The following is a 144,179-nucleotide window of genomic DNA, read 5'->3' as shown; positions in this document are numbered from 1 at the left end:
AGCTGGATTTCACATACAGTGCCCAGAGAAAGGACACTGAATTTTTACTTCTATTTGGAACAATTCATTCTTTATAAATAATCCTTTCTGTTCAGCAATTACCTGAAATTGCTAGCCACATTTAATATTTTTGCAGCTGACAGCCAGCCATAGACAAAAAGGAAACAAATGCTTCTTCTTTGCATCATCGTTGTATAGGAACATTGCTTAGTCTGTGTTCCCACTGAGTAACAAAACTACCCGCGTAAAAGCCCCTTTGAGATAGAGTGGATTTGAAGATGGAAAAAAATATATCCAGTACTTTTCCCTTATAAAACCATAATTTTGCCATTCTGAGATGCCAGGAAAATGGCTCATGAAATCAGAAAGTTTTAAAAAGGGTACTAAGGACTTGAATAACTCCAGTATGTTTGGTATACTGGCAGCAAAATGTCTTTTCCACCAGAATTTCTGCCACAGATCACCATGCTTCTTAAGAAATACAGAGTACTTGAAGCCACATGAAAACAGGTTTGAATTCCAGTGCAGAACTTTAAGCAGCAGAGAACAAAAAGCAACAATAAATTCTTGTTATCTTATGTCAAAGTGTAGGTAGTAGTAGGTCAAGAGCACTGTTCTTCTTTGCTGTAATGACCACAAATCAATGTCCTGTCCCTACTCAATGAAAAATTTTAATTCCACTCTTCAAAAACACTTGTCCTGGTCAACAACAAATTACCTCACTCACCCCAAATGAGATTTATACTCTTTATCCATAACTCTTTCCATATATCATAATATTCAGTCAAGAAGTCCTGAAGGTTCTACAGTATTTCATATCCTCTCCTGCAACAGATCCATATTTTCCTTTGGTTGACACAAAGTTACCTGGAAAATATGGATAGTGTTAAATTACAAAAATATGTACTAAAGGCAGGCATCCTCACACCTTCAGGAATCTATTAAATGAATCAGTCTAAATTTCACTTGTGAAGCAGTGAACTTCACCAAATCTTTCTGTCTGTGTCTCGTTTCCACCACATCTATTAGTAGGGAAATTAAGGTTTCATTTTAATGTCATTTAGGCTACATTAGTGTTCTTGATCTGATATCGATACAAAGTTTATGCAAAAGCAATAGCTATTGGAACACTGGAGTTACGTCTTACATTTATACAACTCTACAAAAGAATATTTGGTTTCAACTTCAGAAAAATATCTGCCTAATTGAGAATGACATTTCCATACACTAGCTAAAATGGGTTTTAATGGCTGTAATTAGTATTTTCCTAAGAGATTGCGTTAATCCATGTAGGCAGAGTGGACAAATTAATCCCATCTACAATTTCTGTAGTATCAGTGCCATGGGAATAAAAAGAGGTACAGCAAAAGAGGACAAACAGCTTTAAGTTTTACCACCTCGTGCAGTCTAGGAAAAGAGGTGGTGACATCATGGAGGGGAAGAAAAGGATGAAGAGGAGTAGATGAATAGAGATTAATGTTACCTCCCCCTTTTTTGGGATAATTTGTCCAATCATCTTGAACTTGGTGTAGAGACTCTGCAAGAAATATATATACAATATGAAAGTAAAATGCAATTTTTAATTGATTATTGCACATAAAATATCTCTAGGATTAAATGAGTAGTTAGATCAAGTATCCATGTGCTTACCTGTCCAATACAGCACCCAAAAAGTCTTTGCTGGCCAGGCAGGAGGGGAAGGTTGGCCCTTGCAGTTTCAGGAGACAAGCCCTTACACCTGTTGAGTTGTTATTGATCCATTAACACTGGTAACTCTGACAACTCAACCCAAACCTTTCTAACCAACCTTAAGGAGACTCCCTCATTTTTTTCCATGAATATTATATACATTTCCAAGTTGATGTTTCCCCTCTTAAAATGTTTAACTAACAATTCAATTCCAACAACCACACCTACACCTTTTCAACAGACTCTCTCACAGCTCTTTCATGACTAAGCAATTTATTCAGAAGTCTGAGACCAGGTGGCCACGATCCTGGGTTCATGGGAACATGGACTGATGGTGAAGGGGGGAGATTATTGCAGGGATTATGGAGAAAGATGTACTAAGAAGAGATAAAAGTGCAAAAGCAGAGGGTATACTGAGCCTCTAATTTTTTGTTCCAAGTTTGCGAACTGATCTCAGAGTTTAGAAGCATTATGCTCAAAAGTAAATCCACTAAGGGGTCCACATTAAGTGCTTCATCCTACACTGAAACAGATTAGGTAGGTTGCAACCAAGCTGTACACAATGGGATTGAAGTGAAATATTTAGAGATCTACACTAAATAATTGTTTATATTTAAAGTTTTCATTATTTTATCTTCATGACTAAAGAAATAAATGAAGAGTTTTTTTAGAGTGATGTCAAGACATACACTGTAAATATAACATGTTTTTTAAAATTATGATGTATAGGGCAAAAACTAACAGCAATTACTTAATTAATTCATAAAGTTCTGAGTTCCCTAATTGTGATGTTGCTTGACCAAAAAAAAAAAAAAAAAAAAGTGAGTCTGTCAAATAGCTTGATTATTTTGTCTCTTTTCTTAAGCTCAAATAAATGCATTTTTCTTTTGAAAGTGGTATGAAGTGGTATGCTCTCTCTTTTTCTTTTTTTTAATTTTCAAAAGTATTGGAGAAAAAAACCTTGAACATATTTCAACTCATCTATTATATTCAGGAGTATATATATATATACATATAAAATATTTCCTTTGCAGAAACGTGCAAAGGTTAAATACCTTTAAATTACTTCCATTTTGGTATACTGATATGGTCACTGGCTTCTATCTTTCTCTACCATCTCATTTACCTAAGTACAGATAATATCAATTTCCACCCATTCCCTCCTTGATAACATTTTGAAAAAAGAAAAGTGTAAGTACCTCATAAGCAAATTGTTTTAATTGCTGTAGAAGTGTACGTATGCTGCCTGAAAATGTCGTGATCATTGCAATCACTTTAATTAAAGAAAGATGCTCTCTGGAAATACCTATGAACACTACTTCATTCTTTATTTGCTAAACAAAACAAAATTGTTTCTGAGTTCCAGACCAAAAGAATTAAGCTAATATTATTTCTGTTTATAAATCATTAGTCAGAATGATTCTCAGCCAGTAAACCTCCTGATGTCAAGAGGCAGAAATATGTACACATTAGCCGCTTCTAGCTACTACTGCTGTCAATTGGCTTAACACCCGCTGATGACTGAATAGTCAACTTTAATGCAAAATTTAAAGTGCTTTATACTGAAAAACTTACAAAAGGTCACATTTCTGTAATTTTTCTATGTTGAAATTCATTGTCAGAATTAACATCACTTTTTCTCCTTCAGAGTTTTCTAACTTATCTTTTTTCCCACTCTCCCATACATTCCACAATAAAACATTACTTCTTAACATTTTTTGGCTAATATTGATTTCTGCAATCATGGTTATAAAAAATAAATAAATAAATAAATTATCTTATTCTACAGCCAAATCCAAGATTTTTTGATCAGTGGCAATTCAGTTGCAACAGGAAATTCTAATTGCATTGGGAACATTTCCAGAGAGTATTTAATCTCATTTTAATTTCTAGACAGTTTTTAGCTCAACACGACACGGTAGTTTGTTTTACTTCTTTTAGTCCTTGCTTTCAAACTTGCTTGTTCTGAATTTTATTACTCTCTTCAGGGTAGTACGAAGAAAGGTTTGGTCCTGGTCAGTTAAATTAGTTGTTAAAATCACAGCCAATTCCCAAATCACCTGTTAAAATTTCACTTTCAATCTGCTTTGCTTCCTGCTACTGATGTTTCCTCTAGGCCATGCCAGGCATTTTCATCATAGAAGGTAATGTTGCCTTCCCTGGCCTACTCAGGTTGAGAAGTTCACAGCTTTGAGGCACAAGAAGAGGAGATTCATCTCTGCCAGCTGCTTACCACAGCTTTTAGCACTCCCTTTTTTCATACCATATTCGCTGCTCACCTTCAGAAATAGCCGTTGCCAAGATGGTGTGGTGTTTCTGACATTCTTCACAGGGAAACAAACATGTTTTGGGAGATGTTATTCCACCCTACAAAAGAAAATAATATATTTTTAAAAGTTTACTTGCAACACTTTCTATTCCTGATTTGCATAATAAATATAAGTATACATATAACTTCTGGGTAACTTTTCTGACTGTGAGCTATTGGCATTGCTGTGATCATTCCATATGGTACAACACAAACAGTACTGATAATATTTCATTCTAGAAATCTGGAAAACCCTACTGAATCTCAGTTAAGGAGCACTGGAAGCAGACAAATGTTTTTACATTCATAAAGCTAGATAACACATGGTTCCTACTGACATGCTGTGTATAACACAGGGAAGAGTCTGGGAGTTTTAATACCTGCATTCAAATTCCTGCGGTAAAGACACTTCCAGGTGTTAGTTTTTAAGGTAAGCATAATATTACTAATCTCTCTTGCCTCCACAAATTGCAGTCCTTACATAATCAATATTTATGAAGGTGCTTTAAATTACTCAAATAAAATTCACTGTGTTCTTTTATATTTGGTTAGTACTTGAGTCGGATTTTATTGCTACAAGCATTTTTTTTCATCTCTTATTCCAAGTATGGTAACTGAAAATGGCATATTTCTCCTCTAAGTCACTGCTGTCACTCATGAGTTCTCTTGGATCTGTATATCTGAATAGTTCAAATAGGGAAAAACGGTAATGTTTTGACATTTTGTTTTTTTGAATGTGCTTTGGTATTAACTAGTAGCAGAAAGCTTCCTGTGTTAGGCAATAAAGCAAAGCATTTTTTTCCATAAGTGGAATGTCATGTATTATCAAACTGAGTTCTCCCTGTTTCTAATAGTTTTCCCATGTGTTTATTTAAAGGGTCTTACTGAATCACAGCTTGAATATTTTGATCCTAATTTATTTTGAGCCTTTTATTAGATTTGGGTGAGCTGTAAACTCGAATCATTGTTATTATTTATTAGTATGCTGCTCCAGTGCTATGTATGGGGAACAGAATATTAAATATTTAAATTGTTTAGATGACAGTTACCAGAATAAACACCAAAATTTAGTTACAAGAGAAGCTAGCTTTTGATATTTTGCTTATTAAAACACCAAATAAATACTTCAGGAGAAAAAGTCTGACATTTATTATCATTCTACTGTTATTTTACTATCATTTTACTGTTATTAAACATTTGCATATTTTCTCCATAGATATATGGAATATTGTGTTAAGATCACAGAATCACAGAATGTTAAGGATTGGAAGGGACCTTGAAAGACCATCTAGTTCAGTCTCCCTGCTGGGGCAGAACACCTAGATCAGGACAGCATCATAGAATGTTAGGGATTAAAATGCAACCTATGTTGCATCTCAAGACATTTAAACACTATACACTTTAAGGAAGGTTTTGTTGCTCACCATGTAAACAGAGTACATAAACACAGTGTACTCAGGATTTATGCCACAGTCTCTGTTTAATAGTGCTGATTTTTTTTTTTTTCAAACTGTTATTGGCTCTGGGTGTTTTCCAGCAAATCTTTAGAAATACCCAACTCAAAACAGGAAAGTTTAGTTTAATTTAATTTAATTTAATTTTTTTTTTTATACAGTTAAAAAGTCACTATGTAATAAAGTTTCTAATCTCATTTATCTCTTGCTGACCAGTACAGTACTGCCCCAATTCCAGAACACATTTTGATGGGTTATCTCCTAGTTTGGAAACAGTGTGCACACATGTAGGAGCCTGCTCCCTCAACTGTTTATATTTACATTTTGCACATGGTTTTATTACAGCTTGGTGAAAAAAGGGAGAAAAACTTCAAAAAAGACATAACATTTGCACATGTGTAGCACAACTTGTTGGAATCCTTTCAAGACTACTATGTCTTTTACTAAAGTTAAATTGGAAATGAGAGAAATTAAGAAAACAAATGTGACTTTTATTATCAAGGAACAATACAGATAACCGCTTTAATTCTATGCCCTATTTAAACGAATAATATGTCTCAGCTGTATTCCAGTCTGAGTGTTATTGTCAAAGGTCACCTCCTTTTTTTTTCCTGGTAGTTGAAGGGTGATTTTTATTTATTTATTTATTTATTAATAAGGTCCTATTTGCCTTTGTTTAAGATACAAGTAGTCAATTTTTCAGGAAAAACGTGACTTAGTACTAAAGGAAGCATTCATGGGGGCTAATCTCTTCCCCAGACTCTTTAGGGAAAAAAGAAAGAGGGAGAGAGAAGGAAAGAGACAGAGACAGTCTTCTTTGGAGAATGACTCAGGAGAGAAGCTTAATTTAGACTGGTCTCTGTGTTTAAAATTAGTGATTGTGAATAAGCCTTGTTTATCCACCCCACTAGTTCTGAGATTATAACATTGATAAAAAATACCCCCCCCCCAAAAAAAAAAAAAAAAAAAAAAAGGAACTAAATATGTTAGTGTGTTACTATGTGTCATAGCTTGTTTCTTATAGAGTAAAGCTAATTTAGCCTGTAGGTTTAGAAAGCAATTGAATTTCCACATTAGCACAAAAAATTTAGGAAGAATTTTCCTGTGGATTTTAAAAATAAGCCTGCAAAAGAGAAAGAACTCTTCACTGGATTATTGAACTAATTGTTGTTCGGTAATCACAGAGACCATTTATTCTAGTATCTTTAGCTAGATAAAAGGATATATTTTTTCATTTGCCTTTCTTTTAATTTCCTATGTAGGTAATATGCTGTTTATTTGTCAACTAACAATCATAATAGATATATTGTAAAATACTAATTGGGGATTGCAGAATAAATAAGAAATGTTTCAGCCACTTTCCTTTATTTCTTAAAGTCTTTCTCTCACTTTTTTAGACAGCTATGCAACTCAAGCTTATGGATCTACTTTATGAAGTTGCTTCTGCATTCCAACAATTTAGTTAAGAGAAGCACAACTGCACAGGTCATGTTCATAGATGCTAAAGTTGAATGTCATCCATTCCTTTCCTTTATTTTGATTTTTAGACAGTAAAAATTGGGTCTTCTCCAATGTTTTTAGGATGTTCACTGTTTCAGTCTTGATCAGCAACTGGGCTGTCAAAACCTGTCTGAACATTTCAACAGCCTGGCTATATTGCAGAACATGTACAGTGCAATGATGGCTCTCACCCAACACCTAATCTGAATATCGCCAATCATTTTCTAAGCCAAAACACAAAGGGTGGCATCAGACTCATCATGAGACTGTCCACTAGCAAACCTAGTAAACGGGGCTTCTTGGTTTTGAGTCCAAAGGAAGTAAAAGACCCACTCTGCCATCTTCAGCTATTTACTGTGCAGACTCTCATGTAACTCCTATGCTCAGCACAGGACATTGACTGAACTGGGAGGGAATGTAAAAGCCCAAGAGCAGAACATCTTTTAAGAATAACGGATTGATTGGGACACTCTTTTGTCAAATATGAGCAATGTGTAGACAAGAGAAAAGTTGGGCTATCAGTTCATATTCCTGAGAAGGACTTGACTGGGACCACTGCAGCTGTGTAAGGGGTGAAGGGGATCAGTTTTACTACCTATGGGTCACTACAGCTAATTAAAATGATACATTGTTTTCTTTGGCTTTCTGTCTCTTCATGATAAACTCCTGTTGGCTTAAATTCAGGTGTTTAACCTGTTGCCTGTGAATAAGGAAGATGCGCTCCTTTTTAATCATCAGGATAATGCAATTCGGTCATTCAGAGGGCTGTGTGATGACTTAAGCTACAGATTTTGTGTTTTATGTCTACAATCTGAAAATGCAGTCCCTGAGGAGTTTCTGTACTGTCATAGCTCAGAAGTCTGATGTGCTGAGGTGAGGTTATACCATTACTAAATTGATTATCACAAAGAGGTGTTTCACAAGAGATGTTAGTTTGAAAGAGGTCTTTGTTTTGCTGGAAGACATGGCAGGCAATGATCAGGTGGCAGAAAGGAACATAAAAATGCATGTTGGGTCAGTCTTGCAACAGGATAGTGCTGTCACAGTCCGTAGGGTTTAATGGAGTAGTTGCAGCACATAGCAGGGAAAAAGGGCATGGCCAGGAATAGATAACAAGAAATAAGCTTTAAAAGATAAAGAAATAAAAGGAAATCGATAAGAAATCATTTGGCCAAACCCAACATAGACAGATGTATACCCAAGGAAGAAAATATTAAAAATAGATACGTTTTCCTTTTTTAAGGAAGAATCATAAAACATAAAAAATATCCATTTTACATAATGTTTCAAGTCAGGTCAGCCCTTTTTGTCTTGCATGCAGTTGTTTGATAATCATCTGCTACAAATATTTCACAGCACATGGCATTCCCAAAAATGATGTTTCAGATCCAATAAAGAAAGCCACTTGCTGTTCTTGAAATGTCATTCCAAACAAAGTAACCCCAATTCAGTAGTTCACAAGGCATCAAAAGCTGCTTATTTGCAAACAATAACTAGGAGTTGGTATTTCAATGCTTACAATCCTTACGTAAGTTGGATTGATATTATCCCAGTTTGTAAAAAGACTACAGTATGGTGATCATCTTGAGAGCAATGTAACTTTCCTTACCAGGAATATTGGTGGATCCCTGACCATGTGTGGGGGAAAGTATTTTTAACATTGTTGATTCAGACAGCTCTGGAATTCACAAGGAACCCATTTTATCTGTTTATTTATTTTGAACATAGAGACGGTAGATGACCATTCTAATTTTGCATTGATTGTGAGATGTCTATCTTTTTCAGCATGTACAGGAGATTTCACATATCCCTCAGATTTTTCACTGTGTTTAGAGAAATTTTATTTCACTGTATTTAGAGAAAGGACTATAACACCTGTTTCTACTGTGAATTCTGGTGACAACTGAATGCTGAACTATTTTTTACACTGTCTGTAAGGCGTTCCTTTCCTCATCTTCTCTTACATATTTTTGCTGGAAAGGATATCTTCCCACTTGCTTTCTTCAGAAATTTAGGTTTTGACAACTGTTTTAAAGCTTGAACAGTTTGTTCCATGTTAATCTTGTGTTAAGTAACCTTGTTTTCAAAACCACAACCCATCACAACACAATCCTCCAGTGATTTGTATTCTCTTTGAAGCAGCTATTTATAGATGAAATGACTACTGAGTCAGAAATACAAACTTGTGCTCTGCATAATATATGTGATTTTTCAAACAATGTTTCATATTAGAAAATTCCATATATTCCACAAACATAGGGAATGGGATGTGTGGGATTTTCAGAAGCTACATAGAATTAGTTTCCACTAATGTTAAGGAAATTTGGCACCCCAATATCTCAGGCACCTTTGAAAACTTTCTTTTCACCACACAAACAGAAGACAACTTGCATGTGTTTTGCGCTAGCACTTTTAAAAGTTATTTTTCATAAATAATTATTTCATTATTTCTAACTTTAATGATGCCACTTAAAAAACAAAAAAAGAAAAAAAAAAGAAAAAAAAATGGTTTTTTTAGATTGCAAAGATAAAATCACACAAAGAAACATATTTATTAGGGATTATACATTTGTAAGACTTCGAAAAATATGGATGCTTTCTTTTTAATAACTAAAATGAATCCTTAGTCTTGCTTGTATTTGAAGGCAGCTGCTCTGTTTTTGCTCTGTTTTAGCTAGTGGCATGTCATGTATGTCAGATCTTGTAAAAGGCTTCAGTAAAAATAGGAAAGCAGCCAATAAAACTAAGCGAAATTTATAGCCTTTCCCAAAGTGATACTTCTGGCCTGACCTATAGAACTCACAACTCTCCTTCACTTCTCAGGCTGATTTCAATATTGTACCTGAGCAAATTTTGTGTTTCCTGACACTGCATTCATAGACACCTGATGGAGATGAACTGCTGAATCTCTGTTTTTCATACCATAAATGGATCTTGGTTCATTAGCTCAGACAACATGATGTTCTGCTGAGTCAGTGTACTCAGGGGGACATTATAACATATTTTTCAAGCTGATACATGATGGGAGTATTTTCCCTCTGTAGATTTGAGAGGAAAAGATATAATCTGCCAGAGCCCCACGGCTGTTCAATGACATTTTAATAAAACCATTGCACTGCTGGCTACCTGGCTATCAATACGCATTCAGTTACAATTCTTGTCCTCACCTTTGACCTTAGAATTGAAGCTATATGTATTATTTTGATTTGGTGAACGTTTATATCAAATATTCAATTACACTACAGGGTGTTCTTTCTTGCTACTTCATACTTGCATACACAATCAACCTAAGACACACATGCTCTGGACATAAAAAAACTATTTTTTTTAACCTCTTTTGCCATTTGTCATGGGCAGTCATGTTAAGTCTCTGCTTTCCATCAGCTTCTACACCTCCCAACAAATGCCTTTAAGAAGAGGCTGAAATGGGTAAGAAGTCTAGTTTGGCAGACCAGTAACGGAATTAAGTTGTCTATGCAGTATTACTGATTTGCTTCTGGCTATGACTGCAGCTAAAGTCTGAAGGAGGTTGAGTTGGACCTGTATTCCAGTTAAGTGAATGGAAAAATTCCTTTTGGCTTCATTAAACATTTGACCAAGCCTGTTAAGCATAAAATTAAATATTCTTTTTACACAGACACAGCAAAGTGTAGCTTGCTTGGATGGTATGTTTCTTATGCCTCATATCTCTTATGTTCAGTTTTAACAAGGTTTTGTAATATTGCAGATATGCAAACATTGCTCCAAAATCTCTCTACTATTTGTAAATCCATATTTCTACAGCAATGTTACATGACACGGGATCATGTTGCTTGTTTCAAAGAGATACATAGGTTGCATCGCCTAAGATTAATGAGTAACTGCAAATGGCACCACTATGCAGACAAGAGGTACCTGAGATCTTTCACTCACTGTCCTCCTTTATTCACAATATATTTGGCTCCAACTATAAAAGCCAGAAGTTTTGGCTATTCTTAGCAACCTTATAGACAACAAGAACTAATTGTAAAAAAATGTATATATAAAAAGAAAACTTGTTTTACTGCAGGTCAGGGTTCACTCCTTTCACCTGTAGTGCAGAAATGAAATAGTGTGCTAATTTCTTCAGTGTTTTCTCCTTTGCACTTGCTCAGACCGTGCACTCCCTCCACTGGCATTAAAACTATTTAAATCCTTCAATTTGCCTTCTAACTCTTTCTGCCCACCAGCTTTGTGCCAAAATAAATGCAGTGTTATCCACTAAGTGTAGCTAATGAGCACTTCAGAAAGAATTCAATGACTGCAGAAAATAATAATAATAATAATAATAAAACCCTTTCCCTTCATTCAGTTTTTCCTTGGGAAGGCTTTCATTCCACTTCATTAATTTTCATGCTAGCTGAATGAGTCCATGCTTCTGGGTACTGTTGGGTTCACGTGGCATCCATTACATTAAAGACATTGTATATAATGTCTGTTTGCCAGCAGACTTATGAGGATAGCATAAGCAGTAGAAGCCACGGTACATTATATAGTAAAATCAAAAGAGTAAGTAAAAATTAATTTCTGATAAGCTAATACTGTAACAGGATGAAATACATGGGTTAACAGACTTGTGGAGATAGAAATAAACTGTGATGTGAAAATATAATCTCCATAATCAAAATGACAGAAATCTTGCCTTCAACATGACCTTTCTCTCCTCTCTCCATATCAGAAGAGCATTGTTTTTATTCTCTCCAGAGTGTAATTATCCCAGGGAAGTCTGAACTCTTCAAATGAGAATGCTGTCTGCCTGCCAGGAGTGGGTGGCCATTTAAGAGTGTCGTGGTTCCATGTGAGGATGTGGTGTGGGCATCTAGCATCCACCCCATACATGCCAGTTTCTCCTAGAAAGAAATATAAGTGCATAGCAAGAGGGACAAAATGTACCTTTTTTTCCTTTTTTTTTCCTTCCTTCCTTCCTTCCTTCCTTCCTTCCTTCCTTCCTTCCTTCCTTCCTTCCTTCCTTCCTTCCTAAGAAGTAGTATAAGCAGACTGAAAATTCGGTTGATATATTCTGAACACATCAGAAGTACAGAAGACAGCTGCAAATATCTACACAGAAGTTAGAAATGTGCAGAAGACAAGATGGACAGCTCTGACTCATATGTACTTTAATTTTGACTTGTTCCCTATCCTATGTGAACACACACAGAAAAATAAAATACAGTTAAGTAAAGGAAAGTATCTGAGGAAACCCATTAAGCACCTCAGTCCAACAAATTGTGTTTTTACTTACTTTTACAACTGTCCCAAATACTGTTCCTCAGCCTGTTTTCAATCAGATTTAAGACAGTTTCAATTGGAAGTGAAATTTAATGAGACATAGAAATGTTACTACAAATAATATTTAACCTCAGACTCAGGCAAATATTGAGTTTATTCTCCTAATTCTGAAATTCTGTTTTTAAAATATAAAGTACAATCAGCTGTGTCTCTTCTTCATAATTGTATCCTGCTTATTGCTTGTGGTTTTGGCTTTCTGAAATTTAAAAACAGGTGGTACTCTTGACTATTCTATGTTCCTTGTTCGATACATTTCTGAGAAGACGTTTCTCTTCAGTGTAATCTCTGGCTTGCAGTCTATCCTCCATCTCTAAAACAGCAGTCCCAAGGCTCCTTCTGCTTCAGGCCAGACACAGTGGCCAGTAACCAACAAGAAAAGCAGTTTCTCTGAAACTAATGTCTTCTTGATTTCTCCAAAGGACTTCTATAATGAGAGAAGCCTGTTAAAGTAAGGCATACTGTGCAAGTCAACGTGACCTAAACCTTTTACTCTCTTGCAAATTAAGACAGATTCTATTCAACAAATCTGTCCTTCACCAGACAGCTGTGTTCTTGGAGTCTCACTGCAGTCTCTGCCTCTAACAGGATCTCCCTCTCAAAGGCATTGCTTGCATCAGCTAATATCTGATTGCTCTATAGTTTTATCTTTACTTTTTGGATTGTATCAAAAAGAAGAATAATTTGAACTGTCACTTGGAAACTGCCCTGTTCAGGTTATAGCTCCTTAACTATTTGTTGGTCTATGCCTTATGTAGATAGTATATTACTTTCCTGTTTCTTTGTCTAGAGCCTGTTATTAAAAAGGATGTGAATATTCTCACTTTTCTGGAAATTAAAATAAGTAGGCATAATATGGCATGTCTGTCTTTATAAGGCACATATTTATTAAAATATATATATATATAAAATAAAAATAAAAAGAAAAAAGTTACCATTTAATGCTTTAGTTTCCTCATTTTCACTTCTACACGCCTCGGCTTTGTAAAGGTTTAAACATGTATTTAACATTAGCAATTCGAAGCCATCAGCTACATTTACTACACTTACTGTCATGCACTTACTAGCAACTCTGTAAATCAAAACAATAAATAAATAAATGAATAAATAAATAAATAAATAAATAAATAAAGCTTTTTTCCTAGTTTTTTTGCTATATGCTACGTGGATTTATAAATACTCAACTTCTATTGATGCTGGGGGAGCTACAGGATAGTGTCTTAAGACTCTATTGCATAATGTCTTTGCATGTAATTACTTTTTTTAATACTTGTGTTAATTTTTAGTGTTGAAAACAGTGATTAGCATGACATCTAAGGGGACCTGAAGAATCTTTTTCACCAAGCACATTTGAAAAAGAAGCTCTTGACCAAATATATACCATGGCTGACAAAAGCTCTTCTGCACAGTCTACACAACATTGATCTAATAATCACAAATTCCATCTGATGAGCTATGCTCAATTAACCATTAGAAATTTAAAAAGTTGGATGTAGTCTATGAAAAAAATGGATCATCTTTCCAAATAAGTTTCCCATATCCACCAGTGGCTCGAATCCATTGAAAATCTTTCCAAAAGCCAAATGGTTGACATCACTCCTCTGCCGAAAACTAACAAAGAATTTTTGGCTTCATAATGAGTCACATATACTAAGGAAAACTTTGACCTAGAAAAGTGATTTCAGTGCAGTGAACTAAAAATAAAAAGCTTTTTCAAACTCTCCTCATCTTGCTGCAGCCTTAATTGATAACCTGTGCAAAGACCTTCAATAAGGGGAAAGAAAAAAAAAAGAATCTTGAAATATGATACTAGATTCTTCAGTAAAAAATATGTATTGTTTTGGAACCTCAACCTAAAATCCAATTTTCTATACATATATAACATTCAGTGATAGATTAAACATGTATGGACTAAGGATTAATATGCACTCTTAGTAGCATTTTTATTACTCTTATTATTAAGGAAAAGAGATACTGACATATATTCCAGGAATATTTTATAAAAGTCTGTGAAAATGTGCTGTAAAATAAATAAATGAACGAGTAAATAAATAAATCCTTAAATATATGCTTATTTTTAAGTTATTTTTTAATATATGCTTATTTTACAGTTTGATGTAGCACTATTGGAAGGAATGAATAACAGTGATTTAAAATTTCTCCAGTCACATTTAGAGTTTCTCATACACTTAGTCAGCAGGAAAGAGTCAAAGGGTGCTTGACAAGACAATGAATCCAAGTCTAAGCTGTCAAAGCATTGTAAGCAAAAAGGATGGTTAGGGCAAATTTTAGTTAGATTAGCACAGACTATTTCCAAATTTACAAAATCCCCTAATTTAATTCAGGGCTTCATGGCCATGTCAAAATTTTCCTTGCTTCATGACAATAGGAACATTTAAGAGAATAACCTCTGATTTTTATTTATATGTATATATACACAATCATATAACTGAACACATGTAAAAATTTATTAATTACTTATTGTGATGAATTTCATGATAAGGGTGTATTTGCTGGCTAAGCCATTACATTCAGTGTTGTTTGTGAAGGTTATAATGTATTTTTATCATTTTTTTTTCCTTTTTGTGTTTTATGTATTGCTAAAATTGGAAGCTGTCATTAAAGAGAAAAAAATGTAAGATTCCTTGAAAGAGCCAGAAGAAGGTAGCAATATCATTTTAAAAACAGTAAAACATCTACTGCTTTCAGTAAATCCAGCATTAGATATCTAGTGATCAATAACTTGTATCCTAATAAACCCATTAAGATTTTTTTTATCAGTCTAAAATTCTTATTGTCGGATTTTTATCCTGAATTTAGTATACATTCATTCCTAATCCAACACATGTTAGAGCAATATACAAACATCGTCTTTGCAATTGAGGGTACTTTTTCATGTTATTCTTCTTTGTTGGTGGTGGTATTGTCATCATATAGAGAGATCTGATAGTGTCTAAAATTGTAACGTGAAGAAAAATCATCAAAAAGTCTATGCCATCTGTCGATTACTTATTATTTAGTTAACCAAAATCATCAAAAAGACTATGACATCTGTCAGTTAGTTATTATTTAGTTGCCATCATAAAATAACATGTTAATTTTTCTATATTTTCTTTCTCTATTGGTTAAATGGGAGACATTAAAATTGAACTAGTGCAATAGATACCGCATCTTTTTGATACAGGGAAAAAAAGCATTCAGTCAAATGTAGCACGAACATAAGAATAGAAACAGAAAGCTAGTTATTGCATAGTCATGATGCTAGCAAAAGTGTCTTCTGTAGATGAAGAATCAATTTTCCAGCCAAAAACATTTCGGCACCAATTTACCTAATGTTCTAGTGAGTAGATTCAAGAGGCATACTTCACACTCTTGGAATTCATCTTTCTGGCAGTTTCCTTCTTCACTGTTCAGTCTTATTGCTCTGTCCATTTTTAGAGGAATGAACTGTTTTCTGGAAGGAGAAGATTTCTGTTAATTAATGTCTATAGAAAATAGAAGCAACCTTCCTGTACTAGACTCATATATTTACAGGCATCTGTGAATTCTTAGGATCTTTTTGAAGCATAATATACACTGATGTTAATGAATGCAACTGGCATAATATTATTGACTCAATATTTCTCCCTCAGCTGTACACAAGAATTCTCCTGCATTAATCAGAATAGTCCTTTAACCTAGAAAGAATCTCTTGGCATGGGACTGTTTCCTCATGCCTGGATTGCCCAGCAGATGTGGTGAGTTGACCACACTTTTCCACTTCCTTGGAAAACAAGACATTTGTGATGAATATCTGTAAAAATAAGGTAACCTCCCAATACTTGTGCTTTTATTTAGTTAGATTAAGTTGAATACAAGAATGACAAGTGATTTGATGAGTTTCTGATCACCCCAGGGACTGTGGTGAATTTGCAGAAGTCTCAGAGAATATTCTGGGAACTGTCATTTATCAGCAACCCCATTTGTTCCAGAGGGGCAAATGAATGAGGAAACTCCGTGATGTAATTCTGTAAGGACTTCCTTTCTCTTGGCCATGTCTGTACTTTCTCCCCAGGGAATGGTGTTGATCATGCTCTTGATTTAGGGCATAAGGATTTGTATCTCCAGCAAGTGACTGAATATAACCCACTGTCTTGGAGATGGTATGGAATTGTTAAGTTTCCAAGTAGTCAGAACTGCACTTCCGAAATAGTCAACTTTGTCATTTCTTTTTCTCCCCTAGAGTTTGCTTTGTAATGTGTTTGTCTGTCTTAGACTTAGAAAAAGTCTTAGTCTTAGACTTTCAAAACAACATATTGCTATGCCATGTTTTAGGAAGGTGTCTTGTTAAGGGACAATTATTAACACCAATCAATTTTTTAAATATCTGATTCCAAAGCACTAGTAATAACTACACTTTATGTCTGTGCATCGGTAGGAATTCATATGTGAAGTAATAACTACAACATCAGAGATACAACTTTGCTGAGAATGTGGATAGATGCTGGCCCCACTGAAGACTCCTTGAAGTCAGCAGTATTTTTAGATATCATTTGATTACAAATATGTTTAAGCATAATTTAAAGAAAATCTTTTTAAACTCCACACTTAATATTTCACCTAAGTAGTACTGTGCTGAGTACACGTTTTAAGGGTCCTGAAAATTCCTCAGGCAATTAATTGCTGCCTGCCTTCTCAGAAAATGATATTTTAAATCATTTGTAGAGCTTCTGTTGCATTCTGATATAACGCAATTTCAATAGTTTCAAACTAAAATTTTCAATCCAACACAAAAAAAAAAAAAAAAGAAAAATTGTTGTGCAAAATATTCTTGAAAAAAAAAAATCCCTTTCAAAACAAACAAGATTTTTAATAAAATTTGCAAATTTGCATGAATAATGAATCAAATAATTTTAAGAAAACAACCTTTCTGTCACACAGAACAGATTTCCCAGACATACCTACATACTTTTTTTTTTCTGTAAATAAACATATTTTTGGTTAATCTTTATAAAAGGAACTTGTTCCTTCAAAGAGGAAAAATATTTTTTTCTTCATACTGATCAGCCTACCCCATTTGAGAAGTTTTCCTCATTGGAAAATTCTTCTAATCTTGTCCAAGGTCAAAAAGCAATTGCTATTTGATGGGTGCTTGGTAGGCTGCGTGAAAGGAATCTGCAATCTCAGTTTTGTTCCCAGTCAACAAATGTCCAACACAGCTGTCATTAATTGGCATTCTTGTTGGCAGCCTCTGCGGAGAGGCCAAAGGCTAATGTACGTGGAAGCTGACCTATTTTCTGACTTTATTAGTAGTTCTATAGAACAGGCTCTCAGTGTGAGGAGGTGAACACTGGTTCTTGCTGCAGTTGCTGAGGCTGTAGGCTTTCTTTGGATAAATAAACTTGGTTTCCAGAGCTCCCAGTCTGGCACCATTCATACATGCTAAAACCCAGTCAAACAGAAATATTCATACAAATAGTAACTCGATGATACACTGTTTGAAACAAAGTGTGTTAGTACTCTCACTGAGAAGGCTATAGCTGTTAAGTTTCTTTCCAGAAAGCTGTTTGTTAATAGTGTTCCTGTTTCTTTTGCCAATAATCTTTTCAAGCAGATAATGGATATATGTTGCCAAATACTAATTCTGTTATTCAGATGTCCATAATTTCTAACACTGAACCATGCTGATTTTCCAAGCAATGTTTGTTGAGCTTGATAAGCACAAGAAAATATCTTTGTAGGCTAATACATAATGAAAGTACCTCTTCCTATCTAAGATATGCAATACACCCATCTATTTTCTATATGTACTTTCCTATAAGAAAAAAAGTTTTCAGCACTGTCACTGAGCCTGTTTACAGAAAAGTAACCTATATTCCCTTCTGTTCCTACATCTAACAATTTCTTAACTATGCCCCAATGAACAGTAAAAAAGATTTATCACATGAGGATGAAAGAGAGAGAAAATATGCTAGATTTTGGGATTGTAAGTACAGTTTGCAGGCATAGTATTACAGAATATTCACCCTCTAGCTTACAAACTGATTTAGCTTAATATGGAAAGAAGTTGAATATGGAAACCGAGAGAAGTTGATTTCAAAACACAGTGATGTCATTTCTTCCATGCTTATTTGTAGTTTAAATTGCAACACTATTGTTTTGCTTATAACAAAAATCTTAAACTGAATACAAAACACTATTCTTTCACGGAGCAGATGTTGATATCACAGTCTAGAAATAAAAATTTACTGAATGCAAAGGATTGTATATATTTACTATTTTTCTGTCTGATGAACATAGAAGACACACTCATTGATCAAGAAATGTTATGCATCAGTACAAACAAGTGACGGATGTTGTACAAAAGAATGTGTCGGTTTCCTTTCCAATGCAGTCTTCTCACTTTAAAGGTGCCTGTTGAACTTAAAATAACTTGTTTCTATTTCCTTTTACAAAAGGTTTATTTCCAGCTTTGCAAGTTTAATTTTATAAGAAAGTTTTTGGCTGAAATCAGCTCCTGAATTGGACATATTCTTTTCACTCACCAAGCAGACAAGTACGAAACTCTCCAAGTTTTTATTAGAAGCATTTTTTTTTTCTGTTTATAACACAATTGTAAGGCTTTTACCATCCATGTATGCTTTGAGCCATCAAGACTGTTCTTTGCTCTAAATGTGCTTGTTTATTTACCCTTACAATGGTTTGACATTTGATGAATTGTATTTTCTCCATGGAAAAACTTTAAAGGGAAATTACTCACAGTGCATTGCTCTTGAATATTATTTCTTCACGAAACAGATTTTTGTATGCAGCAGACCTCTTGATAAGGTGAAGTCCATTAAATGTAGCATATAGTTTGATATTTTTAACCACTGGCAAATCCTATGGCATAATTCAAAGACAGGGTACCTGATCACTAGTCACCCATTCCATTCTCTCATAAGTTTGTCCTTCAAGATCATTCTAAGTGCCACATATGCAAGTTTCCAACTTAAAATGAGTCACAAATCAGGACAAAATATCAAGTCAGCTGAAATAAGCTTGATAACCTCTTTCAGCTGGAATGTATGAATGAAATACATGTGCTTTTTCCTCTTTGGTAAGTATGAACTAAGCTTTATCTAAACATGAAACCACTCAAATTATAAGAAATTACATGTCACCAATTGTATGTTTTGTCATCTTTCCTGTAATGCACCTGTTAAGAAAGGTTTATAAAATATCATTCAGAGAAACTCAGCATTTATACACATGCCCCCATTTTTCTATCTTTCTGTCTCTCTTTTACCTTCAAAGCGGAGAGGTTACGCAGTACTCCATGACATTATCTAAACAGCAAGGAGCCATAAATATAGACTCATGTCACAGTGAGACAGGAAAAGGAATGACATGAACTTTTTCAAAAAGCAAATTCCATGCACCCTATCTAGGTCTGTCATTTCCTTCTCATACTTTTAACTACTTGAGTTTTTTTTTTCTCAGGGTTTTCTCAAGCTTTCCAGTTGCTTTACTTTCAATGATCATCGAATGGTCATTGCTTCAACAGCAAGTTTTCACCACATCCACACCTCTGCTCCAAATTTTCCTCCTTGTTTTCAAGAAGTAAAGCAGCCTCTTCTCAAAATTTTTCAGGGATGTTCAAACATAAAATGCTTTTGTAGATGTGCAGCTTGAGATGTTTCTATTGCTGAAGTCCTCTACGTAGACGTTTTCTTCCTACTGCTTTCATTTGCCCATCATTACTTTTGATGACTGAAGTTGTCCATTATTTTAGATACATAATCACTAACATCTCCTTGTCATTTTAACTTGTATTGGAAACTACCATGCCTTGAGTCTCACTGCTTAACCAATAGCATAATTTAAAATAATTTAATTTTGTCCACGCACTTTGACTGGGACTCAGATTCCTCCTGCTTATCTTTACAGTTCTTGTGTGTGCCGAATCATTCTCTGGTGATGCTGATTTCTCCTTGTTGGCTGTAGAAGGCAATGAGATATTATTGTGGATTTACCTGGAAAGGTTTTGGTAGCAGGGTACTGCAGAGGTTCTTCTGTGAGAATAATCCAGAAGCTGCCCCATGTTAGATAAGGGCCATTTTCAAATGGCTCCAAAGAGATCCGCTGCTGCCTAGAGCTGAGCCAATAAGCCATGTTGCTCTGTAAGAGCAGATTTAAGAAGGGGAAAAAAACCTGCTGCACAACAGCAACTGGGAGTGAGGAGTGACAAACAGCCCTGCAGACACACAGGTCAGTGCAGAAGGAGGGCAGGAGGTGCTCCAGGCACGAAGCAGAAGTTCCCCTACATCCTGTAGAGAGGCCCCTGTTGGAGCAAGCTGTCCCCCTGCAGCCCATGGGTCCCACATGGAGGAGATCTCCATGCTGCAGCCTGTAGAGGAGCCCCCGGGGGAGCAGGTGGATGTGGCCTGGAGGAGGCTGCGGCCCATGGAGAGCCCCCACAGGAGCAGGCCCTGGGCTGGAGCTGCAGCCCATGGAGAGGAGCCCACGCAGGAGCAGGTCTGGGGGGAGCTGCCACCTGTGGGGGACCTGTGCTGGAGCAGTTTGCTCCTGACTGATGGACCCCGTGGTACAGAGCCATGTGGGAGCAGTTCTTGAAGAGCTGCTGCCTGTGGGCAGCCCCTGCAGGCTCAGTTCGGGAAGGATGGCATCCGTGGGGAGGGACCCCGTATTGGGGCAGGACAGAGAGTGACTGTGAAGGAGTGGTGGAGAAAAGGTGCAATAGACCGATTGCAATCCCCATTCCCTGTTCTCCTGTGTCACTCAGGGGGAGGAGATGAAAGAGGGTGGGTGGGGGGTAGGTGGTTTTGTTTTCTTTCCTTTGTTTTTCACTTCTTTATCTTGTCAGTAATAAGCAATACATTTTACTAATCTCTCTATGCTGAGTCTGTTTTGCCCATGACAATAATTGGTGAGTGATCTCCCTGTCCTTTTCATTATATTTTGTCCCCTTTCCCTTTGAGAAGGGGAAATGAGAGAGTAGTTGTGGTGGAGCTTGGCTGCCCACCTGAGTAAAACCACCATAGATGTTTATCCAGCCCTGGCAAAATTAAGACAGGATACATTCAAACATTTGATTAGTTTAAGACTCATTTATTTCCACTGAATTTACATAGGCTTCTAAAACTAATTCTGGCCTCCTTATACACAGATTTGTATCGGATCTGTGAAAATATTTAAACAAAATAATGCACAATACTGTAGCTTTACTGACCAACAAGGCCAACGTAAAATATTTTTTTGCACATTTTAGAGAAGCAAAAACTAGGGAACAAGGAAAATAATATTTCTGTGATTCTGTTGCAATATACTTACTACATTCTAACACTTAGTGATTTCAATATTGCCATAACAACAACAACCAAAATTCCTGTTTCTAAGGTGTTGAAATACATTCTTCAATGTTGAAAGTGCAATATAAGATTTTACAAAATAGAGATTTACCCATTTTCAACACTGTTTTTCTTATTTCAAGGTAAAGCTACTCCAGTCACTTAAAGCCTTTGTCTTTTAGGCAAACTCTTCTGTTGCAGTATTGAAAACATTCAGGTTATAGAGGAAGGCTTCTTAGTCTCAGCTTGGTATTAGTAGAGTTGATGAGAAAACAGATAATAAGGCTATAATAACTTAAAATATAGACATGCTGCACCAGTAATGGAGTTATTGTACCCACATGGCTCAGTAGAGTAGCTTAGATAACCTAAATTTTATGAAGTGAAAACCACAAGATTCTTCAACTCCTTTAGAATTCAAACAGCAATTCAATAGCTTGTTACAAATGAACAGAGCTATTTAGCATCATAGCATACAAGACAGATGATGATCCAGCCCATTCAAAATACCAGTCCATCCACTAGTAGCAGTCAGAATACTGCATCACAAACTGAAAGCACTTTAGCGATTATTAATAAGGTGGTATTTATTTCAGGTTTAGGAACAAGTCATACTACAGAAACACCTATATGCTTACTGGAAAATGTATGAAATAAGTATTAGAGTGAAATGAAGGAGTTGCCCACACTATTGGCAACTAGATACATGTATTTTCTGCAGTTTATATTAATAACTTGCAGATATGCCACTCAAACTGTGTTTCTGTCAGATCTCATAAATTCAGCAGGACTGGGTCTGGTTAGGAATGGGATCAGAAATCTCAAAGGAATATCATGCATACAACAGGAAGCAACACTGACAATTCAGAAAGCAACTCTTTTCCCTTTGAATCTGTAATTGCATAAGGTCTCTTAGTGTGTGTGTAATGTGCCCTCATGCTGAGTTGGTAACATCTGAAGGAGTAGGATTTTAATTCATATAAGTAAATTCTGTTCCTCTGGCTCAGTTTCAAAAGGATACAATTTTTTCTGCAGATTCTGCTCTATGAAGAATTTCTGTCAAGTATTGAAATGCACTGTGAAGTGGTTGCGTTTGCCCAGGAGGTTCCCTGAACATCTGCAGGAACTTTTCTGCATTTGGTAAATGACCTATACTTTTACTAAAATGGAGTAAATGATGAGGTAAAACTGATATCATTTAATAGGTACAATACAATTTTAAACCAAATCTGGATATGAACCTTTGCCATAAAATTAGTGACCTACCATAACATTGTTTTAGGTACTTAAATCTCATTGCTTTGTTCAGCTTTTTCTTTTTTTTTTTTTTTTTTTTTTTTTTCTCCACTGCTGCCTTAGCAAAAGCTACCAATATCCAATAAGTTACCAGTACTACCAATACTGCACTGTCATCTGCATTTGATCCCCAATTCCTTCAAAAATATGGCTATTCCATGAACCAGAGATCCTATTTTCTGAAGATCTGAAGATGAATGTAAATCACTAGGGTTTTAGGTTGAAGGCCGTAACTCAAACATGAAATCATGTTTCACATCTCCTTATCCACAAATGTTAATTATATCCTATGGAACCAAAACGAGAGTTATTTTCTAAAAAAGACCTTTTTGCTTCATTGAGACAAAGCAGGTATACACTGGAAAGGAAATAGTACACAAAGAGCCACAACTCATGTATCAGTTCAACTTCACAGAATTGTTACTTTCATGCTAGGACTGAAATCAACAGTCACTAACAGTCAGCAATTAGAATGAGGAGATGTGTTTGTCTATGTGTATGTGTGTCCATGTACATGTATGTGCTCTCATATACACATGCAGAATATATAAGTGGCTAACTATAAATCTGTGTTTTTAAAAGGAATATGGCAAAAAGAAAATGTGCATGCACCAGACAGGTTTATTATATGAGCAGTGAGACCAGAGCAATGAAGGATCTTCAGCTTATTGTCAGTGCTAGGAACAAAAGATGGCAAGATTAGTTAAGCGCTGAAGATCAACATAGTTGTATTGGGTTGGTGTAACAGGATTTGTTGGACTGCAGGTAAACAGGCGCAGGAAAACACTGAAAAACAGTCACAAGTCAAAGTTGGAGACCATGATTATAGAATAATAGATTCTACCTAGAGATGCAAATGATGACTTAGAGAAATTCTGATGATGTGTCATTAAGAATTAACATGATTCTTGCCTTTATAAACAGGGAATATTTACAGTGTTCCATCTCTCAACAGAGTGCTAGCAGAGAGGCTATTTTACATAAGCATCTGTCATAGGTATGAGTTAAAATAGAATATTACAGACAATTGTATGTCCACATTTGAAGAAAGATGTTGATACCTCATATAACACAGAGAAAAGACAGAACAGTGACTGGAGGATTGGAAACAATGTTTTACAATGAAAAATTTGAAGACAAGACATTAATACCCTTCATTTAAAAGAAAATTAGTGTCACTTCCATAGAAACATTTATATGAAACAACATTTCTCAGTAGAAGAATCAATTTCAGAGAAACCTGCAGCATCACAACAGTCCCTGTTCAGTAAATTTACATAAATTTATCTTATGAAAATGTTGGAGGTTTGTTTGAGAGGCATTTTATCTTTGAAGATAATTTACCAGAGTAGTGCTTTACTAAAAATTATGAGTCCTTGTGAACAAGATAAGGCATATTAATGACAGTTATGCTGTAGTTAAAAGTAGAGAAGTCTTATGGCTTAGGTGATACAGGACATCAAAGTAAATCATTAGGTTGTCCCTTCTGGCATTCTGGGAATGGCATCTTAAATTCAGTCTTTCTACAACTGAAGTTTCCACAGTATCTAATATCAACATTAAAGAAGAAAATATAAACATGTAAGCTTTTTGTGCTTTTAACATTGCAATCATAACTTTCACAATAATTCATGTTTGTGAATTTCCTGTGCTTTGTTCATGAACCAAAAGCAACACGCACACCTGCACAGCCCATATTTTTAGGGGTGTTTTTGGTGTTGTTGCTTTTTTTGTGTTTGTTTTTTTTTTTATTATTTGTTAAGGAAAAAAAAAAGAAAGAGAGAGAAAGAGAGAGAGAAAGAAGGGAAGGAAGGAAGGAAGGAAGGAAGGAAGGAAGGAAGGAAGGAAGGAAGGAAGGAAGGAAGGAAGGAAGGAAGGAAGGAAGGAAGGAAGGAAGGAAGGAAGGAAGGAAGGAAGGAAGGAAGGAAGGAAGGAAGGAAGGAAGGAAGGAAGGAAGGAAGGAAGGAAGGAAGGAAGGAAGGAAGGAAAAAGACCTTACCAGCTTTGCCTATCAGGAGTTAAACAGTGTTCTTTGCTTTTTTTATAGGAGGAATTAAAAATAATGACTACAACCTACAGTGCAAAATTAGAACAGGGGAAAAAAAAAAAAAAAAGATCAAAAAAGATCATAGATCATAGTGTAAAATCAAGGAGTATCTGAATGAAACAGTACTGACAGTAGAAAGAACTGCATAATCAAATAATACTTGAAGTGCCTTAATTTTTAAAGCAAAATATTCTATGTTCTAGCCCCCAAATTAAATAAATTTGCCTCTGAATCAAAGAATACTCAGTGTCAGTTTCTTATTTTTTATTTCGCTGTTAAGACATACAGTGAAACTCAGCTCTGGATGTTCTACATATAGATAACTATATGGGAATTAGTGATGTTCCAGGGCTCTGAAAATCCCCAAGATATTGAGGCTATTGACTGGCTTCTGGCTGTTCCTCCTCTGCTACAAGAGATAAGGATCTCTCATAGATCTCACATCTGAAGTCCAACATGGATGCATGAGACATTTTTCACATAGCATCTGAAATAACTCTAGGAGCCTAGGTGAGAATAACTGAAAGAACAAGTTTATGTTATGGTTTCTGGAGACCAAGCATACTATTCAGCCACCTAAACTTAGACAGGTAGTACTACATGATGCTCCATAAAGATGCCTTAATCATCTGTACAGTGCAGGAAGTTATGATATCAGGGATACCTGGAATATCTGAAATGGCACTGGGTGTCACAATTTGACTGAACCGAATGTCAGATCAGTACACTAAAGGTAGCTGAGAGAAAAATTCAGTTGATGAACTACTAGAAACAGAATTTGATTCTGTATCAACATACTTAAAATTGTAAGCATTTACCTGTGGCTATCTACAGGCAATGCCAATGTCAGAATTCCTGTTATTGTCACTGGAAACTAGTCAAGGCACTTAGGAAGAAATTCACCTTATCCTAAGGTAGGCACCTTGTGGCTGGTCGGCTAAAAGCTCTCTAGGTTCCATTATAGTTTCATCTATGTCATTATCTATCACTGATCTTCATTTTCTTTAATGGGAACTTAGGCAATTATGATGTCAGTGGAATATTTATATGTAGATTCTTAGATTAAGGTGTCTTATTATTGAACTGAATCTTGATCCAGGATCTCAAATCAGTAGCTTTCATAAAATCATAGAATCTTAATGATTGGAAAAGACCTCCAAGGTCATCTGGTCCTGGAATAGTAAAGACAGATGTAAAGAAGGCATTAAGAACCTCAGCCTTTTTGTTATCCTTGGTAGTCATGTTCTCCTGCATCCAGTAAAGGGTGGAGATTCTCCTTGGCCCTCCTCTTGCCATTAATATATTTGTAAAAACTTTTTTTGTTGTCTTTTACCATAGTGGCCAATTTGAGCTTGTGCAGGGCTTTAGCCTTCCAGATTTTTTCTCTGCATATGCTGGCAACTTCCTTGCACTCTCCCTAAGTTACCTGTCCCTTCTTCCACTAGACATGAACTCTCTTTTTCTCCTGGACACTCAGCAAAAGTTCCCCGTTCAGCCACATCAGTCTTCTTCCCCACCAGCTCAACTTATGGCACAAGGGGACAGCCTGCTCCTGCTCCTTTAAGACTTCCTTCTCGATTTGCATCCAGCCTTCCTGGACCCCTCTGCCCTTCAGGACTGATTTCCAAGGGACCTTCCCTACCAGCATCTTGAACAGCTCAAAGTCTGTCCTCTGGAAGTGCAAGGCAGCAGTTTTGCTGACCCCCCTCCTGACTTCACCAAAAATAGAGATCTCTACCATTTTGTGGTCACTCTGCCCAAGACAGCTCCTGACCACCACATCTCCCACCAGTCCTTCTCTGTTCATGAACAGCAGATCTAGCAGGACACCTCCTTGTTAGGCTCACTAACCAGCTAAGTCAGAAAGCTGTCTTCCACACTTCAGGAACTTTCTAAAGCTTTAATACAGGTTTTTTGCAATGCCCCATCATGTCTCATGGGTTAAAGTAACCAGACTAGATGGGCCCAGTTATGCCATAAGTCCTGTGTTATATATCACTACATCAGATGGACAACTTAAACAACTATATTTCCGTCTTTAGGTAGATGAACCAGACCTAGATAACCTTGGAGGGTGACCTGAATCAGCAATCCTAGTGAGTGTGAAATCTGTATCTTCTTAGAAGTGCCTGAACCTCAATAGGGTGAAAGAAATTCCAGAATGATATGTTTCCTGCAGAATTTACAAGTTCATCATGAACACAATGTTCTACAACATTTATTTGATTTCAGTGAATTTCTGACTGAAACTAAATCAAATTCAGATAAAATTTCTCTCATTTTTCTTCCAGCAAGCTCCACTTACAGGTTCTATCACACAGTCCCACAGAATACAACAAGGAGCCTTCCGTTTTCACTGAGCGTGTTCATATATACATTCATAAATAAATAAATAACCAAGCTGTTACCTAGCTTCAAAATACAGTAACACTTCAGGAAACATTATTAACTTTGTCCGCACAGTTCTGCTCAGCACCTTGTAGGAATGTGACCCAATAACAGACAGAGTGTGTTTCAGTTCTGCTATTTCCTGTCCATCTTTGGTTACAGTCATAAAAGAAATGAATAATAGACAAATCTGTCTGCAAAAATAGGCTGGAAATAGGCATTCTCAAAGGATTTCTAACATCTTTGGCTTTTCTTCAGGCTGGAAATACCACAAAAGCAACCTTCCGGTAGTGTTTGTATTTCAGCACATCTGTTTTTATGGCCCACTGGAACCAGGAAGTTTAGCTCACATAAAAATGAAAAATCACCTAAAGAAAATTAACCAAAGCATCAGAGGTCCAGTTCAAGTTTTAAGAAAGATTCAATTGCACTGTTATTTTAGCCTATGTGCTCACTAACTTCTAACTATTGGGACGGTTACTTGAAGCCTCTGTTAAATGAATACATAATGGTATAGTAAAGAAGTGAGGACCTCAAAATAATTTTCAAATGGTATTTTTTGCTAATATTAGGAAGGTCACCACTGCCTTCTCTTTATGGCAGAAGTAAATCACAAAGACTGAATGTCACTCTCAAATCAGTGACAGGATCTGTAAAAATGAGAGTATTAAGACTCAGAAGTTTCACTTATATTGCCTGCCTTATTCTTACTTATGTTATTTCTGCTATCAGCTATTATTCAGCTTCTTTCCTGTCATACTCTCTTTTGCCTTCCTTTTCTATTCATACTTTCCAGTAGAAAAATACTGAAAATTACAATGTAAACAAAACTGTGGAAAGGAACAAAAATCCTTTGAGCTAATCTATATTCTCATAAGATGGCTGGGGTGAGAAGGTAATTAATTTACAAAGAGCTCCAAATATTTAATAGAGCTTTCCACTGGTACAGAGACACATAAAACATAACCATCCATATTGGTCTTTACTGTGTTCTAATTAAGATAATAGTTTGGAAAATTCTGTCTATCCAGATTTTCAATTGCTTGTAGGAATCAGTACACAATAGAAAGTATCGTAATTTGTAGTAACAGACATAACAAAGGTCTTCAAAGTAGAAAACCTAAGAGGAACCAGGTTTCTCAAGTAAATTTTCAGGATTTTTTAATGGCAGCGGTCTTTTCTCATTGAACAATAGTTGATATTTTTTTACAGGTCTATTGTAATGAATTCCTAATGCATGATCATCAACTTTTAGACATTACAGTGTCTAAATCAGTTCTCCTCCCACAGCCAAGAAGCTGAAAGCTATACACTAGGCCAACTCTCCTTCTGTTTTCTCTTGGTTAAAATAGAACCCACAAATATGTTCAAACTTTCTTTAAAATAATAAGAAAAAAATCTAAAATACTAGCTCTGGTTTCTGTCCAGTTTGTTCCAGCTATTCCAGAAGCAGCAAGAAAAGTTTTTCTTCCCTGTGATGACTAAATTTTCCCATTTTGAATACCAGTGTCATCTGCTGTCTGGTAGATGTGTTTATGCCTAATCAGAAAATAATCTAACTGGGTACAGATAAAAAAGTAATTTTCTCAGTGGAGGGATCTTTAACTATAAAATTCTGTTAGCTTTATGGATATTTTTACTACTTATTTTCAGAATATCTTACAATATCACTGGCAGATAATAAGGCAGAGATACAGGTATGCCTACAAGGAAATGCATTCAAGCTCCCAAGGTGGTATTTTGCCTATACATCACACAAAATAAGCCTGACTGGCACCCAGACACCCATCTCAGTCAGGCAAGAACATTCACCCATGCTACTATTTTGATGCAGGAAATTTTTTAGGGCCAGGACAAACTATACCTCCTTGGCATGCACAACAACAGTATCTCATGCTAACTTGGAGTGACACAGATTTTCCAGGACTTTAAAATATCAACTTGATGTGTATGAATCAATGCATGATGCCTTTCACTGCCCTGTCAGTCCATAAGATTGGAGCTGTACGTTTACAAGAAGACTCTAACCTATTTCAGGTATTTCAAACACTGTAACCAAGGAGATGTGGCATAGAGCATCCAATGTGAAGTAACTTTGGCTAATGTTTTTACTAAATTTTGAGGTTAGTGGAAACTGAAAGATGCCCAGGGAATAACTGGTAGAGGGAGGGGCCTGTGCTATAGTGGAGGTGGGGTTATTCTCCATGCCCTTCTACTGGAACTCAGTGACAAACCACTCCTCATTTTAAGGCAGCTGGTAGAAGCATGTGTGGAGTGACAATTCAGGAAGCAGCTCATAAATGTTGGCCAAGGGATAACATTGTCAAACTGTTTAAGTATCTGAGACATCAAAGCCTCCTAAATATTCCTTGTCAGGAGGAGATTTTTTTATTTTTATTTTTGGCATTGTTTCGAAAAATGGTAGATTTTCTCTTAATAAACTCTATAAAACACATATGCTTAAATTCTGTTCAGCACAAAATGCCTAAGTATTTACTGGTATCTTGCCCTCTTCCTCCAGCTTCTTCTCCTCCCTGCTCTTCTTTCCTTATTCTTTCTCATAATTAGAAAGATAGATGGAAAAAAAGTAGAGCAACAATGTTCATGAAATGATTCATTTTCTATTGAAAACACAAGGGAATCATAAGCATGCATTCCCAACTACCACGGGTTGAGAAAATGTTTGAAGAGATTAACGTGGATGATCACTCAAGGTTGTGTTCTTAAAGAAATATTCTGAAGAAAATAAATAAAAAAAATATTTACATAGATGTCTTCCTAAACTGTATCTCTTTTTCCTGTTAAAAGTCTACAAAAGTGTGAATGTAATGTAATGTGCTAAGATAATATTGGGGTTCTTCACCGGAGCTGGCCATTTTCTGTTGTAGATATAGGTTTGGTGCCACAATTACCTTATTTATAACAGTCACTGGTTTCCTGTTGATTAACAGTACTATTTTACCTTTCATATTTTTAGAAACATCACTTTAGAAATAAACACACAGATGCTAGAAAAGGCTAAAAAATACTTTTGAAGTAACTCCCATCTTTTCTTTCAGGTATTTCAGAGGTCAATACTCTGAAATCAATGCAGATAAAGCTATACCTATCAACAACCCTATATAGGCTGTAGTTAGGGGAAGGGAGTGTTAGGGCTGCTTTCTTCCGGTAATCTGATACAGAGTTCATGCCTGAACTTTAGAAAACAAAATAAGAGTTTGATAGATTTAATGGAGGTGCATGAGCTAAGAGACCTTCCATTTAAATGGCAGAATTGCTAGGTGGATGTTTTTTTTCTTATAAGATATGCTGAGTTTTGTTATTTATTTCTCAAACACTTTCAGATCCACTGATTTTCCAGGCATGTTACAACTTATTTGTGTTTTCCCAGAATTGTCTGAAAGAAATAAAACAGAGGATATAAGAATCAGTTCTGGTGTGTTTTGATGCAGTGGGAAGGAAAATTGTATCATAGTCCCCACCTCTGACTCTCCCTTCCTTGGAAAGATGCAGAGCAGGCCTCAGGGAGCAAAAAATCTGTTGCATTTGAATAGATGCTACTGAACTGGCATAAGAAAGTCTTGCAATTTGCATGTTGTTACAAGTCAGGTAGCAAAGTGAGTCTGCTTTTTAGTTTCTTCTCAAAGCAAAGAAAGAGCCCAAAAGCAACTTCACTCTCATGCACAGTATTTCTGTGTAAATTTGCAACTCTACAAGTTCTGCACACCGGTTACAAAGCCTCTTCATTCAGCTTCATCCACTGCTTGGGATGCAGTGTCCTAGTTTGCTTTCTTTTCATATTTTTATGCTTATACTACTCTTCCTCTGAAGCTAATTACAATTATACTTCATCTTAAAAAGCTAAAAAGAAGCTTTAAGCTGTTTTTCTAATGTTAGCTGCAGCTTTTTATTTCAAACAGTTGCTTCCCTGTGTTTACCCTAAAATTGGAAGGATTAGCTGAAAAGAAACTTGTAAATAACAAAATGTTAAGGAAAATAAATTGTATTTTTGAGAGGCTTACTCTATCATGGCCTGAAGAACAATACTCAAAGTGAAGGTAGATGTAACTGAATTAAAACAAAAGAGTTATAACTTCCCCATGCACATAAAGGCAAATAAAAACAAAAATAAAAATAAAATAAAAATAGCATCTAGGTTAAAGAAAAAAAAAAAAAGTACCTTTTCTTTTTAGTTTGCCCATAACCTAAATGACATTGCTTCAAGCTCTGTCAGAAAAACATGAAATTCATGTAAGACTTATATAATTGTGTTACATGCTTCTTGAGGGGCAAAGCATAAAGTCTATCCCAAATCTTGAAGTAATGAGATAGAATGCTCTCCCACACTTTCTTATTTTTCCATCTACAGGTTAGAGTAATGGATGTGACACAGGCAAACAGCTAACAATTAATATATGGGTATAACTGCAGCTTTGCAATATCCTTAGCTCACCTTGTCATAGTATTCAGTGCCAATTTCATATAGGCAAAATACTTCTGTAGAACTTGGAATGAATCTCTGCTCAGTGACATTCATCTTTTATATCAGCAGTGGAAAGTATACCTTTGTGTAATGAAATACAGGTAATCATACACCAGATTTCTGGACAAAACTTTATCATTATACTAGATAAATTTGGCACAGAAGTCTCTGCTTTACTGTTATTCCAGCAATCTGAGCCTGGTTTGGTACATCAGGTTTTAACAAGTGTTTTTGACCCTCCTGGATTATCCATGAATCACAGTTTAGATTTAAGCTAAATGCCTCTGTCCCTAGACCTTGATATTCCTGAGTTTATGGGGACCTGGGCTGAAAAGCAGAGACTGATTAATGGGTTGATTCGCTGCCATATTTCACAAATTTCTGGCAGGACTTCAGTAGAGGTCACTGAGTTAGATTTTAAGAAACAGAAGGATGAAATACGTTTAGACCAGAGCGTAAGTGCAATTGTCTGAACATGTCCCTGAAGGGCTTTAGGTATCTAAGCCCATTAACAAAAATTATTTGAACACCATAAAACAGATGTGGTCAGGACTTGTTCATCAAAAAGTATAATGCACAAAAAACATAAGGTTTCAGAGAATTTTGAAGTAAACCTTGAGGTAAGGAAATTTCCTAGCTCCAGGACAAAATTTCTGGCCAAATCCAGAGAGATGCATGATCATGATAACCATACTGTTTATGTCTGTTGGGTGGATCAGAAAATGCAAAGAGTTTATCAAACACGTATGCGACCCATAAATCTTAAAAATAATTAAAAAATATACAGATTAGGAGAAGCATATGACATTGTAGACAGTATATGCTTTCTTAGATCCTAAAGCCACTTAAGGTTGGCTTCAAAGGGAGTTTAGAAGGATGTAGACTAAAGACTCACCATTTTTTATTTCAGAGTAGGTGAAGTGAACATAACTAACTGTCTTACTTTGATAGCAACTACAAATATATATGTATTTATAAAGATATAAATGGCACTAAATTCTCCCCTGGATAGTATAGTATTTCTTAAGGTATTAATTAGCTTATCTGGGATGGCATGCTAAGGAATTATGTTACTACACAAACTTTGATCTCCCATAGGAATGTATCACATGATGTTTGTATCTCTTGCAACCTGGTTATCAGTGACACCATCCTTCTTTTAATGAGTCCCTCTAACAGTCTGTGCCAGCTGGAGATGTCAGGCTAAATGTCAATAGAATTAAATATTTAGTCTGCTGGTTAATTTTCTCAGTAGAAGGTCCACTGCACTGCAATATATTTCCCTTGAGTTGACAACGCAAACCCATTTATTTGCTCAAGGTGATTAGATGGGGTAATGAAACTTTGAGATATATAACTCAACTTTGTGAAAAACAGATTAAAAGTGAAAGTGCATATATTTGATGATTAAGAAATCTAGCCTGAAATATTAATCCTAGGAATCTTTTATGTGACATTGTGGTATGATATTTTCATGTCAAGAATAAAAGATGCCTATTTGTTATAGAATGTTGTTACTATTCATATATTTTGCATAAGAGATATAGAATTTAACTGGCCAACCTTAGTAAAATAGACTACCAATTGTCACATTAAAAGTAATTCCATTCTTTACTGCTCATGGTGTGAATATGTCATGTTTATATATGTTACCTTGCTGTATAATCATTTTGTCAAATTTTTAAGTGTATCCTCATGTTTTGAGTGTACTGGACTTGTATGGTCTGCATTTCTAGGCACTCTAAATTTGCAGATTTATAAACAAAGATATTAAAAGGAGAAGGGGACATGCCTTGTTTTTCCTGTTTTGAGAGGAAAGTTTTGAAAGTCCACAGATAATGTCATAGCTTGTGACTAATATTAGACAGAGCTGCCTATATGTTACTGCAAATTCATTACATCTTCAAGGCCTGAGAAACAAAGGGAGAATTTTAGATGCTTCAGATTTGTGAGGTAATCATTAATTTTTTGGTATTTATGTGACAAGTTGAACTCCAAATAACATCAATAACAAGCAACTGTCGAAATGTTGTGAAATGCGACTCATTTTTCATGCATAAAATGCTTAAACGTGTTAAATATTAAAATATATACTAATAAATATGAAAAAGACACTCTTCCTTGCAATAAGTGCTTTTTAGGCAATTCTCCCATCCTGTTACATTACCTGTCACTTTTGGAAAATGCTGGGTTTGTAGAAATGGAAATAAGCACATAGGTTGTATGTATATTTCTATTCTTAGCATAAATGCGATGATCTCTGCCAATATTATATCTCTTCAAAAGAATTTTTCTGAGATTATGAGAATATTTGGTAACATTTTATGAAATGAAATTTGACACCCACTTCGCTGTTTTCTGCTTCCACTGCAGCCCTTTCAGATTCTACTCACCATCTGCAAGAAAAACCAAAACACTAAGACTTAATGTGACTGTCATCAATAGGAACTTGCCCAGTTGACGTCTTTCCTGTCTGATAAAAATAAATAAATAAACAAATAAATAAAAATGTAAAATAAAAATAAAATAATAAAATAAAATATTAAATTAAAAGACTTTGCATAATGCAGATATTCAAATTAACTGAATCTGTGGGTTTAGTCACAATAAATGAACTATCAGCTCACAAGAATTTTAGCTTGACTTTTTTCGCAGGTTTAAACACTTCCATCATTTGGCATGTGTATTGCACATCATGCCCAGTGAAACCACAGCAGGGCCACATTCAGCTCCACATAACCCTGCCCAGCCCAGCCACTGGCACCTTCATGCTGAACCCATCTACAGGCCCACATCCAAGTCCTGCCTCAGCCAGCCCTAGCCCCAGGGAGGTGCCTGGTGCCAGGGCTGTTGACAAGCAGTTAGTATTGACTATATCTCCTGAGCTCATGCTTATGCTCACAGAATATTAGTTGCATTCATGATCTGATGTAAAGCAGCTGCCTATCACCCCAACTTCAATGCAATGGCTTAAACTGAGGGGAAAGAGAAAGTGCCTGAGAGGGCTCAGGGGATGTGGGAAAAATATGGTCATGTTTGAAATAAATTCACAGTTATCTGAGCTCCAGCCCTGATTTATATTTTCATTTTAAGTGTCCTTGAATGGACAGAAAGTAACTGTAGCAGGTACCAGTAGAGTAATGGTAAGAAACATGTATGAAGGTACATTACAGATATTCAGTGAAAGAACAAGCATGTAATTTGCTCCTTTTAATTTGTCTTGATAATGTAAGCAATGCAATCATTTTGATCTACTGAAAACCCATCAAATTACAAATCATAATTGTACTTTTCTCTTTTACATAGCCATATCTTTATCTATGGAATTTCTTCCTGCTTGCAATCTCTGTAGCTGGGATCTTAATGTGAATCAATAAGCATGAGATTTTGATAAATATAATAAAAGCAAAGATGTTTATAATTCCTACATTAAAATTATTAAGGGTGTAAACTCTCTTTCTCAGATCTATTAAGCAACCTTTAACTATCAGGAAGTAAGAGATTTTTTTTATTTTTTTGAAATCTGTCACTCTGAGCTGTTAGGTAGTTGCATATAGAACACTATGGCAGTTCCTTTCTGGGGGAACCTATTAAGGAAACAGTGCAGCCAAGCACTCCTTTTTAGACATTGGCTATAAAAGTAATAGCACATTGATCTGAACTGCCTATGTAGTGGCAAGGTCTGGCAAACTCCTGAAAACCTGCCTCTGAGCAAATTCACATACCAGAACCAATGAGACTGAAATGAGTCCCAGTAAAACTATCCTGTAAAATGTTAGAATATAATAAGGGAAGATTGTAAAATATGCAATATCATCTGTTAAGCTGAGATTAGTTTCTGGCCAAATATATTAAGATATACAGCTCTTTCTAGAGGAAAATGTTAGTGTGTGGTTGTGCTATATTAAACCCTTTGAGTAATGTTTCTAAGAAAGTAATATATTTAGGAAAAGTAACGTGCTTTAAAGCATATAGGACAGGCAAGTTTTCAAACTCATTGGTTTGGAGACACTTATCATCATCTTCTGAAAACTAAATTATATTTTGCTTACATACCCCAAATACCAGAGATATGACATAAGGGGAAAAGTAGATCCAAGATTTAAGGTAGAGTGAGTTCTCAAATTCTTAGCTTCCCAAGTCTGCATCTGTTTCTGCCTCTGAAGTGACTGAAGGAGGTGTTAAATTTTCCCAGATCCAAGGTCTGGTCTGCAGTAACCTCAACGAATAGACATAATGCCCAGACAAGCAGCACCCTGTATGCTGGAGCAGGGGTTTCTACCCCAGTAAGCCAAGACATGTTCAGCGGTGTAAAAATGAATATGGGAGGTAGGATCCAGGTATCATTCCTCTTTTCATATTTGTTCTACCCCATCAACAGCAAGGCATATATCATCTTCTGTATGGATATTAAATTAGTTTCTTTTAAATGGTTTAAAATGCAAAAAATATTTTTGCCTTTGTTATGACACAAAGTCAATTTTCAGGCATAAAGTGTTTCTTTTGGCTAATGGAAGTGATTGTTATAGTGAATAGGGTGTTGGTCAAACAAACCCACTACGTGGTATCATTTTATTGAGTGCTGAAATTCTTAGTGAACATACAAACAATCCAAGGAGCTTGTGGCATATGGTTGTGCAATTAGGCAGGAATACTAGGAGGGCAAAGCTTTCTCACAATGGCCTTTAATAAGGGGAGCTGAGACCCAAATGTAAATCGCCCTAGGAGAACAAGATGGAACTGAGTGGGTGTGATGGGAACACAATTTTGTTCTAAATTTTAAAGACTTTGAAAATAAGAATACAGATTCAAGAAAATGAGTGTCACAGCTGAAAACAAAAACAGACAAACAAACAAACAAACAAAAACTACAGTTACAAGTAACATCTTGGATAAATCATTTAAAATAAGAATTTCCTAAAAGCTAAAGTGCAATGTAGAAAATATATTATATTATATTATATTTTCGTTTGGAAGATGCAAAAATGAGTCCAATGCATTTTCCAGTCTTTTATGTCTGTTTGTGCATGTGTATTTAGATTTACAGTTATCTTCAATACATCATTTCTTCATCTTCATAATAACCCAGATTTTCAACCTTTGTTTCAAGACATATTTTTAATTTTCAAATGGAACACACAGGATTTGCATTAATCTAACAGGATGGGCCAAAAATGATTCCTCAGATAGCAAAACATGAGGCATTTGGAAAAGTTTTGTTTGTTTGTTTCTTTGTTTGTTTTGTGTTATGATATTTTGCTTTACTCTGTACATGGACTTTGGCAGATAACTTCCTATTTGATATTATATTTTAATCTGTCCAGCTGAAAATTTTGCCTGTTTTCCCATCAATAAAGTAAAGCTGCTATAAGAAGAAAAGCAGTGTAAAATGGGTTTTGACTACTACATCTACATACTAGCTACACCTTAAAATTAACAGTGACTTTCAGAGTTGGAAATGTGAGGATGCATTATGAGGAAGTGCCCAAGAAGCAGCAGTGGTAATTTGAGGATGAGAAAACAGGAACTGAGACAATGGTGGTGAGGAAAAAATGCTGACTGTATCTCATAAGTCTTGTGAAACCTTGGCCTAACATACGTAATACTTTTGCCAGAGACAGTTTAAGTGAGGAGAGCACCATGGGGAATCTTCACTGTTGCTACTTGTATCTCTCTGCGTTACCATGTAATACCAATGTTCATTTCCTATAGTGCATGGGAAGGTAATCCAAGTGCTCTTCCAACTTTTCATTTGGCCTACCCACTCAGCACTTCCTTGATGAAAATGCTTGCTTTATTAATTTCTCTGCACTGGAGCTGCAGAGCACTTGATTTTTTTTTAATTACCTAGGTAGACAGTCTAGGAAGATTTGTTGCAGTCAGGTTTAGATATTTGCAGTTTTAAACAGCTATCAATGACTACATTCAAACTAGTTTTATAGACTCTCATTCTAGATAATGGAGAAAAATAGGTACATTCAGTAAGTTATTCATCTGACTCTAATATAAACTTCTAAAAAAGGTTAAATGAACTATGATATATAATTGCCTATTTTGCTTTTAGTTATAACAACCTTCAAATCTAGACATTGAACTGAATGATCTCTGCAATAAGATTGTTCCTATTCTCAGTATCTCAAAAGACATCAAATGTGGATTTATATGCTTTCCTTTACTGTGACTTGCAATTTTATTTATGCTACTAGAGATTTTCACCAAGATGAGTGATTTCAAGGATTATTTTTTTTTTTTTTTTTTTGTATACTGCTAGTATGCTTATTTCTGTGGATTCTGTGCAATAGAAAATGTACTTTGATTTGCTACTGTATTTTTGCAGTGTGTGAAAGATATTCCATCCATGGTCTGGACAATGTGTCAATGACAAGAGTACTGCTAAAGTTATGTTATGGACAACTTGCTTTCTCTGTTTTGTTTCAAACTCTTTTATCTTAGTGTCAGTTCTGAAATTTATTAACATTCGTAAATTTATTTTAAAAAATTAGGCCATGATTCTTTCCATTTTCTTATTCTATATTACAGTTAGAAAGAATATCACCAAACTGCTCTCTCAGCAAGCACTTCTCAATTGCATTGTACTTTTCTGCTCTGCACTTATTCTACCTTCTTTCAGGCATATTTTTCTAATAGTTACTAATCTAATGTTCCTGAGCTTTTGTTACTTGTCTCCCTTTTAAGTCTATGTATAGCTCCTCTTTTGTTGTTGCATCCAACCTCACAATGTACATCAGCCTAATTTCTATCTCACCTCTTCAGTTTTGTTTCATGACTAGTGCAACTTCCATCTGCTGTTCAGTTGTCACTTATGGCCTAGCTAATAGCTTTCACAAGGTCAAATTACCTGTATTTGGTCATTTTTCTTTTATCTATTTTGATCCTAATCATATGAAGAACCATTCCCTCAGCTTGCCAATGAATGCTGTGTTCTCTTATGAACGTTATAAAGGATACTTATTCCTCAGATTTTTCATCTAAGAGTATCTTTCTATGGAGTTATTTTTTTCACATTCTGACATCAGTAGTTTGAAGTAAATTGTTTAGAATTTGTTTTCTATGGGCCTCCTCAAATATGTCTTTGTGGGTTCTTCACTTTGCATCTGCATTGCAAGGAGGATCTCAGTTAGCTTTATTCACCAGTCTCATTACCTGTAGCGTTTCCAGTAATTAAGTTTGTAGGTTGGTTGCATCAGGTGTCAGTCTGAATACAAAACATGCCACCTTTGCTTGTCTTGTACTAGACAGATTGCAGAGTTGTCCCACAGGGGAAAAAGTAAACAGGGTTTGATTAAGACTCTTTTAAAGCTTGTGCTAATCTCAGAAGTTCAGCTAAGGAAGAAACTATTTTAGATTTACCTCTCTGTTTTAATAAAGCCCTAGATCATTACTTACCTCACCGTTCATAACATTATGCAAATAGTATGTAGCTGGCAGCTTGGACACATTTATCAGATAATTGTAATCAAAATATTTATTCTTATGTCTTACTCATTTTCAAGTCATGAAAATTTTATTTCTTTACAGCTTTTTATGTGATGCAAAGGAAGGATATATTTTTTAATGTATTTTTTATAATGAATATAATAATATTTAATTACTAAAAATCTATGAAGAACATTACTAACCACCTATTTTAAGATTCTTAACTTTCTAGTATTTTATTTTCAAGTTCTTCATTCTAACTATGACTCTTGTGTAGACTGGTGATTCTGAAGGATTAATTAGATCCACCAATTTCAGCTATTCCCTGTCAACATATACATTTTATGCATATTATTTAATTTAGGGAAGATGTAAAGCTACAAAAAATGTACCAGCTTTTGGTTACCAGGAAGACTTTTGGGAAATGCAAGCATTCTATGGTTAGATGTTTTGTGTGATTAACAGATCATAAGTGTCAGATTTTCATTAACCTTCAAGAATTTTCTATGGAAAATATGAAATTAAATTATCTGTACATTACAACAGACTAACAGAAAAAACCTTTGTTGCTTTTGGATTTCTTGAATGGCTCTTTGCAGATAAAAAAATCAATAACTGAAGAAAAAATAATTTTACATTTATTTAACAAGACTGTAACTCAGAAAATAATACTGCCGAGTAATTGATATATTGATTATATATAAATATTTCTGGCTGATCATTTCTTACTATTTTAGCATCTTGTTATCACCTTTCAGAGTTCTCTTTAACACTTTTGTATATACTTCAAGAAGACTCCACCATCTGAACCCAATTTTGTACCAGGAGCTTGGGTGAGCTGGTAAAAACTACAGATTAGGTATCTTTCTCTCCAGGCATAATATAAATCTCTCTATTTTGAACCTTTGTCTTTTTGAATTGCTAAAATTGCATATTTACACTTGCCAAAACTTTGCTGGGAGAAGGAGCTTGACATTTCTGCAGATCGTAACAAACACAAAGCTGTCATTTACAGACTAAGAAGGAGGGATGTACTCTTTTGCTAGTTTAGATAACTGCAAGATCTGCACTGGGAAAGTACACAGGGAATTCTAGATCTGAGAAGTCATGAGCAGTATGAGAAGTCATTGGCAGTATTACATATCACACTGGCAAATTCTTTTGAGTGCATATTCTCATTAAAGAGACTGCAGACCATCATTTGGCCCTTGTCAAGCAATCTCCATTGTTCCAGTCTTTAGTTTCCATCTGACAAGTTCTTTCTCATAAATTATTATTCCTTTTAGGATTATATGACTTAGTGCTAAATTCAGTCTCCCCTTTATTTTACCGTTCTATCAGTGTCTCCACATGCTCTCTCTCATTACTGTCCTCCACACTCACCTTTCTATAATTGATCTTTTGCTCCTGATCTGATTTCACCCTCCTGTTGTGGACATGTGGACATCATGAAGATATTATCTTCAAGGTACACAAATGGGGTGATTTATCTTCCCATAGTCTGCTAGAATATCCCCTGTCATTTGGCCATGGAGTTCAGGTGGTAAAATGTACACAAGTGAGATCTAGGGAAAATATACAAACAAAAAACTGTCCGAGGTCTTCTGTCCAAGACCTGTGATCCGTCTTCTGTTAATTAGTATCTGTGTGTTCTGGTGTTGCTTAAGCAACTGTGACTCCAATTATAAATTGAATTGCAATCAACACTCATATTCATTAAAGGTATCAATTTACCACAAGGATAATATCAAGTCCTGAGCAGGAAGGCCTGCAAGCAATGCTGATATAAAGAACACTACAGAATTTTGAAACTTGGTTGTTTTAAATTCAGTGATAACATGGTTCAGAGAAGGAACACAAGCTGCCATTAGATTTTCCCTTATGAACGTTTGCAAATTGATTCTTAGTATTTGGGACTTGAAATCAGTAAAACCTAGGAAGTTACCAGGTATTTCCAGATTTTTATTTTTTTTTCTTCAGTTAGGTCAAGCAAAATTGTCTTGAAACTAAAAAATGAATTATACTCTTTCATAGTAACACCGTCTTTTTAAAGTTTCAAGAGTTTGTGTTAGATTTGCCCTCAAGGAAAACTCAAGTACCTTTTGTTTTTACTCAGTTTTTCCATCCATTCTTTTAAGAGTAGTTTAGGTTACAAACCAAACAAGCTTTGTGGTCTGATTAATTCATGTTTACTTTTGATCAGTCTAAAAACCCACCATGCTATTCAGAAGATTTAGCCAGTGAAAACCACTTGCCAAAAATAAATGTATGTATGTTGTTTGTCAAGTCACATTGACAAATTAACCTGTACTTACCTTATCTACTTATTGGTGTCAGGGGCTCACATTCACATCTATTAACACAAATTAAAACCATAATTTACAAGTTATTTGTCAAAACAGTTGTGTGTGTTTGTGTTAATTGACTGTGTTTGTCTTCCTAGCTTAAATATAGACATAAATCATAGATTCTTTACCCTCTTAAAGGAAAACTGTACATGACAATGCAAACAGAATACTGTTAGTGATAGAGAAGAAATCATCTGCACTACTGAACAAGAGCCAGCAGCTTATAGGGTACATGGAATTTCAAGAGAGAATTAATAACTGCTCCTATTTATGCACTAGTGTTGCCAGTTTCCCACACAGGCCATCCTAAAACAAACACACAGCTTCTTCCAGATGTCTCCTTTGTACACACAGCCCTGTCGAAGCACGTGTGAAAAGTGACACTTTGAATCTCATTCACAAAACCCTGTACACTTGTACTGGAACACCTCACTGAACATTGCTTTTCATTTTTACTGCTTATTCTGCTCTCCAGGGAATGTTACTGTTATATTTCAGGCCTGGTTTATATCACTATAGTCATAATCAAAATTATTACTTCAGTCTGAAAGTTTAAAGCATTTGTTAAACCTAGCTAATGGTACATAACTGCATGAAGGCTGGATTCTTCATATCAAATTTCAAGTGCAGAATCTGAAGATCTATTTTAGTAACAGTACTGAGGCCAACATACACAACACAAAATCTTCATGCTTACAGCTAACAGCAGTATAGATCCTTTCTCCAAACAAAATCAGCAATAAAAGTATTTTTGGCTTTAGTGATCCAGGTTCCTAAATACCAAATGTACCAAAGGTACTTCTTCTTGGGGCCTAATAGAAGGCAGAGAAAAACAGAAAGACTGAGAGAGAGATTACCTGCCTTTTTTTTTTTTTTTTTTTTTTTTATCATTTCTATAAAGAGCACAGCATGAAAATTAAGAGCAGAGCATTTAGTTCCTGACTCATCCTGATCATGTTTAAACTTTGGGAAACTTTGAGTTTCAAGTTATTTTTTGAATTCCCCTTTCCAAAGTGCAGTGCTGGGAGGATAAACTGAAGTGATATTCAAGTGCATGCCCTGGACAGAACATTAGGTGCAAAGCACAATGTGATTTGAAGCTTAAAGACAAAATAACAATAGGTAATATGATTTCTTCTGTTTCATTCTCATGTAACACACATAAAGACTGTATGACAGAAAAGTCTGATCAGGTAAACACTTCTAGGCAGATAATAATTTCACAGCCTGTGAAATACTGGGAAACTGTCCATTGATCTAACATGTTTCTTGGGTTTATATGTGTTCATAAAATGAGTTATAGATTCTCTTGGCCAATTCCTTTTTCCTAAACATTGTGTGCTGCTTAGAGAACCAAGAACATTTTAAAATGAAAAGTGCCAATAACTTCTCAGGACAATTGCTTAAGGCACAGACCATGCTTTTTCAGAAAATGATCTTTGCCATGTCCATAGTAATACAGAGGTATCATTCCACTATTTCTATATGATTTTTTAACAGCAGTCAACTGATAATTGCTGTTGAGTGAAAATGGTATTCATAACATGTGACAAGCTGTATTTTTGCTCTCTCCATATAAAAGGTTTGTATTACTTCACTCTTCCAAATTGATTTTGTTTGTATAAAAATAATATGCTTTGTTGCTTGTATGTACAAAAACAATTTATCAAGACCTGACAAAGTAAATCTATGTGTAGCTGAGAAGTGTTCAATGATTCCAAATTAAAATCCTGGCTCCAAATGCTGGGCAGTTTGACAAAATGTCGGCAGATGTACATTTCTCATGTGTTTTATGAATGCTTCTCCATCTGGACCTTTACTATAATTACTAGCTCTCGCAGATCCCCAAACTAGCCATGACACAAACATTTGATGTTGTCTTTAGAGATAAACTCATAAATGCCCTACATTACCACCTAATTAATCTTATTTTGTTTATATAAATGCTACAAAGAAGTGCTCTTTCTCTTGACAAAATCTCAAGGATGATTCATATTTTCTTCCTATCCATGCAGCTATATTTATTAATGTTGAAATAACAGCTATAAAGTGAGGGAAAACATAAAGGTAAGCTTTTCTTATATCTGTGAAAAGAATAGTGAACATTGGAAAACAATTACTATAATTAGAACACAAACGAGACAATAAGTAAAAGAAAAAATGTGTTGTTTTTCCTTTTTTCCCCTTTTTATTGACACAGTCAGTAGCAAGTGTGTCATCTGGAACATTATTTTTGTTTTGTAAAGCCATTCATTTGGTCTCTGAGGAAAAAGAAGATCAGCTAACCGTTCCATATTTGGATGAAACTTTCATGATAACCTAGTTAGTCATGGGAGTTTTCTAGCATTTTTTCAGTGAGTCTAAAAACTGTATCTAATCCAGATTTCTAACCAAAGGAATAGGAGAATGATTCAGTGTTTTACCATAGTTCTAAGGTGCAGACTGAATTGTGGAATTGAGTCAACATCACATACAGGATGCACGGAATGAACATTATTGGAGTACTGTAAGTGCTACACAGATAACTAAAATTTGACCTCATTCTAGCCTACTTCATCATCACTCATTCAATGGTAAACAGTGGGTCAGATTTTTTTTTTAAATAGATTTAGTTGCTGAAATCATAAAACACAGTGGTGAAGAGACAGTGATGAAGTGACTGTCATTAAATCACTTCCTATGTTACTGCAGATAATTGGATCACCTAATCCCTTTCAGAGACTGATGAAGTTGCAGGATAAGGCCTCTTCTACCTGTGCTTCCTCAGTCCTCAGTCCTACTGCAGCAGGAACAGAAATACAGTTAATATATGGCAAGAAGAATGAGATAAACTTTACTTATTTCAGTTGGACTTAAAACAAGAGCCTAGTTTTGCTGTTCCTGAGGTTTTGGTGATGCCTTCTCTTCTATAAAATACAGCTCATGCACATTTTTAAATTAAACCATTACTTTGCTCTTGGTTTTTGCTCTGTAAAATGGCATTTTTAGCATCATCATGACTAGATCCCAGTGTCTTCCAGTACAACCACACTTGCTTTGCAAGTACAAATATTTTTTCCAGTTGTTAGGACTGCAAACACAATGTAGAAACTGAAAACTAAGGCACTTGCAAATGAACTGTGGCTAGGGCGATGATAAGATTTGCTTTATTTCCTTTTTCCAAGGCTTCTTACCTTTTGCCCAGGAGTCCCCTTGTGGCCATTGTACACCAGATCTTACGGTCCTGAAAACGTTGTGGAGATAAAACCTGAATCAACATTTCCATTAATGAAGAACCTACAATAAGATGAAATATCACTACAAAATAAATGGCCATATAAAGAATAGGATGTGTTGCCTCTGACAAAAATCCATTCTGCCCTTTTCAGACATTCAGCTGCCACTCTTTCATCTTTCTTGAATTAGGAAGACCACACGTAATCCTTCAGGAATGCAGGAGACTCTCTTCCTTAGATTTTTTTTTCAACAGAGAGAGAATCTCATGGAAATACTGGTGACTCTTACATTTGGAATTTTGTTTTTCATTAAAGATAGCATATCTTAAAGATCCACCTGTTGATATAACAAGATAAAGTCCTGCTAAGATGTAATTCCTTGACTTTTATGATCAGAATGCTTTTGAAATTTTCTGGTTCAAATGTCACTTGATGTCTTTGGTATCACATGGATGGGATCATATGACCCCTCTGGGATCTCCTGTCTTCAGGACAGTGGTGGTTTAGCTCTGTAATTTCAACCAAAATCTAAATTCTGAACTTCCTAATTCATGAGACCTGGACAGCTAGAATTAAAAGGTCCTGGATAAGAAGGAATTGAGGCTTGAGGTAACAGACTTCATCTGATTTATAGCCAATTGCTTGGGGAAATTGACCCTAGTTGTTGATGAATTCAGCAATATACCAATAAATAATGACAAGACTCTAAGCATTCAGGAGAGAAAAAAATCAATTTATCATCTTTGTCACACATGCCACTTTATGACTCTTTTTGCTTGTCTAAGCAAAATAATGTGTCCTCAAAATTAATTAGACTTTTGACATGATGTATCTATGTAGTTCTTTTTTAACTCTACAGAAGTGATTAATTGAAAAAGATGTTGAAGTGGAGATAATGTTGTCTTCACAGGATCTGTTGTATAAATTTTGATGTTATTGTTTTACCACTACATAGCTCTAAACAGGAATCTGTTTGAACCAAAAAAAAAAAAAAAAAAAAAAAAGATGAAAACCAGATTCTTCTTCTACATGGTTAGATATAGTTATTTTTAATATTTTGTCTCTCATGTTTCCCATACTCTTATCCACACGAGACTTTTTGTCTTTGTGTCAAATATGGCCCTTCAGGTAAACTGAAGTGTGGATGCTGCTGTGGACATAGATTGAGTTTCTTTATGAGTTTCTTTATATCTATCTTACTCAAATACCCACAAACCTACTGTGCTCCTGAATTTCCACAGTGCTGCTCTGTGGCTTGTATGCAAGGGTTATTTTATTTTACCATCTTTTTATTCAAAACATATTTTGGATGCCTGAGGTTACAGACTTACAAAGAGACAAAGCCTAACATTAAATATCTAAAAACCATTAAAAAAGAGATGGATAAGTATAGCAAGGCTCAAAGGAATATTATTTTACTACGCCTTATATTATTTTACTATTGCCTTCTTATTACTTATCCTATCACAGTCACATAAAATACTGTTTATGAACAGTCACACCTAATAACTCCAAAACAAAATTTGTCTGATTTGTGCATCACTGAATGAGAAAATTCCAGCAGAACACATTGTGTCGCCAGCATCAGGTACCAGCCTTGTATTCAGTTCTTTTTGTCACTATTTGAGGACACTCAGTTCTAAATACCTCCACAAATGCATTCAAAAAGAATGTGGCCCTATAGAGCTTAGTGGGGTGATTGATTGTTGTTTGTTCATTTTTTTTTTTTTGTCTTTTGTGTCTAAAAACAGAGGTACTAATAAAAGGATATATTGTTATATACTTTCTTATACTATTAGTTTTTGGATAAAGTACAATTTCTGTGAAAGTCTTTCCCTTTCCTAATGCATTATTGCGTTTTAAATGTTTATTTCATTTTGTGTGATATTTTTGTGATTCATAATGTAAATATTTCTTTTTCATATTAACAATATCAGGGTGAAGCATACTGAAAAAAAATCATTTTACAAGATTTTAATCTCAGCAACATTTATAAGCAAAGCCATCATCTTTTTTCTTATATATACAATATCAGTAACTACTCCTACATTAAAATAAATAAATAAATAAAAGCATAATCTTCAACAGAATAATGTTTCACTTAAAGGATAAGTTTCACTTAAAGTTTTTACCTTCAAAATTACATAAACAATACACATACCTAATCTTTTTTAGAGGCTGGCAAAAAGTTGGAAATTCCTTCACCCCATTTCTTTCTGCCCCTTTTCCTTCAGGTATGCTGTTACTCAGTACTCTTTAGCATAACATGAGATATATAATATTTGTTGAAAGAGTAACATACTGAAATGTATAGGAAGAACAACAAAACAGCAAATGTTCTTTGCCCTCTGGGAAGTCTTTCTAGATTCATAAAATTTCAGTTGGAAAAACACAATGACAGAAACATTTGCAAGTCACCCTTATGGGAAATATTTCTAGCTCCCAAATTATAAAATAAAAAGAAAGCTTTTTCAATATTGGATTCAGTATCACAAAAGGAAAGATATACTCCCAAACAATGATCACTCTTAATTGTATCTTTAAAAAAAATTCAGAACTCCTATGGAATTCAAAACTCTTTCATGAAAACTGTCATGTCAGAAGAACAGAATAATTGTGGAGACAGAATACCCAGAGTAGACAGTGAAACACCACAATACTTTCAACTACACTTTTCAGGAAGACCTATAGACCGATGGGATAATCGGTCAGCTTCCTAAAATATCTGTTTTCTGAATGAGTCTATCCTGTTGGCCTTTATTAAGATTAAGAAGGCGATATGGCTTCCACAATCAGCAAAAATACAGTGAAAAGCGGTCTTGTTTTGTTTTGTTTTTTTCAGATGTGGCCAGTACCATCACAAAGTTGTCCCAGAGACAGCTAGATATCTGTACACAAATAGAGAACTACATCTTCCATAAAACCCCAGTCAACATTGAAGGCACTCCTCAGTGGAAAAAGGTACAATATTCAAGATGGTTACTGAGACACCTCTCATTCCATCTTGAAGCAACAATATGTCATTGCTAATGCAAGGAATGGGTCTGCAATGAATAGGAAAGCATAAAAAGTTCACAGATCTGTCATGCTACATAATTTCACTTGAAGAGCAGTTCCCTTGTGTTCAGGCAGAATACAAAATCAAGCTACAAATTTCAGTAGCACTGACCATGAAATATGGTGTATTTCGTAAGTACCTTCTGAGGGAACTTCAAGATTTATTTAGTCTATCAGAATACTGGATGTATAAATTCATATATCTGTTCATTTTATCCTTATTGTGAAAATGAAGTCAAAAGTAATTAATTTTACTGAAATGACACACATTAATTTCAAACAATAGAAAAAAAATATAATAGGAATGACCAGAAATAGTTAAATGGCAATGTGAAATATTTGCTTAACCTCCTTTGAGTATGTTACCTCTTAATCTTACCAGCACTGTGCATAGAATTTCCATCTGAAAACTAACATATGTTCTTTAAGAGTTCAAAGAATGTACAACAAATATGCAAATAACAGAAGTCAAAACTATATGTCTTAGTACAGTGTTTTAATAATAAGGAATCATGATAATGATAACAAGCAAGAAACCATTACTAGTCTCTACTATTGTTTTCATTTGCAGTGCTCTGCAAAGGAGTTGACACAGTCAGGAAGCACTCACTAGTCAAAGCACAGAAGCAAGCAAAAATTTCACCAAATAAATGGGTAAGCTGTGGAATTTGGACCCTAGAAGCCAGGCTTATGCACTTGCAATGTTCTTTGACTTTACTACTGATCTAGCAACTATAAAATTTCTTGTGCATTATTTAGACACCTTTTTTTTTTTTTCTGATTTAGCTTCTTAGGTTATGGAAGACACTACTACTGGGCAAAACAGAATATTCAAAATAAATATAACCCAAAGAAGATCAATGACAAACTTAGAAAAAGTAATATGGTCTGTAGGTCTGTAGAAAGAGATTAAGGTTGTGTGCAAGAGACTTCTAATCTTCAATAACATTTAAGATATTAAAAAAAACCCTGACAGCTCTTTTTAATAAATAGAAGTCAAAGCCAGTCAATCTGTGATTTACGCACTAAATGTTTATCCATGCCCTACAAAACAACCCTGATATTTACTTTAGATCACTTCTTGTCTCTCAGAGGTGCTAAATACATGATATACCCTTTTTCAACGGTGTCTGAAGATTGCCTCCCTGGTTAAATTCATTGTTTGACTCTTGCTCAGGAGAGCTTTATTTTATGGAATAAATGGTCAGGGTATCTCTGCAGTCCAAGTCTTCCTATCTGTCAACTAGATGTTTAAGTAGGCTGAAAAATTAGTTCTGATCATGACTTTGTCATCTGCCATTGTGGTTATGGCAGCACTTACTTTCTGTTCAATTTATTTTTATTTTATTTATTTATTTTAAATCAATAAAGCATTTAAGAGATATTAGCTTCTTCTCAACCTAAGGAACTTCAATAATGGTCCACTTTGTATAACAGAAACAGTTCTATCCACTTGTATTAAAGCAGGACAACTCTTCAGTCATCTATGCAAGTTACTGGTGGTGGGTCACAGGGATCCTTAGTTTACCTTAGTTTACCGTATCCTTAGTTATTAATGTACTGGGCAATTGTTTGTCTAACTCTAAATGATGTTTAGGCTGGTGAAAACCTAGCATTCTGTGATGGCCTGATTTGAAAAGCCAATGCACTCAAGGAAACTGAAAGAAGTTTGAGGAAGTTCTCTCTTGCATATTTTACTTATGCCATCTTCTCACTGACCTATTTTCCTGATACTCCAAATGCTACAGGGGACACTCTCTCCCCTCACAGTGTAAAAAATGATGAGTTGTGTTCCTCCTGTAATACCTCAAATAATAAAAGTGATGTAGCCCTTTACATGGCATGCTGCACATTCACTGGAGGCTCATTCAATGTTGCACAACTTGGTGTTCCCAGTATCTAAAGGGGATGAAATCATTTGTCGTGGTTTAACCCGGCCGGCAGCTAAACACCACGCAGCCGTTCGCTCACCCTCCCCCCTCCCTCTCTGGGACGGGGGAGAGAAATGGAGAGTGAAGCCCGTGAGTTGAGATAAAGACAGTTTAATAAGACAGGAAAATAATAATAACAAAATAATAATAACAATAATAATAATAATGATACAATGGTGATAATACGAAAGTAATAGTATGTACAAACAAGTGATGCACAATGCAATTGCTCACCACTCGCTGACCGATGCCCAGCCTAACCCCGAGCAGTCCGGCCCCCTCCCCCCAGCTAGCCACCCCTATATATTGTTTAGCATGACGTCAGATGGTATGGAATACCCCTTTGGCTAGTTTGGGTCACCTGTCCTGGGTCTGTCCCCTCCCAGCTCTTACTGCACCCCCAGCCTGCCCGTTGGCAGGACAGAGCAAAAGGCTGAGATGTCCTTGGCTTAGTATAAGCACTGCTCTGCAACAATTAAAGCATCGGGGTGTTATCAGCACTCTTCTCATCCTAAGCCAAAACACAGCATTCCACCAGCTACTAGGAAGAAAATTAATTCTGTGCTAACTGAAACCAGGACATCTATCCACCCCTTATTCCATACCATTTATGTCATGCTCAGGTTACACTCTTTTCCATACATTCTAATTAGTCACCTATAGTAATCATGGTAGTGATAACATACAGTATAATATACTATTTAACATGGTACAATTCAGTTCATGGGCTATTCTCACCCAGTATTAAATCTCCTTGAGGTACACACCGGACCTCTCCGTTCTTTTGCATCACCCACCAAGTGTATCCAGGTCCCTGAGCGAAAACAATTCCACGAATAGGTTTGCCTTTTCCTGAGGCAGGAGTAGCCCAGACTGTTTTACCCAGCATATTTTTTACATGCACTACAGGAACTTTATCCCCATCTACAGTACGTAACAGGTTTGATTGGGCAGGTCCAGCTCGGTTGGTAGATCCCCTAGTATTGACTAACCAGGTGGCCTTTGCCAAATGCGTATCCCAGTTTTTGAACGTCCCAGCGCCCATTGCTTTCAAGGTAGTCTTTAACAGGCCATTGTATCGTTCAACTTTCCCGGAGGCTGGTGCATGATAGGGGATGTGATACACCCATTCAATACCATGTTCTTTGGCCCAAGTGTCTATAAGGTTGTTTCGGAAGTGAGTCCCATTGTCTGATTCTATTCTTTCTGGGGTGCCATGTCGCCATAGGACTTGCTTTTCAAGGCCCAGGATGGTGTTCCGGGCGGTGGCATGAGGCACAGGATATGTTTCCAGCCATCCGGTGGTTGCTTCCACCATTGTAAGTACGTGGCGCTTGCCATTGCGAGTTTGAGGGAGTGTGATGTAATCAATCTGCCAGGCCTCTCCATATTTATATTTCAGCCACCGTCCTCCATACCAAAGAGGCTTTGACCGTTTGGCTTGCTTGATTGCAGCACATGTTTCACAGTCATGAATAACCTGTGCTATAGCGTCCATGGTCAAGTCCACCCCTCGATCACGAGCCCATCTGTATGTTGCGTCTCTACCTTGATGGCCTGAGGTGTCATGGGCCCATCGGGCTATAAATAATTCACCTTTATGCTGCCAATCCAAGTCCACCTGAGCTACTTCAATCTTAGCAGCCTGATCCACCTGCTGGTTGTTTTGATGCTCTTCAGTAGCCCGATTCTTGGGCACATGAGCATCTACGTGGCGTACTTTCACAGCCAGGTTCTCTACCCGAGCAGCAATATCTTGCCACAATGCAGCAGCCCAGATGGGTTTGCCCCTACGCTGCCAGTTGTTTTGCTTCCATTGCTGTAACCATCCCCACAGGGCATTTGCTACCATCCATGAATCGGTGTAGAGATAGAGAACTGGCCATTTTTCTCGTTCAGCAATGTCTAAAGCCAGCTGAATGGCTTTCACTTCTGCAAACTGACTCGATTCACCTTCTCCCTCAGCAGCTTCTGCAACTCGTCGCGTAGGACTCCAGACAGCAGCCTTCCATCTCCGATGCTTCCCCACAATACGACAGGACCCATCAGTGAACAGGGCATATTTCTTTTCATTCTCTGGCAACTGGTTGTACAGTGGGGCTTCTTCAGCACGACCCACCTCCTCCTCTGATGATATCCCAAAGTATTTGCCTTCTGGCCAGTCCATGATCACTTCCAATATTCCTGGGCGACTGGGGTTTCCTATTCGAGCCCGCTGAGTAATCAGTGCAACCCACTTGCTCCATGTAGCATCAGTTGCATGATGCGTAGAGGGGACCCTTCCCTTGAACATCCAGCCTAGTACCGGCAATCGGGGTGCTAGGAGGAGCTGCGCTTCAGTACCGACCACCTCCGAAGCAGATCGAACTCCTTCATATGCTGCCAATATCTCCTTTTCAGTTGGAGTATAGCGGGCCTCAGATCCTCTGTATCCCCGACTCCAAAACCCCAGGGGCCGACCTCGAGTTTCCCCAGGTTCTTTCTGCCAGAGGCTCCAGGTGGGGCCGTTCTCCCCGGCTGCAGTGTAGAGCACATTCTTTACATCTGGTCCTGTTCGAACTGGCCCAAGGGCTACTGCATGGACTATTTCCTGCTTGATTTGTTCAAAGGCTTGTCGTTGTTCAGGGCCCCATTCAAACTCATTCTTCTTACGGGTTACTTGGTAGAGCGGGTTTACAATCAGACTGTAATTTGGGATGTGCATTCTCCAAAACCCCACAACACCTAGGAAAGTCTGTGTTTCTTTTTTGTTAGTTGGTGGAGACATAGCTGTTATTTTGTTGATCACATCCATTGGGATTTGACGACGTCCATCTTGCCATTTTATTCCTAAAAACTGGATCTCTCGTGCAGGTCCTTTGACTTTATTCTGTTTTATGGCAAAACCGGCTTTCAGAAGGATTTGGACTATTTTCTTCCCTTTTTCGAAAACTTCCTCTGCTGTGTCACCCCACACAATAATGTCATCGATGTACTGCAGGTGTTCAGGAGCTTCCCCCTGCTCTAGCGCAGACTGGATCAGCCCATGGCAAATGGTAGGGCTGTGTTTCCACCCCTGGGGCAGCCTATTCCAAGTATATTGGACTCCCCTCCAAGTGAAGGCAAATTGTGGCCTGCACTCTGCTGCTAGAGGGATGGAGAAAAATGCATTAGCGATATCAATTGTGGCGTACCACTTGGCTGCCCTCGATTCAAGTTCATACTGAAGTTCCAGCATGTCCGGCACTGCAGCACTCAGTGGTGGCGTGACTTCGTTCAGGCCACGATAGTCCACTGTTAGTCTCCACTCGCCATTAGACTTTCGCACTGGCCATATGGGGCTATTGAAAGGTGAATGGGTCTTGCTGATCACTCCTTGGCTCTCCAATTGACGAATTAGCTTATGGATGGGAATCAGGGAGTCTCGGTTAGTGCGATATTGCCGCCGGTGCACAGTTGTGGTAGCGATTGGCACTTGCTGTTCTTCGACCCTCAGCAACCCCACAACAGAGGGGTCCTCTGAGAGACCAGGCAAGGTAGATAATTGTTTAATGCCCTCTGTCTCTAAGGCAACTATACCAAAAGCCCACCGGAACCCTTTTGGGTCCTTGCAATATCCTCTTCTAAGATAGTCTATGCCAAGGATACATGGAGCATCCGGGCCAGTCACAATACGGTGCTTTTCCCACTCATTCCCAGTCAGACTCACTTCAGCCTCCAATACAGTCAACTGCTGAGATCCTCCTGTCACTCCACAAATATAGATGGGCTCTGGTCCTTTATAGCTCGATGGCATTATAGTACATTGTGCACCGGTGTCTACTAAAGCCTTATACTTCTGTGCGCGTGATGTGCCAGGCCATCGAATCCACACAGTCCAATAAACTCGATTGTCCCTTTCCTCCCCCTGGCTGGAGGCAGGGCCCCCCTAATCCTGGTCAGAATCTTCTTCGTTTCTGTGTTTGAAGGATTGTCTGCTGGAAGTTGGAGCAGCAAACTTTTCGGAGAATCCTTTTTTCCTGATTGTTTTCTTTTGCAACTCACGTACCCGTGCCTCTAGGGTCGCGGTAGATTTTCCATCCCATTTTCTCATGTCCTCTCCATGGTCTCGTAAGTAAAACCACAGGGTGGCACGGGGTGAGTACCCACCATATCGTCTTCCTTGTGTGGGTGAACGCCTACCCCTGACAGCTGAGACACTGCTTTGTACAGGTGCGGAGGAGAATAATCTCTCTTCAAGTTGGTGAACCTTTTCAGAAAGTTTCTCCCAAGTGTTCTCTTTTGGTCGGTGGGCACTGGTTGGTTCAGGTGGGGAGGACAATAGATTCTCTTCAAGTTGGTGAACCTTTTCAGAAAGTTTCTCCACAGCTGAGACGCAGGCCTGTAAGGAAGAGGAGAGACTTTCTTCGTACTGCCGGAGTTGTTTAGCCGCTTCATCCACTGTGGGTTCCTCATCCTCTTTCCAGGCCATTATTGCCAATGAACTGGCATATGATGATGGTGCACTCCGTACAAACTTCCGCCACATGGGTCGTGTACACTTGACTTCATCTGGATCTTTGGATGTTTGTCTCTGGTCTGGATCCTCATAAATCACTTCCCGTACGGCTAATTCCCTCAGGTACTGGATTCCCTTCTCCATAGTGGTCCACTTGCCTGGTAGACATAAAATATCTTCCTTGAAGGGATACCTTTCCCTCACAGCTGAGAGGAGACGCCTCCAGAGGCTGGTGGATTGTGCTCCATCTGCAATTGCTTTGTCAATGCCGGCGTCTCGAGCAAGGGATCCCAACCGTCTGGCTTCCCTGCCGTCTAATTCCACACAATTGGCTCCAGAGTCCCAGCACCGGAGCAGCCAGGTGACAAGCTGCTCACCTATACAGCGACCAAAATCTTTTCGCACATCTCGTAGCTCGCGCTCGTTTAGGCTTCGGGTAGTTACTGTTGCTTTTTCGGCATCCTCATCTTCCTCCTCCTGAATCCTTGATGGCCCAGCGTCGTCGTCATCTTCGTCATCTCTATACTTAGTTTTGGCAGAAGCTTTACCTGGATTGGCAGAAGACTCTCTGCGTTCTAAACGACTTGAATTTCTATACCATATTTTCACCTTCTCTACAGGGGCAGCTTGCACTGCTACTGCTCGTTTCTCTGACTTTGTTACAGGGTCTGGCACAGGGGTTGGAATGCCCTCTGCAGGGTCAACTTGCACTGCTACAGCTCGTTTCTCTGACCCCGTTACAGGGATTGAAATACCCTCTGCAGGATCAACTTGCACTGCTACAGCTCGTTTCTCTGACCCCGTTACAGGGATTGGAATACCCTCTGCAGGGTCAACCTGCACTGCTACAGCTCGTTTCCCTGACCCCGTTACAGGGGTTGGAATACCCTCTGCGGGGTCAACTTGCACTGCTACAGCTCGTTTCTCTGACCCCATTACAGGGATTGGAATACCCTCTGCAGGGTCAACCTGCACTGCTACAGCTCGTTTCCCTGACACGGCCACAGGAGCTGGAGCAGTTGCAGGAACCGGAGCTGTAGCGGCTACAGGAGCTGGAGCTGGAGCAGCTTCAGGAGCTGGAGCTGGAGCAGCTTCAGGAGCTGGGACTGGAGCAGTTGCAGGAACTGGGACTGGAGTAGCGGCAGGAGCTGGAGCTGGAGCGGTTGCAGGAGCTGGAGCTGGAGCGGCTGCAGGAGCTGGGATTGGAGTAGCGGCAGGAGCTGGAGCTGGAGCGGCTTCAGGAGCTGTAATTGGGGCGGCTGCAGGAACTGGAGCTGGAGTGACTGCAGGAGCTGGAACTGGAGTGGCTGCAGGAACCGGAGCTGGAGCGGCTGCAGGAACCGGAGCTGGAGCGGCTGCAGGAACCGGATCTGGAGTGGCTGCAGGAGCTGGGACTAGAGCGGCTGCAGGAACCGGATCTGGAGCGGCTGCCGAGTCCACCGTAGGGGTCACAGTGGCCGTTGGATCTGTCACAGGGCTTGGAGTGGCCGCAGGGTCTGTCACTAAGTTGATAGCAGTATCAATGGCAGCTCGATAGGCATGAGCCAGGCCCCAGCACGTTACAATGATTTGTGTTACTTTGGAACTGCCAGCATCATGACACCTTTTTTTCAAGCATTCTGCCAGTTTTTGAGGATTTTGCCATTGCTCAGGGGTGAATTTCCAACACACTGGGGGTGCCAACTGCTCTAGATGCCTGCCCATATCCACCCATACTCCCTGCCACCCACAACTATCCTGCCTCCGGGCAGATCTCCAGATGAGCTCCCCAAGTAGTTGTTTAACTTTAAGCAGAATCTGAAGTGCATTCATGAGGCAGAACAACAAGACTATGGTATTCCGAGTATCCCAATAATATTCAATATCTTGGAGAGCTATTTTGACAAGCTCAGGGGATAAGAGGGTGGTGAAGGAGGAAGGCAGATATTTTGAGGGAGAAGGCAGAGTGATCCAGGAGGATACAGGGGTGGTGAAGGAGAAAGGGAGAGTAATCAAGTAAGAAAAATTATCTTCCCCTTTTCCCTCCACAGACTGACTCTCTAATGGAGAAAAACAATAGGTATAATTGCTAATAGTTCCCAAGATACTGTTTCCAAAGTACAGAGTCCACGATGTTACTGAGTATGAATACCAAGTTAGAGTCATGACCAGATATCTTATCGTCTCATAAGCCATTGCTATAATACTCAGTACCATAATGATCTGAAACCAGGGCCCAGAGAGGATAAACAACACTACAGAGAGAAAATACGGAAAATAATGTACTATAATACTCAATTTGGAAAACAGGCGCAGCAGAGTTGAGATTAAAGCAATCAGCATCATGACAAGTGACTATTAAGCAGGTCTAATCCTTACACCAATTTTAGTTTAACACACTCTGATCAGATCTGCCGTTATCTCAACCTTTCGGGCCCCACGTTGGGCGCCAAAAAGGCTGTCGTGGTTTAACCCGGCCGGCAGCTAAACACCACGCAGCCGTTCGCTCACCCTCCCCCCTCCCTCTCTGGGACGGGGGAGAGAAATGGAGAGTGAAGCCCGTGAGTTGAGATAAAGACAGTTTAATAAGACAGGAAAATAATAATAACAAAATAATAATAACAATAATAATAATAATGATACAATGGTGATAATACGAAAGTAATAGTATGTACAAACAAGTGATGCACAATGCAATTGCTCACCACTCGCTGACCGATGCCCAGCCTAACCCCGAGCAGTCCGGCCCCCTCCCCCCAGCTAGCCACCCCTATATATTGTTTAGCATGACGTCAGATGGTATGGAATACCCCTTTGGCTAGTTTGGGTCACCTGTCCTGGGTCTGTCCCCTCCCAGCTCTTACTGCACCCCCAGCCTGCCCGTTGGCAGGACAGAGCAAAAGGCTGAGATGTCCTTGGCTTAGTATAAGCACTGCTCTGCAACAATTAAAGCATCGGGGTGTTATCAGCACTCTTCTCATCCTAAGCCAAAACACAGCATTCCACCAGCTACTAGGAAGAAAATTAATTCTGTGCTAACTGAAACCAGGACATCATTTTATTATTGTCTTTCTTCATTATGCTAGCTCTAACAAACAACAGTTTAAATGATACTTTGCAGAATCTGAATGTCTTTCTTACTGAGATCATAACAGATCAGTACCTCATGCTATGAAACAACACAGAATAGTGGTGCAATGGAGCTTCAGATAAGGGAGAAGGGTCTGGCTGAGATGAAGTTAAGTTTTCCAACAGCAGCCCATATAGTGCTATGCTTTGCATTTGTATCTAGAATAGTGTTGATATTGCACCAATGTTTTGACTGTTGGTGAGGAGTGCTGTCACAACATCAAGACTAGCTGTCCAACTCCCAGGAGACTGGGGATGGGAAAAAGGTGGAGAGAGGGCATCACCAGGACATCTCTCTTAAATCAACCGAAGGGATATTCCATAACATTTAACTTCACACTCATCAATAAAATCTGAGGGGAAGAAGAAGGGAGCACTCTTTTTATGATTCTTTTTATGAAAGCATTTGTCTTCCCAAACAACCACTACATGCATGAGGCTCTGCTTCCCAAGAAGTGGCTGAACATCTCTTGATGATGGGAGCTAGAGAACTTTTTTTTCTCCTTCTGCCTTTTTTTTCTCCTTTCTTCCATTCAGCCTTTGATTATTTTTTTATTTTAATTGCATTACACTGCCTCTATCTCGAACCCACTAATATTTTTTTTTCTTCCTTCTCATTTTATCTCCTCCCCTCCTCATCCTGCTGAGGAGGGAAAGTGAAAGAGTGGCTGTGTCATACTTAGCTGCCTATCAATGTTAAACCACAGCAGAAAGGAATGGTGAAGAGAGATGAAGTAGCTATGAAAGGGAAGAAAATCATCAGTGAGATGGGAAGAGCATTGGTCAAAAAGACAACACCTGTGCTATAGCAACTGTAGAAGTGAAGTAACTTTTACACAAGCTAGCATCAAACTAATTGGATTACATTCCACTTATGGTCCAACCAGTAATAGTGAGCATGCTGTGAGTTAGTTTGTCATTTTCGTATGCAGGTTTAACTGACTTATTTTAAGCATGGTGTTACTGTATCTAGCCTCCAGTATTTATCTCAGCTTTGTCAGTGCAAAACTTGTATATCTTTATATTATATACACTAAAGGAGACATAAAGCTGAAAAATCCATTTGAACGGGAGAGCTGAATCAATATTTAAGACAAACAAACAAACAAACAAACAAATAAATATTAAGAATGGTCATCACTTGAAAATGATGATTTCAACAAGCAGTGTAGAAAATTCTTAGTATAAGAACAGAGACAGAAGGCAAAAACATTGAGGAAATGTTCATGGAAGAGTATTGGATAATAATGTCAAATGAAGAGACACTGAACACAGGAAGAACAGAGGAGTCAGGACGACTGTAACTTGTACTAATAAGAAATAAGCAACCCAATACTTCCAACAATATAACATTCAAGAATTAGAGAAAGAAGATAAAAAGTCTTCTTTGTTGGAGGTAGCTTCATGAGCATGATCAAAGAGTGATACTGTTCTTTTTTTCTAGTAGAAGACCTGAATCTGATGTTATTCACATAGTCACAATAATCCATGTCTTCATATTTTACTATTTAATTTCCATTTCTGGATTTTCTGATGACTGAAAAGAAGAGAACTAAGTTGCACTGATTGGTTTTCATTGAAATGAGGTTGTAAACCATTTTCCCCATGAAGTTTGCCTGAAGCACAGAAAATTCTAAGGGTTTTCCCAGTATCTTACAGACAACAAAATATGGATTTCAGGTTTTAGTGTAAGGTCCAAGTTCATGGAATTTTTTGAAGACATGTAAGAAACTCATTTTGCCCCAGCTATGTTTTTGTTTGTTTGTTTGTTTGTTTGTTTTTCCAGCCTATTTTGATCTATTCCTAAATTTTGGTTTACTAACATAAAGTTACATACAGTGAATGTGATATAGTTTCATTGATATACTGTGAAAATTAGCAAAAATTGTCTTTAATTAGGCAAAGCTCTTTTAGCATCAGCCATTGGGCCAGTCTTCATATTGTGAATATGTAAACTGCAAGTAAAATAAACATTGAATTATAACATACCAGTTAGCTGTACATGTTAATCCTCTCATTTTACATTTTAAATTGTAATCCATTAATTTCCTTGAACACAGCAATGAAAAAGAAGAAATAGCTGAACTACTTCTATACACATTTTTGCTCATGAAGATGTAAAAGTAAATGCACAGTTAAGAAACAGACCTAGGAATCAAAAGCTCTTGTCCTCATTTCTAGCTACGACATGTCTCCTTCCTAACTCTAGTAACTTTCCTGTTTCTCAGTTTTCCTGCTTACTATCTGTGATCATAATTTGTTCACGTGGTTTATGAGAGTCATAACAGTGACAGGGAGACATCTCCATGACATTCAGAAGTGAGGACAAGGAGACTAAAGTGGCTACTGACCCCCCAGCAGGAGCAGACATTGATGAAGAGAAATAGATACAACTTTATGCTGTAATGTCATTGTTCATATCAAAACATAATCAAAATGTTTATACACCCTCATGCTGCATAAAAACTCCCCAGGTGAAAATCCTCTGGTGACCTTCACTGACAAGACCAATGTATAAAAATTCATGGAGTATATACATTCCTGCCTTTTTTCCCAGTGTCCAGACACTAGATATGACACTGTGAGTTTACTGACTAGGGACAGGTTTCCCTCCAATGCAGTCAGGAAACAAGTGGGGCATATAGCAGAGCTGGAAGTCAAACCTCAGTCCTACAATTCACACAGTGCTATTGAAACAAGAAAGAATAATTTAGAATTCTCTTATTACTCCAGAGACTTGGGAAACTGCCATTTTATCTGGCACATAAGCAAATGCAAAAGTTGCAACAAACAAACAAAAAGATAAATGCAGCTGATGAAAGCTTCTGCTCTCATTTACTTGAAATTTTCACTTACTTGAGCAAACTAGCATTCTCCACTGATTAGAATAATTCCTGGTTTATCCAAGTTAAAGGAGAGAAGAATTGGGCCTCATGAGACTAGCTGGAAATGTTTCATGGATCTATATTTCAAAAAGGTACATATTCACAATAAACAACTCCAGATGCTTCTTGATACCAAGGAAAGTTAAACTTTGTGATCATTTGTTTAATTTGGTTCACTCAACCAAAAAGAAAATAGAGGATTAGTCCTTCAATCACAGTCTTAGTCATCATTGTTTGCCTTATGCATCCAAAAATACAACCAAAAAGACCAAAAAATTAAGAAAAGCAATACCAAAGATAGAAAACAGATTCATTCAAACTGTGGATGAAGCAGAGTTCTATGGTATCTAAGTTTCTTGTTTTCTTTTTCATTATTTCAGCAGATGTTTCCAGTAAGGAAAAGATTGGTTGATGGTTTGTTTGTAGAAAACTATGTCTTGTAATGCTCTCTTAAGCAATAGGGAAAGTTACAGTTAATAAAGGAAATGAATACAAGCATCTTAAGCCCTCTTGCTTTACTGAAGTTATCTAGCCTCAGGGAAGGGAAGGGAAGGGAAGGGAAGGGAAGGGAAGGGAAGGGAAGGGAAGGGAAGGGAAGGGAAGGGAAGGGAAGGGAAGGGAAGGGAAGGGAAGGGAAGGGGAAGGAAGGGAAGGGAAGGGAAGGGAAGGGAAGGGAAGGGAAGGGAAGGGAAGGGAAGGGAAGGGAAGGGAAGGGAAGGGAAGGGAAGGGAAGGGAAGGGAAGGGAAGGGAAGGGAAGGGAAGGGAAGGGAAGGGAAGGGAAGGGAAGGGAAGGGAAGGGAAGGGAGAATGAGTCAAACACTTTCAGCTATTTATATTCTTAACATATAAAACAGCATTTATGCACTTGGGGTTGGAAAGCTATTGCTGGACTATATTCTTTTATTTTGATCTTATTGTGCTTATTATCACTTCCTACAGAATTGAAAACTAAAACCCTCACAAGCAGAAAATTTCAAAAATATACATTTCAAAACTCAATTTTCTTGTGGCCTGTCTTGAAATATTTTCCTTCATTTGTTATACCAAGATCAAAGACTTTAATAAGATTAAATGCCGGACATTAAAGAAGAAAAATGTGTCCAAGAGACAAGAACAACTTTTTTCATAGCTATATGTTTACTTTTGTGTAAAAAAGTCAACTTCAGCTGCTAAATAGCTCTCCTAAATAGCTCTCCTGTCATGTGATATAAAATGAGTAATACGTATATTTTCTCATGAACTAATAATGAACTGAACAGTCCTTGTTAGTTTTTTCTGATACTTTTTTTAGAAGTTGTTCTTTATATATATATATATATATATATAAATAAATATATATTATATATATATATAAATATAATATATATATATAAATATATAGATAGATAGATAGATAGATAGATAGATAGATGTGAGATTTATATGCATGCAATCATCAGCAATCAATGTAAAAATCTATTGAGCCATAAATTCCAATATACTTCCAATATGTTAAAGCTTAATGCCAGCAAGAAGATTGTTTGCTGTTAAGTGTCTGAAAAGCAAGACTGTAAGGCAAAATGTCTTCCAGAAGAGGACTTACAGACTGTAAGGCAAAATGCCAACATGAAAAACAAGTCTACACTGGTTCATAACATAGTTCCCTTCTATGTCATTCCAACTCCCACTCCTCCTCGCTGGTGTGCTAACATCTCTCCAGAAGGGAATACAATCTTAAAATCCATCATAAAACTGCTGTTAGACAAATATCTGCATTTGGCAGATATTTGATCACATTCCATTAGTACCATGTCAATCACCCTTAGAGTTCCAGTGTTAAAACATCACATGCAGACAATCAAGATAAGTACAAACATGCAAGAAAGCTCAGGACCTTTGTAATGGAGCAGATTTCAGACTGAATATTTGTACAAAGTATGAAAACAAGGCCACTTAGAATTCTGGACAATATTTCCATATAAATTGAGTAAAAAATAATGGAGTTAGTTCTAGAAAACAGCTAGAATGTCTCAGCTTATTTCTGCAGTAACACAATCTTCCACACTACTGTTTCCCCTTTCTTCTCTCTCCCCCTGCCCTGGAGAGGTCCTGGGACTTTTTATCACACAAAGCAATCAAGGACCAGTAAGGCCCACTTTGGGTCTCCATTTAAAATGAAGATGTGTGTGGAGACATGTACTGAACAGGGAGCTAAGGTCATTTTTCCTGGACTGTAGATTAACTGGCAGCATTGCCACCAGGAGCATCTGACAAAGGTCATCACAGCAGGCCATGAGGTAGTCGTGGGAGGGGTTTTACCCACTGACCTTATCCTTGTGGGACACACCTGTGGGACTGGAGATACTTATACTGGCATATATGGAAAGAAACGGTTACACAAAGCAGCAGCAAAATGGATTTGTCAGAGGCTTTTTGACTGTGCTAGATGCCTGAAAAGCCGCTGCCTACAGCAGCAGCAGCTGCCAAGAGACAGACTGGAGTGCATATGATAGTCTAAGAATAGCAGCAGCTTTTGTTTTCCTTCCAAATCCCCCACCCCAACTCCACCACTTACCCTTCTCCTTCACCCCCTAGACAGGAGCTCCCCAATCCAAACATGGTGGCAGAATTTAAGTGTTGCTTCCAGTGATGAAAGCCTTTGAACTGATCTGCTGGTAAGGCAGATTTGTGGGGGACTGCCTAGCAAATACAAGCCAAATGATGCTATCTATTTTATTGCATTTGACAAACTTAACATGAAAGCTAAAAAAAATATTTTTGAGGGGATTGCAATAGTATTACCATACTGAGTTTTGGTTGGGATATGACATTTTAAATTGTAAAAGGGTTCTAAACACTATAAAATTGTGGTAATGATGGAAACAATGAAGACTGCAATAATATACCAATTCTCTTTGGAATTATTTCTTAAATGGTCTCAGAGTTCAGCCATACTGACCCTTCTTGTGTAAGTCATTCCAGGAAGAGCACCTATAAAGTATTTGACTTTCTGATGTCCATTTCAAATTTATTTTTATTTTGTGATAGGCTGAGCTGGTGTCTGTTCAGATCAAAATAGAAAACAGAGCAGGTTTTACCTACATATAGACTTACACATCTGACAGCTTAATCCTCTATAGCTCTGGGTTTGTTTTTCTTTGTTTGTTTGTTTGTTTAGTTGATTGGTTTTTGTGTTTTGTTGTTGTAATTTTTTGTTTTAATTTGTTTTGTGTGTGTGCATGTGTATGTGTGTGTTTCGTTTTGTTTGAATTTTGTTTGTTTGTCTGTTTCTTTGAATTGGCTTACTTGGAGGTCTGAAAATATATATAATATACGATAAATATATATATATATATATAACCTATATATAGTATATAGATAAGCTATTGAGAATCAGGAAAGAATCTTCTAAAATTGTAATGGGAAGCATTTTTTAAGACATTTTTTTCTGAACCGACAAAAACTAAATGTTTATTATTTTTTCCTCCTTTAAAAATGTATCCAAATGCATACATTTCTATTGTATGTTCCTATATGTTGAGTATCACTGGTTGTACAAGAGTTAAAATGACGGTATTGTTTTATCTTTGCATAAACCAAAATGATAATTTCTTTCGCTTTATTTTATGTAAAATAGAAAAGGAATTAAAAATAATATTCAAAGATGTTATAGTTGCAAATTTTAACATCAGTAGTTGAAAAAGATGGTTATTTTTTCTCAATCACCTTTAACTTACACCTGTCATATATGTATGCAGTGTCACCTGTCAAGTCTCTCTATAAGTGAGAACATACCTGCAGCCTCCTAAGAACTTTGCTTCAATAAATTTATGAAATGAAACCAGAAGAGTCAGGAAGCCACTGGGAAGCAGGAAGCAATGGAAGGAGGCCATTACCTCATCTTCTGAAGTTTAACACAGGGCCAGTGTTGACCTGAAATGGGTGGCTGTGGCTGAGGCAAAAGGTTTCCTGACTCAGTGTCCCTCCAGTTTTCATTAGACTTTGTCTCCTTTGTGAATTGCATGTTATATTCTAAGAGCTGATTCTCTAAAGAAGGATGTGTCCTGCAAAGTGAGCACATCTTACATTGTCACTGGTTTATTTTGGATATACATGTGGGTGTGAAAACAAACCTCTTACAGACAGCACCTTTGTCTGTTATGGGACACAAATTCTCCTAGAAAGAGGTCTCAAGTGACAGTGCAGTTAGAAGCTTTGGTTCTTCATATGACATACACGTTTCCTGAATCTGCTCGTTGCATGAAGAAAAATTATACTGACATGCTGAAAAAAAAATGAATCACAATTCAGATACTAGTATAATTCTTAAAAATACAGAACAATGAGATATACGAGATTCCATGATGTTCCAGAATATGTTTCCATCTTTCTAGTCTTTAGAGAAGAAAGACAGCTCCTAGTAAACAGATCCCAACTTCTCCTATGAATAGATGCAGAGCTCCACAACTAAACTAGTGGTTGGTTTTAGCAGACATATTTTATCATCCACAGTTCATCTCTTCCCCTAGGCTATAGCTTTTACAATTTTTGTCTGACACCTGCTTCTAACTTCATCATTTAGTATCCAGCATTTTTCCCATGTAAACATATACTCTGTTTATTTTTCCAAACTTTTATCCAAACAGTTTAAATTGCTTTCAGGTTTTCAGTCTATACTTTCAGAGCTGTGATAGGTTTTGTTTGTTTGTTTGTTTGTTTTGGTTGGTTTTGATTTTTTTTTTTCCAGCTGAACTAAGAAATGTCGAGCAAATAATTTTCTCCTTCCCTCCAGTTCTCTTCTCTGGGTTAGAAATGGAAGCAGAAATCAGGTCTTACTATAAACTCCTACCCCAGATTTAGATCATAGATTCATAGAACAGTTTGGATTGGAAGGGACTTTAAAGAACAGCTAGTTCTAACACCTCTGCCAAGGGCAGAGACACCTCCCACTACACCAGGTTGCTCAAAGCCCCATCCGATTTGGTCTAGAACAATTCCAGGGATGGGACATCCACAGATCTTGAGCAATCAGTGTCTCACCACCCTCTGAGTAAATAATTTCTTCTTTATATCTAATTTAAATCTACCCTCTCTTAGTTTAAAGCCATTCCCCTTGTCCTATCATTACGCTCCCTGACAAAGAGTTCCTCTCCAGCTTTCCTGTAGGACTGCTTTTAGGTACTGGAAGGCCTCTATGAGGTCCCCCCAGAGCCTTCTCTTCTCAGGACTGAACAACCCTATCTCAGCCTGTCTTCATAAGATAGGTGTTCTAGCCCTCTAATCATTCTCATGGACCTCCTCTGGAATTTCTCCAAGAGGTCCACATCCTTCCCAGGGTGTTGAAGGTCCTGGTGCCAAACACAGTACTACAGATGGATTCTCTAATCACCTCCCTTGACCTGCAAGCTACATTTATTTTGATGCTGACAGGCCACCCAGCTCAGCTCCATCCATTATGGTTTAACAGTCTAAGTAAGCCTTTTTGGATTACTGATGACTAAGACCACCAATGAAGAAAGAAAGAGCTTTTAAATCTTTTGTTTGTTCAATGCAAAGCCTAGCACTCAGCTAACTTATGGGCTACCTTTATTATGAGGTCATTTGCACACCCCAGCTGACAATTCTCCTTTCATCTGGGTGTCACTTTTCTCCAAGAAGGATAGGATGTTGCCACTTCTGAGTAGAGCTTCCATCCCATAAATGTTTTATGTTCTCACAGGACTCTTTTTTTTTTTTTTTTTTTTTTTCCCCCACGTGCTGCAGACTAGGTGCCAGAAATATGGTATTGAAGGTAGAACTTATTCTCATGAGAACCTTGTATTCTCTAATTTGATTGCAGTCTTGGATGAAGTTTAGTGTGGGGATAAAACTATTCAGAGATTTGTATACATTTTTCTTCTTGGGCTTAGGAAGACTGGAGTTTGAAAGGCTGCCGTACAGCTTCCCACCATTGCTGACATGTCAGAAACAGCTGTAAAATCTCTTAATGAAAAAATGAATTGACTGCTCTCTAAAGCTCAAATGGATATCCTTTGACCATTGCTTCCATGTCACCAGTAACCATAACTGATTTTTTCTTTTTGTTAGAGTAGTTTTTTCTATTCTTTCCTCACCTGTATCTAACATGGAACACAATCCAGAGTTTTCCTAAGAAGCTTCCAGTCTAGCCATTTTTCTATAAAATCTGGCTGTAATTTATTTATTCCTCTCCGAAGGCCTCATTTCCTCTCTTTTCCCACTACTGCATTGTGCAAAAGATGATGTAACAAGTCTATTCTTAACCTTAGCTATGTCTGTGACACAGTTCTTTTTTTATGCTAGGGGATTTAGCTACATATGTGTGATTTTTCCAGACAGAAGTCTATTTCTTTTCCTTCTTCTGCCCCTCAGTATTTTCTCAGTAATTAGGAATGTGACCTAAATGCCATTTATTTTTTTTTTCTTGTCCTTGCTGAACAGTTGTCACATTAAATTATTTGCTATTAGATAGATATTACAGTAAGCCTCAGGAGCTCACTGAAAAATCCATAGTGCATGTGTTGTGTACAAAAGCAGTTTGTTCTGTAGCGAGCAGGAATAGATGGGGGATGACGAAGGACAAAGATGGAGAGAAAAGGCAGCATAATGAGCCCAGTGATGGTATGCCATCAGTTTCATTAGCCCAGAGTTACTCCTTTTCCTTATTCACTATATAAATGTTTTCATTAGAAGGGGAATTAGCTACTAAGAAAATCAGACAAAGCAAAGGCAAGGTAAAGCAAAACAAGGCAAGGAAGAGTGCCATACATTCTTCAAATGTATGTTGGGGAACTCATCCCAGGAAATCTGATAAGATTATACAGATGTCAAATTTCAGAATAGGTACATCAGTGACTTAAAAAAAAATAATATATATATATATATATATATATATATAAAAGTGTCTTAATGGTAACAGAAATTGTTTAAGGAATGATAAGGTCTGCAAAGACGCTATGAAGTAGCCATGATAAGTATCCATGTTAGTAAATCAAACATATTGGTCTCACACAGTTCTTGACTTAGGGTCTGTGCACCAGTCTAGGCGCTAGATCTTGCCTTTATACTTCTCCACCAAAATTAACAAAACAAATCATCAACTGACTTTACAAAAGTGCATAGCAAATGTCAACATGTTCATAGGCTAAGTTCAAACCAGTGTTTCCCTTTTTCTTTCTTCTCCAAGGTACTCTCCAAACACCTGAGCACTCCCCTGGAATGTGAACACCCCTGAGCATCTGAGCAGAAGAGCAGAGCTTCTGTCCCCCAAGCCAATCAGAGCCCTCACTGCAAGCAACACCTTTCTCAGATACAGATATGCTCAAGGAAAGCACAGAAGGGCATATGTACTTTCTAGCATATGAATGGTTCCACTAAAATCAGTGGTGTTTAAAGTTAATCATAGTCTAAAGTGGTATTGCTGGATCAAAAGTTAAGCCAAGGATTTGTCAGTTCAAATATGTAAGCTAATCTCCACTACCTCAGTATCTCAGGAAATAAGAAATGATTTATCTTCAAAGACAATGATCACACAAAGTCAAATTTAAAATATAGACAAGAGAGTGTAAAAAAGCAATCCACTGAAGAATGTTCACCACGTAAAATTGAAGACAAGTTTTGAATGCATCTATGAACACAGACATCATTTTATTTTATTTTTTCTTAAGCACAATGCAAAATTCACTGCAGTTTTATAAAATGACTGTAATTTGTAGAGTGAAATACTGTTTTGGCTAGTTTAACTGTTGGTTTCAAAACCAATTTCATAACCAAGTCAAATAGAAGTTTTCTGCAACTACATGTAAATGAATAAATTCATAACTTTAAAATAAATAAATAAATAAAGCGACAATGGCAGCTTAGCAATCAGAAGTGATTCCCACACTAAACATTATATTCCCAACTATGTTTCTATAATGTGTCTATTCAAAAAACAAATATACATAGAATCCAAAACAACATGGTTATGTTTTTGCCACAAGCTATCCAACTAATAAAAATCTACAAACAAAACAATACAAAAAACAAAAACAGGGCATGGGACTGAAGAAGGAACAGGGAAACACATTTTCTATTTTACATATGCGTCTGAAGACAACATTCTTCAGGATTAAGCCACCTTTTCTGTTAGGTTTTCAGTGCATGAATCCTCCTTTCTGGAGGATTTTCTCCACAATTTTTTAGGGGTTGAGGTGAAGCTGACTGGTCTGCAGTTACTGATATCTCCTTCTCTGTGGATGATTCATCCCTCTTGGAAGATGGGTGCAATATTTGTTTGTCTTGCCTTGTGCAGTGACAATGGACATCAGCCTTGCAGTGGCCTCTGCCAGTTCACCATGCTGCACCCCACCTTGTTCCATGGACTGAAGATACACCAAGCACTCTCCCTGTTTGCCACAGGGAAAACCTAAGAATATCTACACTGTCATTCATTCCTGTAGCAGTGTTACATTTCAGTGGCAGAGTAAACTTTGTTTTAAGTAACACATCTTCCTTTCTGAAGGTATCTTCCATATGATTCCTTCCCTTTGTCCACTATGTATCTTCTCTGTCTCCTAATGTGTCTTTGGACAATAGAAATTTTCCTGATCATCCTGTCAAAGGAGCTAGTTTGTTTCGGTTGTGATATTGAATATCACCTTCAGTGTCAGTAATTGAAAATCTATTCAAAGCATAATATATCTCACAATGGGGATTTCTCAAGTGTCATTCATTGCTAGACAATCTCTTATTTTGAATGCTATATTCTATCCTATTCAAATTAGTATCATAGCAGATAAGCATAATATTTTAATCCTCTAAATAATACTTTGCCTATTCATTTAAGAAAGTATTTTTACTTCATTTCAGAATTAAACAAACAAACAAACAAGTAGTTTGGTATGTAAAAGCAAGCAAAAAAGCTTCTTTAGTTAACCAATAGATAAATTAAATAGAATGTTTTATTACAGAAAATCATGGTGAAAAACTACCAGTAACTCAGTAGAAAAATTATTCCCAAAGAGGTAATAAATATCACAGAAAATAAATCAAGCTCTTCTCTCTTTTCTCATTTCCTTTACATCATACATGGATTTCACATGCTATTGCATACACCACCTGCATGAAAAAAAAAAAAAAACTGAATGAAAAATTAAACTAATTACACCTTATGCAGTAATAACACTAGACTTCTCTTACCAGTACTCCATTAAAAAAAAAATAATAATAATAATAAAACAAAACAAAACAAATAAATAAAATAAAATAAATAAAATAAAATAAATAAAATAAAATAAATCTTCTTTGCAGACAACTGGATCCAGACCACAAACACATTTTTGTTTGTGTCCATGATTATGTCAAACTGTCCATTCTGAAAGAGTGAAGACAGCTTACTAAAACAATTATGTAGGTCTTACGATACCTTTTTATCTTTTCTCCTTCCCTCTTCTAATTTTTAAACTCAAATCAAGCTAGTTCAGAGGAAAAAAAAAAAATAAAAGGGCTTACATTTCTGCTGAGTCTATAGGCTGTGGTTAGATATTTGAATTCAGATTTGGGTGCACAGTTAAGGTGAAATCCTGACTGTAAAGAGCTAAACTGTTATTATAAATTTCTTTACATATCTTATGCAACAATAAGTACATTCTGTGCCTTAAAAATGTTGTTATTTCATGACTCAGTGATGATAAACTTCATTTTCTTATGTCTACATGTCTGTTGAACCTGCCAAGCTGCAGGGGTCATTCATATTGGACAATATTCCAGGATGAACTAATAGTCTCATGTAAATTTTATACTCAAAGCAGTTTTGTTGTTTTAAACTCTCTGTACTTTCTAAGATAGAAAAACTGAGCTTTTACAAGTCTGTCAGTTTAGGAGCTCTCTACAGTACACTTTTTGGATTATATGTCTGATATCTACCAAGTCATCTTCAAAATTTGAAAATGAACTCTGTTATCTCCAGGGTTAGAAACTATGTAGGAAGCTGATGGAGTAGCCCTCTGGTATTTTCAGAAATCACTTCTGTTTCTTGAGTAATAGAAATAAAAAGGCAGTATGTACTACAAATAAAAAGATGTTCTATGTGAGTGGAGAGAGAAATGTGTAGTTTGGGTAAGGTGCTATTAATAGTCATAAAAAGATCACTCTAAAAATCTGATGATCCTTTACTCTGCAGCAAAGGGCAGCCAGAAAGATTTTGCAGTCACCTAAGAAGAGCAGTATAATAAGATTGTATTTAAATTCATGTACATTAAGCTATGTACATGAAATCTGTGACCTTATAATCCTCTAAGTATAGGAAGAAGTCATCCTTCTTTATCATCTTTGTAGCAATGTTAAGCTTATAGACAGTCACCATGAAGAGTGGCATGAAGATACCCATGTGTAAGAAGGACTACAGAACAGGCAGAACTGCAAAATGACAAGATGAATCCTATTTCATGACTATTGGGAATTCTCATGTAATTTTCATTTAGAGAAAGGGAATGGCAAAAAGAGCTGGAGGAGGTCTGGTAAAGAGGAAGTAACAGTTCGCATCAATGATGCTGAAGCCACAGAGGAGTCCAAACACTGTACAATGAAATTTTATGGACTGCAGTTCTGGTTAATGAAATTAAAGAAGGTACCTTTCTGTTACAGGCTTAATCTTACATGCACATTGCAATCTGCTTCTTCAGCTACTGTTGAGATGGAGTAGGAAGAAAACTAGTGTTGCCAAGAGTGACTTCAGCTCAAGGGGTCTTTGTTGGACAAGTTGAGTAGCCAAGAGTAAAGAGCATGATGTAACTCAGTATTTTGACACAATTCCTACTGGCAGAGATGTGGCAATGATGTGTGTAAAAATAAATAAATAAATAAATAATAATAATAAAGACGATGCCAGTGATTTTAATCTAGTTAGATTTCTGTTATGAGAACAGAACACAACACTTGCCTATTAATAGCATACATGAACCTTGAAGCAGTCGGTTTTACCAAATATGAAGCAACTTATGATAACTGACAAAGCACATGTGTTTAATGCGGAGTCTTTTAATAAAAAACAGGAATTGTTCATGAATATCCTATTGGGTACCCCATAAACCACAATTCCAAAGACATGAAAAAAAAGATTATTTTGGGTAGGAGTCCAACCTAGTAAAAAAGAGATGTCAAAGCTCTGCTGGAACAGAAGGAAAGTTAATATTAAGAGGAATGGATTACAGGTACACGTCCATCTAGATGACTGGCAAAAATATGAATCACAATGCAGAAATGGCCAACAGACATTTATGTGTTGTATGTGGAGAGAAGCATAAGGATGTATGTATCCCAGATGCTGTTTCTGCTGTAATAGCAAGTTTACCATGTGTAGCAATGAAAGATATAAAGGAACATCTGTTGAAATTAAACATTTGCAAATCAACAGGCCCAGATAACTGACACCCAAGAGCCCTAAGAAAACCATCTGGGAGCTTTCAGAACAACTCATGTGATATTTAACAAGTCCTGGGAAACTGAAGAAATTCCAAGTGATTGGATAACTACAAATGTGGTTCCAACATTTAAACAGGATAAAATGAAGAATCCTGCGAAGTACAAATAAGTTAGGAAAGCTAAAACAAATAAATTTAAAGAGATTTCTATATATATATGAATATGAATATGAATATGAATATGAATATGAATATGAATATATATATATATATATATAAAAGACAAAAGCTGGATTTTAAATAAGTCAACCTTGTTCACAGACAAAAGTTTTGTAACAAATAATGTGTGGTCTATATTGACAGCAATACAAATCTGGTTTCCAACAGCAATAGCACTGATACAGTATATTTGGAAGATAGCACATTCCGATTTTTACATTCGGTATTTGATTATTACTATATGACATTTTCAATATTGTAATATATACTAATAGCACAGCAAAAATAAATAACTTGAAAGCTATATTTTTGAAAGATCTCAACATACAAATTTACAAAGCCAATATATGAATGAGATAGGATTTACTAATGAGAAAACTTCTTGAGCTATTGCTAGCAAGTATATTTATTATATTATATACTATATAATATATAGTATATATTTATATATTATATATTATATTATATATATTATATAGAAAGAAATTATATATTATATATATTATATATATTATATAGAAAGAAAAATGCATGAAAGTAAGCAATTAGGACAAGTAACTGACACAAAGCATTCTAGATAGTTTTCTGAAATTGTTAGAATTCAACCAGACATGTTCAATGCAACTTAACAAAAAGTATTAGTTCTGGGAACACACCATGTGAACTATGCAGCAGGGTGAATTGCTTTCAGAATAGAGAGCAATGCCAAATAGAAGATGGTTGCATGGGACTGTCTCAGGCAAAACTGCTCAGTTCACCTAGTTGAAACAAATTAGTATGGAAAGAGTTTATTGGTTTGCTAATAACACATAACTAATCAGTTATCAGTGAACTATATTTTTGATATCAGTACCAGCCATACAGCATTAACCATCAGACCCTTCTGTGGAGATGTGGGTGCTCCAACTGTGCCTGCACTCCACTAAGGAAGGTTGTGGGCACACAGACCCACCTGCACCACAAGGTGGGGTGCCTTCCTGCCATCCCCACACTGTGGGCCACTGGATTGATGCAGGCTACTTTTGCACCTCATGGAGAGCTTCTGGTCCTGTCCCAGGCAGGGCTGGTTATGACGTGGGGTGATAACTGGAAGTGCCTAACCAGTGTCACTGCTCCTCCTGCTCCAATGCTTCTCCCCCAACCCCACTATGGACTTTCTTGCTTACCTTATACATCTTCTCAAACTGATGCCTACATTGTTTCCAAAGCCGCTTTGTAGGATATTGTTGAACTGGTTTATTTTCATCTTGCTCTTTAACATGATCAGTATGTGGAAAACACTCAGTTTTGGGTGCCCCTTCACGCACTGTTACACTCCCATCCTTACTTAACCAGGCATTGTTATCTGTCCATTTTCTCCAGGATTTTGCTGGAGATTTCAACACTGCCATAAAAATGCTCTTGAATTATAGAAGACCTTTTGCTGTGTGTGCTTGAGGCAGCCTGACAGCAGGTGTGGGATTAAACACTGGGAGGGTGATCCAAGGATGGCCTTTGGTTAGGATTCTTGAGGCACAATAAGATTAATGTTTTAAAAGACAGGGTTTGTTTCCTGCCTCAATCAGGTGAAGTCAGAGCTGAGATGGTGGGTTAGGACAGCCCTTTTGTTACCTTAGAACACAATGTTTTTGGCTTTATAGCCCAATGATACTTATTCCTAAATCTTTAGTTTCAGAAGGTTAGCAGTAATTGCATAAGATGACAAAAATGAGGTCAGTTTTGATCAGACAGTTTTATCTTTCTCTGCAGCATCAGGCATTGATCACAGAGTGCTAAGCTTATAACCGAAAGCATCGGCATTGTGAGAAAGGCAGATCAGTGCTCAGCTGTGCACACAGAAGCCTCCCTGGTGCCTGATTAAAATATGCTGAACAAAATTTATACTGGTCACTGGCTCTCTCTTTTGGAAGGAGGGGGTTTGTTTGGTTGGTTGGTTGATATTTGTTTATGTTTGAATGTGTTTGCTTGTTTCCCAGAAAAAATAAGCTTTTCCATCCTTCTGTAACCTGACTTGCAGTTCAGTGATCATCTGCAATCTCATATCTGACTTGCTCATGCCATTTATATAGGCCTCAACTATTTTGTCACTATTTTGTCATTGAGGAAAGATTATTCTCCTCAGTTTTCTGTTATGGTTTTCAGAAGTTTTTCACAGACAGTGGTTCATTTGGGTGACATTAACAGGTCTATAAAACACAGATTAAATTCAGGAAATTCTGGATTCCTTTTGATACCATTTTTGGTGAAAAAAAAAAAAACAACAACAACAACAAAAAAAAAAAAAAAAAAAAAAAAAAAACCACAAGAATATATCAATCAGTCTTAAAATCAGAAAAGAATTTAAAAGCTCCATGAAAAAGTAGGCAATGTTTCTGAGGTCAAAAAATAAAAAAGCTGGGAAGCTTGGAATCTAAATCAGAAAAAAAAAAAAAAATTCTCGGTTTCACTAGTATGAGCACAGATGGCCAGAGTGCTACTTTGTAAGGAAAACTTTGCCAGAAAAAATAATGATAAAATACTGTTTACACTATGATAGCATTTTTCTTTCAGTTCTGTGACAGCATGTCCTCATTTGAGATTTAACCAATGACCCATTAGTTGCAAGTTTTGCAACAGTCTCAAAGTCATTAGATATAAATGGCACTATTATTTATTAACTCTTTAATATTATTTTTTATGTAAGTAACAAGGGTGAGCCAGGGAAATACCTAGAAGAAACCATAGATCTTGTCAGCTATAAGACTGTAGAACTTTGTGATGACTTAGGGGAATTATAGTAAATAGCAGACAACAAAGAACAAGATGTGCTGACTGAACAGCAAGACAAACCTAATGTATGAAATGAGAAAAAGAAATAAGAAAATAAAGAAAATGGAACAAATGTGTTTTTACAAGTCATTAAGCACCGATGGAATGAATTTGTACAAAATTCTGAAATTTCATCTTAATATTTTAGTTGAGTTTAAATATTTATTATCTTACAATGTTTATTTTAAATATTTCTCTGGAGAAAAAAAAATAAAAAACCTTATATGAATAGTAATTTTGTATTAGTGAAATTAGTTAAATTGATTAAATGGATAAAATGTTGATAATAGATTAAATTGATATATTAGTTAAATTAGTTAAATTGATGCTATTGTATATGTAGTCTATAGGAGCCTAGCAGTGTGAGAATATTTAATCTTAGCAAACAGAGATTCAGAGACATAGTTGAAACATTTCATGTAAGAAGTACTGTATATTGAATTCCCCATGTTACATCCTAAAAATACAGATGAGCAGCCTATATGGCATTTCTTCGTATTCACCCACAGTTCACTGTAAAGCACTGAGATTTTTCCTTTTCTTGTTCTAAATTCATGTTTAAAAGACATCTTACTATCTTTTGCTCAACCAATCATCAATATGCCATCACTTTATTAATTGCATTATAAATTCACTTTTAGTTCATATGATTTGATATTTACTTCACTTTTTCTCATTATTTGAAGATGAAGATGATTGGAAGACTGAAGCACCTCTCCTATAAAGAAAGGCTGAGAGAGCTGGGAATGTTCAGCCTAAAGAGAAGACTCAGGGGTGACTTCATTGCAGCTTTACAGTGCTTAAAAGGGACTCATGAAAAAGATGGAAAGCAACTCTTCGCTCAATCAGATAATGACAGGACAAGGGGGGATGGTTTTAAACTCAGATTGGGTAGATTCAGATTGGAGGTTAAGAGGAAACTCTTCACTCAGAGGGTGGTGAGGCACTTGAACAGGTTGCCCAGAGAGGTATGAGGATGCCCCATCCCTGGAGGTGTTCAAGACCAGGTTAGATGTGGCCGTGAGCAACCTGATCTAGTGGGTGATGTCCCTGCCTATGGCAGGGGGGGTTGGAACTAGATGATCTTTAAGGTCCCTTCCAACCTGAGACATTCTATGATTCTGTGATTCTGTGATTCTTAACCAAAGTAAATTTTCATAGTTTTGTTCTTGTAGAATAAAATGGAAAAGCTTTTGGTCTTCAAAGTTTTTCCCTATTTTAATTTTAATAACTCTGTTAGTTATGCTATAATCACTGAATCACAGAATCACAGAATCACAGAATCACAGAATCACAGAACTGTAGGGATTGGAAAAGACCTTGAAAGATCATCAGATCCAACCCCACTGCCAAAGCAGGTTCCTCAAAGCAGGCTGTCCAGGTAGGCGTCCAGACAGGCCTTGAATATCTCCTGACAAGGAGACTCCACAACCTCCCTGGGCAGCATGTTCCAATGCTCCGTCATCCTCACCATGAAGTTCTTTTGCATGTCAGTGTGGAACTTCCTGTGCTCTAACTTGCAGCCATCGCCCCTTGTCCTATCCCCACAAACTACTGAGAAGAGGTTGGCTACATCCTTCTGTCCCTCACCCCTCAGATATTTATATACACTGAGGAGACCCCCTCTCAGTCTTCTCTTCTCCAGGCTGAACAGACCCAGGTCTCTCAGCCTTTCTTCATAGGGAAGATGCTCCAAGCCCCATATCATCTTTGTGTCCCTCTGCTGGACTCTTTCCAGGAGATCCCTGTCTTTCTTGTACCAGGGAGCCCTGAACTGGACACAGTACTCCAGGTGAGGCCTGACCAGGGCTGAGTAGAGGGGGAGGATCACCTCCCTTGACCTGCTGGCCACACTCCTTTTAATGAACGCCAGGATCCCATTAGCCCTCTTGGCCACAAGGGCACAGTGCTGGCTCATGGTCAACCTGTCATCCACCAGGACCCCCAGGTCCTTTTCATCAGAGCTCCTCTCCAGCAGGTTGTCCCCCAGCCTGTAGTGATACTTCGGGTTGTTCCTTCCCAGGTGCAGGACTCTACACTTGCTCTTATTAAATCTCATTCAGTTTCCTCCTGCCCATCTCTCCAGCCACTCCAGGTCTCGCTGAATGGCAGCACAGCCTTCTGGTATGTCAGCCACTCCTCCCAGCTTTGTGTCATCAGCCTACTTGCTGAGGGCAGACACTATTCCCTCATCAAGGTCATCGATGAAGATGTTGAACAAGACCGGACCCAGCACCAACCCCTGGGGAACACCGCTAGTCACAGGCCTCCAGCCAGACTCTGCTCCTCCAATCACCACCCTCTGAGCTCGGCCAGCCAGCCAGTTCTCAACCCACCTTGCTGTCCACTCCTCTATCCCACACTTTCTCAGCTTTGCTAGTAGGATATCATGGGAGACAGTATCGAAAGCCTTGCTAAAGTCAAGGTAGATGACATCCACCGTTCTCCCCCCATCTACCCAGCTGGTGATGTCATCATAGAAGGCAACGAGGTTGGTCGAGCATGACTTCCCCTTGGTGAATCCATGCTGACTACTCCTCATAACCTTCTTCTCTTCCAATTGCTTGGAGATGGCACCCAGAACAAGCTGCTCCAACACCTTTCCAGGGACAGAGGTGACACTGACTGGCCTGTAGTTTCCCAGATCCTCCTTCCTGCCCTTCTTGAAGACTGGAGTGACATTGGCTATCCTCCAGTCTTCAGGCACTTCACCCGTTCTCCAGGACCTTTCAAAAATGATAGAGAGCGGTTCGGCGATCACATCTGCTAGCTCCCTTAGCGCATGCAGATGCATCCCATTGGGACCCATGGATTTGTATGCGTTGAGCCCGCTCAGATGCTCACAAACCACTCTCACGTCCACCAGGGGGGAGCCCTCCATTTCCTAGACCCTTTGTCCTATTGCCAGGGGCGAGGAGTCCCAGGGGAGTGTCCTTGAAGTAAAGGCTGAAGCAAAGAAAGCGTTTAGTTTCTCTGCCTTCTCAGCATCTCCCGTGACCAGGACACCCCCATCATTCAGCAAGGGACCCACATTATCCCTAGTCTTCCTCTTGCTGTTTACATACTTGAAAAAACCCTTCTTATTATCCTTTATCTCTTTAGCAAGCCTCATCGCTAGGTGAGCTTTAGCCTTCCACGTCTCATCCCTGCAGGCCCTGACAACACATCTATACTCCTCCCAAGAGGACAGGCCATTTTTCCACATTTCATAGACCTTCCTCTTCCTTTTGATCTTATTGATGAGCTCCTTGCTCATCCATGTGGGTTTCCTGCCCCCCTTCGCCAATTTCCTATTGCTCGAGATGCACCGATCCTGAGCATGGAAGTGCTGCTTAAATGTAGCCCAGCTCTCACAAGCACCCGTGACTTCTAGCAACCTGTCCCATGAGATACTCCCAAGTAGGTCCTAGAAGAGGTCAAAGTTGGCTCTTCGAAAGTCCAGGGTAGCAATCCTGCTTTTAGCCTTACTTCCTTTGCCTAGTTCCATGTGGAACTCCACCATCTCATGGTTGCTGCATCCCAAGCTGCCCCCAGCCTTCACATCCCTAACAAGGCCATCCCTGTTGGTAAGAACGAGGCCCAGGAGCACACCCCACCTCGTCGGCTCCTCCAACACCTGTGTTAGAAAATTGTCCTCAACGCATTGTAGGAACCATTTGGACTGCTCATGCCTGTCCGAGTTGCTTACCCAGCAGATGTCTGGGTAATTGAAGTCCCCCATGAGGACCAGCACTCGTGATCGTGAGGCTACTAGCAGCTGCTCATAGAAGGCCTCATTGACTTCCTCCTCCTGATCTGGAAACCTGCAGTAGACCCCCACCACCACGTCTCCCATACCAGCCCACCCCTTAATTCTTACCCACAAGCTCTCCACTTGTCCTTCACCCTGCCCCAGCTGGAGCTGCGTACACTCTACTCCCTCACATAAAGGGCAATTATAGCCCTTACAAAACAAAAACACCATTATAATCTCCAAGCAGCCCATAAAAAGGTATAAAAAAAAAATCTCCCTGAAAAAAAATGTACTGGTTGATAATACTGATAGTTTTTGAAAACCTTTCTCTGCAATGCAGAGAGGAAAGAGGAAACCTAGGGGCTTCCTCTTGTCTTGCTTGTCAGCAAGACAAGACCTTGTCTTGATGATCTGGAGTCTCCACACTGAGTGGGGTATATAGTTGATATTCACATCAGTAAACCTTAGGGATGTTGATGGTAGGCTGCTGGCATCCATTCTGCCTGTCCAGATTATCTCACAGCCACTTGATAACTATTTCATCTGTTTTTCCTGCTCTGTAATGCACTCTGTTTCAATTTAGGTAGCTACAATACTACAATTCAAATTAACCAAAGCCAACCAAATTCAGCAGCAACCCTGAGCTTCTGCTCTTCATGATCTGAAAAGACTTTCAATACATGGTTCATGTTGAGGACATGGGTGAGGCTCAGACCCTGGGTCACTGCTTGGGTCACTCATACCCAGTAGAACTGGGCAATCAAGCCATTCTTGACCAAAACCCTAAGAAAAGGCAGGGTTGTATGGGCAGCAACATTTCACCTTCCCACCCAGGTATTGGTTGCAATCTTCTGTCAGGGAGAGAATTATTCCAGGCAGGATTACATCATCCTGTAGAAATGAGATGACCAGGAATAGGTCCAAAACATCTGGCTATTCTCAACAATATCCCCAAGGTCATAAAAGAGCTCACTCACTGTAGCAGGGCAATAGGCAGGCTATGCCTTGTCTGACACACGGCACATATGGCTGCATAAATCACAAGGATACTCAGTCATACTCTAAGTCTCTGTTAATCATCATGAAAGATTCATTACACCATAATAGGTTACATTGTCTGAGTACTTGACACCTGATTCTAGAACTGGGGTGATTTCAACACCAGCAATACACCTTTATTTCGATATAAACCCCTTCAACTACATGTACACTTCACTTATAAGTGCTTAGTTAAAATATTCCTGGCAGACACCTGTTTAACCAATCCTTAACAGTCCCTAACAATGTAGACAAGTATTACATAACTTTCTTTAGGCAATCTATCTTGGCATTTCACTGTCTTTAGAAAGTTTTTCCTAATGTCTAGCCGAAGTTTCCTTTGCTGTAATTTAAGCCAATTACTTCTTACACTATCCACTACTGATATACTCCCTTCAGCTGTGCAGTAGCTTTTAAACGTTTGAAGATTTTTATCATGTCTCCCATCAGTCTTCCCTTCTGTAGACCAAACTATAATATTTACATCTTTTCTTATCCATTATATTTTCTAGGATCTTTCTATTCTCTGTGCTTTTCTCCTACAAAGTGATGTACACATTTCTTAAAGTAATTCTTCCCTAACTGGAGGCAGTTCTTCAGCTAAAGTGGTATTAATGAAATTCTTTATATGAAGAATTTCAGAAATTCAGTTCACCAGAAATTCTTCGTATGTTTTACAGAAGGCGTGACTCTACTGAGTCCAGTATTTGGCTTGCCTTCCTTGCTACATACTGTGATGCTATTGACTCATGTCTAGCTATGATCCACTACAACCTTAGGACTTTCTCAGCAGAACTAATAAGTAGCCAGTTGTTTCCCATTCTGTGTTTATGTAGTTGACAATTCCTGGCTAAATATAAAGATCTTCACCTGTCTTTACTCAACCACACCCTTCTTGTCTCTTATCTCTCCTTCAAAGTGCCAAGGTTCTGGTTAAATCCTAATCTCGTCCTCTATGGTGCTGTTCCAGCTCGCTGTTGTCTGCAAATGTAATAGAGTTGTACTGAGATGAACTACACATGGGTGCAAAGAACTCATGTATATCTGGCTACAGATATATTGACCTCTAGCAGCATGAGAACTGGAGAGGAAATGTCAGACAAGTGAGGGGAGTTTCAGAAGAAAGGCTAAAAGCGAGATTGCTGCCAAGCCCTTTCCACAAGAGAGCAAAAGTGGAATTGCTGGAGGGTGTTTGTTCACACAGGTGCGATAATCTTAGAGATGATAGCTAATATTCAAAAATGACAGAACATTCTTTTCTTCATTAGACTTTGCAACATTAGATGAAGAATTTTGGGAAATGAATAGCATGCTTCAAAATTAGGAAAAAAGTATAGAGAGACTTTGATAGGACATTTTCTGAAATTATACCTCTGTGACACTTCATGTGAATTCACTGGTTCCTGCCACAAAGTTCAAGACAGTCAATACAGTACAGTATACCTGGTAAGAGGTTCTGCTTAATGTAGACCCTTTGGTGAACTTTGAGTTCTATTCAGATGACCTCCTACAGGTACAAGAGTGGAGTACACGGTTGGACTTTAAATTCAAGAGAGTATGAGCTGACAACCAGGTTTGTCAGACCTTCCAGAATGAAAAGTTTTCCAATGGCTGAAATAGAGGGCTCAGGAGTTCTGTTTTAAGCCCCTACAGGAAAGGACATTTAAAAGCTTTATAAGCTTCATATTGACTTAATTTCTAAGAAAATTCTCAGTTCATCAGACTATTCTTCAGCATAGACTGTGAAGAAGCTGGAGGTAGGGTAGAGTCTCCATCTCCACTGCAGAAACTGTCACTGCAGAGTCATGGCAGAGTTGATATTTTTGACACAAATACTGGCCCAGACCCTCCACTTACTTAAATCCTGTGACCATACAATAGCCATAAGCATCAAAGGGAAAATATAGATTGGTTTCTTTAATTACTGATGCTGGCTCCTTTCCAAGGCATCACTGAAAGTTTCTGTCCCAAGGCAAATTACATTTAGTCTCCATCAGTAAATATCTGTGCCAAATGGGACAGTGTTTTGAAATAATAGGAAGTCAACAGGAAACTTTTGTTTACATAGAAGAGTTCTAGATAGATAAAATATGGCCTACCTATACATGTTTATGTGCAAGGCATGTTGTGTTTCCACTCTTTGTTTATAATTCTATGACTGATTTCAATTAATGTTGTCAACCTGAAGACAATTTATTCAAGTTTATGTAGAGTTTTATGTTGCTTGGCAAATTTTTTTCTTTTTTTCCTTTTTTTTTTTTTTATAATTTACCTTGAAATAGACTCTGTGAAACTTGATGTTTTTAGAAAGATACAAAAGCAGACAAGATATATCCATTTTTCTAAGAATATTACAACCCAAAGGAAATGCCAAAACCTTAAACAATATGTTTTTCTTTATGAGTTCATATAGACCAGAGTTTGCTTGTTTTTCTGTTACTATTTTTTTCTGGGGCTAAAACACACTATTTACTAGCTGTATTCCTCTTTCTAGATCATGTCAATTTCAGTGAGAGATTTATTCAGCAAGGTTAAACTTGTATAATTCACAAGTTAGATCTAGCAATCTAAAACATTTTAATTTTTCCAGCTCAAATTCACTGCATAGGTGCTATCTTAAAAATAAATAAATAAATAAATAAATAAATAAATAAATAAATATAATCTGTGTTACATATTATACTAGTGTATTTTCATCTACTACTTGAGTTCAAGATTAGCCAAGTTCCCCGTGAAATTTCACTATAAATGTTCAACTTTCTTTAGTATTGGTACTGGTAACTATGGACAACAGTAATGGATCTCATGAACAACAGAGATGTTTTGTGTTGTAATTTATTTATTTATTTATTTATTTTGTTTGTTTTCATCAGTAATAAATAAATTAAAAGAAAGCAATCCCTGAACCAACTGCAGAAGAACTCCACTATGATCTCTACCCTGCTTATTTCTTTCTCAGGCAACACATCTCTTCTTATTTTGGTTTTGGCTGAGACAGAATTAATTTTCTTCATAGAAGCTCACACAATGTTGTATTTTGGAGTTTTGATGAAAACAGTAGTGATAACTGTTTTTAGTTGTTGATTAGTGCTTACACAGAGGAAAGGGTTTTTCTACTCCTCATGCTGCCCTGTCAGCAAGGAGCTGGTGGTGTACCAGGACCTGAGAGGGGACCAAGCCACGACAGCTGGCCCAAGCTGGCCAAAGGGATGTCCCACACCAGGTGGCATCATGCTCGGGAATAAAACTGGGGTAAAGAAGGAGGAGAGGGGGACGTTTGGAGTGATGGTGTGCATCTTCCCAAGAAACTGTTACACATGATGAGCACTGATTTTCTGGGAGTGGCTGAACTTGCTGCAGGAGTAGCAAATTAATTTCTTGCTTTTCTTTGCTTGCAAGTGCAATTTTTGTTTTACTTAGTAAACTGTCTTTATAACAATCCATGAGTTCTCACACTTTTACCTTTCTAATTCTTTCCCCCATCCCATCTGGGCAGAATGAGAGAGAACAGCTGTGTGGTGCTGAGCAGCCTGCTGGGTTAAATCACAACACTCCTTGAGGCGCTTCTTGTCAAACTCTGGCCAAGTGCCCATAGTCTTCTTTGTGGAACTGTATTATGTCTGTTAATGATCTCCAGATAGATTAGATTCATTGTGGGGTTTTGTTTGTTTGCTTGTTTTGTTAATGGTTTCTGTTGCTGGTTTGGTTTAGTTTGCTTTGGTTTGGTTTGGTTTTGTCTTGAATGTTTTTAGTCCTCTCAAAGAAGTTTTTCAATTAGTTTCACATGAATCCTTAAGGCTTTATAACTTCGTTTTTAGTGGTCATCATGCCTTTCACTGTCATTCCTTTAAAAATATATTCTAGAACACAAAACAAAGTTTCTCCTTCTTACATATAGATATCTTCCAGCAATTTTAGGGCTTCCATTATCTATCTCACATTTCCTTTACCCTCAGCAGGCTTTCATGAACCTTCCCAATTTCTTTTCTATGACCCAAATTTTCTTGAACTCCTTTCAGTCTCTTACCTTCCACATTAAGACATATGTCTATACTTTCATCGCTTCCTCTTTATTCATATCTTTCCAGTTTTCTCAGGCATGGATACAGATATTCCTTATATTTGAAAAGATCCTATTGAAATGCTGTTGATGTCAGTCATACTTCCCATAGGCAAGTTCTCACTGTCAAGACACAGGCTGTAGAGAATGATGATACTGCAGCAAAAGCTCTGCAGAAAGTAAAAGGAACCATTTTACATGAAGAAGGTTTCATGAAGTTTGAAATAATAAATCTGAGATCATGTGAGATATAGAAAACTCTCAACTGAATCTCATAAGACATGTAATAAAATCATAAAAATTGGCAACACTCTTGATCCACCTCATAAACTCTATACAAATATAAACAGATGTAGATAGCATAATTGAATTGATTGGGAAGTTTATTACCCCAGGAGTCATTCTGAGAATCAAAATCAGACACAGATCCATTGAAATCTAATTGATTTGTAAATCAACTCAAAAATACTATAAAGCCTTTGCACTCTGAAGGTTACTCATCATACTTTCCTATACTGATAATATTTTTCTATTCCCCCTTGTAATCATATGAAATATTCATTTTACCAATGATAAAGAGAAAATTGAAGCTGGGATAGGACAAACAAAGTCCTTTTTAATACACCAGTGGAAATTTCCCTAAAAAAAAAAAAAAAAAAAAAAAAAAAAAAAGGAAATAAAATTGTTCTTTAATTAGTTTGTTACAGAAATTTTAAATGTAACTCAGAAAAATCAGTGGTTGAAAGTCCAGAGCTTTTTCAGGAAAGAGATATCAAAGGAATAACTAGAATGGAAGAAAAACAGGAAATCAGAGATATGCTGTTGAGGACACTGGAAATGTTTTCTGAAGCTATTGTGAGAATATCTTCACTGCTATCTGGACACCATACATTTTAGGAACATAAAGACAAGCTATTATAACAGTCTACAACGTCAAATGTTTGGAACATTCTTTTATTTAACTACCCTAGCAGTTCGGTCTTCTAAAGTCAAATTTTATTGAATAAAAAAATGATTTTTATATACTTACGTCTTTCATATGTTTTTTGAGATTTTTTTTTTTTTAATTTATTGCTAACATGTTGAGTACAATGGTGAACATGAGTCCTGTCCTCAGTTTGGCTGAACTCTAGCAGACAAATGACAAACATAAAAAGAAGCTCACTGTTCAATGGGATACCTTTAAAGCTTAAAGTAAAAATTCAAGACAAATGCACAAAATCAAGAACTGGCAGATGCGTTGAGCCTCAGTCAGGTTTATTCCATACAAAAAGATTTGGGCAAGGCTGTCTATTCAGGGAAGTTGGAAGGAGATCTAGAAAGCATTTCAGTTGTCCAAGAACAAGTTCATTGCCTAAATTCAATTGAAAGTCCATCTTTTGGGTGATCTTTTAATCATCTTTTAGTCCAGCTACACCTACATTAGAGACCTTGCATAACACTGGTCTAAGGCTAGACCAGTTTCTACCTTATCTAGTTATCATGTGTTATCACTTTTTGCAATGTAATAAACTCTTTCCCCAACATAAAACTGCTATCCAGAAAGACATTATCATAACTTTGTCTCTCTTGCACCCTAATATGTGAGATGTGTTTATATCATACTTCTGTGAGATTAGCTGAAAAACCTATGATAAGATTCCAACCTTCAGACGGCATGGAAGTCTGCTCTTCATTTAAGATTTAATTTCTGCATATGCGATCTAGTTTGCCTAAAATATAAAACAATAAATCATGCTAGAAAAGCAATCACTTTCCATACCTCTTGTTGAAGCTGGATCCATCGACAGTCAAAACCACAGTGGCAATGGGTACTTAACTTATTAGTGTAATGTCTCAAGAACTTTGCTGGAAAGGCAGAGAAGTGCAGTTCCAGTCATTGTTCTCTTCAGTGTTTCTGTTTCTTATCCAGTGATGATCTGAAGTAAAATGCACAAACAGTTCTGGGCACATGGCCCAGGAACCAAGCTTTTCCAAAAGCAAGCTGAGTTCTCTAACTACTACATTTCAGAGCCAGTTTGTTCTCTTGCATTCCTGGAACCAGAACCCATCATCACTCAGACTGAGGATTGCTTGCCGTGAAAAATCTTAGGTGATAGGTGCATTTTCTTCAGCTAACGCAGGCCTAATAGACAGGTCTCCCACTTCCTGACCAAGCACTCGAATTGTCAGACCAGTGTCTAAAACCTTTTAATTAAACATTGGGATCTGGGCATCTAAATCCTGTAAGTGCCTTGACCTGTAGCTTTGCTAAGATGTCAAAATTCATATAAAAAGTGAGTTTCAGGTACACCTGTCTATGGATTTGGAAGTGGGATAGGGTCTGACTTGGACATCATAACATATACAGCAAGAATTAAGGGGCCAATTTCCTCAAGTATAGGAATTAGGCCCCTCAATAATGACAGTTAACAGAAGAAAAATTACCACACCTAGGTACACTTTTTTTCCAGGATTTTCTGTATATCACTATAACCACCAGTCTTCATGCTTTAACAATGCCACCTTGGAAAATCAACATGTGTCTTCTTCACAAGCTTTCCTCAGTAAATATTTTGCTGGAGATAAACAACAAGACCGGTCTTGACAAAGCAACATAACCACAGAAGAAATGAAAATTAATGTTTATTCTCTTGAAATCAATGTCATTTTCAGTTTATGTGGCAGCCAGGTACAATGGTAATGCCTTTGAACGTAAAAGGTGATGCATAACTAGTTTTTACCATATTCAGATGCAAATTCATGTATTACAGTAAATCATGGAACTTCACAGATTCATCTATTTTATGAACTATGTTATCATTAATCACTAAACATGTGTTATGAATAAAAAAATAAATAAAAAAATAATTGTAATAGTCAATTGGAATCTTCTTTTAACCAGACTTTTCATCCATTTTGCCCACAATTCATTTGCTTCTTGCGCACTGCAAGTCTCTGACCCTAGGAGAATTTTGTTGTGCCTGTGGCTGTGCGGTTGCCGTACCTAAGCAAATTAAAAAAAAAAAAAAAAAAAAAAAAACTATAAAATTTTTCCTGGATCCATACCAACAACTTATCTTTTGAGAATGCCTGGAAATTGTAATTAAGAGTAATTTTTTCATCGCTGTTTCAAATAAAAAGCCTGCTGGAGACCACATTCGCTTCCTTCCAGTAACACTAAAAGAAGGAATGATTAAAAAAGAAAAAAAAAAAAAAGAAGATATAATGAAATATATAATGAAAGCCATCGTGTAAACTGAACCAAAGGAAAATACAGAGGCTGGGAATTAATTAATGAAGCTATTTGTATCAATCTGTCAGAAGGAAATGAGAGGCAGATAGTGGGCATGAAGAAACTGAGGAGGCATCAAAACTATTAGTGAGAGTGTAGCCTTGAAAGAACATAGGAGTGCGAGAAAGGAGTTTTTTAGGTAGAGCTCAAAATAGAATGTTAGGAATGTGAAAGCAGCACAGAGAAATTCCCCTAGGTGTTTTATTCCTACTATGTTCTGGAAAATAGAGTTTTGTGTATGGGATTTGGTAAATTATCATATGAAAGAAATAATACTTACTAAAATTTTCTGAACAGAAACAAAAAACAAAACCCCAGATATTGACCAATTTCTCAGGCCAAGTAAATTTCATGTTAATTTAATTCTTAGGATTAAATTTCCATTTATAATTCCATAACCAAGTGTGATAGTCCAATCCCAAAATAATATTTTGACTAGTTGCATGACTCCTGTCATTGTCCTTCTGCCATTGTTCAAAAGCTGAAGTGGTGCCGGAGTGCTCTTCTCGTCTTTGCTTCAGCTCTGAGGGATAATACAAGAAACACAGTTTTGAACTCTATGGCTGCATGCAACTGAAGTGAAAGATGACAAAAGGCAACTTCTACAAAGGAAGTAGTTACAGAAATGGTGTCTCTGCATATCTAGTATTAAAACAGGAAAGGACTTGTGGAAACATTTCCACTTAAAGTTTTTGATTTAAGAAAATGAAATTAAGAATTCTTTCTGTTCTAGAATAATATGAAGAGTTTAAGCCCTGTTTCCATGAAATTCATGAAGCTCCTATAATTCAAATGTTCAAGAACAAACAGTCAGTCAGTGAATAACAAGACTCAGAATTTGGAATTCATCCTGTCTGTGAAAAAGCTTCAACCTCTCCTAGGCAAGAGTTATCCACACAAAGATGGGAGTACTTTGCATCCATCAATATAAACACATTTGGAGCTTTTCCAATAAGAAATTATTGGAGAATCCCAGCGAATTCAAATTTCACACTGTGCCAGTGATAATTGCTTTTACCTACAGTTTGCATTCAATTTATAGCAATTTCTTGCAGCTCATATTTTACTAATTAGTGTGTGAGATGTCATTCTTGTAAAAGGCTGTCAAAAACCTTATTAAAGATCACCCAATTGTATTCACTTCTTCCATTCCCACCTTTCTTAGATGCCACATAACTGGCATCTAACTGGCAAAGTCAAAGGATCATTACTTTGGAGTGGCTTGTTACAATAGAGCTATATGAGTGTTTTCTCTCAGTCTTGTTATATTATGTGCATTGTATGTGTCAATATTCACAAGACATCTGCACCAACACCTTTCCAGATAATAATGTTTAAAAATGCATATTGACTAAATTCAACAAGAACAAGAACAGGACCCTAGGAGAGTTATCGCCTACACCAGTCATCATCATTACCAGACTTATTACTTGGTACAGATAATTGTGCTTTGTGTAATTAAACAATATAATAGCATCACGAATACAGTTTTCTTGTAGACCATTCTTCTATAAGCCATTCTTCTAAAAAGAAAAAAGAAGAAAAAAAATAATAATTTTGAGAAAGGTGTAAGTTTCTTATGAAATTCAATTCCAATGTTTGTTCTAAGAGCTCTTGCCCATTTCGTTATCTCTATTTATTAATTAGTAACAGCTATTAAAAAGAGCATGTTAGGCTGAGGGCCCCTATGACTTGGAGTACTGTGGTGCAATACAATAATGGAAGAAGGTCTGGGGGAGAAAATAGTAATTTTGGCTTGTGTTTAACTTGGTCGTAATATGCCCATGGTATGGTGATATTTCATACTTCATTGGTAATTAGAAGTTCCTGATCAGAGATAAGCTTTTACTACAAAAAATGTTATTGGTTGAATCTCAGCTGAGATGATAGACAGTTCATTTTATTAATCTGTTTTGTGCTTTTGATCCAAAAACAAATTAAAATAGAATTAGGTTTTAATAATTATGTTTTCACGTATCTTTCATCTTGATATGTTGTGAAAATTATCCTCTGAAGGTTAATTAATTAAACTCACTGCTCAGCAAACATTCAGGCAAGATTTTCTTTCAACTTGTTCTTACTTGTGGTCAGGAGGAAACCCATCAGGGTTAAATCTAAAGATTTATGTGCTGATTATTCTTTCAAACAAATTAGTGGACTTATTCTGAGTCCTCCTTCTGCCTCTGTATAAAAGCAACATTACTCCATCGAAACTAAAGTATATGTGATCAGGTCTTAATTGATATAAATTATTTTTATACCATAAATTTCCCTTAAGTCTTGGCCACAAGTCAGGGTTAGTTAATCATATAATAATTTAGGTTGGAAAAGACCTCTAAGATCATCTAGTCCAACCTTAATTAGCTTTTATTGTTGAATGTTCTTGTTATTGAGATTTGTTTATTCCATCATTTCTGTAGGTAAAGGTCACTGATAACTCCACACAGGTCTTGTAAGATTTTTTTTTCATTATTTTCTCTGCTTATCTGGTGAAATTTTAAATGACCATACCAGCCCAAAATGGAAATCACCTTTCTTATGATACTACTGCTCTTCTTTGGATGCCTTCAAAGTAACTGATCAGTTCTATGACAAAGATAAGAAAGTCTTCACATTTTGAAAGTGAATCCCTTGAATTTATTTTTTCCATACTATCTGCTGATTAAGTTCTCTTGTACCAAAGGTAAAGACACGTAAATGGTTGAAGAGTTGAATGTCTCTTGGTGGAGCCCTCCTCCACAATGAGAGACCAGCCAAGCAAGATTTAACCTTGACACATTTGCAACCTACACCGTTTTAGACCATCTACCCACCATCTCCAGAAGAGCACAAGTTTCTGCTCTACCGCGTGTCATGGACACCAACTCCACATCCCTTACACAGCAGTACTGGTGATAAGAAAGATAAGCCAGTTACAAAATGCAAAGTTAAAACATAGCAGCTAGTCCACTTTATGTCTTAATCTAGGCAGCTGGTGAAGCATTTGTCCTAAAGGAAATGTTTATATTTTCTCTTCAGTCAATAGAGATAAATAGAGCTCTTGAAGGAGAAAAATACCATACATCTCAATGTAAGCACACAAGTTCAATGGGCTGTAATCTGCCCTAAATTTATAAAATAAGACTATTTTCTACCTTCAGGATACTGGGAAGCACACTGAGTCTGCAATTTCTTTAATATCTTAAAAGATAAAAGACATTTAAGGTTCCAAGAAGATATCCCATTTCACATGAAATAACTGTTATCTAATATTCATTTTACTGTCATTATGGCCACAATAGTATCAAATTAAGCATTTAAATAACAGAGAAATAAAATGTCTTCAAGTAGGTATATAATGCAAAATTTTACTTCCATATTATTGTCACATGTGACTTCTGATTTTCTTTTCCATAAATGTGCTTTTTTAACCTTTTATACAGCAATTCAACAATAACACATTATAACATTCCTACAGCCTACTTTTATTTTTAAAGTTTTTTGTTTGTTTGTTTGTTTTGTTTTTTTATTTTATTTTATTTTTTTTTATTCCAGAGCTCTACTACTACCAGGTAAGAAAGTAGACTCCAAAAAAAAATAAATAATAATAATAATAATAGAAGAAATTAACCTTGTCAGATTAATGTGTGTTAATTCCACCAGCAAGTATTCAAAAATATGAATTTAATTGAAGAAACAGACTGAATTTTTTAAATGACCTTAAAAAATTCCATAATGTGTGAAATTTGAATGCACCAGAACCTGAATACATGGTTCTGAACCCAGACATCCAGATTTGGCAAAGTACTTGTTTCTCTCTACTGGACGAAGTACTAATGCCTCTTTAGTGCCAACAGTTCTTAAAGTATATTCTTCTACATTTTAAAGTGGAAAACCATAATCTTTCTTCCCTCTGTCTCTAAGCTATATCTTACCCCCAAAATAATCAATTTTTGCTATAATTTTGCTTTAAATTAAAAAAAAAAAAAAAAAAAAAAAAAAAAAAGCCTTTTTATTATGATTGTCTTATAAAGCAAAATACCTTTCCCATTAAAATTTCTAAGATGTTTGCTCTTGACTAGACGGTCATTGATTGAAATATGATGAATTTCTGCTAGAAAAACATCAGTGATCAGAAAGTAATGCAATTGCCTTTACATACTGACTTCTCATCAAAAGCTTCAAATTTATTTAAAGCTTACAGCACATAATTTAGAAAACAGATTCCTTTAGAGGTACTTTTACAGAGTCATTTTAATATTGTATCACACAGTACCTCAAATTTTCATCTGGCAAGAGCTCTGTGTGCCAACATTATATTTAACCAATGGACAGCTGAGGACAGGGAACTTCAGAGTGGTTTCCCTGGGGTAGCACAAGAAGCCCTAGGGAACAGTATAGGTCAGTATTGTTGTCCAAAAATGATATCCCGGGGTATTGCTGTCCTGTCCTCTGCTTGAACAAATGACATTGTAAGTTTATGTTGGTAGAAATTTACATACCCAAACATGTTTTCAGACTTATTTTGTGAGAGTGTGCTATATTACTTGTACAATCTCAGTGATCTGAGCATCTCTACTACTTCCAAGAAGAGAATTCTGTACCTCTCTTGCTTCTCTGAGTTGAGTTTTGAAGTAGTTTGCTGAACCCATGCATTCTAATAAAGGCTTAAAGACAAAATAGTAGTATAAGGAAAAGAAGATATAAAATAAATAAATTACTTAAAGAAAGAGAGAAAGAAAGAAAGACATGAAAAAAAAATCCACAAATGCTGAGACTATTTTTAGTTGGCTCAGACTCAGAAAAAGCTAGTATTTCCTGTTTGAGTTTTCTTTCCAGAAACCCTTAGAATCCCGTTCTTATTTTCTTGGGTCCTCAAAAGGATAGTGGAAAAAAAGTAAATTATAAAATAAAAGAGCATTTATGTGAAAACATATCTGTACAGAGCTGAAAAAGAAAATATATTTCTTTGTCAAAGTTTTCAAAGAAAACTGCTAGCACATAACCAGTTTTGTAAATTGAACAAAAATTAACTATATTCTGTAGGAATCTGATATTTTTATTATTAAATATGTGTTCATGATTTCTTTTTGTTAATTACTATGTATACATTTCATTTGCATTTGAAAAATTATATATTATGACAAAATATCTTATGCCAGTGGCCCATCAGAAAAAACATGGTGTTATCATGTGTTTTTTTTTCTCAAAAGCTATTTTATTTCTATGGTTGTAATTATGCTGTTATTTTCAACATAATAAGTTACTTTTAGTTGTCTTCATTCCTAAGGATGAACTGTTGATGCTTTTTTTTTTTTTTTTTCACTACAGGGCTTAATTTTTTCAGTGACTAATTTGTACAGCATTTTGACACCTTTTCAGATTGGTGTGGCTAGAGAAGTGACACTAAGTAAATATCCAGAAAATAAATAAATAAAATAAAATAAAATAAAATAGTCTGTCCCAGAACAACTGAAGTTACTGTTTTCTCTGCCTTGACTGGTAACAGGTCTCTTTTATCTTCTGAAACTGAAATCTCTGTGACTATATTGATGACCATCTCAGACTGTATCTGTTAAGGGTACCCCAAGATTCCTGTCAGGATGTAATTAGTGTATCTTTTTCACCAGATGAGCTGCAGGGAGTCTTACATGTCTAAGTATGTGAAGCTAGGCATGCCGTACAAGTTAGGCACTAGATTGTCCACAGGGCAATCAAGAGAGCAGAAAACAGTTATACTGACACAGACATCCCAAGATGTTTCACTCTGGCACTGGATATAAGATGCCTGATGCCTTCCACACATGTATATACTGTTCACATACATTAACATACATTACATAAATGCATTAACAAAAATGTTAATGCATTTTGGCATGACCCACAGCTGGGCAGTTCTGAGGTCTTCAGTTTGAAGACAGAAATATGTGGAGGAAATGAAATAGATTCTCCTTTATTCCCAGCAGAGTGCAGAAGGTCTGATGAGAGCCAAACTCCAGTGTTAAGACAGGGAACTAGCAAAGTAGGATGTGGCTATGCTGGTATCTCAAGGCAGATACAGAAGAATAATACAGAAACAGAAGAAGAATATAACCTCTTTCTTACTTTTACTATATGTGAAAGTCTTCAGAAGTGGAGATTACTATTGCTCTAAATAAAGAGTGACTTTTGACTTCTGCACGATATCAAAAAACACTCCTTGCCAGTAAGCATGAATCCATGCAATTTCTAATTTGCTGATGAAAAGGCAAAGGCGGTTCAATACTGACATAGCTGATATTGTTATTTCAGTGCTCTAAATGAATTTCTACCAGAAGCCATATCAGTAAGGTTTACTAGTATGGAGTTGGTTAGAGAATTCACCCTATTGAAATACCATCTATCCCTAAACACTTAATTCCTATCCATTTTCCTTGTAAATGGCACAGCACATGGGTCCACAAGGCACATCCTGTGTATCTTGTATATCTTGTATATGTGGTACATCTTGTATGTGTTTTGATGCCAACTGACATCATCAGAGGGCTTTGGGTATAAATAACATCTCTGAGGATATAAATAATTCTCTCTGAAATGATAGTACAATCTGCAGGGTTATTACTGAAACCAGGTATGATTTACTTGTCATTCAATGACAAAATAGAATTGTTTCACTAACACAACATGTCCAAGGCTGTAGACATGAGAAAATAATCAATGTCTATCGATCGATCTTTCGCATTTGTGTTGGGCAACTTTGTACTTTCTTAGGCACATTTATTACATATCCAACACTGCTATCACTCCCTTAAGAAAAATGAGAAAGCTCTGAGAATGAGAGATCACAGAAAATAAGTCCTACAGGGAGCTCAGCAAATCATGTGGTTAATTCCTCTTCTCTAAAAGAGGACCAACAAAACAGTGTCATTCTTAACTGTGGTTCATCTACCCTGTTTTTAAACCTTGAAGGATCCACCATCTCCCTATGCTCTGTTCAACAATATGTTGATGTTCCTGCCTTTTATCTCTCCAATACCAATCTAAATCTTTCTATATAGATTTTACCCCACCACCTCTTACATGTTTGCAATGAGGAACCATCTATTCCCTTCTTCATATTAACAACCATCTAGCCTCTGTCTCCCTAAACATCTCACATTCCTTTGACTCTCTTTCATACATTATGTTATTTCAGGTATCATTCTTACTCTATTTTTCATTGATTTCTTCAGCTGATCCACCTCTTTCTCAAAGACCAAGTGCCAGAAATGGACATAGTGCTTCAATAGAGTTTCTTTTAGTGTCTACGTAAAGAAAAAATATATTTCATATTTTTGCTTTATACAGAGCTGTATGATATTGTAGTTTCATAGTCAATGCATCTGCAAACCATGTAGTGGTTGTTGTCTAAATGTGACATTTTACTTTTGCTCTAATCAAAACAGTAAATTATTTTTGCTAATTTTTCAACATCAAGGACTTTGGGGATGTTGACTCTCCTTGACTGTATTAGACTAGATCACAAACTGTCAAAGTTTAGGTAAGATGAACCTAACTAAACATTTTGCACTGATCCCTAGTGAACAGTATCCTTTTCAGACAGTGTCTCTAATATGATAAGTTAATTTTGAGTTCTCTGTCTGTCCTACAGATTTCTCATTTTGCCATCATTTTTGGCAAACCATTTTGGGAAAAATATACATGTTTTTAGAGCACAAAACCTTTTAGTAAATAGAGAAATTTGAACAGTTTTAGGTGTAGGAAAAACTCTCACTTCATATTTCCTTCCATTTTGACACCAAACCAATGACAGCTGTTCTCTGATTTTCCTTCAGCTAACTGTGCATCATATCTGACTATTTCTTATTGACCACATTTCCCTCGTTGCTTAAGAAAATATTACATAATGACATGAAAACTGTTAATAGAGCCAAGTAATATCACACCTACAATTTACTTCTTATACACAAGGGCTGTTACCTCTTCCAAGAATGAAATTAAATGGATCTGAAATCATTTGTTCTTGATAAATCCATTTTGATTTTAGTATTGCTTCAAGGCATAAATAATTCAGACACCATGCCTTGTGTTTACAGTTCAAAATGGTCACGATGAGGGGTCCAATGCTGTCTATAACTGACTTACAGGTATGAAATATAGACTGGCTTTGTCTGCACTTCACTTGCTGTGAACACAGCATTCTCCTCCACACCAATACTGTGGAGCCTGGAGGGCTCCCAGCTCTCCTAACTGTGTACCTCCTCAGCTACTTTTAGTACACTATGCCCCCCCCCACCTTTTCTTTCCCGCCTCTGCAGGCCATGCAAAGGCAAGGCAGCAGCCTTTGTTGGAAGAAGGTGTGATGTGGTTGGTGCCCCAGCCTGGCAGATCAGGGGATCCACACAAAATTGCTTCTTACACCAGTGATCCTCTCCTGTGGGCAGACACAGCCACTGTTGCAGGTCTGCTTCGTGACTACTCAGTCACTCTTACTTAATGTCAGAGTCTGTTTTTTTCTTTCCGTCTGTATTTCTCTTCTTGAGGAAAGACATCACAATATTTCTGCAGTCTTGTATAACTCCAACCTCTTCTCATAATTTTTCAGAGGAAATCATGAATGTCTCCAGGCATGGGTCTCACCTGCTGCAAAAATACCAACATAGAAACTCCTAGGGCAATAAGAAAGAGGCAGCAAAGATTTATCATAAACAACATAATTATAAATGATGGATAAATACACCATCTGCTTTTCTGTGCCCCACCAGCTTTCATAGCTCTAATGGGAGAGGCTGCCAAGACAAATCTTGGCAGGCCCTGCTGATAGCTGGTAGGATGCCAGCCAAAAGAGTTTGTCAGGTCAAACAAATTTCTTTGACAGGATAACTGGTTTATATGGTAGACAGGAAGCAGTAGATGATATGATGTGATATGGTATGATATATATGATTGATTGATATGATATGATATGATATGATATGATATGATCTGTCTGATTTTAATAAGCTTTTGAAAATATTTACATAACATCCTTATAAACAAACAACAGAAGTACAGTCTAGCGTTCCCATATTACAGTCACAAGCCAATTTGGGGTTATGACAGTCATTAATCATTACAGTCATTAGTCAATACAGTCATTAGTCATGACAGTCATTAGAACTATAAGCTTAACCAAAATACAGTTTTTTATGCACGTGTTTAAGTTGAACAAAATTATCAGTCTGTGAGTAGTCTCTCACAACCAAAGTTTGCACATTGCTAGTCAAAATGAAGTCACCATGATTAAGTGAAGAGGCAGTTGAAAAACTAAATTGAAATAGTAGTTATCAACAGTTTGCAATCAAACCAAAAGTAGTTATCCATTATGGTCTAAAAACAGTTTTACCTAGGTAAAAACTCATTATTATAAAGTTATTATAATTTGTAAAACAAATAAAATTAAAAAGTGTTATGTGTTATTATGCATCATTATTTATTATATATGGTTGTAAATATGAATATTTAAATATGCAGCTTGAATAATAAAACAGAGAATTTACTTAACAACAAGACAGTTGCAAACAAAGTACACAAGTGTCACCAGCAAGTGTCATATATAAGGCAGATGAGGTAATGATGCTTCTCTAGGCTGTGAATCTTTGTATTTTCATTCAATTCTTTATTGTTTGCAATATAGCAATCTTCCAGAAAAGTTGAAAACACTGCACTAATTTGAAGCAGCAGCCTTGTATCCAAATTTATGTAAATTTTATGATATAAATGAAGTCATAACAAGATTAGAAAAGACAATAGAAAAAAAAAAAAGTAGAGGAGGGATTTAAGAGGGTACAGAATGAAAATTAATTGCCTTGGCATTTTTTTTCACTGTTTTCTTTAGAGAGGAGGAAACAACATGCTGACCAACAACCACCACAAAGGATGACATTAAACTATGCTCTGAATATTTATGCTTTATTCATATATCTGTTTAACTAAATGATCTTAGTGTGTTTGACCTTTTAAATGCAGGAAATAAGTACAGAAATAAGACAGAAATTCACTTTAATTATTGAAAAATCAACTTCACCTTCCTAGACATTATCAAAGTTTTCAGTGGTATTCATAATTTAACTAAGGCATTGTTCACCTGATGAATATTTATAAATATAAGTCCCTTCTTTCAGCAGTTTTTGGGTAACTTCCACAATTGCTTTTTCATGGGAAGCTTTCAGACATGGCACTCCTTTCTCATCTTCCTATTGATTCTCTTCAAGCACAGGTGTTTTCCCAAGTCCCAGTCATGCTATCACCCTGCTTGTGAGCCAAGAACAAACAATGAGGCGATTCAGAAAGAGAGTGGGATTTGGACACCTGAGTGTGTTAAATATTTCCATTTATGTAACAAGCAAGTAACAACAACTCGATGATGCATATATTGCTTTGTTTTGTTTTTCAATGATAAATGATGATCTATATTATGGGAATTTTGGCATTTTTACAGAGAAATCTGTAGAGTAAATATTTCATTTGTCTGTTCTATGATTGTCTCAATATTTCTAGGAAAACTTTTGCTCAGAAATATACCTTAAAAGATTAACTCTAGAGACTAGTCAGGAAAGGATTATGTTTATTTAGTACTCACCAGAGAAATCAATGTACCGGAAAAGATAGAGATTAGATAATCTGCTAGGTCCTCATACTCTCTGTTTTCTATCATATATTTCTCTGCTATAGTAAGTTAGCTAGTATCACGGGAGAAGCCCATAAATTATCCCAAATGTCTCATAAAAATACTGTTAGTTTTCAGAAACAAAATACCCACCACATTTCCAATCCAATTTGAGCAAATTCATTAATGATGAGGAACAAATATGAGTACACTTTGTACAAGCCCAGGCATCCTGCTTTGGAAACTATATCCAAATACATAAATTTTAAAGGTCCCATATTTTGTGAATATAGCTCTGTAAACCAGTTGGCATGGTTGGCATGCCAGGATAAGGTCAAAAGTTACAAGTCTGAGTGTAATAACTAGCAAAAGAGCCTAGAGAGTTCATTAAAAGTCAATCCTACGCTTACATACAGGATCAGATTTTATTTTTTTTTGAAGAATTTGGGGCTTTTTTATGCTTTTGTGTGTGTGTGTGTGTGTGTTTTATTTTCTTTTGAATGAGAAAATATATTGTAACCATAACAATTATTATTAAGTCAAAGTAGCAAGTACTTCCACATATGAGCCCATGCTCAATAAAGACAAGGCACTATATAAAGCCAGTTGTGTTTTTTATTCATACATTACTCTGACTATACAGGCCTGTCCATTTTGCTTTAGCAGTGCTGATATGATCTGCTCCCAGGAGAGGAGAAGTGCTCCTTCACTGACAATATGTAGCTAAAATTCTGCCCTGGATTTTATATTCTGGGGCTATGAGTTCAAGATACTGGATAGATTTCCTATTTATAAAGGAAGTCTCTCAGGTCCCTCTTTAGCCTACATCCTAATGTTAATGAGGTTACTCCTGGCTTTGTCTAAAAATAATAGTCAGGTCACTGCATTCATTCTAGTCAATTTGTTTGGCAGTGTTACAAGTGAAGAAAGAGTAAAAAATTAATTTAAGCAAGAGTTCTGAGCCCTGATAGACATTGAGTGTGAGTTCTGACATAACATAAAAGGAGCATAATTAAAGAGAGCTTCTGTGGAAGAAAAAAAAAAAAAAAAAGGCAGGAAAAAGACTGAAGTCTACAAATCTGAGTTCTGAAAACAGAAAGAGTAAATCAGACATTTTAAAGTGCGGTAGAACATTCCTTGATGAAGAAAGGATCCTGATTTAGAAGAGGAAAGGACAGGAGGAAAATTCCTCTGATGGGGTCTTATGGTTTTTGTTGGGAGCGGAGGGGGAGGTTGATGTTTGTTTGTTTTTCCTAGAGAAAGAATAAGGACACTTTCTGTGGAAGAAAATACAACTGAACTATTCACTATTCTAAATAATTTCCCAGGAAGATTTCCACCATTTTAATTGCTGATCATTCAACTCTTCTAAAGAGTTAACACTTGGTATATCCTATCAACATGCCTGGGAACTGATGGAAAGCTGGCTGGTTTTGGCAGAGCTACATGGCTTTGGAGGGACATCACAGCAAGAGTTAAAGGCTATGCAGTTATGCTGTAAGTATTGTTTCTTCTTGTAGATATAAAATATTTGACTGCTTTGAAAGTTCTGAAACTCTTTGTTAAATGTTGCCAAACTCAGCTGTTATTTGCTGGATGCTCTGCATCTAGATATGCTTCACTAAAAATCACAAAGCTGGTGATGTTTTGGTGATACAAATTTACACCATTTTTTGTACAAGAAGAGGCTACCAGAAGGGAAAATTCCAGTCCAGAGAGTAAAAGCTTCCAAAGCAACCAAGCACATGTTAAGTAGAAACAATTTTGACCTCTGATTACACTGCTCCTCCTGACTTGCTAACATCACAGTATTATTTATCTAAATACTTTATATATATATATACAGTGTTTCAGTTGGGATTTTCAATTGTATATGTGTGGATATCCACATATCTTTCCTTCAAGTGAAAGAATTCCTCAGATTCTGGCATTCTTTCAGATGAACCTGTTGAGCTTTTTCTCCTTTTCCTTTTCTTTTTCCTTTTCCTTTTAACTCTCAGCTGATTTTCAATATATTAAACTAACAGATATTTCTATATTTCTTTTCCTGAAAAGTGTATGATAGAAAGACACAAACATGGTGGATAATTGAGAGAAATCTGTTGCATATATTTCAGTATAGAATGCTGTCCAGATAACATAAGTTAGGCTCTTCTATCAAAGAGTGAGAAGTACTAAATCTCAGCATCTTTGGGAATCAGAGAAGAGGCCATTTGATCACTTTTGGCAAATTAAATGGAGAAGAATGGCAAAGGAATCATCATTGAAGAAAAACCTGTGGTCACATCCAGTCTGTTGCCACTGCAGATCAGTCCAATTACAGCTGTGCAGCTAGACCATGATCCCATGAGTAGTACCAGCACCCAGGCTGCATACCTTTAAACACTTTAAACACAGGAAGTGTTTTCAGGGATGCACAGTAGTATTCCTATTGCATGTGCTGCTGGTGATGGAAATCAGCCATTAGTTAATGCTGGTTTGGTTGGAGATGCTGTCTAGATAAAAGGAAGTGGGCACCTGTTTGAACAAGAAATAGCTCAGGATGTATCATGGAGAAAATAAAAATAATAAATTAATTAAAAAAAAAAAAAGACAAATGATTCAAAGTAATTTTTGCAGCTAGCAATTAATGGATAAGATTTCTATCAGCAGATTTCCAGCACAGCAAGTTGAGCTGGCAACATGACTCATATTCATAGAAGTTGGGTGGGATTTTCTGGTTTTGACTATAAAATTATCCCCCTACCAAAATTTAAAAAGCAATGTGAGGGAATCCATAAACCCCATGAGCTCATGCTGCCAATCTCAACCCCATCAGAAGCCATGCATGAGACTAACCTGCTTAGAGACTGAGTACAAGATGTTCTTACAGAAAAAGCTGTACATAGCCAAAAGCAAAAAGAGGGAAAATATATGGAAAGAAATCAAGCAAATACAAGAAACAAAAAATAAAAATAAAAGTTAAATATATATATGTGTGTCTATAGTGCAAAAGAATGTGTTTGAAACTGAAAGCAATTAAATATATTTTGTCTGTGTGCTGTAGAAAAACCATGAAGGTTGTCAGAAACAGTCACCAAAGATTTCCTACACACAGTGTGGATATTTACATTCTTCTTTTTTTTTTTTTTTTTTTTTTTTTTTCCTCTCCAGTGTATATTTCGCTGTTTTTTGGACCACCAAGCAACAGAAGCAACGATAGTAGTGAATGACTCATACCCAGACATTTCTGACCTATTAGTCACATATCTGTTACTGGAATAAGTATTGATTCTGTGCCTGCTGAAATGAAAGATGTGTCTGATGGCTCATGAGGGAAGGTATGTGATATTCAAGGATCGTGGTTTTCTACAGTAAATGTGCATCTTTCCAGACAGAAGTTCCCAGACTGTGTTGTATATACTGCTAGTGGAGCTGGAACAATTTCAGACTGGCTCTGCTCATGACAATCCCTAAATCAATTAAAATTAGGAATCTTTCTTGAAATGGAATTAATACAGCTTGCTGGTAGCAGCCAAGGGAGCAGGTCTAGCTCTGTCTATACTAAGTCTGTCTGTCTTTGAAAACATGGACACACAAGCATTTACCAGCTGATCACCAGTGGCTGATGACCAGCCTACACGAAGGTAGGTCCAAGAGCCACAGAGCAATTGACTTTCTAGGTTGCTGATGGGTGGTATTTGCCTGTGTGGAGATTCTCCCATGGTAATTCAGAGCGAAAGAAGAGATGAGAGGAGGTATGTTGTGGTTTAGGAAAGCAGAGGGTGAGACAGAGTGAAGACTGTCAGGCCAAGGGAGGGGAGAGGAAGATGCCAAAAGAACAAAAGAGACTAAAAACACCCCACCCTTGTGTAACCACACAAGCTGGCAGGGTCAAGCACTGTCTCTATGCTGGAGATACTCAAGCAAATAACCCCCATTTTGAGGGCCTAACTCCACTTAGCTTTATTCTGTTTACTTCAAAAGGGACTGGTCAAATATTTGTAATTGAGCAAAGGCTGAACTGTTTTCCCGGATCAGGACACAAAGTGCTAAATGGTTAAAATGTGTTTATAACATTACTGTACTGTATTCTTTAATTATTGGCTCACTTACTGGCTAGCAGAATCATGCATATTCCATCTTATATGCTCTTCACATTTCTTTGTGACTTTCGGTTTTGTTTTTTCCACAGATGAAAGATAGCTAGAATCCTTGCTGTAAGGTCATAATGTCTCCTTAACCATTTGCACTTGTCCTCATGAAGTAAATTAGTCTTCTTTTAAAACTTTTAAAGAATTGGTACTAGTATACAGAGAATCATTATCATGAGAATACAAAGAGGGTTCCTTTTTTTTAACAATATTTTAAGTTTTATATATGTTAGGTTTTATATAGCTATAGCTTTTTTTATGAAAAAAAATCACTGCATGTTTGCACAAGATATAGAGAGCCTGATAAAGAACACATATGAAGTATTTTAATCACAGTTTTTTCCTCTCTCTCTTCAGCATTCGTTTTGTTCTTGATTCAATGTTCTTCATAAAATCAATCCAAGTTAACAGCATTTAAAATGCCATTCAAGCAAAAATGAAACCTAAAAACATAGAAATGGGAGTCAAGTAATAACAGATACTATGAGTCTTGCAGAACAAATTATAAGTCTGTATCCTTTTTTTGGAAGAAAGATGTGCAGCTGTACTAAGAACAAAAGATATGTATGCTAAGGTGGAAAAGAAAAAGCAGAACCTAAGCACAAGCTTACACAATTCTGATCTTTGCTTACTTCCTTCAATATTTAGAAAAGAAACTGCACATACAGGCTGATGACAGGATCAAGTCAACATGAGTTTAATCTTGATTTCAGCTGATACATGTTTAAGACTTAAGACAAAAAAAAAATAAAATAAAATAAAAAAATACTACTATGCTAGCTCCTCACAAAATCTTTATATATGACAGCAATGAAAAAATGTATCTCTGAGTGATACTCCAAAGTATCTTAAAATTAACTTTTGAGCTAAGGAGGAAAACTGCATTATTTCTCAGAATTGCAGAGTTGCAGACTGTTTGAGATTGGAAGGGACCTCTGGAGACCATCTGGTCCAACCCCACTGGTCAAACAGAGCAACCTAGAGCTGCTTGCCCAGGATGATGTCCAGACAACTTTTGAAGATCACCATGGAGAAAGACTCAACTGCTCTGCACAACCTGTGCCAGTGTTTTTTCAACTTCACAGTAAAGTGTTTCCTGGTGTTCAGATGGAATTTCCTGTTTTCCAGTTTGTGCCCATTGCCTCTCATCCTGGCACTGAACACCACTGGAAAGAGCCTGGGTCCATTCTCCATCCCTCCTCCCCCATGACGTTTTCCTCCAGTCCTCAGGCATTTCTCTCGTTCACCGTGATCTTTGAAGATAATTGAGAGTGGTCTTGCAAAGACATCACCCAGCTCCCTCAGCACTTGTGGGTGCATGAGGACCCATGGACATATGTACTGCTGGTTTGTTTAAGTATTCTCTGACCTGATTCTCTTCAACCAAGGGTACATCTTCACTCCAGACTTTCCCCTATGGTCACTGGGACCTGGGATTTCTGAAGCCCAGTCTTGCTATTAAAGAATGAGGTGAAGAAGATATTCATTAACTCAGTCCTTTCCAAGTCATGTGCCACCAGAGCCCCTATCCCATTCACCACATGCTTATGTTTTTCCTTGCCTTCCTTTTGCCACTTATCTACTTACAGAAGCTCTTGTTGTCTTTGATATCCCTTGTCAAATTATTTTGTTCTGCTGGAGCCTAAAATATTCAGTACTAATTCTGGAATGTAAAGTTAAGAATGCATTTGTGCCAAATAAATAAATCAATAAACAAATAAAAATTGCTAATTTGTAATTTGATGGGGTTTTTCCTTGCTTCTTGCAGCATTTGACTCTCCTGTGTAGCTTTTTTGTGTCATTGGTGGTTGTTCCATCTGCTTGCAAGATACTGTGTGCAGATATTAAGGACACTATGTTCTGACATGTCAGACAACCGTTATTTCAAGGAACATGACCACTTACACCCCACCAGTCTCAAGATGCAGACAATGATTTAGAGTTAACAAGTCTCCCCTGATGGTTTGAAAGCCTGCTCTAAGCACATTCAGCAAGCAAGGCCAGGCCTTGCACCCCCTGGGCAATTCACATGGGTGAATTATCTCATAGAGTACAGTTATTCATATTGTTAAACAATGCGAGGAAGCAGTAAGAAGTTAACCCAGAAGTTGAAATTTTATACTCTTCTTTCCTTAGGAAACAAACTAGCAAAACAAAACAAAACAAAACAAAACAAAACAAAACAAAAAGAAGAACAAAGGAAACTCACAGGGAGGAACAAAGGACTAGGAGAGATTACATGAATCATCAGGTTCATCCCCTATCCACAACCAGGTAATCTTCAGAGTATTTCCCAATACCTTATAATAATTTTCAGACCTTTGCTACAAAAGGAGCTGAAGACAATATTCTTGTCTTGGCATGTCCCCATATCAGAGGTTTTGTATTTTCAAAAAAAAAAAAAAGATCCTTCCTAATCTCACCTAGGGGAAATTCCTTCCAGAACCTATGTCAGTCAACCTAACTTTGGTTATTGGAGCAAAAGGCAGCAGACAGGCATGAGAGAAATGTTTTCAGCCCAAGCTGACTCATAGTCCTAGATCAGTATGAAGGAATGAGAGACCAGGGAAAGAAAAGAAATTTGTCCTTCCACCCACCAGGTGCTGGTGGGAACAGAGAGAGGTACATGCTCTTTGCCTCTTTGTTGTTTTGGAGAAAGCAGAACTCACAAGCCACATTAAGACCGTATCCTACACATCCCAAGAATATTTCTCCCATCAGAGCATGGGGCATATGCTGTTTACCAGCAGTCACGTGCAGTTGTCAGTAAGCTCTGATCTTCCTGACATTTTGTGTTTCCCTATATTTATCACTGCAGCTACGTTTCACAGTGCCAATGAGAAAATCGATGTACCAAGCATTTCAGCTGCAAAAGCACCAGTGCAAGGCTCAGACAGCTGATCTCAGAGCTACTCTGGGACCCCAAATAAAAGGTAAGTATCTGCTCCCAGACCCACTAGATGGCACTGTGTATGGCTGGTACCAGCCCTTACAAACCTGAGGCAGAGTTTGGTGTGAGCCCAGCAGCTGCAACCTCAGATGGGTGGCTTTGATTTCCAGCACAAGTCTCTTAGCCTGGAACCTCATGCAGCTGTTCTGCCCCTTCAGCAATTTTCGGGATCCCTCAGTCACTCTAAATTAGTGCTCTTTCAAATGACTACCAGTATTTTTTTATATTATTTTTTACTTTTCTCCAGAAGCTCCAAGGTTATATTTTTCCAGTTCCTGGACCTTGCCCAAAACATTCCAGAGGTTTCAAGAAATATTTAGAAAGTCAGTAAGTCTGAGTATCCTGTCTAGCTGATGTGCAGTGCATGTGTGAGTGGAAGGGTGCAGCCTTCAACCAAGCCTCCCAGAAGTACTGCAGATTACAGGAATTTTGATGTGACCCTAACTTTCCATCTTGGCTACACCAGTTCTTCTCTATGGGATCAGTTTGTATCCCAGTGAAATTAGTGAGGGGGTTCCACTGAGATCACTGAGGGTTGGTTAGGGGCCTCTGCCAGGTTTCCAAACACTGAAGAAAAGTGTGCTGACATTTGGTAAATCTTTCCCCCTTTTCTGATCAAGATTTCTACTCTTACTGTGAGCAGGGTTTGCTGGTTTATGCTCACAATGAAAACTGATGGGACTGTCGGGAAAACTGATGGGGCTGCCATTTTCAGTTTGGCTAGCAGGAGTTTTGCCAAATACATTTTTCTAAATGAAATGGGAGTTAAAATCCCTCTGTCTCTCTGCTTCTTGCTGTCTCCAGTTTTTAAAAGTTTCTCTTGTATTGCAGCTTCAGCAGCAACCTGAGCATCATTTTGAGCCTTTTTTAAGTCCTTGGAACATAGCTTTGCCTCTCCCTAAGCAAAAGTGCTGTTTGAAACATCTCCTTTTTGTCCTCTCACATCATTATTTACTCTAATAAAGTGCATTAGGCATTTTCCAATTGTGCCATTCAAGATTCAGCCACAAACTGATCTATAAACCATATGCGAAATGTACAAGTTAAACAAACATCATCAATTCCCAGGCCTCACACATTTGAAGCAGTCCCTCACAGAGAGCTTCCATGGCTAGGTGGTGTCGGTCAGCAAAGCACTGTGAAGAAGGTCAAATATGCTTGTCAAGCACTGAGTTGCTAGTTATTGCCTCTTGTTTGAGGTCTCCAGACACAGTAGTCAGTAACTGACTGTGTGAGGGTCCTTAGTCCTCTCTCATATGGAAACCATGGCCCCCAGGGAGTAGGAGATATAAGCCCTGGATAGCAAGTGTAAGTTGGAGAGCATGAAGTGCAAAGCAACTGTGTGAGACTGGACGGCACTGGAAATGGAGTTCTGTGCCCGTCACCATGTCACAGGGTGACTGCAGGTAAAGCTCCTAAAAGAGGCAGGGAGAACATAATGTCAATGGCTTGGTTTGGTCTCATTCTTTTTATTTATTTATTTTTTAGTTCTGTATCTGACTGCCTCCAGGTGTGTCTGGAGCTGGCACAAAATACAACAGTGTCATGAGGAACTCCAGAAATTTAGAGGTGTATCTGAACACATAGTTCAGGGTTACAACTGAGTGAGTGCATACTACATCATAACTGTACAGATTTTTTTAACTGGCATTCGCAACAACAAGACAAAATTTAAAAAGAAAAATCAATGTGTGTAGTCAGGTTTCCAAACGAAGAATAGTTTGTAGTAGTTGTTTCACCTAGTATGACCCGGATTTGAGCATGATGAGTTTTTATAAGCTCAGCTGAGCTATACCTACTGTAGGACCTTAAGAAGGAATTCTTGGGGAGTTTGACCTCCAAATGCAGGATAAAGTAGTTTCAGGGTTGCTTTAACTTACACAGATTAGGAATAAATCCCAGGAGGTATTAAAGAAGAACATGTTCTGGCTTTTACCTATCCCACAGGATATGATTTACTGTTCAGGTACAGAAAAAAAAAAAAAAAAAAAAAAAAAGATCCCCATAACTTCTATCTCATCTATGCATCTATGCAATGATTTCTTCCCAGTTATGCCTGTATTCACACCACAAGTGGAGGCTACATCTCACTTTTGTATTTTCTCCATACCAGCAGCAGATCATTTTGGTGATAATTTTGGTGTTTATCTGCTTTTGAAATGCCAGATAATTCCTGGCCTCTCTGAACATAATTTTTGAGAACTTTGGGTTAGAAAACAGGGTCAAAATAGTTTACCTCATCATTCCTTTAGATCATGAACTCAAATCTTCTTGTAGTGTTGTATGGTCTGATTCATAAGTTTGTTTCATAAATTTGTTTGTTTATTTCTTAAGAGAAAGATGTGTTGGGGGGGGGGGGGGGGGGGAAGGGGATTAAAGAAACCAAAATACAAAAAGTGTTGCCATTATATCATTAGGCTTTTAAAGAAACTTTTTCACTGATGCTGACATATATATGACAATAGTTTGTCTAAAGACTGAAAAGTTAAACAAATATGAAAATAGAAGCTGTGAAACATCAGTGTTAGTTTTCTATGAGATAACTAATTGCACACCTGCATGTTCACATATTCCTCTGTGCCCTTTCCACTATTAATGACTCACATTTAAGCTGCTTGAATAATATGTCTTCACTTAGCTTGTAAGTTCTTGTTTGGTCCTCTAATGAAATAATTAACATGAGCATATAATATTGCCAGGAAAGCTGGCAAATACAAATCAAATAAGTTTTTGATGATGAGACTGCAGGAATCCTCCCTGAGCTCAACGTGTGTATGGAGGTTTTATAAGCAATTAAACTCTATCCCTGAAAATCCTGCCTTTAAAGCTTTTGGATCACCTGTAGGGTTTTATGGTCTGCTGAAATTAATGAGAATGTAGAAGCTTGCAGGGAAAGTTCAAGTAAGGAAAAGGAACATGTACCAGATAAGCTCAGACACACTTAACCTCTCCCCTGCTAAAGGGTTTCCTTTCAGGCAGCACTGACAAAGCCTTAAATAGATTCTGCATTTGAAACATTGTCAAGATTAATAGGCAGCAGCAAAGGTTCTTGTTTCCTTTGTTACTTCTTATGCTGCAGCAAAAGAACTGAACTTTAAGAAATATGACAAATAGTACTTTAAAACCTTTAAATGGTACTTCAAACCCTTTAAAACAACAAGATCTCTATGGGATTGAACAAATGGATATTTTTTTTCTGAACACTACAATGTTTAGGCAGTGGCTTTAAGTGGGTATAAGATGTCAGCCATATTTCTGTGCATGTGCTGCAGTGTAACATCTGACGTCCATCACCATCCTCACCCAACTTCAGCTGGCAGCAGTACTGATATCCTTCATCTTTCTCTGCTCCTTCTCCTGTCTCTTCAACAGCAGATTGTTATCCTCCATGCTATTCCCCTAGAAATGTCCAGGGACTTTACCTGCTGGCAGAAAGAAGACAAACGAGTTCCAGCCTCCTGTTGTCATTGCCCGGGACAGTGGATGTTTTGTGCAATATGACAGGGGTTGTCTGTTCCCCATTAATCTCATGGCTGAATCTAGTTCTGATAGCCTTTGAACTGGGAGAGGTAGGACCTGGAGAAGCTGCCTTTGCCTATTTGCCTGGATATGAAGTCAAAGAGAAAGCATATGGAGAGGCCAGATTGTGAGGGCAAGGAGTGTTTTGCATCCTAATTTGCTCTGTGCAGGCCTGGAGACTAAGGCACAAGCTGACCTGTCGCCCTATAAACAGTGTCCTCAGTTAAACTCGCCTAGACTCCACTCTAGCTATTCTTTCCTTTACAGCAGCATAACACTGCTGTGTTTAACATCAAGAGGGATAATCAGATTCAGTTAATCCGTGCTATTATTTGTCCATTTCTGTAAACCACAGTGGCAGGGCTGCAGGTTGTGTTTGTCAGCACATAAACATGACTTCAGCTAGTGTTCGTCATGGCAATGTGGCTTACTTAAAGAGGTATGTATATCACAGTTACTACTGAACATTCACCACCACAAAGATCCTGGTGCCAATACAGACTTGACAGCAGCAATTATGTTCACTGCCTCCAGAGAGAGAACAGAGAGGACAGACTCTTCTGAGCTTCTGGTTGCTCTTTTGGTGGACCAGGAGAAGGTGCTGCTGAAGAGATTTTTGGATTTTTGGAGCTATGCTTTATGCGTCCTGTCCCAACCACAAGCAAAGCGATCACATGTTTTTCATAGCACCACTAGCCTGCTACTCCCTTCATTCCTGAGGAGAGCAGCACTCTGAGAGCACCGGCAGTAATTGCTGCTGAACCAGTAGGAGAACACATCACTGCAGAGCCAGATGCCTGGAAATATGAATGCTGCTCTGTGGTTTCTTCATGAGTCCGGGCCAGTATTTACCTCATCAGATGTATCTTTACTTTGTTGCTCTATCCCAGCCTGTATGCTATTCACAGTGCAATCTATTTTCCACAAGTGACAAGTCAGGGGGTCCCCAAAGGTAGTTAAAGGAAAGCAGGATGCAAAACAAAATATACAGAGTGTATGGGAAAGGGGGGGGGGGAGCGGAGATGAAAAATACACCCACTACAAACATGAGAAAACCCAGTCCCAGGGAAAACAGGCGCAGCAGACTGGGAAGAAGCTTAACAGAACTGGGGAGAAGATTTGGGGGGGTGAGGAGGCAAAGACTGTGATTCCAGCCAAGACTAATGAGACTGCACAGGAACTGAAGCTGAATGACTGTACAGAATCTACAGAAGCAAAAATAGAGACCTGTAGCCATCTTTTTTTTCCACAGAGACAGTATTATCATTCTTTTTTTTCCACAACTGGATGAACAAAATCCTTAAGTGATTAGCCTTCAACAGATTTGTAGCCCAGGTTCTTCCAGCCCTCAGGCACAGACATAACCACGAGATTTCCGTTGTGTTTATTACCTTCAGGTGACTTGGAAAATGTTCATTAAAGTGTCTTCCACTGTGTAAGACTAAAAAGTAATGTACTAGATAGTGGGTAAGGTCACAGATGTAAAATTGGCTCTAACACTTTTTTCCTCTCCTTTTTTTTTTTCTTTTACATATATATATATAGTGCTAAGATGTATGAAAGGAAGCAGAAGACAACTAGTCTTGGCTATTTCCATGTACATATGTAGTTTTTGGCCCAGTGATATCAGATTCATCCTGTGAATCAGTCAAAGGAGCAATAAATCTAGAGCTCATTAGGATTACATGCATATTACCTTTACTCTGTGGTTTCTGACTGATGTACCTACAAGTTTTCATGGCCATCAGCATGTGTTTTACCTCCAGCAAACAAAAAAGATGGGGATACCTCTTACTCTGTCAGCCTGACTCTCCCATTCAGCCAGATGGTCTCTATTGCTTGCACATCATTGCTTGCCCCTCCATGGTACACAATATACTGCCTGTTCCCTAATGACAATACATGTGTTGGTAATAAATTTTCCATTCATAGTCCAATACAACCTTCTTAACTGGCTGATCAGCTGACAACCTTCTCTATTTCAAACTTTTCGGAGTATGTGGTGGAGACTGACTGCACAAGCTCCTGGGTCCTTTTCCCACACCAATTTCCCTCGACTCACAAATACCACAGGGACAAAGAAGAAAAGCAAACGCCATCTTACTGCTTTTTCAGTATCTGTTCATGCCTTTGTGCTACTGTAAGAGTGTTTTTAAAATGCACCTTAGCTTCATAGTGATATAAGGCAATAATTCTTTCCTGACACCAACCACAGTCATGGTTGCTTAAGTGAATTTGAAATCAGAAAACCTAAGTAGTCCTTGCAGTAATTATGTCTCAAAGGGTTTTCTCTTCCTACTGAAACACCAAAAGAGAATCAGCTTCAAAACACATCTTACATGCTTCATCTGTATATTAGTAAGGGCATTTCTCAGTAAGGGCTGAGGATTCAAAATATGGGGATATCGATTACATCCTCTTTTTTCTTTCCACGGAAGGTTTCCAAGGAGGTGGCTAACTAGGACTGAATACACAACCACATTTGTGCTGAATAGCTAGAAAGCAAAGGAAACCTATTATGTGGTTTTTAAAAACTTTTGTGAATTGTGGAAAAGATATGTAATGTTTCTGCTGAAAAAAAAATCCATCACAATTATCTATATGTTCTTTATTTCACTCCAAGAATTTTCAACAATGAATCTTTCTTGGGACCTTCATAAATAAATAAATAACCAGCAGTATCACTGTCATGGAGAACACTTATAAATAAGCTTACTACTACACAGCTGCTCTGAAGACTGCATATATTGCCTGTAAATAATTAGTTTTCCACCTCTGACAGGTAGGGTTACAAAAATGATTACTCTAAAATAAAAAATGTTGGGTTTAGTGTGGATTTTTTTTCCCCCTCCGAGAATCATACTAAACCATTCCACAGACACCTTTGGGCTTGCACAACAAAAGGCCCCATATGTTTTTACTTTCCAGAATTACTGCCAGACATGGAAAGGAACAGATGTGGAGCAGCCATTGCCTTGCGAGTTTGACCTGCAGCATAGGCACTTGATTCTTATTACCCTCCACTTTCTACTGATCATGCATCAGATCCCTTTACAGCTTCTCTTTTCTCACACATGCCTATTCATGTCAGAACTGATTCTCTTTGGTAATTACACTGTTCTTCAGATTCCCTTCATGATAAGAAAAAACATTTGCTTTACTTTTGCTTCTCAGTTCACTGTCTGTTTTGGATAAAGCTGGGTATGGAAGTATTAAAATACCAAGGGAAAGCCTGCTGTCACAATGAATTTCATACGAAGTCCTTTGAAGTCATTCATAAACAGTGGTTACCAATTACTGCTGTTGGGCTTTGGATCCACCCATGGATTTCTTCCAGCAAGAAGCATAACTATTAAAAAGTTTTCAAAAGATTCATCTGATGGGATTACCAGTTTGATTTCCTGAATAATGCTCTCTGAAGATTCAGATAAGCATGTTACCACTTGAAAGCTCTCCCTATCACCTCAGGCCAGAATTAAAGCGCCTCTGCAGTCACGGTGCCCAAAGTTTCACAAGCAGTGCGTAATTTCAGCCTTACAACAGAGCTACTCTTTGGTCTCTCCCTACTGAGAAAGGATATGCTTTCTTGATCCTAACACCAGAACCATCTGCTTCTTTTCAAAACATAGTCTTCATTATTGGAATGATTTAAATTCTGGTGCAATATTACTGGAACAGTCTTGGCATTATTTTGTGCTGCAAAGAAGTTCTTGGACAATTGCTTATTTGTTATTACCATCCTCTTTCTAACCCACTATGTTTATTCCCAGTAGTCAGACAGTTTACTTTTGAAAGATACCATTTTAATGGTCGTCCTAAATTTTGTATCCACAGACAGAAGTGACAGTACATTTCCCAGAAAGAATCTATGTAGCAGGTAGACCCACCCTTATGCAATATGTGCAGCTAATTCTTCATACATGATGCTTCTTTTCCCACAAAGTTTAGCCCCCTGAAGATATTTAGCTCTGAAAATTTGATTTGCCTTTGGAATATTGTATAGACGAGTAAAGGATCCGGTACACCTTTCTTCAATATGCCTCTGAATCTGAAATGTTAGTACTATGTCAGAAACATTTTGGATTTGTTGATCAAAATCTGCACATCTTCACTCATGGCTCAGTTTCTGCTAAATTCAGGTACAGTGCCCTACAATGACGCATTCTCTACCATGTTCCCTTTTCAAACTGAACCCCAGAAAACACTGCATCAAGTCTGTAGGATATACAGGAATATATTGCAATGGAATGAGTAGAATATTTCGTAGTAGCATAGAAACTGCGAATTTTAAACCATGTGCATTGCTGACTTGAGGCAACCAAGGAACCTCAGCTTTGGCTAAACACTGTGTTCAAACTTGGTTTATCTTGCACCTTTGAGAAGTCATTTTCTTTGAGAATAAGCAGAGTAAGCAGAACCATCAAAGGGGCAGAGCAAGAAGGCAAGCTCCCTGGACAGACCTCTGAGTAACATCAAACGTGTGTGTGTATATATATAAAAATGCAGTGTATATATATTTATATACACACACACACACACACACACATATATACACATACAGATACCATAGAGCCCCCAGCCTGTTGCTGCCATCTTCAAAGAGAGTAAACCCATAATGGTGAGTATGCAGGAGGCAAAGGCAGCAGTGAATGAGGAAGAAGGTGGTGTTCGAACATCAGTAGAAGTGTAGGATAAACTACTTGGAGAAATAAACCCTGAAGACAAAATATCTGGCCATGAAAATAATCAGTCAGCAGATCAAGGGAGGGAATTGTCCCCCTCTGCTCTGCCCTTGCGATGCCTCACTTGGAGTGTTGTGTCCAGGTTTGGGGCCACCAGCAAAAGAAGGTTGCAGACCTGTAAGAGTACGTCCAGCGGAGGGCCACAAAGATGATCAGAGGGCTGGAGCACCTCTCCTATGAAGAAAGGAGAGAGATGGGTCTATTCAGCCTGAAGATGAAAAAGGTCCAGGGAGACCTCATTGCAGCTTTTTAATACTTAGAGAGGCAGGTATAAAAAAGATGGAGAGTAATTTTTTACATGGGCAGATGGTGATAGGGCAAGGGATAACCGTTTTAAACTAAAAGAGTTTAGGTTGGATGTTAAGAGGGTGGTGAGGCCCCGGAACAGGTTGCCAAGAGAAGCTGTAGATGACCCATCCCTGGATGGGGCTCATTTTCTCCAAGCTATCATGTAGCGCTTAGCAAAGCATAAGATAAGTTCAGCATCACAGAGATCACATTATGTTTTCCCACAGTATAAATACTTTTTTAATGATGAAATATTCAGTATTTCTTTGTTTGGACACAATAAAAGAGCGTGCATAATAAGCAGCATCAAATAGGGTTTCTTCCTCCTCCACCCTCAGTGGCATTCTAATTTGCTTGTTGCATTATTCCTTTGTTTGAAATTACTTTTGAAAACCTTTTACTTGTCCTTTTAACTGATAGCACAAAAAATGAATATCATCCAGCCCAATCTGTTTCCTCAAAAAAAAAAAAAAAAGCAAACAAATAGTTGTTAGTTAATAACATTGGGTAGTGATACATCAAAGGAGTAGAATTTACATCCATGCCTTGTCTTGATTGATTAAAGTGTTCAAGTTTAATTCAGCATGCCACTGTTTCCTGCTGGTTGTTCTTCTTCATCAGTAACAAACCCTCCTTAGAAACTGTTGATACTGAACATATGGAGCCAATTAAATCTTTAATGAAATTTACTTATTTGCAGTTTCAGCCCTGTTGTGGTCTCTGATTCATTCAGTAAAAGGTTTCTGTTTACCAAAGGAGACCTTTTCATTTGCGTTGGAACACTGAAATGCAGAACTGCAAGTGTATTCTGCCAGAATTACTGGCATTTATCATGAAGTGGACAAATTAGGTGCTGAAATCTCTTTTAATGGAGAACTTCATTTTGCATTTTCAGGCACTTAAATAAAGTGCGACCACCTTACTTATAAAGCTGTAACCTGTTTCTGGTCAGTCTTGAGTCATGCATTAGGATAAAAACATCTGTCAAATACTAATATGTTGTATATATTACTGTATACTAAATATACAGAGTGAATTTGTAATACAAATAATGCTGAACAAATTGATACCAACCAAAGTACCTGAGAAGATAAACTAACATAGTATAAAGCAGCTAAAGAATCTGGTCACTGGGTTTATTCTTACACAATTTAAAGTCATAATAACAAAATACAGGTGATCTGTTTGCACCTCATACTCTGTCAGAAATTATTTATTATCATTACAATACTACATTTTGTTATCCTTTTGCCTTTTGGGCAGACTCTAGTACCAAGATCCTTGTCAGCCTTTGAGATCCCATCTGTTGCTCATACAACAAGTAATCTCATCATGAACCAGAACCTCATTGTATTAAAAAACACCTTAAAATGAAACTTTAGTTTTCATATTGCCCTTTAAGGACAGGTAACTGATAGATGAGTGATCACCAAAAGGAGGTGAAACTTGTTAATGTTAATACTATTGAAAGTGGTACTGGCAAACACACTATATAGAAGCCCTTCTGTTTGAAAATACTGACTTGTTGTAAATTATAGCAGTTTTTTCTGACACATCCTGAGCTCAACAGCATATGTGGTGCTGAAATGAGGAGTTGTGTTCTCCAATGCCCCTTTAGATTTCTAACTCACTGTTTAGATTTCTACCTCCCTCTCGACCTCTTAGGAATTCACTCCCCCCCACCAGCCAAAAAATAAAATAAAAAATAAAAAAATAGAGAAAAAAAAAAAAACACACACAGAAAGACCCTCAGATAAAGCTTTTCAAGGATTAAATAGATAGATAGATAGATAGATAGATAGATAGATAGATAGATAGATAGATGCTCTGACTGAAGTTTATATCTGATTAAAAGGCATCTGTACATATTTCAGCTAAAGGGTGACAGAAGACAATGAGAAGAGAGATATGGTATGTTAAGATGTTTTACAAGCTAGATTTCATATGAAACAAGGGATTCAGTCACATGTTAGCATTTACACAGAGCCTTGAGGAAACACAAATATGGATTAGGGCAAAAATCATAAATATTCCTCTCCAGGGAAGCCTGGATTAAGAAGGAATCTAAAGAGAAGCAAAATGAAATTGAGATTAATTAATGAGAATATATTTCAGGTTATGTAAACCTTCTTACCTCCTGAAAGGGTAGTGACAGGCCATATGCTATTTCAGTTTTTGGAGGCTGTAATACTTACCAACTGCATCAAACAAAGAGGCAGCAAAATGAGCTTCATCAGGAGGCAACAGGCAGGAGGCAAGAGGTGGCATGAGATCAAAGCACCCACAGTGAGCTCCTGCAGCGAAGCAGGGCATTTCAGTTGTATCAATGCACTGCTGATAATCGCAACAAGCTGATCTCACTGCTCTCCAGAATGCAGCTGAGACATAACTGGCCTGCACTGCACCGTTGGAAAGGTAAAGCTCTAATGCAGTTTAAGATTATTTGCACTGGAGAGGGACTACCAGATGGTGATAATTGCCCATGATCTTTGGGATATACAAGAGCCTTAAAAGGTTTGATATTGAAAGAAGTTGCTTAATGAATGGGAATTGGAAGGCTTGAAGAGAAGTTGATTAAGGGTCCCTTCCAACTCAGGATATTCTATGATTCTATGATTTTTTTTTCCCTTAGGTGTTTGTTACTGTAGGGTGCTATTACACTTCAACAGGTTATAAGGCCCAACCTACCTGGAGGCAACAAAACGATTTTTATTTCTCATCCAAAAGCAAGAGAACTTGTCCACCTAAAAATTAACCGAGCAATGTTAAAAAAAAAAAAACAAAACACCCAATTCAGTGAACTTTATTAAGAATATCTAACAGAACAACCCCTTCCTTTGGATTTTTCATTCTTCTCCACACTGCCTTTTTTTCCTCCTCTCTTTCCTGAAAGCAAACACCTTCCTTGTCATACTTCTGTTTTGTAGAACATCCAACTGATGCTAAGTAACTACAAATAAAAAAAAAGATAAAAAAGAATAATAACCTCTAAGTTCCAGCTGGAGACCATCACCAGAGAACTATTGCATTGAATTTTTTCTACTCCCATTTATGTTGCATCCCAGCCTGTGATGAAGCATCCTTTACTAATAGACTGGAACAAAGTCTCAGCAAGTTATAAAGTGTTTTTTCCCTTTATCATGAGCACCTTATTTGCTTCCCTGAATAAAGTGTTGTGGGCCACAGTGTTTTCGGTTTTGGTTGGTTGGTTGGTATTCAGCTATTTTTATTCTGCAAAAGAGCCCTGTCTTTTCTTGTCTTCATCACTGCTTTTTATATGGTGGTATTGAATGTTTTTGTCAGTGATTCAGGACTACAGCCTGTGGGGTGTCAGTAATACATGGCCTGTGCACTGTTGGTCTTTCATCTGGACACCAAATACATAACACAAGAAGAGAAGCTGGAAATGTTGTTGGTCTCCTCCAGTACAGGCATGACTGTTTTTACCACAGGCAGCTTGCAAAAACGTATTTGTTTATATGTTTCTGTTTGCTTTGTTCTCTTTCGTTCCCATTTTCTTCTATGTTCCTTAAAAAAAAAAAAAAAAAAAAGAAAAAGGCTTGCTCCTTGGCCAAGCCTCTCAAGTTTCATGTTTCCTACACCTGACAACAAAAACAGGATTTATATAACTGCCTAATGGTATAATATATGCTTTAGAGAGTCCTGCCCTTGTGATACACCCTAGCACCACATCAGAGAGGCATCTCTCTGCAGGTCTTGTGTCCTGTAGGCCAGGCCCAGGCAGAAAATGCATAAGTTATTGCAAAACACCTGAAAGGGATCTGTGTTTAAGAACCTAAATTTCCCCAAAATATTCTTTCTCTCATGATGTTAAGAGAAGAATAAAAATAAAATAAAAGATTAAAAAAAGAGTAAAACATACAAAAAAATAAATAAAAAATAAATAAAAGAAAAGAAAAGAAAGTAGAGCATGGAAAGGAGAGTGTGCAAACATATTGAAGCCCAAAGCAAATTGAGATGGCTCCATCTTCTCTGAAAATATGACCTATCTTGAACAGAGGTTCTGAACTAAAGTTACTTCAGATATCTTTCATAAAATCCTGCTGCGAGGTTCTAGAGAATTCTCTCCAAAGCAGAAATGTGTCCTATCTTCTCAAGCACTATCTGGGAATCTCTTCGAAGCAAAAGTCAGTTTTGTTAAGTGTCATCATGTACTATCTTTCAGCCAAGGGAAGGATGAGAGGCAGGAGGTTGCAGCTTGCAATGCCTCAAGGCGATGGCATTCTCCCAGTTTCTCCTTAAAGACCATGCCAGAAGTGCTTAAGAGCAAATGGCACATAAAACAGAAACACCTGCCATTACTGGGCTTTGTGTATGTTTGTGCGTGTACAATTATCTGAAACTTCATGAAAAAAAGCCTGCTTTCCTGCCCAAAGAATGTAATGAAAAATTTTACTGTGTGAAGCAATATAGCTGGAGTGGTCATCCTAGTTTTATCAACAGATGGGCTGAGAGACACCCAGAAGGGCCTTGCTCAGCCCTCCCTGGAGGGCACTGGCACACATGAACCTCTATGCCCCATCCTAACTGCCTCTTCACACCCACCTCACCCCTGTTTACCCTTCTGTGTCAGCCAGTGATGATGGCTACACCACATTGAGGCTCGCCTAGGAACTTTTCCTTTAATTTCAGAAGTAAATCTGTCACTTACATACACGTTTTTCAGCAGTAACTCACCAATTTATCTTCTGTCTTCATCAGCAAACAGTAATGCTCTGCTGAGACTCTGAAAGAAGTTTTGTAAAGGACATCCATGCTCAGATTTTGTGCCAGCTTAGCATGAAGCCAACCCAGCATATACATGCAAGGAAGCAGCAGCTCAGGCTCTACAGCTCTTTTGTCCATGTTATTACAAGACCTTGGTATGTATCTCAAGGAAGCCCTCCCTTGATTTGAGGGCCTTGGTCTACCTCTAAAAGAGGCGGTTTTTCTCTTCAATATGGTGAGAGGCTCACCATTTTCTTATCCAACTCATGGATGTGGATGTAGTGTTCATCATTGTGGCAGTCCTCATTTTCCTGCCCCTGCCATGATCAGGTGCAATAACACTATTTCACTGGTGGCTGATGAACAATGTCTAGGGGACAAACAATGTCTGGGGGTAGCTGCTGAGATAATAGTTTGGATAAACTGTTTCCTTCCATGAACCTAAGTTTAGCTGGTACTTGGGAGTGAAAAATTCCCATCTGCAGAACACTGCGGTAGTAAAAGTTTTGGTGGTGGCACTTAAAACACAGAGACCACAGTATGTCTGAAGGCAAATACAAATACTGGAGAAGGAAAGGAGCACATTTTTATACTACAGAAAAGTTATTTGATTGTTTTGCTGTGAGACCTGTCAAGTTAAACCAATTTGCTCCTAGTTAAGGATTGCTATGATTCATAAGTGCATAAATGGGAGAGGTTACTGTACAGTACAGAAGATGCTGACCTAGGCCCCAAGAATACCTGACAATGATGAATAGAGTCAGAGACATTCATGTTGAATATGTTTCATCTAGATTGGCTACAAGTACAGGCAGACTTTCCTTGCTATCCTGCAAACTTGATCTGTAGATGTTGTGTGCTCTACTTGTTATACACATCTGCAGATGTAGCTAGTGAAGCCAAGCTCCCATGTGACTGAGATTCAGGCTATGTATGTGCACCTGGCCTTCAAAAGAGTATGATATCATTCATCAAAGGGGTCTGGAAAAGCCGTGCACCTAACAGGTGCTTAGCCCATGACAAAGCCTAATCTCTGATCAGAGCTCATCTTTGTGACAGATGCCATATTTCACACAATGAGCAAAGAACATGTCCCTGTGGATCCCATCCACCCTACTGGGTACACATTGCCCAGTCTTCAGCCTGTATTTGCAGACTCATGAGTGGCATGGCTGGCAAAGCTGGTCTTGAAGAGTGATTTCAGGGCAATGCTTACCCAGGCCATAAGGACTTCTCCAGGTTGCTTCAGGATTCGAGTCCAGTACCCCAGGACTCACTAGCAGGGCACAGTTTGGGTTGTGATGGATGATTTCATGCCTTATAAACTCTTAGTTACCTGGAAACAGTAGGGCTTTTCATATCTGAAAAGTAACTTAAGAATTCAGATAACAGATTCGTGGCCAGAGACTACTTACCACTTGGAGACAGCTGTTGGGAATGACAGAATTGTTGCCAGGAATGTGGTCTCTGGTAAATTTTGAAATTTAAATGGTTTCACATGCTGTGCTAATTTTTCATTAATAAGGATGTTTATTGCAATCTTCCCACATCTTTTTTAGAGTGGACTAAAATATGCATCAGCTGGAGTTTGTTGGGCTGATTGATTTCTAAAGTTGATTAAAGTAAAATGCCTACTTTTTGAGCTAATTTTTCATGTCCCCATAGTAAAGAAGAGATTGTATTTGGTCCTAATGAACATAATAATAGATTTTATTTTTGTTACTGTGGATCTTCAGATATTAAAATTCTGCCTAGCTTTCTAGATCCTATATTGAACAGACTTGGGTCATGCCTCATGCTAGCCTACAAAATGTCTCTGAGTCCTGGCACAGAGAAAACACTGGTAAAAAGGAATACCAGCTCACTACAAGCATACATCTATGCATTTAATGTCCATTCCTGTGAGAGAATAGGGATAATACTTCCTCATCTCACACAAGTAAGCTGACAGTAAATTAGGAGTAAATCCCATTAGTAACTGTGTGCTCAAATACAGGGGCAATGAGGAATCTATAGCCACCCAGAGTGGACAGTAGGAGAAAAATACAATCTGCTGCCTACCACTGGCTAAAATTTTGTTTATTCCAGAGAAGTGTTAATTTAGTGGACATGTGGTAGACACTAAAAGCAAAATGAAGAAAATGCTAATCTTCAGTCCATTGAAATGCAGTGATATAGCTAGCAACACAGTTTCTTATGATACTGATTATCTCATTAGCCAATAATCAGTTCTGAAATACTCATTCTAGGCCCTATCCAGGCAATACTGAAATAAGAGCTAGTATGTGTTAAAGCAAGATTTCTAACACTAGCTTTCCTTTCTCAGTGCCAGTTACATCTGTTGTTTTGTGACACAGACAATTAGCCTCTGACATACCAGAAAATAAGAAATCAGATAAATCTTTTGTCTACCAGATTTTTAAAAGAGTAAGGGTTTGTGGGCATCTGAGCTTTCATCAATCCCCAGGGAGGAGTTCACAGAAAAAGCTGAAGAGAAGCAAGCTTATACAGTGAACTAGAAAACACCAGAAAATATTTAGAGGTCCACAAATTGAAGAGTTCTGAGAAAGTAACAGAACTGTGTTTTCCCGGTCCATCATTGTTTCCACAGTACCTAATAAAAATCATAGGCAAATAAACCAAGTAACATTTTCTCATGCCTAAATATTATGGAAAGTTATCTCCTTTCTGACCCCATAACATATATCATACTCACTGTAATTAAATATATTTGTTCAGCTACAGTGAAAAATATGGTGATTTCTGTGGACCAGCATCTTGAAAATATCATAGGATATAGAGCCTTGTGTTAGAATGAGGTATAGCCCCATGCTGAAGAGAACATAGACGTTGACTGACTATGATATGATAATAGAATAATATGAAAGAATAATAAAATAGAATTCAGTTAGAAGGGATATTCAAATATCACCTAGTCCAACTGCCAAATTTTAAATTGTTTCACTTTGGAAAAAGAAAAAAAAAAAAAAAGGGAAAAAAAAAAAAAGCATACCTTGTGTTATGTAATAGAAAATAATAGAGAAATCCAGGGATAATTAGGCAAACAGCTTACACTATTTGTGAGTTTTATCTTTCATTGTTCATGCAAAAGGAATTGATGGCAGTGGGAATTTTGTTCTTGGAGATACTCAGTTCCTGCCAGTTACCAACAGTAAAAATCCCATCTGTCTTCTGCACAGAAGTCAGAGTTAGAAACAGATTTGATTTCTCGTACTATGATAAGTGAAAATACTGAGAAATTTTAAGAGCAAATTTAGACAATGAATCACAATCAGCACATAATTCTTGTATTTTCAAATCTAAAGATCAAAGTTGAAATTTGAAGTTCTGTTAGCAATGGAACTTAACACTGGTTAATCACCAGAACAGGTTTCTTTAGGAGGAGTTTTCCTAAATCCAGATCTTAAAGTTAGAAAGCTTTTTTAAAGAGAAGTCTATAAAAGGCAGCTTTCAGCATTTTTTATTACTGCATAAGCAGGCAGTAATAGCAAATGCAATGATGATAAGAATGTATATCCCTGAGGTAGCTACCCTACTGCTTACCCACTGTCATGTCAGAATTTTCCTTGTTGCAGCTTGTGATCATTGTTTCTTGCCCTTTTTTTATGCACCTCCAAGTAAAGTCTGTCTCACCCTTAACCTACCCACTGGAGAATTACAGAAAACAATTAGAACCCTCTTTAGACTGCTGTTTTCAAAGGCAAGCAAACCAAGCTTCTCAGCATCTCTTCATTCCTTTTATGCTCCAACCCCTGGATGCAATCACTGTTAATATCTCTCTTGTATTGGAGAGCTAAAAACTGGACACAGTGCTACAGATGTGGATTCAGAAGGGCTGAGTAGAGAGGACCAAGCACTTTTCTGGACCTGTTTGCTGCAGCTTGCTACTGCAGCACAAGATGTGGTGAACTTTTGTCACTGCAAAGGCACCCTGTGAACTCTTGTTCAATTTCTTGTCCACCATGACCCCCAAGTCTTCTACAAATTTCCTCCTCAGTCAGTCAGTCAGTCAGTTACTAGCTTGGAAACATTCCCTCTTTAGTCCAGGACTTTGCATTTGTCTTTGTTAAAGCTCTTAAGATATTTGTCAGCCTGCTTGTCAAGGTCCCTTTGAATGACAGCCCTACCCATCTGTGAGTTGACCACTTCAGATAAAAATTTGTTGATATTATTGTATAAAATTCAATTTTAATAATTACCTAAAATTAATTTTAAAAATGCAGTGGAGCTTAGCAGTGTTTTGTAAAGATGTGTCTATCTCCAGGACTGAGATTAAAGATACCTCATCCATCAGCTAAAGCTATCTCTTCTAGAGAATTCACATTTTCTTGTTGGTCCCTTATTGTTCAAATTAAAGAATAAAAAGCAGTAACTTTATTGTTCTCTGGTCTGTTAGTTCAGGGAAAAAAAAAAAATAGGGCCAAATAAAGTCTTTCCACTCTTTGGGTTTCCACAGTCAAATATTTGCCAAGTGTACAGCCACAGTTTCTTGGCGTGTGTTTATAGCACCCGAGACTCCCAGGTGGTCTCTCTGTCCAATTACCCACCAGACTGGGTTTTGTTTCTGCAACAAGCTGGAGGTGTCTTCTGTCTGGCATAGCCACAGGCAAAATGCACTAATATGAAATATTCTATTACAATAGTATGTTAAGCAATACATGTTACCCAACTTCCTTTTTGGATCGCCAAGTAATTTATGGAATAGGAAACTTATTAAAACTTGGTTTTAGTTTTGTCAAGACCCTCAAAGTTTTATCTTCATCAGACACTGCATCTGTGATCTTCATTGGAATATTCTATTTATAATCTTAAATAATCCCATAAAACAACAGAACAAGAATAAAATTGTTCTCAGTTTCCACCATGATGTTACTTTCATATTCAGAAATATTCTGCAGCTTCCTTTTCTTTCTGTACTGCCCACAGCAGGGTGTTCGAAATTTGTTTCCAAACAGTATGTGGTGTTAGGAGAGAATTGCAGAAAATTCAGCCAGTTTAGTTTTAGGAGGAGGAAATATATCATAAGGATGAAGGAGAAGACATAACTCCTTAATCATGTGCGTATGGACCATTACAGAGACAGGAACTGCTGATGCTGGCACCATCACTGATAATGTCTACCATCTGCATAATGGCAGGACCCAAAAAAGAAAATCTGAGAAGCTCTGACCTGCAGAACAAGAATATCTTAAATCCTTTTAAAGCTATAGCATGGTCATGGCAGCTGACATAAAGGTTGATCAGAGAACAAGATCAAGAGTGTAAATAAAGGACACATTACTGTTACATGGGTTCCGGTATATGGAACAAAGACACTTACTTCTCAGGCAAATTGGATAATAAACCCTAAACCAGGTCTATTTTATAGCAGACTAATTCAAAGAAATAATAGTTTTTCACAAAGAACTAGTGATGAACTGTTTGCATTGTGCAGATTATAGCTGGTCTGCCAAGAGATCAGCAATATTATAATTCCCAATTTTAATGCATTGTATTAGCAGAATTTCAGGAACCTGTAGGGGGTCTATAACCATGAGACTCCACCTTAAAACTGTGCTGAAGGACTCACAGCTGCCAGTAATTAGATTTGTTTGAATGATCTCTTTGGAGGTGGCTGTTGGCTCATCACAACAAACCACTGCAGGCCCAAGATTCCTCTGCATGTTGGTGTTACAAGCCCTGGGGCAAGGAATTGAAGTAGGGGGCTGTCTTCTCAATAAAAGTTCAGCAATGGAGTATGACTTTTATTTTTCTTAGACTGACTTAGAGTAGGGGAAGTTCACCTTCTTATTTCCTTGTTTTCACTCCTAGATGACCCTGAAAATTCAGAAAATATTATTTTTATTTGCATAAATTGGACTAAGATTAATGAAAGGCTCTCTTCCTTTATTCATGACTGAACTGTGATACCAAGATTCTTCTCTTTTATTCTTGGTATAGCCAAGTAGTTCCTCATGGAGTGTTCAAAAAACTTCATCATTGTTCACAATGTATTTTTCCCAGTAAAATAAGATGGTATATTGTAAACAAGGAGGCAAAGATTGTTCCACGTGTTTAGTCTTTAAACTTAATGGATTGTGTCAGAAATTCCACTATGAGGTAGCTTAGCCAATATGATAGGAAATGGGCTTACATATCCAGATGAGTATTAAGGGTCTTTTCCAGCCAAAATGAGCCTATGATTCTATGATTAATACAGCAGTATAAATGAACGCTGCTTGCTCCAGTAAAAATCATGAAGTACTTCTTTGTTCACAAAATTTGCAAGCACTTTTTATTAGTAACTTTAGTAAGATGAGTAGTATCAGAAGAAAATAATAAAATTCTCATGATTTTTAACATATTTACTGATATTAATTTTCTTATTGGACCTGTAATATGACAAGCAGGTTAACCAGTTAACCAGGCAAAGAATTAAATCCTGTTCTAAGTGGGTTCATTTCTTGTTTAATGTAAAAGAATTCAAAGGGCTAAAAGCCAAACTGTATGCATAGTAATGGAAGAGGAAGGTCTCGAACAGTGAGAGAAGAAATCTAGGAGATGGAGAGCTTCAGAACATTCTTCAAAGTAATGAAAAAACACTTCTAAAAGACTCTAGTGCCAATACTCTGTTTAAATTAAAAATAAATAAATAAATAAATAAAAAGGCACTCATGGGTACATTCCTGACTTGCAAAATCAAACAAAAGAGAACTTTCACAACTGTGCTGTTACTGCTTATCCCATAAAGGGAAGGAGAGTTTTACCCTCTGGGCATCACTAATAATGAGGCTGTGCAGATCCTGAGCTAAAAATTGCAACCACAGCCTAAGTCTATTTGTCACAGCTTCTTAAGTGAGATAGAGGTCAGACTCCAGGCTCTACACCATTTGCCTTTATTAGACGTTCTGCAGAAATCAGGTCATCAGACATTTCTGGATTGGTTTCTGCATACCTTGGTGGCTGCAGACAGCCAATTACATCTATCCAGGTATTTATGCTATAAAAGGACCATGATGGCCCAGTTCCTAGTCTGAGCACTCTCCAAGCAGCTTCTTCCTTTTTTTAATGTCTAGGTAAGGAGGATTTTTTCCAGGAGCATTATAAAAGCCTGTATTTTACATCATCTTAATCCTTGAAAGAGAAGTAGTTTCTGAAGTAAATTTTCTTGAAAAACATCTTATAGTTTTCCTGGGGCAGGAGGAGGGGTATAAAATGATACAGATAAAAGACAGCAAACTGACTTCTTAGGCCTAGATCTCCCACTTTTGTGTATACTTAATTTCACATCCAATAACTTTCCCATTTGTTTAGGATTCTTCAAGCAGAATATGCAATGCATATGTGCCTGTAAAACTGGGGTTCATACACTATTATACATACCCAAACATTTAGTATTCTTACAGGGCAAATACTGAAGTTGAGACCTGGAGATTTTAGTATTAAAAAAAAAAAAAAAAAAAAAAAAAAAAAACCATTATAATTTATAGCGTGGGAGCCATCCATTTCTAGGCTCAAGAAGAAACACAAAGTAATGGTTTTCTGGCTATCAGAAAACTTAATTGACACACAGGCTTTATGCTTTGCCAGGTCACCTCTTCAACAATATTGGCTAATGCAAAACATTTGAAATTTCTCATTCCCTAAATTACTCCAATCTAAACATATCAGTGATTAACTTTATATCTGCATTCCAAATGGTAAACTCCTCCAACTGTTTAGTTAAGCTTTCTCTTTGCAAAGGAACCCTCGTTCAGTTTTATTGCAATATGACGTTATTTTTTACTTTAAAACTGAATACTATTTAAGTATTAAAAATTAGCCTGCTGTTTAGAACAAGAGGATTAAAAGCTTTGGAAACTTCCAGTTCCTTTATCTGAGTCCAGTAAACAACACAGACCATAACACTTACAAAAATTCAAATCATTTGATCAGCTTGAAAAAGATGTCTGTTGTCTGAAAAAAAAAAAAAAATCATTGAAATATATGCATTTAATAAAACTTTCATAATGAGAACAATTAAATTTCTGCTATTATGTCAGAGCTCTGAGCAGACAACCATGCCTTCTAGCCCTAATGGGCATTTCATCCTTCTCTGAACAATAGTTATTAATCCTGAATCAATTTTTAGGTACTCCAAGGCAAGTGGTTTCATTTCTGGCTAAACAGAGCTATAGAAATAAATCAGGAAGGTACGATCAACGCACGAAAAAAAAGAAAAACTGACCTCTTGGCGGTTAACAGTGAAAAGGGTTGTTCATTCCTGGTTGTTCATGTGTCTCCTTGAGTGTTGAAAAGGAACAATGATTTCTAGTGAACAGCATAGTTGATTGGTCTGAGGGCTTCCCACTTAACAGCATCAGGTCACAGAATCACGGAACTGTTTCTGGAAGGAACATTTACAGGTCTCAACATCCCACTCAGAGAAGAACCACTTCTAGTACTAGATCAGGTCAGCCCCAGTTTTGTCTAGCCATGTCTTGAAAATCTCCAAGAATAAGACCTCATCAGGTTTCTGGGTGACCTATTTCTTCTACTTCTCTGTCCTCCTAGTAACAAAGTTTTTCCTAATGCCCAAGTTCTGAAATGGCACTTTAAGCTATTACCTCCTATAATGACATCTTCTACTACTGCAAAGAGTTAACTTCCTTCATTTTTCCAATTGCCATTCGATCATTTTCAGGCTGCTGCCTAGTTTACTCTTTGCCACACTGCATAAGCTGGCTTCTTCGGCTTTTTCAGCCATTCTGTACAGGCCATCTGTTCAAAACCCCTGACCATTGAAGTAAGCCTCCATTGGCCTCTCCCAGTTTCCAACATCCACTTGAATGGGGACTTAGAATGAACTGCAGTATTCCAGATGTCATCTCACCAGTGCCATGCACAGTGGTATAATAAATTCCTCTAATATGCAAGTCACACTTTCCTAATGTATACAGTATCATATGACATTCTTTTCCTTTTTGATAATGGCACTGCACTTTTGTCTCATATTCAAGCAGTTTTTCAGAAAAATAAATACATAAATAAATGGTATCCATGTGGAAAAGAAGCTGAACATGAGTCAGCAGTGTGCACACACAGAGAAGAGAGTCAACCAGAACCAGGTTTTGGTCTATACTAACAAGAGTGTCACCAATAGTCAAGGGAAGTGACTCTTCCCTCTTTCCAGTTCTTGGGAGAACTCATATTCTATATCCAGTTCTGGGCTCACTCCAGCACAAGGAAGATATTGACCTCTGGGCTCACTGCAATATGAGTAAGAGAGCTGAATGAAGCACAGGATGTTCAAGGAGAGACTGAGGGAGCTGGGTTCGTTCAATACTAAAAATAAATATAATAATAATAATAATAATAATAATAATAATAATAATAATAATAATAATAATAATAATAATAATAATAATAATAATAATAATAATAATAATTAATAATAATAAAGTTTGTGAGAAGAAAAAAAAAGTTGTGAGAGGTATTATTGTTATCTACAGCAATATACTGAGAGGGTGTGAAGAGGACAAAACCATTCTTCTTAGAGGTACAGAAAGGAAAATAAGCAACAGACAGGCACAAGCTGGAACATGGGAAATTCCTACTCAATTTAATATAAATATAATATAAAATGAGGGAAGATAAGCATTATATTGAGTTGAGGTTATGGAATCTCCGTGTGTCCTTGGAGGTATTCAGAACACAACTGGACTAGGCTCTGAGTAACCTGATCCCTGAAAGTGTTCAAGGCAAGGTTGGATGGGGCTTTGAGCAACCTGGTCTAGTGGGAGGTGTCCCTGTCCATGGCAGAGAGTTTGGAATTAGATACTCTTTAAGGTCTCTTCCAACCCAAGCCATTCTATGAATCTATGATTTTATGATCTAATGAGATTTGCTTTGAGCTGAATGTTCAATAAGATGATCTCCAGAGGTTAAATCCTCTGGAGATCTTTCCAACCTACATGAGCCTGTAACTCTATTTGTCCTCCACCACATTCCCAAGATGTCCTGCAGCAAAGTTGTTACCAGTCTCCCAGATGCAGATAAGTACTCTTTTTTCTTGAAATTCATGCTCGCTCAATCCTCAAGTTTCTCAAGGTTAATCTGCATAAAAACTGTGTCCTTTGATGTGTCAGCAGCTCCTCACTGACCTAGTCACACCTGCAAATTTGCTGGACAGTGCTTTCTGTCTCATTATACAGGTCACTGACAAAACACACAGAAGATCAGCACCATTATCAACCCTAAAGTACTTTGCTTTTTACCAGCTGACAGCTAGGCATGGATCCATTGATTACTGCACTTTGAGTCCGGCTGTCCAGACAATTTTCAACTCATCTGACAGTCTGATCATCCCACCCATTGTCAACTTCCAGATGAGAGCTCTGGGGTTGGAAACCTTACTAAAGAAACATCCACTTCCCCCTCATCATTCCCAATAGCCAGTCAATTCACCACCAAATGCAATCAGGCCAACTGTTTCTGATTATCTCCTTGTCCTGCTTGAGTTTGGAAATGGGTTCCAAAAGAAGATCATGCACCATGGTCTTCACAGGGACAGAGGTAAGCCAGCAGCTGACAGTGTTCCAGGTTTTTTTTGTGTGTGTGTGTTTCTTGAATAGGACTATAATGTTCGTTTTTTCCATTCAGCACAGTTTTTCACAGACAATACACAGGAGCCTTGAAATCACAGCAGCCAGCAAGACAGCTACAGTGGCCAATTTTTACAGCACCTTTAGGTCAGTCCCAGGGATATGAACATGTCCAGCTTAAGTAGTGTCTAACTTGTTCATCTAGTGCTGGCTACTTCCCAAACTGTTCTGCTGCTTACAGAGGTCAAGTGGAATGTTCTGCTTGTGATGAGCAAGGTAAAAAAGACCCTGAGTACTTCGTCCTGTTCCACATAATCCACCCATCACATATATTAGCAGACTCACATCTTCCCTAACATTCCTTTACAACTAGTTGTTCTTGCTCAATTTAATGAAGTTATTTTTAACTCATCATCTGGGTTTTGACTTTCCTGATTTTTACCTGAGTGATACTTCATACTCTTCCTTAGTTGCCTTTCTTTGTTTCCAATTCATATGTTCACAGTTAGTATTTTATTTCAACAAGAAGCTCCCTTTTAGTCAAGTTGGCCTTGTGCTAAAACTTCCAGTTTTTACACATACGGGGGTGGCTTGTTGCTGCTCCGTCACTTTCATAGAGTGGGGACTTCAAAGAGTGAGACTTTCAGCTCTATTGGGCAATATTGGTTTAGCACCTCCTTGAATAACCAAGTTTGTTCTCAAAAGTCCGGATCTCTAGCTCTGCAGTTTTCCACCCAGCCTTCCTCCAGATCCTGAACTCCACTGTACTCCTGTACTCCCTGCAGCCTAGACTGACAAGTTTTTCCACATTACTGCAAACCTTCATCAGTCTTTCTCAGCCATGAGCAGCAGATCCCACAAAGCAACACCCCTGGCCAGCCTCTCTAGTTTTTGTGGGTCACCCACACAGCCTAAAAGCTCCTTGGGTGCTTTGCATGAAGACACATCACCCTCACCACTGTTCTTTGGACTATGGAGATCACCCATAACAATAGGTGTCTACACATGGGAGATTTTCAGTAGTTGTCTGGAAAAGGCCTCATCCCTTGCCTTCTATTGATCAGGAGGTCTCTAGCAGCTCCCAAGGGTGTCCCTAGCTGTACTTTCCCATCTGATGTTGATGCAAATGCTCCCAACAGGCATGTCTCCAGTTTTACCCTATAGAGCTCAAGGAGATCCTTAAAATAAAGAACAACTCCCTCTCCTTATCTTTCGTGCATATCACTTCTCAGTAGCCTGTTTGCTCCATGGATTCCCTTCCCAGCATATTTCCTCTTCCATGTGAGCAGCCTGTAATGGAGACTGGTCATATTCCCATTTTTGCACCCATTGGCCCCTTGTTCAACTCAAGTCACCTTGTCACTACTACTCATCAGCAGGGCTGCCTATTGGACAATTCTGGTGAGATGTATATTAAGCAAATACCTTGGTGCCTTTGTCTGAGTCTCTGGATGTTGTATTTCATTGCTTGCCACATTCTAGCATATTAGCGGTATTCACTCTAGTGGATTCATCAGGTAACATAGACTAAGGAGGACACTAAAAAGATTCTCAGCACATCAGTTCTCAAAAGAGAGTTCACACAGGAAACAGAACTGGAAGAACCAATTTGCACAAAATATACAAATTTCTATAAAGGCATATAAAAGTAGTAATAAGTGCCTAACTTATGTATAATTATTCTTAGGAGCAAATGGCATTTTTGAAGTGTTCTAAAACATCTGACAGTTGCATATAGTTGCTATTGATCTAAACTGCAGAGGTACATTAAGGAATTCAGCTTGTAAACTTAAGGGTATATTCACCCTTGAATCTATAACATATTTTCAGGACTTGTGTTCTTTGTGCTACAGTTTTAAGATTCATAAAAGCAAGAGCTGAAGTGCCAGGACAAGATCTTAAGTCCTTGTTCTATTAAATTCTACTACTTTAGGCTGCACTGACATTCCCTTTACTTATGCATTTTGTTTGTGTTAGGTGCTGTGGCTCTTTCAGCTGCCAGATTCTTTGCATTTGCATTACACATTATTTATAACAATACTAAGCTTTTGTATGAGAATTTATGTATTGAGTATATTACAGACTGTATGTTGTTTTATTTGTAGCAACTAATGTAATGCTGCTTTTAGTTTGGTTTATAATATTTACCTTTTCCTTTTCTGATTACATTATACAAGTGCTGAGAAAACAAGCTCTATAGTAAAATATATATATAGATAGATAGATAGATAGATATAGATATAGATATATAAAATGCACTGGTTTCCTAAATGTAATGGAAAACATTTGAACTTCATTTTGTTCCAGACACATTAAGTTTTTATGACTTCATTCTTAAAAGATTGTTCTTTGCTCCATCATTCATATTTATTTCTGCTGTGGCACCTTATCCATTTACCAATAAATTTATCATAAGATGGGTTTTGAAATCCCTGTATTTTGCAATATTTTTAATTCTTTTCTGAATTCACCTAGAAATTCACACAAATTTCCCTGTCAAATGTAAAATGTTCTGTGGAAGTCAACCTGAAGATACATACTCAAGCGCAAGCAGAATGTACTATTTAACCCTTTTTTTGTGCTTAAGAAGACTTCAGTACCAGCAAGGCTGTATCTGAATGTATCTGATGATGTGTATCATCAGAATGTATCCATTCTCCTTTTATTTCATTCATTTTTCCAAAACAGTATTATGACTTCAACCAACAAAATGCTATTTTCACAAGCCATTCATCTTAGTTACTAAAAATAGGTGCCATTCAATCCTACACAAACTATTTTTAGATTTATATAAAATCACTATTTACCCACAAAGCACTTGCAGAAAATTAAATGATAGTTTCCTTTCTATGAAAAAGCACTTTTTCATTTCTCATGAAACGTAAGATATTCTTCCTTGTAAGAGGTGGCTGAAGGCAACTTCTTTTAGAAGCTTTGGCATTTAGCACCACTATGAACCTCATCACACAGCTGTAACCCTTAGTATGCTTTGATACTCTTGACCACATGTGGTTTACAGCTAGCCTCCAGCTTTTAGAGTTAAAATTGCTGTGAAAATAAACAGTGTCAGAAAGCTCTGTTCTTACAGGCCAAAATCAACAGTCTTTGTGTTAGCTGATTCTAGAGAGTTTTGCTCTTGCCTCTGCCACCAACACTTCTTATGAGTCTGGGCAAGCCATGTTCCTCACCTGTAATTTCTAAATAATAATGTTCTTCTCTCTGCCTACTTACACTGTATTCTCATTGTGGCAGCAGCCACTTCTTCCATGGCATAAGAAATATAAACTCACATAAGTGGACGGTAGGTAAGAGTCTCTAATATTCCAATATGGTAAGGGTGAGCAATCCGTACTGGAACAATCATGGTTTGTCCTCTTTAGGAAAGTAGTATTTCATCCTAGGTTTGTTCCAGAAGTATCATATCTCAAGTTTTTTTGTTTGGTTGTTGTTGTCATTTTTGGTGGGAGGAGGACTAATCTGAAATCTTTATCTAATGTTCAGTTATGTTTAAAGTAAAAGGAAGTTGTGTATGTTACAAGAGCAGGATTCAGAAATTAATCTGGTTTATGTAAAACAACAACAACAAAAACAAACAAACAAAAAAAAAAAAAAAAAAAAACAGTGGCCATATGAACCCATAAAGATGAAGTTGGGTCACATCACTACAATCTTCTGTAAAACAGAAATTAGCATGCTGACCTCCTTTGTAGAGTGTTTGATATGTGCCATAAATAATAATAAATAAATAAACTGCTAGGTGTTTGTAGGCCTATTATATAGAGAAATGAGTAACAAGTGCTTCTAAAAAGAACTGTGACTCTTTGTCGTATCACTGGCAGGGCCAGATTTAGAAGCAATCATGTCTCCCAACTCAGGTACATAAGTTCTTTGCTCTTTGCTCTCCGTGCTTCATGAAACAGCCTGCTAATCCCCAGTCAGGAAGGAATTTCACTGAATAAATCCATCTTTTCTTTATTTTAGATCTATGTCAAATACAAGGTCCAAATCATAAAAATTAAAAAAAAAAAAAAAAATAATAAAAATGCATCAGCTGGATAAATTTAGGCCGGATCAAATTAGATATTTTCCAGCTCCTGACCCTGAACCTTTTCTTAAAACTTGAATTCTGCAAACCAAATTATTTTTAGCTTCAAAACCCTTGGCTAATTTATTTTCATTTTGCTTAAGTTTTGTATGCCTTTATGCTTCCGGTTTCTGGCAACTACTATGACTAAGAATGCCAAAGTCCTCTATTCAAATCATATGCTTGGCCAAATGAAAAGGGGAAATCACTCAAAATCATGCAAAACAGTCTTTTCTCATGAGTCTTCTGTTCTCATAAACTTTTTAGGCCAATTTTGGAAATGCAAAAGTTCATAATTTAAGACTCATCAGATAAGGAACCAAACTTCTGAGATTCACCCATTTCTCACTAATATTCCTCTTCCTTCTGGCAACAAGGCAAGACCACTGAAGGGAGGAGGAAACAACAAACAAGAAAGAAAAGTCCAGAATATTTTTTAAATAGAATGAGAAGATTCTGGGGAAGACTCAAGACAATGTCCTGGCTAATAATAATAATAATAATAATAATAATAATAATAATAATAATAAACAACTACAATAGGAGGGAGGAAGGTGCCTTCAGAAGGCAATTACAGAGAGGTAAAAGGGAATGAATGACTAAAATGGGCATCTAAGAGGATGATCATCCATGCTTTGCCTTTAGAAAAAAAAAAAAAAAATAGTTCCTGTAGACTGCACCTAATTTTAGATAGCTAACGCTGAGGTAAAAGTTACCTAAAATATTTACTGTTATACTGTCTTCTTTATTCTTTTTTTATGCATCAGCAATTACTTTGTTCAGCAGCAATACAGGTGGTATTTACGGATCCTAGTTTTTATACACGGGTATTTGATGGAATATTTATAACAGGTCTCAATTGTTGTGACGCAGCACAACCCTTAGTGATAAAAAAATACTATTACAACTTCTAGATAAACACTGCATATTCAAGCATTTTATTACAACATACAGGAACTTAAAATAGTTGTAGATAAATCCAGGGGGCAGGGTGGGGGAAGAAGTATTCAGGTTAATATACTTTGCTTATACTCACATCTGTTTATCTATCTACCCATGCACTGCAGAGTATTGCTATGAACTTGCATAATGTCCTCTGCACTTCCCTACTTATTTAAAATCTCTTGATATAAAGGACCTTATAAATTTCCGTTTGCTTGGAATTCGGAATTACAGACACTTTAATCATATGGTTCTCATGTCATATGATGAAATTATCCTAATCTTCTCAAATTTCACAGGATTGCACGACTTTTAGCTACATGACTTTCATCACATTTGGTGGATGTCAAAAGTTTAAAACCTCACACATCACTTTGAAAATGTACTCCTTTAAAGTGCTATTGTTAATCATGTTCAAGGGTGCCTGCTGGGATTCCTTGCAGTGCTTTCTTAGGCTCACAGATGGTTTTGATTTCTATGGATGATGCAAAGCTCTGCTCTTCTCACCAGACACTAACCTTACTGTATTTGTTGAAGTCACAAGCTTGAAAAATCTGTATTTTTTCACTAAATAAACTTTTTATGAATAACCTGATATTATTTTAGTGTTTGTCACAAATTCATATAATTTTTATACTTCTGTTCTAAAAACAGAACAGTAGTGATAAATTAAAGAAACGTCTTAGTAGCACTCAAATATATGCACTATATATGCATCTGTCCATGATATATATGGATGCCAATATAGAGACATAATTGTAAATGCTGTATATGGATATAAGTACGCGTAGACAGATGCATCAGATATATATTAGTAAGATCTGATGGAAAATAAATCTATTCTTCACTTAGATTTGACTCAAGACAACCACATAAAATGTGACTTCCTGGTTCCCTGCACTGGTTATGATTCTTAACACTTACATTGAGTAGTACACAAATGGCTTAGACAGCCATGGCCAAGAGTACCACACACATACTGGGAAAAAGTAAATGGCACTGCCTGCCTCATAGATCCCCCTGTCTACACTTCCAGCCTGAGAGTCTTTCCCCTCCTTTCTTGAAAGAATAAACTTGTTCTGAGAAACAAGATAAACTCCAGCCTAGGAAACAGAATCAGATTAGGTTGTAAGGGACCTCTGGATGTTATCTTGTCCAAACCCGTGCTTAAGCACAGCCATCTACAGCAGGTTGCCCATGGTTGTGCAGTGGCCACAAAGTAGCTCCTAATAGTTAGCAAGTTCTTCTCTCAACTTTGTCTTAGTTTCTCTTTAATAAAGAGAAACAACAATTATTTTTCCAAGAGACTCACAGAGTTTTCTGATATCACTCCATGGCAACGTCTCTCTTTCCTCTAGGTAGTATTGAAATAGTTACTACAGTTTCCCAAATCTACTGAGAGGATCACAGCACTGTTGCCTGTGTGTAAGGTTCCACATATTCATCTCCTTTTTCCTATTCCTTAACAAGTGCTTTCAAATAAGAGAACAGGAGAAAAACTACCAGTTAATATCTGAAACATTTTTCCTCCATCGTAAACAGCCTTCTTCTGTGTTCCCTAAAAAAAAAAAACAAACATTACACTACTTGTTGTAATTCACAGGAATGGTCCCTTATTAGAAATACCAGACCAGAAATATAGGATACTGTGTGAGATCTAAACCTAACAGGGTGTTTATCTTGTCGAATCAATGTAATAGAATTCACAATAAGAAAAATCTTATCACTGTCCAAATTCTCTTTTAGCTTGCCATAAAATTGTGCACTTTTTTTTAAGAAAAGCATTTAAATTTCTTAGTTCTTGGAGAAAGATTCACATCCTCAGACAGTAGGAATTTAATTCACTGCACAAAAGGTGCCCACATAGTCAGGAGGAGCAACAGGCCTGCCCTGCTCCATGCCTCCAGCCCACCTCTCACAAGCATGGCAAGGCATTTCCAGGTAAAGGCTTCCCTAAACATCTATTTTTACAGTGAACTGCAGTTAGAAAAGGTTATTCCTCCCCTTAATTACTTCAGGTTTATGCCTAATGCACAATGGGATATATCCAGGCCTTGCTGACTCTGAAATGATTACACGCCAGCCACTACTTTGAGGTGCATCTGTCTGCACTTAAAGGAAGAGTGCCAAAAATAGCAAAGGATCTCTACAGCCAAGATTTCTGAAAACACAGAGAAAGAAAGAAAAAAAAAAAAAAAAAAAAAAAAAACTGATTTTTGAAGACAGAGTGAGCTGAATCCAACAGATGAGACAGATTAAAATAAAAGGTTAGAAAACAAAATTGCCCTTTGGCAGGCAGATCCTTTTCACCAGTCTTCTCTCAGGCCAACAGCTTTTTTCTGGTGTCCTGGGTTACAACAAATACTAGACAGCCTGCATGGGGTCCACTGGCAAAGCTTTCTTCCCATCACCTCTAAGACACGGCTACATATCTGTTTCCTAAGCCTCTCAGAAATCTTCCCATGTCTAAACACTGGAGGATCTTGCCTGTGGGCTTCCTCATGTTCTCACATTGGCTGTCACATCTTCTCATCCAGATGCTACTTCCAGATGTGCACATCTAGATACTCGAAATTTCCTCCTCCTCTCAGTAGCTTCATATGACCCAGAGAGCAGCATCCAGGACAAAGGAAGCAAGTTTTTCCACTTTTTCTAACAGAAGGCAACATAAAGTCTACAGCAAATAGTGAGTAAGAACATGAGTGAATGGTCTACCCATTACCATCAGCATTGCATTACCTCTATGAAATGCCACATTCATTCACAGAGTTGAGGAATATTTCTTATGATCAAGGTAATCATTTCAACTTCCAGAGAGTCTGCAGCATTACCTAGTAACTGTATGGTTTATTTCATTTTTATTTTCTCATTCATTACCTTTGAAACGAATTCAAAACTCATTCATGTTGAAGATTCAATGGTTGGGCCAGATGATCTTGGAGGTCTTTTCTAACCCTAGTAATTCTATGATTCCATGATTCTATGAAAGGCAAGAGTCTTGGTAGCACCAGCTGGAGGTCAGAAATACCTTGCCTTTCTCTTCACCTTTCATGGGATATTAGCAACAAGTAATGAAAAACTGAAAGCACAACAGGAAAAAAAAAAGGGGGGGGGGGGAGGTAGGTGTTGAGTGTTCTACTTCTTTCTCTATTTTTTTTTTCATCCTGTTTGCTGACAAGTATTTGAAATAAGATCAACCTTTGATTATTGCCAGAGATAGTGAATGGTTTGGGTTCAACCAGATTACTCCATGCAGAAAAAGATGGTAAGGTATCTACTTGATATCAATATCCTACTTAGGGTCTTGTTCAAACAATCAAGACTTGATTAGTCTTTTTTCCAAGTTTTTTAACTCCAGATATAAACAGGCTCTCAAATGCAGTTTACATGTTCAAAGCTTCCAACTGAAAGGAATAACTCTTGTTTTTCATAACTATGAGTTTAGTTTCATAGTGGTAAACTAACACTTTAAACAGGTAAAAATTGTAAGTCACATAGCTGCATAGATTTGATAAAATCTGTACAAATTCATTCACTTCCTTTCTTCCTGTGCTTCCTACTTCAGTTCCTTTTATTGGATCTTCAGAAATTGCAAACCTGACTTTAACTAGGGAGTGTTTTCTGTTTACTTGCCTTTGTGATGTATGGACACAAACACCCCCCTGACTTGTCTAAACTTAGTTGAAAAGCTTGCAGTTTTTTTAAAAATCATGCGTTTTATGATTCATTACTTATATCTAATGTCTCTTTTTGTTTCATCATCTCTTGATGTATATGCATCTTAGCATACATCAAGGTTTTCATCTTTGTTATTTCTGATAACCCATTGTTGTTTTCCTTAGAATTATTTGCTTTAATTTAGGATAGGTTTCTCATATGCTTTGTTTGGTCATATATCTGAACTGAATGGATGCTTACAAAGTTTATCTGTTCATGCTTAGGTATTTGAACAGATCATTTTATTTTAAATGTTATATCTGACAAAATGTTTCAAATCAATATGCATACAGAACAAGTCAACAGCTCCTCACTTTTATTCTCTTACTTTCTGAATTCCACATCATTCCACAGGCTTTTTTCCTACTCAGTGAGAAGCTGCCTTCTTTTTCCTGGCTACAAAGTGAGCTGAAAGAACAAGTCTAAACCCTTCTAGAACTGACTCAGCTGCTCACAAGTTAATGTTAAGGGCCTTTTGAGTGCCCAGGAGTAAATACAGCATCCACAGGCAACTACAAGATATGACACAAGACCTGTGGAGGACATTTCTGAGCAGCTTTTACAAGACAGGAAAGATAGTCTATGGTATCTCAAAAGGTATTGATTAAATACCTCCCAGGTTGCCTAAATTTAGATATCCTCATCAGAAATTGAATTCTGTTTCATCTTCAGTTCCATAGATTTTGATGTCTACTGCTGTTTCTGGCATTGCCTGACCTCTGGTTGCATAGCATATATATATGTTAGCATACAAATATATCTATACCTAGCATACTTGCAAGCATGCTGTTGCAAAGAAACAGATGCCTAATGCTATTTGCATCACCCCAGAATATTTAGAACTTCTGCATAAGGCTGACATATACAGTACAGGTACTATGGATTCATTACCAAAAATACAGTCTCATTTAAAATTTCAGTCTCAAAAATTATAGTCTCATTACCAAAAATTTACCATCATTTTTCCTACATGGTCCTTTTATAAAATCTTTACAACTGAAAAAGATTTCCCAGTGGAAGCACCAACAGAAGAAAGTAGGCCAAAGAAAGAGCTAGAAAGCTTTCTTCTGCTTCTCTGCTAGGAATCATGGAATTCACTTGCAAAAAGAGCCAGAATCCTTTCATGAATGGATTAATGAACTCTTCTCCTCATTTGCAATGAATCAATTGACTGCCCATTCATCAGCTTAATACGGTGTTATTCTGTGTTCCTTGTTACCCCCAAAGTGACCCAAGAGTAAATTAAAATGAAGTAACCATTTGTTTACACAAATAAGATATGTCATTACTTTAAGGTTACTACAGAGAGTAGAGTTTCTGTTCTCAGACATAATCAAGACGTTTTTCATCTGATTAGCTAACATTGGCTAAGAAGTGAAAGAAAATATACATGACAGCACTTGTACTTTGCAGTGAAATAACTACATATCAGATATGGCATTATGCATTCATTGTTAATGGCTATAATTAGTCATAATCATTAATGAAGGGGTTAGCAAGTAACTGTTTCACATACCCTTTCTCTCTCCCTTGGAGAGTCTGCTCATCTGCTTTTTATATAATGCTGTTATGCCTGTCTGATTCTTTTCTTCTTTCACAGCCATCACTCTTTCCTCAGCCAAATGTGAGGACCAAGGTCCTTCATCTCTTGTGCAAGGAACTTTGCCTCCAGCACTTCACTTCCCACAAATGTTCCAGGACCATTGCTTCTGCATTTTTTCCCCTATGATCAACTCTGATTGCAGGAAAACAGTTTACATTCCCAGTAAAAAAAAATAAATAAATAAATAAAAAAAAAAGAATCATGTTGACATATGATAATATATTATTACTTGTTTAATCATCACAAGTCACTCCCACTCCCAGCTGAGAATGAACAGTTCAACATAGCATTATAGCATAAATAGCATTAGCAGTTGTGCAATGAGTGGTGTAGTGGTGTCTTGCTGTAGTTTTACTGGAAGCCCATGTCTTTACTCACGCTGGTGTCCTTTTGATGCTCCTAACAGATTAAAATACTTGACTGGCATGTTACATATAATATAATAAACATCCAGTGTCACTGAGGGACTTTCTCAGAAGACATCCTTTCTCCTTCTATGTCTTGACTCTGTGTGAGAGCTGTGTGAGTAATGGCACTATGCACTAACAGTTTCTTGAGATTTGCTTTGTAGTTTTCACTCTGAAGGCTGCACTGGAGCACAGTTTATCACCAAATCAGGATGATAACTAGACATAACTGTTTATACAGTCTATTCCAAATCTTTTTATTCTGCAGATGTGATGATGATTTCAGTAAAATTCATTCCTGTTATTAAAAAGTTTACAACAAATGTGTCAGTGGAAGCCAAGCATATTTCAATTAACACTGTGATGGTTTCATTCACCTTCAAAGTCTGATGGGCCATTAACCATTTGTACAGAAGTTCATGTTTCATTTCGGAGAGTTTTAATCTTTGTAAGGTCTCACTACCTACTGTTCAATTCCTAGCACAATTTTAGAGCAATTACAAGGTCTTCTTATTTATCAACCATCTTAACTCTTTAAGTTAAATATGCATGGTCTGGAACAAATAGAAGGAAAAAGCAGGTCAGAGCTTTGCAAGAGGGTCTTAGCCTTGCAAAGGACTAAAGCACCATGCAACAGCACTTAAAGTATCTGTTCCACTATTCCTGTTTTGAAAAATTAAAGCTGAATCTATCTACTTTTTAGCCAAGGTAATGGTTGGGTATAATAGAGTAGATTCTCTAAATCTTGAGTGTGGCTTTTTTGCCACAGACTCTGTGCAACCTAGGACATGATTCATGTAACTTATCTATTTGCAACTAAAGGAATGGTCCATACTGCACATTTTTACACGTTTCCTAAGTCTAGGGATGCCTAAAGCACACTCTGTTTATCCTGAGTGCCTCTTAAGCACTTGAAGGACATACATAGAAAGGCAAGGTGTGGCAGTGGCTCTTCAGGAAATCTCTGGAATATTTGATGGTTCTTAAGCTGAAAGTGCCAACTGAACTCTGTTGTTAAAGGAAATAAACTCATTTGGATGAAGAAACAAGAACACTATCTGCAAAGGACATGAAAAATAATCCTTTTCACATGCTTAGGATGACAAGAGTTTAGCTGGAATACTTTGGTTTAAGATGTTGCCATTCAAGAAACTTGTAGATAAATTAGGAAGAATTGAGACAAGAGCATGAGGAAATCTAGAAAAGGCTAACCTAACCTACATGGGAAAAAGAAAAAAAAAAAAAAAAAAAAAAAAAAAAAAAAAAAAAAAAAAAAAACACCTTCAAAGACACCTGAAAATGTGTGCAGTGCAAAATAGAGCAGAAAGAAATTACACCCTTTCTTTGGGATGATTTCTGTCTATCCAGCCTGTCCTACCAATTAAAATCACAAGGTCACTGAGAGCAGACTGCCTCCTTTAAAGGGTTTCCATTATGACCTGTGTTTCTAAATACACTAGAGCAAATGATAGGAAAAAAGAATTTCAGCTTCCTTCCTTACCTTATGCTATCCCTTGTAACAGATCTTGTCTATCTGACTTTAAAAAGAGTGATATTCTTCAGCTTTTGCCCTGGATGAAAGGATGATGACCTCAGGAATTAATCTTCCACTGCTGTTCTGTTTCTTTGTAAATAGAATAATCTGCCAACTACTACATTTGCACTCCTTGACAATTGAAGGAGACGTCACTCTTCAAATATGTTGTTGCTTATTGCTTGGCTTTTGTTGGCTTTATCACTAGCCAGTTAGTATGTGCGATTTTTTCCATTGTTGCTGTTCACATCAAGTAAGGAATAGCACTAGTGCCAGGATGTAGAGCTTATGGAGACAATAATAATGCAATTTCTACCCCTGGAATCTTACTGGGGGAAGACTTTGGATATTTTTCCAAGGTCAATAGGTCTGCATGTGTATGCATGTCCTTGGTAGTCAGTAGTAGGAAAGATACATTTCTAAATGTTGTCTTCCAAAAATGCCTTTGAGCTAGTAGGTGGTCTGAGATATCCAGACTGTAACAAGAATGAAACGTTATTCTAGGCCTTAAATTCATTCTAGGTTTTAAATACATTCTGTCACCCAGATCCCACATCACGTGGGGGCACCAAACAGCCAAAAAGATTCAAAACAGAGTGTTAAATTTTCTCAAAGGCACTTCTAGGTTAGAATAGCATCTTGTATGACTGAGCCTTCAGGTATATCATTTTACATTGAACCCTTATTGGAGCAGGCACCCAGACTGGGTCCTGTCACACTGAGATTTTAAGATACTATTATCCTGACTAATTAATTGTATTAGTTATGATGTCCTGCATGCTCACCTTGAACACCATTTCTGTGTGTGAGTGACAGTGACATATGGTCTTTCTTTCACTGCCTAAGTTTCAACTCTAACTGTGTAAGATCATGAGCTACGGACATCATCTGTTTGAGACTGAGTAACTATAAAGAAAAATCCTCCCTTGAGATTAGTGGCTACTCAGAACATACAGAAAATCTGAATGAAGACCAGAGTTGAAGTCTATATCTTAACCTTTTGATTGAAATGCCAATGATAATTTAGTGGGTTCAGGAAGAAAGGGAAAAATTCAGTGCTACTAAATTATGTCAGTGGACAAAAATTAAAAAAAAAAAAAAAAAAAGAGAGAGAGCTTTACAATGTATTTTCTTTCTAGGATATTTTACTTCCCCTCTAATCTAAGCCAATGTCAAAGCAGTGTCTGAGGACAATGTCTTTTAACAATTCAATTCCTAGAAAAAGTACAGTAACTTACATGTTCATAAGCCAAAAATTCAGAACAGGGTTTACCCTAATCAAAGCCTTAATGTAGCTCAGTCTTTATGGACTTTTTGTTTATCTGGGAGAAGTAGTACTATAATGAATAGCAGTAATTTTGGCAGTGTAAATGGCCATTAGGGAAATGATGAAAATGAGCCCAAAAGCTAAACATTTAAAAAATGCTTCAGTTACCATTCTGTTTTGATTATCTTCTTTTTCTTTTCTTTTCCTAAAGTTTTTATTCAGCCTTTCTGTCTCTGTCAATCACTCCACCAGTCTTTCATGTTTTACACTGAGCCAAATATACCCCCAAAATCCTCATGCTAAGCCAATTTCTATTTAAAAAAGACTTTGCTTATCAGCTTGTGTTTCCATACAGATGTACATGCAGTGGACTGTGGCAAGGAAGACAAGTTGTATTTTATTTCCTCATTTAGCACTACACAAACTGGTGGTATAAGGAGCTTGGCTCAGTTTTCCACACATAAGCATGTGATGCCCTTTGAGATGCTCTAGAGACCACCACCTGGACTCCGGTAGCTGGTCACAAAGGTCACAATCTCCCAGCAGCTGGTCTCAAAGGTCATGTTTTCCCCCTGTTTTGTATCATCTCTTCTGTCTCATATTCATAAATATAAATAACTAGAATCATTTCAAACAGCTAAAGGTAACTGGAACGCTGCCAACAGCATGACTACATTATGGTGAAGGAAGTTGTTCTCTGGGCTCAGACCATTGATCAGTTAGGCATATCTGAGATATCCTGAAAAAGTAAGTCTAATACAGGCAAGAAAGAAAAGAAGTTAGTCTGTAATACTGAGCAACAGGGCAAAAGCAAAACCTGAAAAAGCTTCTTCTCCAGTAATGGATTCCTACAGCCACTTATTCATTATGTATTTGTCTAGCTGTATGCTGGGCATTTTGTCCAGAAAGATACTGTGAGAAACAGTATCAAATGCTTTGCTAAAATCCAACAAGATTACATCAACTGGCTTCCCTTCATCAACTATGTGGGTAATCTTGTTATAAAGGCAATTAAGTTCACTAGGCAGGACTTTCCCTTTGTGAACCTGTGTTGGCTGTGACCAATGAATAACTCCCAGAATAATCTTCTCCATGATCTTACCATGATCTCACTGAAGTGAGACTGACAAGCTTGTAATTACCAGTCTTTGTTGTTGCCCATCTTGAAAACTGGGACATTATTTGCCAGCTTCCAGTTGATGAGGACCCCTCCAGATTCCCAAGGCCATTTAAAAATAATTGAGAAAGGTCTCGCAATGACATCAGCCAGCTCTTTCAGTACCCTGGGATGAATCCTATTGGGCCCCATAGATTTATATGCATACGGCTGAAGCAGCAGATCCAGCACAAGTTAGGAGTTGACTGTTTGTTCCCACAGTCATAGTCATCATAGTCCTCCAGCTCAGGGTTCCAGGGAACCCAGGTCCATCATCAGTGTTGAAGACAGAGGTGAAGAAGACATTGAACAACTCTGGTTTCTCTATGTCCCTATTTGTGAGGTGACCATCCTCATTAAGTACAAATGTTACCTCTGGTCTTCCTTTTGCTGTAACACATTTTTTAAAGCACTTTAAATTATCCCCGACCATCATAGCCAGCTTCAACTCGAATTGAGTTTTGGCTGCATTAATTTTCTCCCTATAAGGGCAAACAACATCTTTGTAGTTCTCCTATGTCACCTGACCTCACTTCCAGTGGCCATACACTTTCTTTTTCCACCTAATATTTACAAGAAGACCTCTGTTCAGCCAAGTCAGCCTTCTGCCCCACCTGCTTGACTTCTGCCATTTTGGAATTGCCTGTTTCTGTGTTATTCAGAAGTGCTTAAAAACTGATCAGCAATGATTGACCCCCATGTCTTCAAAACCAGTTTCCCAGTTTTCCAGTTAGGTCCCTTAGTACTTATACCAAGAAGATATCCTGAAGGTGTTTTAGGAATCTCCTGGACCTGTTTGTATCAGTTTTGTCTGGCAAGTTGAAGTCACCCATAAGGACAAGGGTGTCTGACCTAGAGGTATCTCTTAGTTCCTTTAAGATAATTCAATGGTGTCATCATCCTGGTTGGTGTCACCATCCCTCTGAGAAAGGGGCAACCCATCAGATGCCAGCAGGCTGGCAACAATAAGGTTTTTCAGGAGTAAAATGCTGACAGAATGGGCAAAAAGTGGCAGATGAATTTCACTGTAGACAAGCACAAAGTGACACATATAGGTAGAAATGGCATATTTCAGGTCTACACATGCTGAGCTCAGAACTGACCACTACACATCAAGAAAGAGCTACACCTG

The 144,179-nt window shown here is 37.3% G+C and overlaps 2 long non-coding RNA genes across 12 annotated transcripts; one reads left to right on the top strand and one right to left on the bottom strand.

The window, feature by feature from the left end:
• Positions 1-82,332: 82,332 nt before the first annotated feature.
• Positions 82,333-139,720, bottom strand: LOC106019887 (uncharacterized). Of its 11 annotated transcripts, XR_011808486.1 has the most exons (9): positions 138,597-139,720; positions 125,982-126,140; positions 125,667-125,710; positions 119,170-125,181; positions 117,725-117,773; positions 115,715-115,770; positions 115,222-115,320; positions 112,854-112,912; positions 107,766-107,902 (listed from the first exon to the last, which is right to left on the bottom strand). It is a non-coding gene; the product is annotated as an uncharacterized lncRNA (long non-coding RNA). The 11 variants fall into 11 exon arrangements; XR_005264751.2 differs by lacking the exons at positions 107,766-107,902; positions 112,854-112,912; positions 115,222-115,320; ... (1 more) ...; positions 117,725-117,773; positions 119,170-125,181 and adding exons at positions 82,333-83,684; positions 85,277-86,500 and having other exon boundaries at positions 138,597-139,036; XR_011808487.1 differs by lacking the exons at positions 115,222-115,320; positions 115,715-115,770; positions 117,725-117,773; positions 119,170-125,181 and having other exon boundaries at positions 138,597-138,955.
• LOC119716553 (uncharacterized) lies at positions 100,723-107,899 on the top strand. Its single transcript, XR_005264754.2, has 2 exons — positions 100,723-101,020; positions 101,885-107,899. It is a non-coding gene; the product is annotated as an uncharacterized lncRNA (long non-coding RNA).
• Positions 139,721-144,179: the final 4,459 nt, after the last annotated feature.

Source organism: Anas platyrhynchos, chromosome 3 (genome assembly GCF_047663525.1).
Source record: "Anas platyrhynchos isolate ZD024472 breed Pekin duck chromosome 3, IASCAAS_PekinDuck_T2T, whole genome shotgun sequence".
NCBI classification, from domain to species: domain Eukaryota; kingdom Metazoa; phylum Chordata; class Aves; order Anseriformes; family Anatidae; genus Anas; species Anas platyrhynchos.
The sequence above is the reverse complement of the archived record's forward strand: the minus strand, read 5'-3'. Positions and strand labels throughout refer to the sequence as shown.